Source organism: Cetorhinus maximus, chromosome 16, assembly GCF_964194155.1.
Source record: "Cetorhinus maximus chromosome 16, sCetMax3.hap1.1, whole genome shotgun sequence".
Lineage (NCBI taxonomy): Eukaryota > Metazoa > Chordata > Chondrichthyes > Lamniformes > Cetorhinidae > Cetorhinus > Cetorhinus maximus.
The window spans coordinates 26,567,983-26,672,500 of record NC_135894.1 but is presented as its reverse complement, the minus strand read 5'-3'; the positions used below and the strand labels follow the sequence as shown (position 1 = coordinate 26,672,500).

The 104,518-nt window shown below is 43.3% G+C and overlaps 2 protein-coding genes across 2 annotated transcripts; one reads left to right on the top strand and one right to left on the bottom strand.

Annotated features, from left to right (window-relative positions):
- Positions 1-13,679: 13,679 nt before the first annotated feature.
- Positions 13,680-61,316, top strand: grk1a (G protein-coupled receptor kinase 1 a). Its single transcript, XM_078559540.1, has 7 exons — positions 13,680-14,574; positions 30,641-30,768; positions 47,317-47,474; positions 50,055-50,138; positions 50,678-50,802; positions 57,686-57,887; positions 61,021-61,316. The coding sequence occupies exons 1-7, from the start codon at positions 13,870-13,872 to the stop codon at positions 61,314-61,316; spliced, it is 1,698 nt and encodes a 565-aa protein (XP_078415666.1). The 5' UTR covers positions 13,680-13,869.
- An 8,475-nt stretch (positions 61,317-69,791) lies between these two features.
- On the bottom strand, positions 69,792-101,237 carry LOC144691442 (lysosome-associated membrane glycoprotein 1-like). The gene is made up of 9 exons (XM_078559539.1): positions 101,054-101,237; positions 93,297-93,412; positions 86,691-86,904; positions 84,433-84,594; positions 84,133-84,329; positions 76,779-76,901; positions 74,391-74,463; positions 72,411-72,581; positions 69,792-72,088 (listed from the first exon to the last, which is right to left on the bottom strand). The coding sequence occupies exons 1-9, from the start codon at positions 101,100-101,102 to the stop codon at positions 71,949-71,951; spliced, it is 1,245 nt and encodes a 414-aa protein (XP_078415665.1). The 5' UTR covers positions 101,103-101,237; the 3' UTR covers positions 69,792-71,948.
- Between the last annotated feature and the right edge of the window lie 3,281 nt (positions 101,238-104,518).

Sequence of the window (104,518 nt, the reverse complement as noted above, 5' to 3'; positions counted from 1 at the left end):
ATCAATTTTTAAACTGTGCCCTGCACAGCCAAGCCTGGTTAATATTTATCAAGAAAAGCTGGGGTCCCAATACTGACCCCTGCAGAACTCCACTGTATACCTTCCCCCAGTTTACCACATATTCTGTTTCCTGTCATCCAGCGAACCTTGCATCCATGTTGCTACTGTCCCTTTTATTCCATGGGCTTGAGCTTTGCTGACAAGCCTGTTATGGGTAACTTTACCAAAGGCCTTTTGAAAGTCCATGTACACCACATCAATCGCATTACCCTCAACTATGTCAAAAAACTTAATCAAATTAGTTGAACATGATTTACCCTTAGCAAATCTGTGATGGCTTTCCTTAGTTAATCCGGATTTGTCCAAGTGGCTGTTAATTTTGTCTCGGGTTATTGTCTCTTAAAAACCCCCCCACCATGGAAGTTAAACTGACTGGTCTGCAATTGCTGAAGTTCTGCTTCATCTTACACTCTATTTCTTTTGTCATCCAGGGAGCTCTGGCTTTGTTTATCATACCTTTCCCCAGTGTGGAATGTACCTTAACTGTATCCAAACTATCTCCTCTTTAAAGACAGCCCATTGTTCAGTTACAGATTTGTCCGTCAATCTTTGTTTCCAATTTATTTGGGTCAGATCCATTTTCTCCCCATTGTAGTTGGCACCCCTACCATAAATTATTTTTATCCTGCAGTGTTCCTTGTCTTTTTTCCATCACCAGCCTAAAGCTAATGATACTATGAGCTGCTGATGCTGCTTGTAGCTACTCCTACCAGGAGATCTGCTGTCATGGTATGTCACGTGGTGTGCCTTGCACCATCCTCACACATCCACTGTGGCCTTTCTGCAACTGTCCTGTGATGTCCATCATCCAACTACACCTACCCCTGTTTCTGCTGCCCTCCAGAAGAGATCTCTGCAGCTCTTCAGTTCTGATCAAATGGCCGAAATACTGTCATTTTCTTTTCTGGGTGTCACTCTTTAAGAGTTCTTTTTGTTCTTGCAATTACAAGCACCTCTTCATTGAGCTTATGGTCCACACATGTAATCCGTCTTAGCATCCACATTTCAAAGGTCTCTACTTTCTTCCACAGATCTTTATTTATTGTCCAGGTTTCTGAGGCAGACAGGAAAGTTGGCAGAATGTAGCATCTCATGGGTTTTTTCCTTGTTACAAGCTTGAGTTTTCTTGTTGTTAACACATCCCTCATCGTCATGAAATTTCTGGCTATCTCTATCCTTCTTCTAATTCTGACATTGCACCAACCATCTTCTGTTATCATTTGCCTTAAATAGACAAACTTATCCACTTGTTCCAGTGTGACACCATCCACTTCAATCTTCACTCTAGTTTCTTCTAACGTATTCCTTCTGACTGTCATTGTTTTTGTCTTCTTGCTGTTCATATTCAATCGATATTCTAAACTTCTAGATTTTACGTCATCTGTGGTATTTTGTAGAACCCCTTCTGATTCTGCAAGTAGCACTGTGTCTTCAGTGCACTGTAGATTGTTATGTTCTTGCCTCCAATTTTTACCCCGGAAGTACATCTAATTTTCTGAATGTTTGTTCTGTGGAGAGATTGAATAATTTTGGTGTCAGTACACAGCCTTGTCATACTCCTCTCTTCACTTGAAACATACCTGTCCCTCAGCCTGTTGCTTACTATTTGGTCTCATTGTAGGCACTAGATAAATCACAGATCTTTATCGTCAATGTCACATTTCAGCAACACACCTATTAGCTTTTGGTGTTAAACATGATCAAATGCTTTTTTATAGTCTCTGAAGCATATGTAAATGTTCTTGTTAAATTCTAGATATTTATCGAAGATTGTTCTTTAGTTAAACATTCACTCTCTTGTTCCTACACCAGGGCGGAATTTTTCGCTGAGCAGTGCTCAAGCATAAAATAGCGCGTGATGACGTCAGGCGCTAACCTCGGAAGCACGGCCGCCAACAATTAAGAGGGCACTTAAGCCCATTAACAGCCCAATTAACAGAGATATTTCGTTGCCTGTCCAACGTTACAGTTGGCGGGTGGGCAAATTGGCCCAGGCGGCCTTTGCATTTTTCAGGAAGCCTCATCCACGGGCGGGATGAGATTTCCGTGATAAATTAAAAATAAATTTCTGTGGACAGCATTTTCATTACCTACATTTTCAGGTGACTGATTATGAAGCTTGGATACTTTTTCTGGTTTCTGTGACCTTTATTTTAGGTTGTTCAGATCTTTGCCTTTAGGGAACTTTCTGTGAGCACTCGTCCGCGCCCACGCTGACTTCAGCACTCACTCCCCTCCCACCCCCAACCCGGCAGCGCTGAACCTTTCAGCGCGCACTCTCCTCCCACCCCCAACCCGGCAGCACTGAACCTTTCAGCACTCACTCCCCGCCCACCCCCAACCCGGCAGCGCTGAACCTTTCAGTACTCACTCCCCTCCCACCCCCAACCCGGCAGCGCTGAACCTTTCAGCGCGCACTTCACGCTAGCTGCCCGATAATTGGCCAGCCAACGTGAATTCGCGGTCAGGGGCCGATTGCAGTTAGTGGGCTGCACCCCGGCCAGTTCTAGACCCGCCCGCCGACCCGAAAAATCCTGTCCCAGGACTAAATCCAGACTGTGTTTCGCCGATTTCTGCTTTCAATGCCTTATTATTTCTTTCTATTATGAATTTCAAGGTGAACAAGATGATTCATTTAGCTTATAGTTCTAAAATGATTGCTCTCCATTGCTTTAGGTTTTTTTTAGGGCAGCTTAATGAATAATGAATGTTTCAAGAGGATTGGAATGTATCCTGTGATATTTATTTAAACACAAAAATTCTGTTATCACTTCAAATTCTATTTTGGTTGTTACTTCTATTCATGGAGCTTTTACTCATCAATTATATGATGATCACTGTTCTCTACACATTCCCCCACTTGCACTTGATTCACCTCATTCCCAAGACTATAAAGGAAAAGGAAGGAAAGGAAGGTACAAAGGCAGATGGTTTTCCTTATTGAGGTCAATCTCTCAGTCCCAGGATATTGCTGCTGGGGTTCCTCAGGGTAGTGTCCTTAGCTCTACCAAATTCATCTACTTCATCAATGAGCTTCCCTCCAAAGTAAGGTCAGAAATGGGGATGTTTGCTGATGATTGCACAATGTCCAGCAGCATTCGCAACTCCTGAGATACTGAAGCAGTCCATGTCCAAATGCAACAAAACCTAGACAATATCCAGGCTTGGGCTGACAAGTGGCAAGTAAATTTGTGCTACACAAGTGCCAGGAAATGACATCTCCAACAAACGAGAATCTACCACCGCCCCTTGACATTCAATGGCATTACCATCGCTGAATCCCTCACTAACAACATCCTGGGGATTACCATTGATCAGAAACTGAACTGGATTAGTCATATAAATACTGTGGCTACAAGAGCAGGTCAGAGCCTGGGAATTCTAGCGGTATGTGACTCACTTCCTGACACTCCAAAACCTTGCCACCAACACACGGTGGCAGCAGTGTGTATCATATCCAAGATGCACTGCAGCAACTCATCAAGGGGCCTTTGACAGCACCTTCCCAAACCCTCTACCAGCTAGAAGGACAAGGCCAGCAGACTTATGGGAACATCACCACCTGCACACCATCCTAACTTGGAACTTTATCGCTGTTCCTTCACTGTCGCTGGGTCAAAATCCTGTACTCCCTCCATAACAGCACTGTGGATGTACCTACACCACAGGGACTGCAGCGGTTCAGGAAGACAGCTCACCACCACCTTCTCAAGGGCAATTACAGATGGACAAAAAAATACTAGCCTAGCAAGCAACTCTCGTATTCTGTGAATTATTTCATTCCTACATTAATGGGTTCTCACATTTAACTTCATTCTCACATGAGTTAATTCCTAGTCTAGATCATTCCTAATCTAGTACTTTGCTACACTTTAGTTTATACTCACCTCACCAAAGTGGCTTTCTAAATTTTACATTAAAAAAATTAAAATTAAATATTCCAGGCTGCCAGTAACCAGGTTTCCATTGCACTTTGAAGTGTGTGAAATGGTTTGATTCTGCGCTTTGGCCCTGCCTATCGTAGATCAGAATGCAATGCAAAATAGGGTGTGGGAATAGTTCTAAAGAAAAATTTATTCATAACAATAGACAATAAATTAGTCACGGGTGGCAAGTGTAGTTGTGGGATGAGACTGTGTGGGATATTAAAGACGGTGGGCAGTGAGGGGGAGAGTGAGATAGGCTGGGTGGGATATTAAGGAGTGCTGGGAGTGAGGGGGAGATGGAGATTACACTGAGTGGGATAGTATAGGGTGTGGGAATGAGTGGAATTAGGCTGGGTGGGATGTTAAAGGACTATGGGGAGTAAACTGGATGGTGGGATTAGACTGGGTGGGATATTAAGGGGTGCAAGGAGTGAGGGGGAGAGTGGGATTAGACTAGGTAGGATATTAAGGGGTGTGGGGAGTGAGGGGGAGAGTGGGATTAAATTGAGTGGAATATTAAAGGGTGTGTGGAATAAGGGCGAGAGTGGGATTAGACTGGGGGGGACATTAAGGGTGTGGCCAGTGAGTAGGAAAGTGGGAATAGGATGGTTGTGATATTAAGGGGTGTGAGGAGTGAGGGCGAAAGTAGGATTAGACTGTCTGGGATATTAAAGGGCGTGGGGAGTGAGGGACAGAGTAGGATTACACTGGTTGCAACATTAAAAGGTGTGGGAAGTGTGGGCGAGTGGCATTAGACCGTGTGGGGCATTAAAGGGTGTGGAGAGTGAGGGAGAGAGTGAGATTAGACCAAGTAGGATATTAAAAGGTATGGGGAGTGAATGGGAGACAAGGATTAGACTGGATGGGATATTAAAGGTGCAGGGAGTGAGGGGAAGAGTGGGATTAGACAGGGTGGGACATTAAAGGGTATGGGGAGTGGGTGGGAGAGCAGATATTAGACTGCATGAGATATTAAAGACTATGAGGAGTGAAATGGATGATGGGATTAGACTGGGTGGGATATTAAAGGGTGCGGGGAGTGAGTGGGAGTGTGATATTAGACTGGGTGGGATATTAAAGGGTGTGGGTAGTGAGTGAAATTAGGCTGGGTGGGATATTAAAGGGTGTGTGCAGTGAGGGTGAGAGTGAGATTAGACTAGGTGGGGTACAAAAGGATGTGGGGAGTCGGGGGGGAGCGTGGGATTAGTTTGGGGAGGATATTTAATGGTGTGGGGAGTGAAGAGGAGAGTGGGATTAGACTGGGAGGGATATTAAAAGGTATGAGGAGCGAGTGAGAGAGTGAGATTAGACTGGATGGGATATTAAAGGGTGTGGGGAGTGAGGGCGAGGGTGGGATTACACTGGGTGGGACATTAAAGGGTATGGGGAGTAAGTGGGAGAAAAGGATTAGGCTGGATGGGATATTGAAGGGTGTGGGGAATGAGGGCGATGGTGGGATTACACTGGGTGGGACATTAAACGGTATGGGGAGTGAGTGGGAGAAAAGGATTAGGCTGGTTGGGATATTAAAGGGTGCAGGGATTGAGGGGGAGAGTGGGATTAGACAGGGTTGGATAATAAGGGGTGTGGGTATTGAGGACGAAAGTGGGATTACACTGGGTTGGATATTAAAGGTTGTGGGTAGTGAGTGGGATTAAGCTGTCTGGGATACAAATGGGGTGTGGGGAGTGAGGGGGAAAGTGAGATTTAAACTGGTTGGGTAATTAAATAGTGTGAGGAGGAAATGGGTGAGTGGGATTAGCATGGGTGGGATATTATAGGGTGTGGGGAGTGAGGGCGAGAGTGGGATTAGACTGGTATTAAAGGGTGTGTGTGGGTGAGTGGGATTAGGCTAGGTGGTATGTTGAAGGGTATAGGGAGTAAACTGGGTGGTGGGAATAGACTTGGTGGGATATTTAATGGTGTGCGGAGTGAGCTGCTTAATTGGGTTAGACAGGGTTTGATATTAAAGAGTGTGGGGAGTGAGGGCGAAAGTGGGATTAGAGTGGGTGGCATATCAAAGCATATGTGGCATGATTGGGAGAGCGGGAATTAGACTGTTGCGTATTAAAGGGCATGTGGAGTGAGTTAGAGATTTGGGTTAGACTGGATGGGTCATTAAAGGGTGTGAGGGGTGAGTGGGATTAGAATGGGTGGGATATTAGAGGGTGAGGGTGAGAGTGTGTTTTGTCTGTTGGGATATTAACGGGAATGGGGAGTGAGTAGGAGAGTGGAATTAGACTGGGTGGGATATTCAAAGGCGTGGGGAGTGCTTGAGATCAGGTGGTGGGGGGGTGGGGTTTGAACGATATGGGGAGTAAACTGGACAGTGGGAATAGATTGGGTGGGATATTAAAGGGTGTGGGGAGTAAGTGGGTGAGTGAGATTAGACTGGGTGGGATAACAAAACATATGCGGCATGAGTGGGAGATCGGGGGTTAGACTGGTTGGGATATCAAAGTGGAGGGGGAGTGAGGGGGAGAATGGGATTAGACTGGGTGGGATATTAAAGGGTGCGGGGAATGCATGGGATTAGGCTGGGAGGGTTTTTGAACAACATGGGGAGTCGGCTGGATGGTGGGAATAGATTGGGTGGGATATTAAAGTGTGTTGGGAGTGAGTGGGCAGTGACATTAGACTGGGTGGGATATTAAAGTGTGTTGGGAGTGAGTGGGCAGTGACATTAGACTGGGTGGGATATTAAAGGATGCAGGGTAGTGAGGGGGAGAGTGGGATTAGACTGGGTGGGGTATTAAAGAATGCAGGGGAGTGAGGGATTAGACTGGGTGGGATATTTAAGGGTGTGGGGAGTGAGGGGGAGAGTGGGATTAGACTGGGTGGGGTATTAAACTGCATGGGGAGTGTGTGGGAAAGTATGATTTGACTGGGTGGGGTATTAAAGGGTGTGGGGAATGAGTGGAATTAGGCTGGGTTGTATATTGAAGGATATGGGGAGTAAACTAAATGGTGGGAATAGACTGGGTGGGATATTTAAGGGTGTGGGGAGTGAGGGCAAAAGTGGGATTAGTGGGACATTGAAGGGTTTGGGGAGTGAGTGGGTCAGTGGCATTAGACTGGTTGGAATATCAAAGCATATATAGCATGAATGGGGACTGGCGATTAGACTGGTTGGGATATCAAAGTGGAGAGGAGTGAGCGGGAGAGTGGGATTAGACTGGGTGGGATATTAAAGGGTTTGGGGGTTGAGGGCGAGAATGTGATTAGTCTGTTGGGGTATTAGGGGAATGGGGAGTGTGGAATTAGACTGGGTGGGTTATTGACAGTCAGGTGGAGGGAGTGGGAGAGTGGGATTAAATTGGGTAGGATTTAAAGTGTGTGGGGAGTGTGGGATTAGACTGTGTGGGATATTAAGGGTGCAGTGAGTGAGGAGGGCAGTGGGATTAGACTGGGAGGGATATTAAGAGTTGTGGGGAGTGAGGGCGAGAGTGGGATTAGACTGGGTTGGATATTAAAGGATGTGTGTATTGAGTGGGAGAGTGGGATTAGGCTGTGTTGGATATTAAGTGGTGTGGGGTGTGAGTGGGAGAGTGGAATTAGGCTAGGTGGGGTATTAAGGCATGTTGGGAGTGAATGGGAGAGTGGGATTAGACTGTGTGGTATATTACATGGTGTAGGGAGTGAGGGGCTGAGTGGGATTAGTTTGGGTGAGATATTAAAGGGTATGGGTAATCGGGGTAGAGTGAGATTAGACTGGATGGGGAATTAAATGTTCCGAGGAGTGAGGTGGAGAATAGGATTATACTGGGTGGGGTATTAAAGGGTGTGGTGAGTTAGGGCGAGGTGGGATTAGACTGGAGCGGACATTAGAGGCTGTGGGGGAGTGAAGGAGAGAGTGGTATTAGTTTGGGTGGGATATTAAAAGTTGCGGGGAGTGAGGCGAAGAGTGGGACTAGACTAGGTGGGATATTAAATGGTGCGGGGATTGAGGGGGAGAGTGGGACTAGACTGGGTGGGGTATTAAATGGTGCGGGGATTGAGGGGGAGAGTGGGATTAGACTGGGTGGGATATGAAATGGTATTTGGAGTCAGGGGGAGATGGAGATTAGACTGGGTGGGATATGCAATGGTGCGGGGAGTGAGGCAGAGAGTGGGATTAGGCTGGGTGGGGTATTAATGGTGTGGAGAGTGAGCGGGAGAGTGGGATTAGGCTGAGAGGAATATTAAATGGTGTGTGGATTGAGGGGGAGAGTGGGATTTGACTGGGTGGGGTACGGGGAGTGAGCAGAGAGTGATACAGTTATGACATTAAAAAGTGATCCCGTTATAAGGTTAGTGAACCAGTTATAGCATTAGAGATAGATTCAGTTATAACATCAGTGATACATTTATTACATTAGAGAGTGATACAGTTGTAACATTGAAAATTGATACAGTTAAAATATTGGTCATACTTTTATAACCGTACAGAGTTGTTCGTTTGTAACACTAGTGCTACATTTATAACATTAGAGAGTATCACAGTTATAACATTAGACAGTGATTCTGTTAAAACGTTAGAGAGTGATAGAGTTATGACATAAGCGAGTGTTTCAATCACCAGGACCTGATGGCCTGCATCCAAGGGTTTTAAAGGAAGTGGCTGCAGAGATAGTGGGGGCATTGGTCAAAATATTCCAGAACTCACTGGATTCCGGGAGGGTCCCAGCGGATTGGAAAACCATTAATGTGACGCCCCTGTTCAAGAAGGGCGGGAGACAAAAAGCAGGAAACTATAGGCCAGTCAATCTAACATCTGTCACTGGGAAAATGATAGAGTCCAATATTAGAGTAGAGATAGCAGGACATGTAGAAAAGCTTAACGCAATCGAACAGAGTCAATATGGTTTTGTGAAAGGGAAGTCATGTTTGACAAATTTGCTAGAGTTCTTTGAGGATATAACAAGCAGAGTTAATAAATGGGAACTGGTAGATGTAGTGTATTTGGATTTCCAGAAGGCATTTGATAAGGTGCCACATAAAAGGTTATTGCACAAGACAGGAGCTCACGGTATTGGGGGTAATGTATTAGCATGGATTGAGGATTGGTTAACACACAGATGACAGAGAGTCAGGATTAATGGGTCTTTTTCAGGTTGGAAAAATATAACTAGTGGAGTGCCACAGGGATCAGTCCTAGGGCCTCAATTATTTACTAACTATATTAATTACTTGGAGGAGGGGCAGAGTGTAATGTATCCAAATTTGCTGATGATACAAAAATAGGTGGGAGGGCAATTTGTGATGAGGACATAAGGAATCTACAAGGGGATATAGATAGGTTGAGTGAGTGGGCAAAAACTTGGCAGATGGAGTTTAATGTAGGAAAGTGTGAGGTCATGCACTTTGGTAGGAAGAATCAAAAGGCAGACTATTATTTAAATGGAGAGAAACTCCAAAAAAATGCAGCACAGAGAGATCTGAGTGTTCTTGTGCATGAAACACAAAAAGTTAGCATGCTGATGCAGCAAGTAATTAAGAAGGCAAATGGAATTTTGGCCTATGTTGCTAGGGGGTTGGAGTTTAAAAATAGGGAAGTCTTGTTACAACTGTATAGGGTGTTGGTGAGGCCACACCTGGAGTACTGTGTACAGTTTTGGTCCCCATGTTTAAGAAAGGATATACTGGCATTGGAGGCAATTCAAAAAAGATTCACTAGGCCGATTCCTGGGACAAAAGGGTTGACTTAAGAATGGCTAAACAGGTTAGGCCTTTATTCATTAGACTTTAGAAGAATGAGGGGTGATCTTATTGAAACGTACAAGATTCTGAGGGGGCTTGACAGGGTAGATGTTGAGAAGATGTTTCCACTAATGGGGGAATCTCGAACTAGGGGACATAGTTACAGAATAAAGGGACACTCATTTAAAACTGAGATGTGAAGGAATTTCTTCTCTCAGAGGATATTCGCTATTCTGAGACAATTCTGAGAATTCTGGAATTCTCTACCCCAGAGAATTGTGGAGGCTAGACCACTGAAAGTATTTAATGAGGAGGTGGATAGGTTTTTGAAATATCGGGGAGTTGAGGGCTATGAGGAGCTGGCACGAAAGATGAGTTGTGGCCTGGTGCAGATCAGCCATGATCTTATTGAATGGCAGCGCAGGCTTTACTCCTGCTCCTATTTCTGATGTTCTTATGTAACAAGAGCGATTCAATTAACACATCAGAGAATGATATAGTTATGACATTCAAGAGTGATAAAGTTATAACATTAGAAAGTGATTCAGTTACGACATTAGGGAGTGATACATTACTAACATTGATGAGTGTTTCAGTTATAACAGAAAGAGATACATTTATTGCATTAGAGAGTAATAGAGTAATAACATTGGTGATACTTTTATAACATTAGATAGTGATTCATTTATAACATTAGTGACACAGTTATAACGTTAAAGAGTCATTCAATTGAAACACTAGAGTGATACATTTATAGCATTAGTGGTACGATTAGAACATTAGAGAGTGATACAGTTGTAACATTAGAGAGCGATATGGTTATAACATGATAGAGTGATACAGTTATAAAATTGAAGAGTGATACAGTTACAACATTAGAGAGTGATACTGTTATAACAGTGTGATACAGTTATAACATTAGGGTTTGATACATTTATCACATTGGAGAGTGATGCAGCTATAATATTAAATAGTGATTCAGTTATAACATTAGTGAGTTATTTAGAACATTAGGGAGTGATATATTTATAACATTAGAGAGTGATTAGTTTCTGTCATTAGTGATACAGTTGTAACATTAGAGAGTGAAATGGTTTTTATATTTGAAAGTGATACAGTTATAATAGAGTGATACAGTTACAGTTATAACATTAAGGAGTGGTTCAGTTATAACTTTAGAGAGCGATTCAGTTACATAGAGAGTCATACATTTGTATGTTGTAACATTAGTTAGTTGTAACATTAGACAGTGATTCAGTTATAACATTATAGAATGATATAGTTATAACATGAGAGAGTGATACAGTTATAACATTAGAGAGTGATACAGTTATAACAGAAAGTGATACACAGTTGTAACATTATAGAGAGATTCAGTTATAACTTTAAAGCACTTATAACATTAATAGTACTGAAGATTTGTGCTCCAGAACTTGCCACACCCCAGAGCAAACTGTTCCAGTACAGCTACAACAATGGCATCTACCCGGCCATGTGGAAAATTGCCCAGGTATCTCCTGTACACAAAAAGCAGGACAAACCCAACCCAATCAATTACCGCCCCACCAGCCTACTCTTGATCATCAGTAAAGTAATGAAAGGGGTCATCAACAGTGCTATCAAGCGGCACTTGCTTAGCAATAACCTGCTCACTGACGCCCAGTTTGGGTTCCGCCAGGGCCTCTCAGCTCCTGAACTCATTGCAAGCTTGGTTTAAACATAAACAAAAGAGCTGAACTCCTGAGGTGAGGTGAGGGTGACTGCCTTTGATGTCAAGGCTGCATTTGACCGAGTGTGGCATCAAGGAGCCCCAGCAAAACTGGAGTCACTGGGAATCAGGGGAAAAATCTCAGCTGGTTGGAGTCATACCTAGCACAAAGGAAGGTGGTTGTGGTTGTTGGAGGTCAGTCATCTCAGCTCCAGGACATCACTGCAGGAGTTCCTCAGGTTAGTGTCATCACTGAACTATCTTCAGTTGCTTCATCAATGACCTTCCTTCCATCATAAGGTCAGAAGTGGGGATGTTCACTGATGATTGCACAATGTTCAGCACCATTCACGACTCCTCAGATACTAAAGCAGTCCATGTCCAAATGCAGCAAGACCTGGACAATATCCAAGTTTGGGCTGACAAGTGGCAAGTAACATTTGTACCACACAAGTGCCAGGCAATGAACATCTCCAACAAGAGAGAATCTAACCATCACCCCTTGATGCCCAATGTCATTACCATCACTGAATTCCCCCACTATCAACATCCTGGGGGTTACCATTGGCCAGAAACTAAACCGGACTAGCCATATAAATACAGTGGCTACAAAGCAGGTCAGGGGCTAGGAATCCTGTGACGAATAACTCACTTCCTGACTCCCCAAAGCCTGTCCACCATCTACAAGGCACAAGTCTGGAGTGTGATGGAATACTGTCCACTTGCCTGGATGAGTGCAGCTCCCACAACACTCAAGAAACTTGACACCATCCAGGACAAAGCAGCCCACCTGATAGGCACCACATTCACAAACTTTCACTCCCTCCACCACCGATGCACAGTAGCAGCAGTGTGTACTATCTACAAGATGCACTGCAGGAATTCACCAAGGCTCCTTAGACAGCACCTTCCAAACCCACGACCATTACCATCTAGAATGACAAGGGCAGCAGGTACATGGGAACTTCACCACCTGGAAGTTCCCCTCCAAGTCACTCACCATCCTGACTTGGAAATATATCACCGTTCCTTCACTGTCGCTTGATCAGAATCCTGGAACTCCCTTCCTAACAGCACTGTGGGTGTACCTACACCACATGGACTGCAGCGGCTCAAGGGGGCAGCTCACCACCAGCTTCTCAAGGGCAACTAGGGATGGGAAATGAATGCTGGCCCAGCCAGCGACACCCATATCCCATGAATGAATAGAAAAAATAATTAAAGATCGATTCAGTTATAATATTAGTGAATGATACAATTATTACATTAGAGAGTTATTCAGTTATGACATTAATTATTGATTCAGTTATAACATTAGCGAGTGATAAAATTACAACATTACAGAGGGATACAGTTATAACATTAGAGAGTGATACGGTTATAACATTACAGAGTCATACAGTTATAACATTACAGATTGGTAAGTTATAACATTAGAGAGTGATACGGTTAGAACATTACAGAGTGATACAGTTATAACATGAGAGAGTGGTACAATGATAATGTTACAGAGTGATATAGTTATAATGTTAGAGTTATATTTATAACGTTAGAGTGATTCAGCTTTAACATTAGAGAGTGATACAATTATAACATTAGAGCATGATACAGTTAGAATATGAAAGAGTGATTTAGTTATAATGAGAGTGATACAGTTATGACATTACAGAGTGATTCAGTTAAAACATTAGAGAGTGATTTCGTTATAACAAGGGTGATACAATTATGACATTAGAGAGTGATTCAGTTCCAACATTAGGGAGTAATACAATTATAACATTCGAGAGTGATACAGTCAGAACATTAGGGAGTGAGACAATTACAACATTAGAGAGTGATTCAGTTATAACATTAGAGAGTGATTCAGTTATAACATTAGAGAGTGTTTACTTATAATGAGTGATACAATTATGACATTAGAGATTGATTCAGTTACATTAGAGACTGATTCAGTTCAAACATTAGTGGGTGATACAGTCACAACATTAGAGAGTGTACAGTTATAGCATTAGAGTGATACAGTTATAACATTAATGAGTGTTTCAGTTGTAACAGAGAGTGATCTAGTTATAACATTAGGGATTGACAAAGATATAAAAGGAAACATAGAGCAGTCAGGAAGAAAGGAATTAACTTGGTGTGGGAATTACTTATAAGTGGATAATGTCTTTATTTAAGATGTTGACTCAGGATTATTTCTGTTGCTGCTATTCGCCCTTCCTAATAAAGACAGACAAGCATTGGATGAGATTAAGATTAAGGGAGTTGAGAAAGTGTAATCTGAGTCATACTTTGACACTCTCAACTCGGTCAGTCATGTCAGCACCACAGACACTCATTGTCTTTCCTCGGTTACTTTGATTTGATCGGATGCTGAGCATGCTGTAGTGTCTCAAACCTTTGGAATCTCAGGTATATTCCTACTCTGTGCTTTTAGAATCATCTCTCTCATGATTTTGCTTTGGCTGAAGTGAATTAGCAACAAAAGCGATCAGGATGGATTTGGGGAGCTTGGAGACAGTGGTGGCTAACTCTGCCTATATCTCCGCTCGGGGCAGTTTCGATGGGAATGCCAATTTGCAGATGACCAGAGATAAAAAATATCGAGCCAAACTCAAACTCCCTCACATCACACAGAGTGAGACCCTTAAGGACCAGATTGACCTGGATTTTGAAAGCATCTGTGTCAAACAGCCCATTGGGGAAAAGTTGTTCCATCAATACTTAGACACGGTGGCACAGTACAAACCAGCCAACGAGCTCTGGAAGGCCATTGAAGATTACGATACCGCGGAAGATGAAGATCGGCTTCAGAAAGCTCAAAGTGTTATTAGTGAGTTCTTGGAGTCAGGGGCTGAATTTTTCTGTAGTTATTTGGAAGAAAAAAGCATCTTGAGGATCAAGGAAGACTATAAGAATGTCAGAGAGGACCTATTCAAGGAATGCAAAGAAGCCACCAAGAAGTTCTTAAAGGATGGCGATCCCTTTCAGAATTACAAAGAGAGCATGTACTTCATGAGGTTCTTGCAGTGGAAGTGGCTGGAGGCTCAGCCCGTTGGAGAGGACTGGTTCCTGGACTTTCGGGTCTTGGGGAAAGGAGGGTTTGGGGAGGTTTCTGCATGTCAGATGAAGGCGACTGGGAAGTTATACGCCTGCAAAAAGCTGAACAAGAAAAGACTGAAGAAAAGAAAAGGAAATCAAGTAAGATTGAATAGATTAAAGCTAGAGCCTTACTGTACAAAAGGAACAAAATTAAATAAATGCCGATCCTTTGCAGAATGTGGGTTAGAGTAATTGGATAAAGGGTCACAATAACCTCCTGAAAGGATCATCTTAATAACCTTCTTCTGAACCTGACCTCAAAACAGATTAACTGCTACCCAGGTTTTAACAACACCTGCCAGATTCTGATCCCTCTGCAGCTTTTAGGCTGACCGGTCATTTAAAATGGAATACACAAAGTGCCAGCCACATTTATCAAAAGGAAAATAAGGAGATTATGCATAAATTGATCAATGAAATTACAAATTATAATTTTCGGGATCCTACATAATTACTGGAATGACATCTAACATGAAACAATTATTGTGAAGGAATCACAGAAAACAGTCAAACAAAAATCACTTTCAAAAGATAAGATAATGCATAAATGGAAGGCAGAACCCACCAAACTATAGAGAGAGAAAAACTATTTTCTCTGGTGGGGAAGGTCAGAGCTAAGGGAGCATAATCTTTAAATTAGAGCTTGGCTTTTCAGGGATGATGTTAAAATGAGGCACTTCTTAATATAAAGGGTAGTGGAAATCTGGAATTCTCCCTCAAAATTCTGTGGAGCTGCGGGGTCAATTGAGAATGTTAAAATTGAGATTGACAAGATTTTTGCGAGGCAAGGTTATTAAGGATTACAGAACCAAAGCAGGTAGATGGAGTTAAAACACAGATCAGCCATGAAGTAATTAAATGGCGGAACAGCTAGGCTGGAGGGGATGAGTGGCTTCCCCCTGTTCCTATGTCCCGATGCTCTCTGAGTATATTTGATCACTGAGGAGAAATCCTTCCCTGACTCTCGATGACACTTGGGGGATCATTCTGACCGTCAGCTGTCCATCATGGCAGTAAAGAGGTCTTCTTCTCATTTTGAGGCCCTGGCCTCTTGTACCTTTGACAGACAAGCCAGCAGTCAAATGGACATCCCACTGTAACTCAAAGCCTCTATATTGGGGGGATGCAGCAATCAAGATAAGCTGCAGGGTAGAGGGTGGGGATGATGGTTGGGGGGTTGTTGGTGGTGGTGCTGAGGGTGGTTGCGGTTGTATAGGGTGGCCAGTTACCCAAAATATTTTGTGGGCCCCAAAGAATGCAGGCCTCCACCTGCTCTTACCATAGGCAGGCCTGTTTGGTTCCATTGCCCCTCGAGCTTGACAATGTGAGCACCATGCAGAATGGCAACCAGCATGCTATTTCCTTCACAGGGTCTTGGATTCCATATACACGGCAGCTGTATTGCTGGGAACAGGCAACACTTTGGACGCCCAGCTGTAGCCCCCTTTCAAAATGATGCCATCTGCATCGCCGGTGACAGTGGGTGGTAAGGCTACCCACCGCAGGCCTGAGGCCTTTACAATCCCATTGGTGCCAAGCAAAGGTACCTTGGGCTATTTGGGATTCTTTACATGAAAGGTCTTTTCAGTTGGTCCTGTCTGGAGGAATGGGATGAGGAGGTTGCTGAAAGTTGCCCCTACTCGTTAAAGGCAGCAATGCCTCACGGCCTACACCTTCATGTGCTTAATGTCACAGTGGCAACTTTTGTGGGGGTTTGAGTGTTTGCCTTATGGGAACCTTTGCAGGTTTAGTTGATCCTTACACCGGTACATGTCACATAATGTACATTTATTGCCAGCTGTGGCTCAGTTTGTCTAGCACGTCCTGAGCTGGTTCCAAATAAATATGAGTTCCTTCTTTCTATTCCACCAAAACCACCTGTCAAATCACAGCTGGTCTCCGGTATATTCTATCCACCAGCCGCAGGCTCCTTCGCCAGGTGGGGCTCAGGTTTGTGCTCATTATATTGGGGCTGAAAATGTTTGACCAGACTTCCTGCAAAATATAGTCAGTGTCAGCAAGTGTTTCTGACATGGGTTGTTACAAAATATAACTGAAAATAAGATACCAAAAGGAAAAAAAAAATTACAATGACTGACTTTTTATGGTGCCTCCCAAACTGCCAGGACATCCCAAAGCACTCCCCGGCCAATTAATTACTTTTCAAATGCAGTCACTGTTGTAATACAGGAAATACTGCAGCCAATTTATTCACAGCCAGCTCCCACAAGCTGCAATGTGATAATAATCTGTTTTAGTAATATTTGAGGGAAAAATATAAGTCAGGGTACTGGGGATAACCTGCTGTTCTTTGAAGTAATGCCAGTGAATCTTTTACATGCACCTGAGAGGGAAAACAGGGCCTCAGTTTAACGTTTCATCCAAAAGACAGCACAGCCAACAGTGCAGCACTTCCTTAGTACTGCATCTGGAATGTCAGCCTGGATTTTTGCATTGAAGTCTCTGTGTTGTATATTATGTAGCTCAGAGCTAGGCAGAGATGACACTATCTGTGTAACAGGTTTTATTCACAGTGCTTTAAAATGTCTACTCCATGCTTTAGTTCTGGCTTCCTGCTTTTTTTTTTGTTGGGACATTGGACAGGGAGGCGGTACATTGAAAGGCTGGCAGTACTTTAAGTGGATTAGTCACCCAGTCCAGATGAGATGCATCCTCAGTTGCTGAGGGAAGTAAGTGTGGAAATTCCAGAGGCACTGGCCATAATCTTCCAATCCTCCTTAGATACAGAGGTGGTGCCAGAGGACTGGAGAATTATAAATTGTTCCATCTTTGCTCAAGAAAGGGAAGAAAGATAAGCCCAGCAACTCAAGTTTGATTTGGTGATGGGGAAACTTTTAGAAATGATAATCTGGGAGAAAACAACCACTGGCATGGGCTATGAACAGAGAGCCCAATGGATTTGTTCACAGTAGATCAGGTTGGACGAACCTGATTGAGTTCTTTGATGAGGTAACAGAGAGGGTAGATGAGGATAGTGCAATTGATGTGTATATGGACTTTTTGATAAAATGCCAGATATTCGAATCATTTGCAATATTGAAGCTTCCGGGTCAAAATAGACAATAGGAGCATGGATACAAAATTAGCTAAGATTTAGAAAACAGAGTTGTGGTGATTGGCTGTTTTATAGACTGGAAGGAAGTGTACAGTGGTGTTTCCCAGAATTCAGTATTAGAACCCCTGCTTTTAATGTAGGTTAATAAATTAAGGTGGGGGGTGGTAGTGACAGGCCACAATTTGTAGTTTACATGAACAATAGAAGTGTAGTAGACAGTGAGGTGGGTAGCATTAGACTTCAAAAGGATATAGACAGGCTGGTGGAATGGGCAGATAAAATTCAACACGGGAACATGTGAGGTGATATATTTTGGTGGGACAAATGACGAGAGACAATGCTAATAGCATACAAAAAAAGCACAATTTTAAAAGGGTTAGCAAAGAAAGAGAGATTCAGGGTTCAATAGAGATTATCATATATCAATAACCTCTAATTCTGGACTGTCCAAGTGGAAACATTTTCCCTACGTTCACCCTGTCAAACCTTTGCATTAAGTTAGCGCCTTCCCGAGCCATCTCTCACCCTTTTCTATTCTAGAAAGAAAGAGCCCAGCCAGTTCACCTTTCCTGATAAGTATCTCTTCTCAGTTCTGACATTGTCCTTCTGAGTCGTTTTTGTACCTTCTCCACTGTCTCTATATCCTTTGTATTATATGATGACCAGAGCTATGTCATCTAACCAAGGTTTGATATAAATTTAACATAACATCCTAGCTTTTCAATTATGTCCCTTCAAAAATGAACCCCAGCCCTTGGTGTTTTTGATGACTTTATTAACCTGCGTCATTTCTCCTCCCTCAGGTGCCATGCCCTAAGAAGGCATTGGCAACCATGGACTTCCATTGGATTGGTCCATGATTATGCTTGGCAAAGTACTGCAGTTGCCTTCTGCAGTATGGCTGACCAGGAAACTCTCCTGCTCTTACCACCTGCCATCAGGCATATTGGAAGGATTTACAGGCTGACAATCAACCTGTTTATGCACATACCTCCCACAGCCATCAAGTGCAGGAGTGGGAGGTATGTGCATAAACAGATTGATTAAACCTTGAACCCAGAGCTTCTGGCCCAGAGGTAGGGACGCTACCCACTGCGCCACAAGACATCCCCTTCAGCACTGTTACTGAATGTGCACCCCTAGACCCCTTTGCTACTATTCCCCATTCAGTCTCTTATATTTCAAGGATTTGACATTTTTGCTACCAAAATCCATCACCTCTTAACTTATTTGCTAATTACACACTCATTCTGCAAGTTTATTAATGCCTTCTTGTATTTTGTCACATTCTTCCTTTGCGTTAACTATACCCCTCAAGCTGGTGTTTGTAAATTTTGAAACAGTACTTCCGATTTCTGAGTCTAAATCATTTCTGTAGCTGGTGAACAATAGTATCCAGGCCACAAATTCTGTTCCCTAGCCATTGATCCCATGCCTCTCCTTGTTAACTATCTTAGCTGAGTCAGATTGTCTGCAACTTTCATGTTGTGTTTGGCCCCCAGATGATTGACATCATCACCACTTCATCACCGAGACTGCCCCACTTGTGCCTGCAACATCACCTGACTCTGACCCTGCCTCAGCTCATCTGTTGTTTAGGTGTTGTCTCTAGACTTGGTTATCCCAATGCTGTCCTGGCTGGCTTCCCATCTTCTACCCATACTGCACAAACTTGTGTTCTGTTAATAGGATGTTAATTATATTGTTAGGATACACAAGTGAAAGACATTGTTTAATTGTTTACTTGGAGCACATATAAATAGGGCATCAAGTACTCTTGAGGCCTTCCATGTCCGGTGGGCACAGTAGGGTCTGGAATGTATCATCAGCCCTGGAAATAACATTTTAATTTAATTTATTAAGTTTTTTTCTAAAGTTTTGATTTTGTTACAGTGCCTCTTTAAGGGCCTTTCAATTAGTTAATCAGTTTACTTGTAAATTAGTTTTTTTATTGGTTTGAAAAGAGCATATAAATTGGGGATAGCTGGGACACTGGGCTGAGTGAGAGGCAAGCTGTTAGGCTGAATACGTCAATAAACTTTCTCTATGTAGAAAAGATCTGTGTCTTGGTTTCAAATTCACCTACTGGCTTGGATCCTGCAGTTGGATCCCATTAACATGGTCATCCAAGGCTGTGCTGCCCGTATCTTTAACTCTCTATGTCGCATTCACCCATCACTCTGTGCTTGCTGACCTACATTGGCTCCTGATCTGATAACTCTTCAAGTTTTAAAATCCTCGACCTCATTTTCAAATCCCTTCATGGCCTCAACCCTCCCTCCCTATCACTGTAGCTGCCATCAGCCCTGCAAGCCCTTCAAGAACTCAGCGCTCTTCTAATTCTGGCCTCTTGAGCATCCCTGATTTTAATCGCTCCACAATTGGTGGCCGTGTCTTCAGTTACAAAGGCCCTAAGCTCTGGAATTCTCTCCCTGAACCTCTCTACCTCTTTATCTTCCTTTCCTATCTCTTTGACTAAGATCCTGTCCTGGTATGCTTTTGTTTCAAAGTTTTGTTTGATTATGCTCCTGTGGTTCGGTGTCAAAAGTGTTCTTTTTCCTTTTACACGTTCTGCACCTCAGAACATTTTGTTATATTAAAGGTGCTATACAAATGCAAATTGTTGCTCCATCACTTCTTCAAAGAATTGATTAAGGTTGATCAATCAGAACCTTTCCTTGTGAAATCCGTGCTGACTGTCCTTTATTAGATTTTTAGGCACCAGTTATTATTCAGTCACATCTCTGAAAAAAGGAATCTATTATCTTTCTTGCCACCAGTGCTAAACTAACTGGTTCACCAACAACTGCAGGTTTAGCACCCAAGCATTGGTTGAATGCAATGTTCCTGGAGCTGTGTTATGTGGCCTGCGCTTAACCTATTTCCAGTCAAAGTGTGGAGTGGACTAGCTGGGAAAAGAAGGATGTTTCAGTGACCCAGAGATGGGGCATCCAGATCCTCTGATGCAGCACTGGAAGTCCTTGTGGATGGCGTAGAAAGGAGGAGAGATGTCCTCTGTCCCCAGGGGAAAAGGAGGCCATCCCAGAATGAAAAAAACAGTAAAAACTGAGAAATAAGACTGCTGTTTTTTCCTTCTGGGATGGAGGCCATTGACGCAGGACATTGTGGGAGGAGATTGTCCAGAGGTCACCGAAGGTGCTCTAACCCCAGGACATGGCTCCAAAGCTGCAAGAAATTTAGCAACTTAATTTAATTGGTCAAGGTAAAAGCTGAACACACTTCATCCACCAGGTAACTATATGCTGATAATCACAGCCCACATTACTACATCCTTTACAGGCACTACGCTCACCTTGGACACATCGCACCATGTGAGGCATCACACACACATAAACACATGCACTCATTCACAGTTTTTCTCTTCCAGGACATGTCTGCCTGAGAATACTCTCCTTGAGGAGCTAGTGACCGGGAGGGGAATGGGATAGGAAGAGCACAGAGCACTTCACCTGGAATATATAGCCACTCAAGCTTCTTTCCATATCCACAACTAATCCTGATCCTTAGCCCCCAAAAAGATATCCTCACTGCCAAGCTCCATACGGTCTCATCACACACATCCTCCTACAGTGGCCACACATATTGCCCCCTAACCCTTGCAACTTTATCACTGAACGATCCCAGGAGCAAGATCCATCTGCACCACCCCCCCACCCCCAACCTGCTCCAACCGCCCACCCTCCCACCATCCACCTGCTACCAGGAGCAAGTTCAGGATGAAAAACAGTCACCTCAACACATCAAGGCCTGCAGCAGCTCAAGGGCATCCCAGGAGGCCTTATGAACCTCCCTCTTTGGGTTCTCAGGTGCCATTCATCTTGCCTGCTACTGCCAATGGGGTTGCACCTCTAGAAGAACTGGATTATGGAAAAGCACTTGGATATAGTCATTGGGGGTAAGCACTATGGTGAATAGTTTATTAGTTGTAAGGATTGTTGGCTCTAATTTATTTGCATAATTTGATTTGGATGTAGGTAAAGGGTGATGATGGCAATTAGAGAGTGGTGATGCTGATTTCTTTTTTATTCTGATCTTCATTGCGAAGGGGTTGAAAGAATTGAGCACAGCTGATGGGCTTCCTGATGCCTCATGGAAAGTACACCATGTGGCAACAGAGCTCTGGATTCTGACGGATGGAGCACATCTCTCAAAAGCTCTCTCCAATTAAATATGGAGACCATCTCTCCCAGTGCAGGTCATCTGCCCAGAAACCTCTGGTTGCCCTCCTGTTTCTCTTCCTCTTTCTCCTCTTGTGCCTTACTTTATACAATGGCTGGTGATCACACTCAGCCACAGGGAATATCAATGGGCAGAGCACTGGGTTCCTCATGTTTAAATTTAGACGTCTTGACTGGTCAGGAGGTGTCCTGCGGTTCTCATGTGCGGAGTTCTCAATCGTGGGGTGTGCAACATATCACCCTGAATCTGACCACCTTCTTGGCCGAGAACCTGGTGGCTGAGTACCTCTCACTGCATCAGCTGATATCTCAGGGGAGTCACGAGCCATTGCATCAGAAGGTATCCCTTATCACCCAGTATCCAATCACACACATTGTGTTGGTCTCAAAAGCTCAAAGACAAATGACTGTCTCATTATAAATGCATTGTGTCAGCAACCCTGACTAGCAGGCACTTACCATCCTATGGTCACAGACAAGCTGTACACTAAATTTAAATGGGGGGAGTTGGTGTTGTAGTGGTAATCTCACTTGACCCAAGCAGATTGTCTGGGGACATGGGTTCAAATCCCACCATGGCAGTTGGTGAAATTTAAATTCAATTAAGAAAGCCTGCAATTGAAAGCTAGTCTCTGTAACAGTGACCATGAAATTATCATTAAAAACCCATCTGGTACACTAATGCCCTTTAGGAATGAAAGTCTGGCCTCCATGTGACTCCATGTGGTTGACTCTTAACTGCCCTCTGAAAAGGCTGCTCAAGAGTAATTAGGGATGGGAAACAAATACCAGCCTTGCCTGTGATGCCCACATCCCAGGAAAGAATAAATAAAAATGAAAGCCTTGCATGGCCACATGTGTACAAAGGTCCCCTGAACCATTGGGAATCCTACAGCTCTCTACCTCTGGTTTTCTCTGATAATCATTCCTCAGAGCAAAGAGCCTCATGCACAGTAGTGGACTGTGGCATGTGCCTTATATCACCTCTGAGGCAGCTTCCAGTGGCAGAAAAAGGAAGTGTTGTGTTGACAAGTTTGAATTTTCCTTCAATGAAGCAACAGATATCAGTAATCACCTCTTTGCACAGCCTCCTCATACACTGGTCTTGAGTCATGTGAATATAGGAGTATTTCTCTCTTTATACCCTGGGTGAATAGGGTGCCATGGTGAGGAGAACCCTCCTCACTTCCTGACCTGCAATAGTTGGGGCTGCTCTGCCTATCCTCAACTCGTCCTCCAATTCCTCATGAGGAGTAAGCACTCACCCAGCAAGATGTCCATGACCAATCGCTCGCTCCCTATCTCCTGGTCACTCTTATAAAGTGTCTAATAACACCGAGCAGCAGATTGCCAACTCTTTTTAGGTGAAATTCTGAGACAGTTTCCAAAAAAACTGTTGATAGAGTGCTGGTGAAGTCTTGACAAAGTCCCCTGATGTGTTTCAAAAGTCCTGTTCAATCACAGTGTAGCCAGCTGAGCTCAGTGAGTGAGTGAACAGTGAAAGCTGAGGGTAGCTTCAACAGGCAACAATCTGCTACCTCCTGTTTAGCCAAGTCACTGTTACGAGAGCTCGGTAAATGAAGCACTAGCCACCAAGATCCTGTGTAGTCTCTTTAATAAGTGCTAGCTTTAGGATGGTGGTGGAGTGGCAATGTCACTGGCCTAATAATCCAGAGGACCAGGCTAATACTCTGGGGACATGGGTTAAAATCCCACCACGGCAGCTGGTGGAATTTAAATTCAATTAATAAATCTGGAATGTAAAGCTAGTCTCAGTAATGGTGACCGTGAAACTACTGGATAGTCATAAAAATCCACCTGGTTCACTAATGCCCTTTAGGGAAGGAAATCTGCTGTCCTCACCTGGCCCACATATGGCTCCAGACCCACAACATTGTGGTTGACTCTTAACTAACCCCTGAAATGGCCTAGCCAGCCACTCAGTTCAAGGGCAGTTAGGGATGGGCAACAAACACTGGGCTTGCCAGCGACACCCACATCCCATGAAGGAATAAATTTTAAAAGCCAGAAATTTAGTTGTCATCAGAGCATTGATGATCCTCAGGCCGGGGGTTCCTAGCAGGTGCTTCAAGATGGTGAAACATGAACACGACTGGCAATTAAATATTACAGGACATAATGTATAGGGAAGGAAGAAGGGCTTGCTGCAGTAATTAGAGACTTAAAAAACTTTTTTTAATATCATTTTCTTTAAACGTTTCTCTTTACCAGATATAAAAATATTGAAAAGGGGAAAAGAGGCTGTTTGGCTGACAGTCCAGCATCATGGCCAGGATTGTAATCAGCTGATCACTCATGAGGTCCTGCTTTATAAATTTAGTTTCTGACCTCTGAAATTCCCTTCCCCCTTCTGTCCCCAGTACCATTGATCCCAATATGGGCCAATTGGATCATTCCCCCTTCCCCACCCTCAACCGCTTCACACACTTTACAAGTTGCTCTTCAGTTCCACTGAGATACCCATAATCTTGGCACAGGGGAGGCAAACACCCCTCCTAGGAATCTTGGAGGTGAGGTTGGTGAGGGGGTCACGATGATGCTGAATAACGTTGGTCACATGGTAGGGGGAAGGAGTGTTGGATGATGTAGATCATGGTCTGTGTGTTTAGAGGTCGATGGGGTGTTGGGTGCTTACGTCAGGCTCACTGTGTACAGAATGTAGGTGGGTTTTGTATATTGTAACTCAGTCATTGTGTACAGAATATAGGTGGGTTTTGGTATACTGTAAATCTGTGTACAGGATGAGGGTGGGTTGTTTATTACCGTACCCCAATCACTGTCCACAAAATGTAGGTGAATTGTTGTCTATTGTAAGTCAGTGTACACAGATTGTGGGTGGGCTGTTGTTTACTGTACCCCAGTAACTCTGTACAGAATGTAGGTGAGTTGTTGTATACTGTAAAACAGTCACTGTGTACAGAATGTATGTGGGTTGTTGAATACTGTACCCCAATCACTGTGTACAGAATTTGGTGGGTTGTTATATATTGTAATTCACTGTGTCACAGAATGTAGGTCACAGAATCAGAGAATCATAGAATTGTTACAGTGCAGGAGGCCACTTAGCCCATTGTGTCTTCACTCTGAGCATTTTAACTTAGTGCCAATCTCCTAACTTTTCCCTGTAACCCTGCACATTGTTTCTATCTAAATAATCATCCAATGTCCTCTTGAATGTCTCAGATCAAACTTAAGAAGGTGGGTTGTTGTATGCTGTAACTCAGTTACTGTATTAAAAATGTACGTGAGCTGTTGTAAGCACTGGAGTGCATCCCTGGGCTGTATTAGAGTGCTTAATTAGGAGTTTGGTGAATGAGGGAGATCCCTGAAGAGGGCAAGAAGGTGCTCCTTTCTTTTTCTACCTTTCTTCATCCTCCAGTAGCTCTTACTTTTCAAAGGGAAAGAAGCAGATTGGTGACATACTGGTAATTATTCTATTTATTCTAATAAATTGTTTTAAAAGTTACAGTATGGCTGCTTAGCTTGGTCCAGTGGAATGTACATCCTGCGGTATGTGGGAAGTTATGGATGCACCGTGTGTCCTAGATGATCACATCTGCAGGAAGTGTCACTGGCTGCAGAAGCTCAAGCTCCGGGTTTCAGAACTTGAGCGGTGGCTGGAGACACTGTGGTGCATCCGTGTGGCTGTGAACCACATGGATAGCACATTTAGGGAGGTGGTCACAGCACAGGTTAGGAATGTACAGGCAGAGAAGGAACGGGTGACCACCAGGCAGTCTAACTGATCTAGGCAGGTGGTGCAGGAGTCCCATGAGTCAAACTCGCTTGCTAACCAGTTTTCCATTTTGGATACTAGTGAGGTCAATGGTTCCTCATGGGACTGCAGCCAATGCAAAGTCCATGGCACCATGGGTGCGTCAGCTGCAGAGGAGGGGAGGAAGAAGAGCAGGAGAACAATAGTGATAGGGGATTTGATAGTCAGGGGATCACACAGGCATTTCTGTGGCAGTAAATGTGACTCCAGGATGATGTATTGCTTCTCTGGTGCCAGGTTCAAGGATATCACAGAGCAGCTGCAAGACATCCTTCTGGGGATGGGTGAACAGCCAGAGGTCATGGTTCACATTGGTACCAGCGACACGGGTAGGAAGAGGGATGAGGCCCTGAAAGCAGACTTTAAAGGAGTTAGGAAGGAAATTAAAAAGCAGGACCTCAAGAGCAGTAATCTCAGGATTACTGTCAGTGCCATGTGCTAGCGAGCATAGGAATAGGAGGATTGAGCGATTGAACATCTGTCTGGAGTATTGGTGAGGGAGGGAGGGAATCAGATTTCTGAGGCATTGAGACCAGTTCTGGGGCAGGTTGGACCTGTACAAGCTGGACGGGTTACATCTTAACAGGGCTGAGGCTAATATCTCACAGGGATCTGCTAGTGCTGTTTGAGAGGGTTTAAACTAGCTTGTCAGGGGGTGGGGAACCTAAGAGGTAGCTCAAATTGGAAGGAAGTAAAGCTGGTAACAGGAAGTAGAAAAGTAGTAAGCAGGATTAATTAGAAGGTAGGAAAAATGAAGGCGAGTATCAGCTAAGCCTAGAATGTGGAACAATGTCAGAAAAACTAAGTTAAGGGCGCTCTACCTGAATGTACGCAGCATTCACAACAAGGCAGATGATTTAAAGGCACAAATAGAAGTAATTGGGTATGATCTAATTGCCATTACGGAAACATGGCTGCAGGGTGAACAAGACTGGGAACTGAATATTCAAGGCTATTTGACATTTACGAAGGACAGGCGAAAAGGAAAAGGAGGTGATGTTACACTGATAATAAGGGATGGGATTGGTGCATTAGTAAAGGAGGGTCTCAGATCTGAAGAACAAAATGTGGAATCTGTTTGAGTGAAGCTAAGAAACAGCAAAGAGCAGCAAACATTGGTTGGAATTATTTACAGGCCACCAAACAGTAGTGGTAATGTGGAGCATGGTATTAATCAGGAGATGAGAGAAGCATGAAGCATGGGTAATATAGTAATCATGGGTGACTTCAATCTGCACATAGCCTGGGTAAACCTAATGAGTACTAATGGTGTGGAGGATGAGTTCCTGGAATGTGTTAGGGATGGTTTTCTAGAGCAGTATGTTGAGGAACCGACTAAAGAACAGGCTATTTTAGATCTAGTATTCTGGGGAGACAATAGCGTGGTGGCATTGTTGCTGGACTAGTAATTCCAGGGACCCAGAGTAATGCTCTGGGGACATGGGTTTGAATCCTGCCATGCAGATGGTGGAATTTCAATTCAATTTTGAAATTGAACTCAATAAAAATTTGGAATTAAAAAGTCTAATGACCATGAAACCATTGTTGATTGTTATAAAACCCATCTGGTTCACTAATACCCTTTAGGGAAGGAAATCTGCTGTCCTTACCTGGTCTGGCCTACATGTGACTCCAGACCCACAGCAATGTGGTTGACCCTGAAATGGCCTAGCAAGCCACTCAGTTGCATCAAGCCGCTACAAAGTCCCCAAAAAAGGGGTGAAACTGGATGGGCCACCTGTCGACCTAGGCACTGGAAATGACTCACAGCAAACTCAGCCCTGTCAACCCTGCAAAGTCCTCCTTACTAACATCTGGGGCTAGTGCCAAAATCGGGAGAGCTGTCGCACAGACTAGTCAAGCAACAGCCTGACATAGTCATCCTCACAGAATCATACCTTGCACATAATGTCCCAGATACCACCATCACTATCCCTGGGTGTGTTCTGTCCCACCAACAGGACAGTCCCAGCAGAGGTGGTGGCACAGTGGTATACAGTTGGGAGGGAGTTACCTCAACATCGACTCTGGACCCCATGAAGTCTCAGGGCATCAGGTCAAACATGGGAAAGGAAACCTCCTGCAACATGTAACTCACCTTCTGACTCCCCAAAGCCTGCCCACCATTTACAAGGCACAAGTCGGGAGTGTGATGGAGCACTCCCCACTTGCCTCAATGATTGCAGCTCCCACAACACTCAAGAAGCTCAACACCATCCCGGACAAAGAAGCCCATTTGATTGGCACCACATCCACAAACATTCACTCCCTCCACCGCTGCCGCACAGTGGAACAGTGTGTACCATCTACAAGATGCACTGCAGGAATTCATCAAGGCTCCTTCCAAACCTACAACCGCTACCATCTAGAAGGACAAGGGCAGCAGATATATGAGAACGCCATCACCTGGAAGTTCTCCAAGTCATTCAGCATCCTGACTTGGAAATATATCACCGTTCCTTCACTGTCGCTGGGTCAAATCCTGGAGATCCCTTCCTAGCAGCACTGTGGGTGTACCTACACCACATGGACTGCAGCAGTTCAAGAAGGCAACTCACCACCACCTTCTCAAGGTCAACTAGGGATGGGCAATAAATGCTGATGCAGCCAGTGAAGCCCACATCCCCTGATTGAATAAAAAAAAACTAACTCAGTCATTGTATACAGAATGTAGGTGGGTTGTTGTATGCTGCACCCCAGTCATTGTGTACAGAAATTGAGGGAGATATTAGGTGATACCTCTTGAATGCTGAGTGTGTACAAAAGGATAGAAGTGATGTACCTCAGCCAATTTGTACTAAAGATAGGGAGATGTTGGGTGATGTTCTACATGGTGACTGTACAGAACATACAGATTTTGGAAGGTGTAGGAAGTTCAGAGGAGATAAAAGGAAATAAGACAGACAAAGGAAAGATGAGGGTGTAGCAATAGATTAGTGGCTGATGTAAAAGGAAGTAAAAAACTTTTCTAAACACATAAATAGTGAAGGAGTATTAAATAGTGAATAGTAAATAGTGAAGTAGTCGATAGAAAGTTCGGATCAATTATAGATTGAAACGTGATCTCATGAAGTTGGAGGGTATGGCTGAGATGCTGAATAACTACTTCACATAGACCTTCATCAGAGAAGAGGATGGTGTCAGTGATCAGTAAGGAAGGGGCCTGCTGCAATATCAAAATGGATAAAATGAGATAAAGGGGAGGTATTAAAACGTCGGCAGTCCTCACAATTAAAAGTCACCCGTTCTGGAGGGGATGCATCCTAGTGCCATCCATTATAGAGTTTGTTAGTAAAAGGAAAGCCCATGGGATTAAAGGGACCATGGCAGCATGGACTAAAGAACAGAAAGTAGAGAGTAGTGATGAAAAGTCGCTTTTAAAATGTTGCTGTTGGAAAGCAGTCAGAATATAGGAGCTTTACAAAGTGTTATTGGGACTGGACATAGTTTTTAGAGTCTGTTGCTAGAGATGAAGAGTGTTATTTTCACCCAGCCCGTTCTTCTCCTGAAGCAGCTGGTGCTGCTTCCTTGTTCTGCAATCTCTGTCCATTTAAATAATATACTGCTTTTCTATTCTTCCCGCCAAAATAGACAAGATCACATTTTTCCACATTATACTCCATCTGCCCACTCACTTAGCCTATCTATGTCACTTTGCAGTCCCCTTATGTCCTCTTCACAACTTACTTTCCTACCTAAGTACCATGAGCAAATTTAGCAACCATACATTCAGCCCTTTCGTCCAAATCATTGATATAAATAGTAAATAGTTGAGGCCTCAGCACTGATCCCTGTGACACTCCACTAGTCACATCTTGCCAACCAGAAAATAACCCATTTATACCTACTCTGTTTCCTGTTGGCTAACCAATCCTCTATCCATGCTAATATATGTTACCCCCTGTACCATGAGTTCTTATTTTGGATAGTAACCTTTGATGTTGCCCCTTGTCAAATCTCTTTTGGAAATCTAAGTACAGCGCATTCACAGGTTCCCCTTTATCCACGCTGCTTGTTACTGCCTCAAAGAATTACAATAAGTTAGTCAAACATGATTTCCCTTTCACAAAACCACGTTGACTCTGCCTCATTGCACTGAGATTTTCTAAGTGCCCCACTATAACCTCCTTAATAATAGATTCCAGCAATTTCCCTACAGATGTTAAGCTAAAATGCCTGTGGTTTCCTGCTTTCTCGTCTCCCCCCTTTTTTTGAAGAGATGAGTCACATTTGCTATTTTCCAATCTGATGGGACCTTTCCAGAATCTAGGCAATTTTGGAAAATTAAAACCATCTATTATCTCAGCAGTCATTCCTCTTAAGACCCTAGGATGAAGTCCACCAGGATGTAGAGACTTGTCAGCTTTTAGTTCTAATAATTTTCTCAGTACGCTTTCCCTAGTGATTATAATTGTTTTTAAGTATTGCTGAAAAAAGAGACATGTCAAAGCTTTTCGTCTTGCACTCATCAGGTCACTTGCAAGAATACCAATATGTTAGTATCTTGATCAGTGCAAGACGAAAAGCTTAGGCATGTCACTTTTTTCAGCAATACTCAAGTTCTGTACGATCAAATGACTAATTGTTTTAAGTTCACCCCTCCCTTTCACCTCCTGATTCACAATTATTTCTGGGATGTTATTTGTATCCTGTACCATGAAGACAGATGCAAAATATCTGTTCAACTCATCTGCTGTTTTCTTATTTTCCATTATTAATTCCCCAGAATCAGTCTCGTTAATGAGTGTTAGAAAACAATTTCAGTGGCTATCCATCCCTTAATGACCCTCTGGATGGTCATTCCTAGCACAGGCTTCAACTCCTTTTCCAAGATGGCTTCTTGCGTTAATCACTAGGACTTCAACTCAAGAAGCCCACCTTAGGCACCTGAGAGGCTCTTTAACACCTGTATGCATTGTTGGAATTCACCTACCAAGGGTCTGGAACAACAGGGCACAGGTAGAAGATTAAATGGAAAAGAATGCACATGGGCAATAGGAATTACTTGTGTTTCTTGGGCTCCTTCTCTACAGTTTCCTGGCAAATGTAGTGACTGAAACCCATGAAGTAATCAGGTTGGTCTTTATTTTCCAGGGTGCTATTGTGGAGAAGAGGATCCTTGCCAGGGTACACAGTCGATTCATTGTCTCCCTAGCTTATGCCTTTCAAACCAAAGCAGAGCTGTGCCTGGTGATGACCATCATGAACGGAGGAGATTTGAGGTAAACAGTTCTCTGAGAGATTGTACAAAGGCACCGAGTTTTATCACCTGGCAGGGCAACCAGTTCCTCCATTCACCACATCAAAGGGTTTTCTGATCTGAATTCAATTGCTTTGCACCCCTTACCCGCAAACAAGAGTCTCCAAACAAGATTTAAGAGCTTCCTTCATACTGACATTTTTTGCATAGACATTTTTTGCATAGAAAGAGAGGAAATTATATCCATGCCCTTGGGACATCCCAGAGGTTCACAACTAATTAATGTTCTGTAGACAAACAGGGCAGCCAATTAGCACACAGCGAGTTCCCACAAATAGCCAATGAGATGACTGAGCAGGTAATCTGTTCTGGTGATGTTGGCTGGGGGGTGAATGTTGGCCAGGGCATTATTCTTTATTTTGTTCTTGGGATGTGGGCGTCACTGGCAAGGCCAGCATTTATTGCCCATCCCTGATTGCCCTTGAACTGAGTGGCTTACTGAGCCATTTCAGGGGGCAGTTAAGAGTCAACCACATCACCGTGAATCTGGAGTCAGGTGTAGGCCCGACTAGGTGAGGACAGCAGATTGCCATCCCTAAAGCGCCTCAGTGGACCAAATGGGTTTTTCGTGTCATGGTGATCATTACTGAGACAAGCTTTATAAGTCTAAATTTATTAACTGAATTTAAATTCTCGAGATTACTAGTCCAGTGACATTGCCCCTACACTACACTACCGTCTCCCCCAACTCCACACTGCACTTTCTAAGATCGCTGGGTGATTTGCGCTCTCCCCTTCAGCAGACAGTGGGGACCTCGGTCTAACGCAGGCGTCGGCAATGTTAATACAAAAAGGGTCACGCTTTAAATTTAGCCAAAAATGCAATATCTTAAGAGCTGCAGTGCTGTTACTCAAATGCCAATAATAACGAAAAACACAACACATTTCAATAACATTTTAAATATTTTTACAAAAAAGCTGTCAAATGAATGTTGGTTTCTCACAAGTACAATGTTAGTGAAAGTTTAAATATGAAAACGTTCATTTAATTACCAACAAAATGGGTTCAATCATTTAACCTCGGGAGCCACAAAATGATCATGCAGGATTCTCCTGCTCCAGCAACAGTTTACTTCCTCAGTTGAAGATGTGACTGGGGAACAGCATTTAGACGAATGGAAAGGATGAGTAGGTCAGTCAAGAGATTTAAACAAATAAATGTAGTGTTGGCGATAGACCTCAGGTGGAAAATGTAATGTTGATAATAGTTCTAAAACAAATGAAAAGCAAGAGAATATAAGAAGTCAGAAATTGTGCTTTGAGCACTACAGTTAAATGGGAAACTAAAAGATAAAGTAATTAAACAAGGTGAGAGAAATAACTTCAGTTATAAAGATAGATTGGAGAAATTGAGATTGTTTTCCTTGGAGGAGAAGGCCGAGGGGAGATTTGATAGAGGTGTTCAAAATCATGAGGGGTCTAGACAGAGTAAATAGAGAGAAACTGTTCCCATTGGTGGGAGGATCGAGATCCAGAAGACACAGATTTAAAGTAATTGGCAAAAGAAGCAAAAGTGATGCGAGGAAAAAAAACTTTATGAGGCAGGTTCAATTGAAGCATTCTGAGAGGAATTAGACTGTTATTTGAAAAGGAAGAATGTGCAGGGTTATGGGCAGAAGGCAGGAAAATGGCACTAAGTGAATTGCTCATTTGGAGAGCCAGTGCAGACACGATGGGCTGAATGGCCTCCTTCCGCACTGTAACAGTTCTGTGAAACAAACCGTGTGGTAGGGTGGGTGGGGGTTGGTGGTGGAAACACACAGCTACTGTGAATCCAGGAGAAGACAGATAATGACCTGGAGAGCAAAAGATGGTGAAAGTGATAATGCAAGAAACAAAAGGAGATACAATGAGAGAAATCAAAGATACACATGGTGCAAAAAGGCGTGAAGTTCAACCTAGGGAACATGCTTAACTGTCAGTTCACTACCTCCCAGTTTATGCCCACATCCAGCTCAAATTTCACCTGCAGAAAGCAGTTTATGGGAGAAAAGGATCTGAATGAGGAAGTATAAGAAACAGGAAACATGGGGCAGGTTCCAGTGGAACTAGGGTCTGCTTGAAGGGGACAAAGACAGAAATGTGGTGGGTGTAAAATGGTGATATGAGATAGACTATCCATTACACACACACACACTCTCATTTCCATTGGCTTTCAATAAGTGTTGTCTGATGCGTGGACAATTCAATATCACCCATTGTACGTTCTCACTGAAGCAGATTGCTCCCAGAGGCTGCAGACCACAGTGAGCAGACAGGCTTCCAAGTCCAAGCACCAATCCCACTCCCATGACATCATCAGGGTTACAGGGGGAAAACAGAATGGGTAAAAACTGACAGTAAAACATGACCCAAAATTGTCACCACAGGGAGTAAGATGGACAGGAATTGATTGATAGTTGATAGATTGATGGGAAAACTTAGATCAATTTGTGCATCTAATGAGAAGGCTTCAACTTATAGAGAGCCCTATGGCTTCAAGATATCTCCAAATTGTTCACACATTAGTAACAGGAAGAGTAGATGAGGATAATGCAGTGGATATGACGTACATTGTAAAATATTGTTGTATTACCAGTAAATATCTGTAAAGCGCTAGGAATTAATTGTTACATGTAAGTGTTCCATGGGGCCACATTTCACACTTGCACCACAGGCTGATGTGATGTGTAACAGAACCAGTTCAAACCGGTCCTTCTATTGTACGAGACAGCTAGCAAGTTAAAGATAAAGTGTTTCTGATCTTTCCAATCTTGAAGTGAGATTATTAACAACATCTGGGAAACAAAAGGCAACAAGAACAGACAGCATACATGGATTTACAAGAAGTCTTTTAAAATGGTAAAACACCCCCCAAAGCACAGCACAGGACCGTTAACAACAAAATATTGAGGAAAGACACTGACAAAATACAAGAAGATATAAATAAACTTCCAGTTGGGAGACTAGATGGCAAATAAATTTCCATATGGAAAAGTGTAAGGTTGCACCTTTTGGGAGAAGGAATAAGGAGGCTCTTGTTCCTTGTGTTATGGCACAGCCAATGGTAAATATTGAGTTGTTCAAATCCCAAAGGGAAACTTGAAACAACTGTCCCAACTTGTTTTGCAATTTGTATAAATTTTGAGATGCGTGCCTTGAATTCAGTAGTAATAAGACCATTAAAGATTTTTTTACAAAAGATTAAACATTGATTAATAAGAGAAATGATTTTAAACACATACATAAATCTACAAATTACTACTATGATAACTTCTAAACCCCCTACTTAATCTAACTCCCAGTTACACGTTCATTAAGACAACAGTAAGACATAGATTTTAAAGGACCCAGGCAAGCTGACACACAATACCCTGAACCAGTCAAATTCAAAGTGAGTTTTCTTAACTTCAGTTCTTTGAAAACAGCAGCTTGAGGCCTAGGTGCTGAAGGTTTCTCACGCTTGTTAGATCTTAAAAATGCCTACCTTTACACACAGCCTTCGCTCCTTTATACATATTTTCCCCTTTGAATGCACATTCCCATTGTTTCACCCTGTCATTGGACTTTATCTTTCCGATGATAAAAATCTCTCATAGCACTAAGTTTTACCAGTAATCTTTGGGAAAAAATAAACACACTGGCCAGAATTTTACATTTGGCATGCGGGCACGTGCCCAACAAACCGGAACGTAAAATGATGCGTGATGATGTCGGGCATGCATCCTGACATCACCGCGCACTGTCGCAATATTTCACTAGGCGGGCACGCGATGAAGACGGAGGTGCACTCGCCATTAATTAATGGACCAGTTAAGGCCTGTGAGGCACCAATTATCTGTGATTTTATGCCGCCCGTGAGATTTTCAGGGCATCGCATGGGAACAACGAGCAGGCGGGTAGGCCACATTTTCAAAAACCTCGTCCACGGGCAGGATAAGAGGGGTTAGTGGGTTTGCTAATGCGAGTAGTTGTTGTGCTTGCTTGTGTGAACAGGACAACTTCAGTTCACTTCAGAGCTGCTTTGACAGAAATAAGAGGCTTCAGCTCAGGACTCTGGAGAAGTCATAACAATTGGGGCCTTCCCGGTAGCAGACAGCCTTCCCTTACCCTAGGAATGGGGATTATGGTCTCCTGTGGAGGCACCTCCTCCTCGGAGGAAGAGAGGGCCAGAAGGGAGGAGGAGGCCAGGAGTCTCTATTCAGCCTCCAGGGAAGTGACCTGTGGGAGGAGAGGTGCAGGCACAAGAGGCACAGGGCCAACAGGAAGTGCAAGGCGGAAGGTGCCGCAGAAGACGCCACTATCCTGCTGCCAGTGTTTACAGGCGGCAAAGCAGCTACCTCAATATGTCCGAGGTGCAATGCCGAAGGAGGCTCCATCTCTCAAGGGAGACTATGACCTCCATTTGTCAGACGATTGGCCCTGAGATCAGCCCCAACAGTGTGGGTGGACACCCCATGCCAGTGGCGTTGAAGGTCACAGTGCCCCGGAGCTTCTATGCCTCTGGCTCTTTCCAGGGGTCGGTGGGTGATCTTTGTGGTGTCTCCCAATCAGCTGACCACAGTTGCGTCAAGCTGGTGACAGACGCTCTGTTCAGACGTACACTGACTTTCATTCACTGCTGCATGGATGAGGCCAGTCAGACAGAGCGAGTCAGAGGCTTCACAGCCATTGCTGGCTTCCCCTGGGTCCAGGGTGCTATAGACTGTACACATGTGGCCATCAAGGCGCCAGCGGGTGAGCCCGGTGCCTTCGTCAACAGGAAGGGCTTCCACTCCATGAATGTGCAGATAGTGTGTGATCACAGGATGTTGATTCTACAAGTCTGTGTGAGGTACCCAGGCAGCTCCCATGATGCTTACCTCCTGAGACTGGTGCCGAGGCTCTTCAGTGCTCCAGCCCGGATGGATGGATGGCTGTTGGGTGACAAGGGCCATCTCCGCAAAAGGTGGCTCATGACATCTCTCCGCCGTCCAAGAACAGAGGCCGAGCAGCGTTACAAAAGGAGCCACGGCTCCACAAGTGTGATGGTAGAGAGAACCATAGGTCTTCTCAAGATGCGCTTTCCTCAAGATGCGCTTCCGATGCCTGGACCGTTCAGGGGGCACACTGCAATACCCCCCAGATACTGAGTTACTGACAGTGGTTGCATGCTGCGCTCTCCACAGTCTGGCACTGGAAAGTGGGGGAGGCAGTGGAGGAAGATGATGTTGTCGCAGCTGCTTTGGCAGCAGACGATGAGTCCAGTAGTGAGTCCGAGGACGAGCACGGTCAGGAGAACGCTGAGGGGATAGACACTGACCTGGGCAACCTGTAGGGAGGGAGGGACACCTGGGAGGCTTTGATCCAACACTCCTTCAGCTAACCTACCAAATAAGAACCACCACCACATGCCAGGGCTGCAGGCTCCATACTCGATCCCTGACAGGAACATTTGCTTGGTGGACAACATTCACTATGTGCCAATTCAATAAAGTTCAATAACAAACAAGTCACTCATAACATCATGGGTTACCCTCACCTGCAGAACTAATGAAGCACCCGGAGGCTTGTTGAACAGAAACACATTTAATGCTGTGGTGCCTGGCATACATAATACAAATGAAATTGAAAGGTGTTAACCATCACAACAAATAATAATTAATGTAAAACTAGGGGGGGGCGAAATATCACCAGTGATAAGCTCGCGTGGTGCTTAAGGTGCTTTAAGTTTTCGCTTGCAGGTGCTACATCTAGGTGCTCCCCCCTCACTGGCACTGGTATTGGAGACAGCCTGCTCACTCTGCTGTCCTGTTGGCCTTGATGACCTTGGCGGGCACCCTCTGGCCCATGGAGCCTTGCTGGCCACACTTGGGGGGTGGGGGGATGAGTGGCCAGTGCCACAGCTGGCATCTCCCCAGTTGCCACAGCCTCATCGAATGCCATGGTCACTGCCAGAGCAGTGGAGGAGCTGCTGCTGTCATCCGGAGCACCTTGGGGGGAGTCCGCAGAGACGACAAGCAGCTCATGCGCCAACGTCAGGTAGCTTTGGACCTCCCTGCTCACTATTGATGGATGGGCACCTAACTGGGATACTGGGTGCCTCATCCATCTCCCACACTGACAGTGACCACCTGAGGTCATTGCCGGTGTGAGGGCTTGCAGGCCATACTGCATCCCCAATAACCCCTGATTCAGCTCCTGGAGGAGCCTCTACATGAGCGTCGCCACTCTCTCCAGGGAGGAGGCAGTGCGCTCGGCCATGAGGGTCATTGCATTGCTCATGCTCCGCGTGGACTCCTCCATCACAGAGACCATGGCACGCATTCCCCCATGTATCCCCACCAGATCCTCCCGCACACCCTGCTGGACTTCCAGCATCTGCTGCCTCAGGGACGACTCCAGAGGCTCATCATCAGCCACTGGCTGAGCATGTTCCTGGTCCCCAGCAGCCCTCCGACTGCCAGCACCCAGGGCACACACAGCCTGCACCTGCACCTCTAGCGAGTGTGAAGTGCCCTCACCGGTGTGCACCGAGATACTATCCACCAATCTAATGCCCACCGAGGTGCTGGTATCTGCGCTGGTGCCTGCCTGGCTGAGAGGGTGTGAAGCAGGTGCATTTCCATGGTCGCTGTCCTCTGGGGTCACCGGTGGGCCTTCAGACTCCTCACCCCAATGGGCTTCTGGTGAGCATGAAAGGAAGAACAAGGACATGTCATTAGTTGAAGTCATTACACTGTTACTGTGCATGCCTGGCACCCAGATCAGGGTGCCCTCGTCTTTCCACTATCAATGGGGATTCCATGTTTGAGGACCCACATCAGTATAGAGACTATAGTGGAATGGTTGCTATGACAGACATTCTGAGCTCAGTTCACTGCACTCTCACCTCCCTGTGGCACCCCGACCTCAGCACAGCCGGTTGACCTAGGCGCATGGCGTCTCTCCAGCTCCAGGGCCTCCTGCTCATATCTACTCAGGATTAGAGGGTGGGGAGTCCTCTGCCAGTCCGCAACCTCTCTGCATTGTTATGGGCTGTCTTCTGCTAAAAGGACAGAGGAGCATTGATTAGTCCACCCTGTACCTGCAATGCCATTGCAGCCTGGCCAACCCCACATGAGGAAAACCTCGCAGGGCTCAGCTGATTCATGACCCTGGAGCTGCAAGACACTCATTCCAAGCAGCCGGGGCTCACCCCCTTGCCCAGATGCTGCCTCATTGACATTTGCCACTCACATTCTAAGAACTCTGAGGTCCGGGGGGAGAGGGGTGGGTGGCGGGGGGTGATGGGGGCTCCTAACTGCTGTGCTAAGTGACCCATGCCAACACGGTACTCACCCTTCCCCATCACAAGAGATCATTAAACTGCCTACGCACTACACCCATGTGCACTTCACCACACCCTGGATACCACTCCTCCCAGGCATTTTTGGTGAGGTTGGGGGTTGGGGTGGGGTGGGGGGAGGGGAGCTCCTCCTCCTGTCCCTGGGTACAAGGATATCTCTGCGAGCTGCCACCTTCTCCAGGAGGGCAGCGAATCACCCATCGGAAAAACGCGGGGCTGACTGCCCCACTGACCTGCCCTCCCGCCTGCCGCATTCAGCACTGAGCTCCATGGCGAGGTTCCTCATATTCACTGGCAGCCTTCGCAGGGCTGCCATGGCTGCTTTTGAATCAGCCGCTGGGTCACCATTGGACCTGGTGGACATTGAGCTCCCGCCCCTGCCCCTTCTCCCTGTTGCCACTGTCGCTTCTTATGCTTGGCGGGCCTTAATTGGCCCGCCCGTGTAAAATGGTGGTGCGGAGCCTATCGCGGGCAGCAGTCGGGTTCCCAAACTGTTAAATGCCTTCTGACACTCCTATGTCCATTGAAATTTCTTGGTCTTTTTTAATATTTCAGTTAGTGGAACAACCACACTGCTAAAATCTGGTACAAATTTTCAATAAAACCCACACATGCCCAGAAATCTTAAAACTTCTCATTTTGTTGTAGGCGTGGGAAAATCCATGATAGAATTGGCTTTCATAAGCTTCTATAAATATGTGAAGAGAAAAAGATTGGCAAAGATAAACGTAGGTCCCTTATAGTCAGAAACGAGTGAAATTATAATGGGGAACATAAATGGCAGAAGAATTGAACATATATTTTAGCTGTGTCTTCACAAAAAAGGACAATAATTTCCCAGAAATATTAAGGAATTAAGGGTCTAGTGAGGAGGAATTGAAGAAAATCAATATTAGTAAAAAAAAAATGGTGCTAGAGAAATTAATGGGGTTAAAGGCTGAAAAATCCCCAAGGCCTGATAATCTATATTCCAGAGTACTAAAGGAAGTGGCCCTGCAAATATTGGATGCATTGGTAGTCATTCCAAAATTCTATAGATTCTGGAGCAGTTCCTACAGATTGGAGGGTGGCAAATGTAACCCCACTATTTAAAAAAGAAAGAGAAAAAACAGAGAATTACAGACCAGTTAGCCTAATATCAGGAGTGGGGAAAATGCTAGAGTCTATTATAATAGATGTAGGAACAGAACACTTGGAACGCATTAACAGAATTAGACGAAGTCAGCATGGGTTTGTGAAAGAGAAATCATGCTTAACTAAACTACTGGAGTTTTTTTTGAGGATGCAACTAGTAGAATAGATAAGGGAGAACCAGTGGATGTGGTGTATTTGAATTTCAAGAAGGCTTTTGATGCAGCCCCACATAAGAGGCTAGTAGACAAAATTAAAGCACATGGGATTGGGGGTAATATACTGGCATGGATTGAGAATTGATTGACAAACCGGAAACAGAGGGTAGGAATAAATGGGTTTTTTTTCCCGGTGGCAAGCGGTGACTAGTGGTGTACCAAAGGGATCAGTGCTTGGACCTCAGCTATTCACAATATATATATATATAAATGACTCGGATGAGGGAACCAAATGTAATATTTCCAAGTTTGCTGACGACACAAAGCTAGGCGGGGTTGTGAGTTGTGAGGAGGATGCAAGGAGGGTTCAGGGCAATTTAGACAAGTTGTATGTGTGGGCAAACATGGCAGATGCAGTAAAACATGAATAAATGTGAAGTTATACACTTTGGTGTGAAAAACAGAAAGGCAGAGTATTATTTAAATGATGATATATTGGGAAATGTGGATGTACAAAGGCATCTGGGTGTCCTTGTACACCAGTCAATGAAAGTAAATATGTAGGCGCAACAAATAATTAGGAAGGCAAATGGTATGTTGGCCTTCATTGCAAAAGGATTTGAGTTCAGAAGTAGGAATGTCTTACTGCAGTTATACAAGGCCTTGGTGAGACCACACCTGGAGTATTGCTTGCAGTTTTGGTCTCCCTGCCTAAGAAAGGATATACTTGCCATAGAGGGAGTGCAGCAAAGGTTCACTAAGCTGATACCAGGGATGGCAGGGCTGTCGTATGAGGAAAGGTTGATTCGACTGGGCCTGTATTCATTAGAATTTAGAAGAATGAGAGGGGATCTGATTTAAACATATAAAATTCTAACAGGCCTAGACAAACTAGATGCAGGGAGGATGTTTCCCCTGGTTAGGAAGTCTAGAACCAGGGGCCACAGTTTCAGGATACAGGGCAGACCATTTAGGGTTGAGATGAGGAAAATTTATTCACTCAGAGGGTGGTCAACCTGCAGAATTCTCTACCACAGAAGGCTGTGGAGGCCAAGTCACTGAGTATATTCAAGAAAGAAATTGATAAATGTTTGGATATTAGGGTCATCAAGGGGTATGGCGAGAAAGAGGGAATATGGCATTGAGATAGAGGATCAGCCATGATCATGCTGAATGGCGGAGGAGGCTTGAAGGGCCTACTCCTGCTCCTAGTTTCTATATCTCTCAGAGCCACCTTACCATGTCCAATGGTATGGTCTAGATGCGTAACTTGCACTATTGCAAATTCACTTTTTGCCAAGTTCAACACCAAATTAGCTTCTTGTAATCGAGTAAATAATTCTTACAGATGTTGTAAATGTTCCTCCCACGTCTGACTGAAAACTATCAAGTCATCAATATAAACAGCACAATTGCTCAGACTTGCAATTACTTTTTTTGTCAGGTCTTTGAAATTTTGCAGGTGCATTTTTCATACCAAATGGCATGACTTTAAACTGATATAGTCCATCTGGCATCACAGAAGCCGATATCTCCTTTGCTCTCTCTGCTAATGGTACTTGCCAATATCCTTTTAGCAAGTCAATCTTTGTGATAAATTTTGATTGTCCCACTTTTTCAATGCAAACTTCCAACCGTGGTATAGGATATGAATCCACTTATGTCAATGCACTCACCTTTTGATAGTCCACATACAGTCTTTGTTTTCCATTTGGTTTCGGTATGCACAATAGGCAAACTCCAGTTACTGCAATTAGACTGGTTATCATTTTGAAGCATTAATTCAATTTCTTTCTGTACTTGTGATAACTTTGCCAGATTCAATCTATAAGGATGTTGCCTTAGCAAAGATGAAACTTCTACAGACACATCATGTATAGCTAAATTCATCTTCCCCAGTTTATTTCCACAAATAGCTTTGAGTGACCACAATACCTTTGCCAAATCACTTTGACACTTGTCTGGAAGGTGACTCAATACTACATTTAAATTTTCAAGCACCCCCTCATTATCCAATTTGACTAGAGGAAAATAAATTTCAGAGTCCTGCATTTCTACTTCTTTCTCATTATCTACCGCCACTAACACCTCCTTTTGATCCTCTTCCCTGTCAAAGTACTTCTTAAGCATATTTACATGAAACACCCTCTGCTTCTTTCTTCTATCTGGAGTATTTATTAACTAATTCACTTCACTTAATTTCTTTTCAATCCTGTCAGGCCCACTAAACCTTGCCTTTAACCAGTCACCCAGTACTAGTAACACAACTAGCACTTTCTCCCCAACAGCAAAACTACGAGCTGTAACTTTCCCATCTGCTTTCATTTTCTTCATTTGCTGTGATACCTTTAAATGTTCCCTAGCCAAATCACAAGCTCTGTCCAATCTCTCTCTGAAGCTTGATATATAATCCAGGAGAGTAGTTTCTGAATTTTGACTGACCAATTTCTCATGAATCGATTTCAGTGGTCTTCTCACCTCATGACCATAAACTAGTTCAAAAGGACTGAAACCAGTCGATGCATTAGGAGCATCCCTAATAGCAAACAACAAGAATGGAATCCCCCTACCCCAAACCTGTGGATAATTCTGACAATCCACTCTCATCATAGTTTTTAGAGTTTGATGCCATCTTTCTAAAGCTCCTTGTGACTCGGGATGGTAAGCTGTTAACTTCAACAGTTATATCCCCAAACTGTTCATTACTTCCTTAAACAGCTGTGACATGAAATTTGAACCCTGATCTGACTGTATTTCTTTAGATAAACCATATCTTGTAAAAATAAAAATTGGTTAACTCTCCCCCAATTCTCTTTGTCGTAATATTTCTCAAAGGTATTGCTTCAGGAAACCTGGTAGACACATACATTATTGTTAGTAAGTACTGATTTCCACTTTTCTTAGTGAGGGGTCCTACATAACCAATTGTGACTGTAGTAAAAGGTTCTGCAAATGCTGGATTTTGAATTAAAGATGCCAGCTTAATCACTGCTTGTGGCTTTCCCTATCACCTGACATGTGTGACATGTCCCACAGAACTTGACTACATCCCTATGCAATCCAGGCTAAAAAAAAGTTTTTGTATCTTCACCTGTGTCTTTCTAATTCCTAAATGCACCCACTCCCATTGGAATTTCATGAGCTATCCTCAGAATCTCATTTCCATATCCAAACGGTAGTACAATCTGATGCACCTCCCTCCAGCTTTCATTTGCTGAAGCATGATAAGGACTCCATTTTCTCATTAAAACATTACCATTAAGGTAATAACATTCTGGAATACATTTTGCCTCTGTTTCTGAGTGAAATGACTGATATAAATGTTTTTGCAAATCCTTTTTCTGTAACTCCACTAACCTCCTTGTGTTAAACACTTCAGCTGAATTGTCTTCCAGTCTTTCTTCCTGAACAATCTTATCAAACACTGTCAATAATTGGGTTTCCCTGCCTTTGAACTTCCTTTCAACCTATGAGCCCGTGATCCCGTTATCACATAATCTGGAAACAATCCAGGATGCTCTCTCTACAACACTTCTGTTGAAAACACTTCTACAAGCTGCTCAACTACCATAGGCATCACCCACATGTGATCCAGCTATCATTACCCAGAATAAACTGAACCCCTGCAATGGGCAATTTTTCCACTATTCCAACCATCACCTCGCATGTTTTCCACTCACTCTTTAAATTTATCTCCCACAATGGAATAGGTTTACCATCTCCATGAACCCTACTTATTATCACCTGTTCCTGCAATACTCCCTCTGAACAACAAATGTCACTATCCCACAACATTCAGGATTGACTAGCCCCTGTGAATCTTAAAATTTTAAGATCTTTACTTACTCCACCCTGTCCACACAAAATCTTTAAACATTTCTGCAACCTGCTCCTCCAAATTCTCTTGGGTAAATTGTGAACACATTCCCACTTCTTTACCTATTACTGATTCTTTCTGTTTTACTATACACAAACCCCTGGTTTTTTTTTCCTGTGCCTGAACCTCAGAACCCACAGTACTTTTACTTCCAGAACTTTTCTGCACCCCTTTAATTCCAACAGAGTTTCCCTGCAATTTCCAGCACACAGATTTTGTAAGTCTAACTTCATTACAAATAAAAGCACCTTCATTTTCAAATGTCACTTCTACCCTCAGCACCTTCCTTTTTCTGAGAAAAAACTTCCTGGGAATTTCCACTTACTCATTCTCTTCCCTGAGTACCCACCTTCCTTTCACCTTCCCACTTTTCTGATTTAAAAGGGTGAAGAAAAAAGGGTTTAGCTGTATGAACTAATTCAATCATCAGCTATCTCTGCTGCTTGTCTTACCGTTTCAATCCTCTGTTCCTCCTCATGAGTTCTCACTAACAAAGGGAATTGAATCTTTAAGTTCTTCCAAAAGAATTCTCTAAGAGCTGCATATGTTGTCTCTATCTTTAATGCCCATATCCACCGGTCAAAATTACTTTGCTTTACTCTTTCAAACTCAATATAAGTTTGCCCAACTGTTTTCTCATATTCCTAAAATTCTGCCTGTATGCCTCAGGAACCAACTCATATGCACTCAAAATAGCCTTTTTAACCACATCATAGCTCATTGATATTGCTTCTGACAGTGAAGCATAAACTTCATGTGCTATATCCACCATCCGGGATTGTAACAACAACGTCCAATTTTCCTGTGGCTATTTCATTTATTTAGCTATTTTCTCAAATGAAATACAAAATGCTTCCACATCTCTTTCCTCAAGCTTTGGAAGAGCTTCTACAAATTTAAACATCTCCCCTCTGGGTTCTGGTCTTGAAAGAAATTCTTCTTCACCTACCAGCGTCTCTTTTTTAACTGCCTGCATTTTAAGTTGGAAGACTCTCTCTCTCTGTTTCTCTTTCCTCCTTTTCTAACTTTGCCATTTCTAATTCCCTTTCTTGTTTCCTGTCTCACTCCTGCCTTTCTGTCTGTTCCCTTTGAAATGCTCTTCCTTTTTCTTTATCTGCTGCCTCTAGCTCAAGTTTTTTCATTTCCTTTCCTTGTTCAAGTTCAAGCTTCTTCATTTCTAACTGAAGTCTCACTACCTCCAGCTGTGACTCACTGGTGTCAGGTATCACTTCCAACTTTATATGCTGTGCTATACCTTCAATTATATCTGCTTTCTTCCTCCCTGCAGGTAACCCTAATTGTAATTTATCTGCCAATTCCATTAACTTAACTTTAGTTACCTTTTGTAAACCAGCCAAAGTTATAACCTCAACTCCGAGACAAGTCTGAGCAACTGCCAAAGCCATATTGCAATCTCGCCAGTTAAAAAAACCTCACACCAACTCCTGAATTCAAAGTGATTCTTGTACTCTTAACCTTAAGATTCGCCAACTCCAAACCAATCAAGGAATTTCAAATATATCCCACAAAGAGCCCTCAACTATGTTATGGCATAGCTGATGGTAAATGCTGAGTTGTCCAAATTCCAAAGGGAAAGTTGAAACAACTGCCACAACTTGTTTTGCAATTTGTATAAATTTTGTGATGCGTGCCTTGAATTCATCAGTAATAAGACCACCAAGTCTTACAGGTTTTTACAAAACTAGATTAAACATTTATTAATAGGAGAAATGATTTTAAACACATACATAGATCTACAAATTGCTACTATGATAACTTCTAAATCACCTAATCAATCTAACTCCCAGTTACACTTCCGTTAAGGCAACAGTAAGACACAGATTTTAAAAGGCCCAGGCAAGGTGACACACAATACCCTGAGCCAGTCAAATTCAAAGTGAGTTTTCTTAACTTCAGTTGTTTGAAAACATCAGCATGAGGCCTAGATGCTGAAGGCTTTTCACACTAGTTAGATCTTAAAAATGCCTAGCTTTACACACAGCCTTCGCTCCTTTATACATATTTTCCCCTTTGAATGCAAATTCCCATTGTTTCACTATGCCTTTGGACATAATCTTTCTAATAATAAAAAATCTCTCATAGTTCTAAGTTTTACTAGTAATTTTCAAATAAACACACTGTTTCTAAACTTCACCTGACTAGGTGACATTTCACCCCTCCTTTGAAAACATTCTAGTCTGGTTTATTTAAAAATGCAAATGTTCTTTTACACCTTACATTCTAAACTTCCTCCATGTTTACATCAAAGCCTTCAGACCAACTGCCTTTAATTAAAGTCTCTCTCTCACTCACACACACACAGACACAGATACCACTATTTTACAATAAATTCCAACAATATTATGAGAATTATTATATCTTCCTGATACTTGGAAAGTAAATGGAGAAGAGCTTCACAAATTATTCAAGGTAATGAAGAAGGTTAACAAATCCTTAAAATGTGTAAACATAGCACATGGTTAATATTTAGAGCAATAACATTGAAAAGCAGAGATGTTACGGCGAGCATATATAGAGCCTTGGTTAGACCACACTCTGGTTTCCATATTATATGATGGACATTGAAGCACTGGAAAAAGTGCAAAAAAAAACAACATACAAAGATGATAGTAACTGAGAGATTATAACCGTCAGAAAGACTTATCTGGTGGGGAACTTTTCCCCAGAAAAGAAGGGACTAAGAGGTGACCTGGTACAGATCTGTAAAATGATGAGGGGGTTCGATAGGGTGAACATAGGGGCAGCTATTTCCGCTTGTGGGTCTCCAGAATCCGAAGCAGGAGTTAGGTGGCCATGACCAGTGGGGTCACGGGACGAACAATTGGGGTCGTGAACTCCGAGGCAGTGACAGCAGTTGTCGAGCAGAGTCTCAGATTTGCCAGGCCTGGGATTGGCTGTGAGGCCCCTCCCCCTCCCCTCCTCCTCCCCCCTCCCTCCCCCCTCTCCCCCTCCCCTCCCACCCCTCCCCCTTCCCCCTCCCTGATAATAATGGCCATGAAACTACCAGGTTATTGTAAAAACTCACCTGGTTCAGTAATGCCCTTTAGGGAAGGAAATCTGCTGTCCTTACCTGGTCTGACCTACATGTGACTCCAGGCCCACAGCAATGTGATTGACTCATAAGCCTTAACTGCCCTCTGAAATGGTCTAGCTAGCCACCCAGTTCTACCAAACTGCTACAGAAAGGTTAAAAAAGAATCAAACCGGATGGGCTACTCGCTGGGTCAAAATCCAGGAAATCCCTCTCTATCAGCACTGTGGGTGTACTTACACCACAGGGCCTGCAGCGGTTCAAGAAGGCAGCTCACCACCACCTTCTCAAGAGCAATTAGGGATGGGCAACAAATGCTGGCCCAGCCAGTGAAGCCCACATACTTAAAAGAATAAAAGAAAATATAAGAACATTGAGAGCGATCTTCTTGCATATGACATTTTGCAGATTTAGCAGTCACAGCCAAGTCACAGAACTTTGTTAGATGGATTGCCTTGAATTCTGTGGCAAAGCTTTGGGTGGCCAGTATGGTGGACAGTCTGATCCAGGGGTCACAGTTTGGGGTTGTCCTTGATATTCTGTTTGTGGAGAGGCTTGATGTCCTTACACAGAGAGTGCGGATTCTGTGGAGTGTAGATAACCATTTACAAGGGAGGTTGAAGCCTGGAGACTCTACTGTTGGGTCCCTCACCAGATCTTAGCTGACGTATGTAGCCGTGGTTAGAATGCAGAACTCCCTATCACAGGGAGTGGTTGAGCTGAATAGCAAAGATGGATTTAAGTGGAAGCTATATAAATATATGAGAGAGAAATGGATAAAAGATTGTTTTGATGTGGTAAGCTGAAGAGGGATGGGGGGAGGCTGGTGTGAAGCATGGACACCAGTATCGGCCAGTTAGGCCCAATGGCCTGTTCTTGTGTTTTAAATTCAATGTAATTCTCTGCAATCCATTCAGTTGCTTTTTTCAAAGTTGCTTTGTCAAACTAATCCCTGTGGTAAGGTTCCTGTCACTTGCTCTCTCCAGATATCACATTTACAACGTCGATGAAAACAACCCGGGTTTTGGTGAGGACAGAGCCTGTTTCTATACGGCTCAAATTGTCTGTGGCATGGAGCACCTTCACCAATCCAGGATCATCTTTCGTGACCTAAAACCAGAGAACGTGCTCCTCGATAACGAGGGTGAGCTGTCAGGGTCGGGGTCGGGGAGGGTGGGTGGGTGTGGAGTTTGACCAGGAGGGAATTTCTTGGGGAAAAGTTGTGGCTCTGGTTGTTTAATTGGACCCACCTGTGTCAGAAACCAGTCCAATTTGAAAGCGTGCTTGAACTTTGACCCCGAGCACAGTGCTTTTGAGGGTCACTGTAGATGATGTGGAGTGGCAATTCAGCTCTGTGGAGAGTGAATCACAAGAAGCACGCAAGAATGAGGAGCAGGAGTGGGCCATTCAGCCCCTCAAGCCTGCTCCACCATTCAATAAGATCGTAGCCTCAACCCTGCTTTCTTGCCTGACCCCCATATTACCCTTGACTGATGAAGAGTCATACAGACTGGAAACGTTAACTGTGTTCCTCTCCGCAGATGCTGTCAGACCTGCTGAGTTTTTCCAGCTATTTTTGTTTTTGTTACCCTTGAATCACTTGTCAATCAAAAATCTGTCTAACTCAGTCTTAAATACATTCAATGGCCCAGCTTCCACTGCTTTCCGGGGAAAAGAATTCCAGACAGTAACAACTCTCTGAGAGAAGATTCCTTCTCAGCTCCATTTTAAATGGGAGACCCCTTAATTTTAGACTGTGTCCCCTAGTTCTAGACTCCCCCACCAGCGATGGGAAACAAGGTGGAGGAGTAAACATTCAGGCTGTTTACTTCCTCTTAACACATACGTTGCACTTAAATCTGAGTTGATTTATCCATTTCTTCACAGACTCACAAACTAAGTCACAAACCTCAGTTTTCTGAAAGATGTAAATCCAAGTTTAAACTGGCCTGGAGGTCTGCTTCACCTGTCCTGTCAGGAGAGGGGCAGGGGGGGTGCAAGAGGTGCAGGAAAGTCATAGGGAACCCAGAGGGTGGGAAGTCCACAGCATGTATGTGATGTTACCAGCCAGTTTTCCACCTGTTATCCAGCCCGGCTGAGAATCAGACAGGATTCTGGTCATTGACGCCCTCCATCATAAGGTCAGAAGTAGGGGTGTTGGCTGATGATTGCACAATGTTCAGCACCATTCGTGACTCCTCAGATACTGAAGCAGTCCATGTCCAAATGCAGCAAGGCCTGGAAAATAACCAGGCTTGGGCTGACAAGTGGCAAGTAACATTGGCATCTTACAAGTGCCAGGCAATGACCATCTCCAAGAAAGAATCTAACCATCGCCCCTTGACATTTAATGTCATTACTATCGCTGAATCCCCCACTATCAACATCCATTATCATTGACCAGAAACTGAGCTGGAATAGCCATATAAATACTGTGGCTACAAGAGCAGGTCAGAGACTGGGAATTCTGCAGAGAGTAACTTTCTCCGGATTCCCCAAAGACTGTCCACCATCTACAAGGCACGAGTCAGGAGTGTGATGGAATACTCTCCATTATCCTGGATGAGTCAGCTCCAAAAACACTCAAAAAGCTCAACACCATCCAGGAAAAAGCAGCCGCTTGATTGGCACCCCTTCCACAAACATTCACTCCCTTCACCACCGACGCACAGTAGCAGCAGTGTGTACCATCTACAAGATGCACTGCATGAATTCACCAAGGATCCTTAGACAGCAGTTTCCAAACCTACGACCGCTAACACCTAGAAGGACAAGGGCAGACACATGGGAACACCACCACCTGGAAGTTCCCCTCCAAGCCACACACCATCCTGACTTAGAAATATATCGCCGTTCCTTCACTGTCACTGGGTCAAAATCCTGGAACTCCCTCACTAACAGCACTGTGGGTGTACCTACACCACATGGACTGCCGGTCAGAGGACTGGGCGAGGGGGGAACGGTAGAGGGGGGTGGTGGTTATCAGTCAGCTTAGGTGGGGGAGACCAGGAGCCAAAGGTGGCAACAGTACGAAGCATGGGGAGAGTGGAATGGGAGGCTGCGGTTGGTGGGTTCAGAGGATTGAAGGAGGTGCGATTGGAGGGATGAGGGAGGTGCGATCAGGGGCTGAAGGATTGGTGGATTTATGGAGGTGGAATTAGAGGGTTGAGGGAAGTGGGATCAGAGGGTTGAGGGAGGTAGAATCAGAGGCTGAGGGAGGTGGGACCAGAGGCTGAGGGGGGTGGGATGAGAGGGTTGAGGGAGGTGGGATCAGAGGGTTGAGGGAGGTGGGATCAGAGGGTTGAGGGAGGTGGGATTGGAGGGTTGAGGGTGGTGGGATCGGAGGGTTGAGGGAGATGAGATGGGAGGCATGCAGGGGCCTGAGCAGGAGGCAGGGGTGGGTGCTCATGGTGGTGTTGGGGGTGTGGGTGGTGGCCCCAGCAATGAGATGAATTACAGATAATCGGTTTTCAGTGTTAGCTGAGGGAAATATATTGACAGTGGGGAAAGGTGTCCTGCTCTTCTCCAAATAGTGCCATGGGATTGTTTCTAGAAAGGGAGCCATCTGACAGGCATAGGACAGTGACGTAGAGAGGGACACAGAACACACCTAAACTCTTGTTATGATAATGTGAGGAGTGCAGGATGTAGAGATGTAAATCTTACAATAGGAAAGAAAATCCAACTGTTTTTAACACTCCCATTGTTACTGGTTCTGTTTCAGGTCATGTGAGAATCTCTGATCTTGGACTCGCTGTGGAATTGGCTGACGATCAAACTAAGATCAAAGGTTATGCAGGAACTCCAGGTACATCCCGTAATTCCTCTGCAGTGGGAATGAGGGAATGGGGGGTGGGTGGAATTTGGGAGTTTGGGTGGAGAGAGGGAGAGGGGAGGAGGAGGGAGAGAGAAAGAGAGGGAGAGGGATGGGGAGAAAGGGAGGGGGAGAGAGGAAGGGAGAGAGAGGAAAGGGAGAGAGCAGGAGAGAGGGAGAAAGAGAGGGAGGGAGGGGCAGAAAGGGAGAGAGAAACAAGGAGAAGAGGAGGGAGGGAGAGAGAGATGGAGAGAAGGAAGGGAGAGAGAAGGTGTGAGAAGGGGGAGAGAGGGAGGGAGGGAGTTGGGGAGGATTAGGATAGAGGAAGGGGAGAGGGGGAGAATGAGAGGGGGAGAGAGCAGGACAGAGATGGTGGAGGGGAGAGGGAGAGGAGGGGCAAAGGGGCTGGGGTGTGGGTTTTTGTTGGAGATGGAGCGTCTTTGTTTCCAGAGTTTTCTGTTCTTGTTTTTGAGTTTCAGTGCCCAGAGTGGTGGATTTTTGCTGGATAATGATCCAATGTGTTTCAATTTCAGGTTTTATGGCACCGGAGTTGCTTCAAGGTCTGGAGTATGATTATTCTGTCGACTATTTCACATTGGGAGTCACGTTGTATGAGATGATCGCAGCCAAGGGCCCATTCCGATATCGGGGAGAACATGTAAGGATGTTTTAAAATATTCTTTCATCAACCCCATTACACAGAAACCCTATCACATAGAAACTCTACCACTTGGAAACCCTATTTCAAAAAAACCCCGTTACACAGAAACTCTATTACACAGAAACCACGTTACACAGCAACCCGATTATGCAGAAACCCTGTTATATAGAGACCCCATAATACAGGAATCTTATTATACAGAAACCCTGTTACACAGAAACCCCATTACACAGAATCCTTGTTCTACAGAAACCCTGTTTACACAGAAATCCTATTACACAGAAACCCTATTACATTGGAACTCTTCCATACAGAAACCCTATTATACGGAAACCTTGTTACACAGAAACTCTGTCATACGGAAACCCTGTTATATAGGGACCCCATTGTACAAGAACCTTGTGATACAGAAACCCTATTTCATCGCAACCCTATTACACAGAAACTCTATTACACAGGAACCCTGTTGCATCGCAACCCTATTACGCAGAAACCCTATTACACAGGAACCCTATTACACAGGAACCCTATTACACAGGAACCCTATTACATAGGAACCCTGTTATACAGATTCTCTATTACACAGAAACCCTGTTATACTGAAACCCTATTACACAGAAACCCTATTACACAGAAACCCAGTTATACAGATTCTCTATTACACAGAAACCCTGTTACACAGGAACCCTATTACACAGGAACCCTATTACACAGAAACCCTGTTATACAGATTCTCTATTACACAGAAACCCTGTTATACTGAAACCCTATTACACAGAAACACTATTGCATTGCAACCCTATTACACAGAAACCCTATTTCAGCAAAGCCACGTTATACGAACAAAAGATTTAGCAGCAGCAATAGGCCATTCGGCCCATCAAGCCTGTTTCACCATTCAATACACTCATGGCTGATCTGATAGTAACCTCAACTCCACTTTCCTGCCTGCTCCCCATTACCTTGACTCCCTTGTAGTCCAAAAACCTGTCGAACTCAGACTTGGTTATATTCAATGACCAAGCATCCAGTGCTCTGTGGGGTAGAGAATTCCAAAGACCCTCTGAGAGAATAAATTCCTCCTCATCTCTATGTTTAATGGGAGACCTCTTATTTTGATACTGTGCCTCCTAGACAACCCAACCCAAGAGGGGAAAAAAATCATCACTCAGTGTGTGGCTTGTGACCAGGACCCTGAGATTAAGATTCCCATTAACTACAAACTGAACTAGGCAGGTTGCTCATTGCACAAATACCAATGAATCAGAAAATCCCATCACACAAAAAACCCCAGTGTTGAAATATACTAATGACCTGGACTGTTGTATACAGTGAGATGGATTTTAAGAGACTTCAAATGAATGTTAACAATCTGGTAAAATGAGCGGACACATGGGAGATAAAATTTAAAACAGAGAAGTCTGAAGTGATAAATTTTACTAGGATGAATGTGGAGGTGCAATATTAACTGAACAGCAAAATTTTAAAGTTCTACAGGGACAGAGAGAGACCTGGCAGGACAAGATTTTTTGAAGGCAGGCCAATTAAGGAGGAGAGTGGGACCCTTAGCTTCCTTAATAGAGGAATAGGGTACAAAATCAAGGAAGTCATGCCATAGATTCATAAGACCTCAGCTGGAGTATTGTTCAATTCTTGGCACTACATTGTAACAGGGATGTCAGAGACCTAGAAGGAGTGCAGAATGGTACCAGGGGTGAGGGTCTTCAGTTGTGTGGTGAGACTGGAATGCACATGTGCATAAATCACTGAAGGTGGCAGGACAGGTAGAGAGAACAGTTAATGAAGCACACAGCATCCTAGGCTTTAATAATAGTGGCATAGTGTATGGGAGGTTATGTTGAAATTGTAAAAGACACTAGTTTGGCCTCAGCTATAGTATTGCTTCCAGTAATGGGTGCCCTATTTTTGGATGGATATGAATGGATTGGAGAGAGTGCAGAAAGAATTCACAGAATCACAGAATCACGCAGTGCAGAAGAGGCCCTTCGGCCCATCTAGTCTGCACCGACACGTGAGAAACACTTGACCAACCTACCTAATCCCATTTACCAGCACTTGGCCCATAGCCTTGAATGTTATGATGTGCCAAGTGCTCATCCAGGTACGTTTTATTAAGCATGTGGGGCAACCTGTCTCCACCACCCTCTCAGGCAGTGCATTCCAGACCGTCACCACCCTCTGGGTAAAAAAGTTTTTCCTCACATCCCCCCAAAACCTCCTGCCCTTCACCTTGAACTTATGTCCCCTCGTGACTGACCCTTCAACTAAGGGGAACAGCTGCACCCTATCCACCCTGTCCATGCCCCTCATAATCTTGTAGACCTCGATCAGGTCACCCCTCAGTTTTCTCTGCTCCAATGAAAACAACCCAAGTCTATCCAACCTCTCTTCATAACTTAAATGCTTCATCCCAGACAACATCCTGATGAATCTCCTCTGCACCCCCTCCAGCGCAATCACATCCTTCCTATAATGTGGCGACCAGAACTGCACACAGTACTCCAGCTGTGGCCTCACCAAGGTTCTATACAACTCCAACATGATCTCCCTACTTTTGTAATCTATGCCTCGATTGATAAAGGCAAGTGTCCCTTATGCCTTTTTCACCACCCCACTAAAATGTACTTCCGCCTTCAGAGATCTATGGACACACACGCCAATGTCCCTTTGTTCCTCAGAACTTCCTAGTGTCATGCTGTTCATTGAATACTTCCTTGTCAAATTACTCCTTCCAAAGTGTATCACTTCACACTTTTCAGGGCTAAATTCCATCTGCCACTTATTTGCCCATTTGATCATCCTGTCTATATCTTTCTGTAGCCCAATGTACTCAACATCACTGTTAACCACCCAGCCAATCTTTGTGTCATCCGCAAACTTACTAATCCTCCCCCCACAGTCATCTATGTTGTTTATATAAATGATGAATAATAGGGGACCCAGCACAGATCCCTGTGGTACGCCACTGGACACTAGCATCCAGTCACTAAAGCATCCTTCTGTCATCACCCTCTGTCTCCTACAACAAAGCCAATTTTGAATCCACCTTGTCAAATTACCCTGTATCCCATGTGCATTTGCCTTCTTTATAAGTCTCCCATGTGCGACCTTGTCAAAAGCTCTGCTGAAATTCATATAAACTACATCAACTGCACTACCCTCATCTACACACCTGGTCACCTCCTCAAAAAATTCAGTCAAATTTGTTCAGCATGACTTCCCTCTGACAAAGCCATGCTGACTATCCCTGATCAAACCTTGCCTCTCCAAGTGGAGAAAGATTCTCTCCTTCAGAATTTTCTCCAATAGTTTCCCTACCACTGACGTGAGACTCACTGGCCTGTAGTTCCCTGGCTTATCTCTATAACCCTTCTTAAATAGCGGAACCACATTAGCTGTTCTCCAGTCCTCTGGCACCTCCCCCTTGGCCAGAGAGGAATGAAAATTTTGGGTCAGAGCCCCTGCGATCTCCTCCCTTGCCTCCCTCAGCAGTTTGGGACACAAATCATCTGGACCTGGAGATTTGTCCACTTTTAAGCCTGCCAACACCTCCAATACCTTGTCACTCCATATATCAAATTGCTCAAGAACTTCGCAGTCTCTCTCCCCAAGTTCGATACCTTCATCCTCATTCTCTTGGGTGAAGACAGATGTGAAGTATTCATTCAACACTCTAGTGATGTCCTCTGGCTCCACCCATAGATTGCCCCCTTGGTCCCTAATGGGCCCTACTCTTTCCCTGGTTATCCTCTTCCCATTGATATAGAATATCTTAGGATTTTCCTTACTTTTACCAGCCAGAGCTTTCTCGTATCCCCTGTTTGCTCTCCTAATTGCTTTCTTAAGCTCCACCCTGCACTGTCTGTACTCCACTAATGCCTCCACATGATTTCCTTCCCTTGTACCTGCTAAAAGCCTCTCTTTTCCTTCTCATCGTATCCTGAATATCTCTGGTCACCCATGGTTCTCTGGGCTTGTTACTCCTTCCTATCCCCCTAGGGGGAACATGTTGAGCCTGTACCCTCCCCATTTCCTTTCTGAACACCCCCCACTGCTCCTCTGTAGATTTCCCCACAAGTAGCTGTTCCCAGTCTACCTTGGCCAGATCCTGCCTTATTTTACTAAAATCCACTCTCCCCCAATCCAAAACAATTTTTTGCAACTGGTCTATTTCTTTGTCCATAACAAACTTAAACTGTACCATGTTGTGGTCACTATCATTAAAATGCTCGCCCACCACCACCTCAGCCACCTGTTTAGCTTCATTCCCCAGAATTAGGTCCAGCAATGCGCTGTCCCTTGTTGGACCCTTTACATATTGACCTAAAAAGTTCTCCTGTACACATTTCAAGAAATCCACTCTATTCAAGCTCTTAACACCATGTCTATCCCAATTAATGTTGGGAAAGTTGAAATCACCTAATATAATTACCCTATAGTTATTGTTTTTATACACCTCCACAAATTGTGCACATATTTGCTCCTCAATTTCCTGCTGACTATCTGGGGGTCTATAATAAACACCTAACAATGTGGCTGCCCCTTTTTTATTCCTAAGCTCTACCCACAAAGCTTCATTCGATGCCCCCTCCAAGATATCATCTCTCCTTACTGCAGTAACTGACTCCTTAACTAATAATGCAATGCCTCCACCTCTTTTACCCCCTCCCCTGTCTCGCCTGAAGACTCTATATCCTGGAATGTTGAGCTGCCAATCCTGCCTCTCCCTTAACCACGTCTCAGTGATGGCTACTATATCACAATTCCACGTGTCAATCCTCACCCTTAACTCATCCATTTTACCTGTAATACTCCGGCCATTAAAGTTGAAGCCATCCAGCCTTGCCTTACTCCCTTGAAACTTAATGCAGCTGTACTCCCTCTGAGTTGATTGTTTTACTGTATTGTGAAGTATCCCTATTCTGCTAACATTCTGTGTCCCCTCCCCCTGCTGAATTAGTTTAAACTTTTCTCAACAGCACTAGCAAACCCACCCGCAAGGATGTTAGTCCCACCCTGGTTCAGATTTAGACTGTCCCGCTTGTACAGGTCCCATCTTCCCCAAAAACGGTCCCAGTGATGCAGAAATCTAAAACCCTCCCTCCTGCACCAATTCTTAAGCCACATATTCATCTGCGCTATTCTCCTATTTCTGAGCTCGCTAGCACGTGGCACTGGGAGTAATCCAGAGATTACAGCCCAAGAGGTCTTGCTTTTTAGTCTACTGCCTAACTCCCTGAATTCTTGATGCAAGACCTCATCCCTCTTTCTACCTATGTCATTGGTACCAACATGTACCATGACCTCTGCCTTATCACCCTCCCCCTTCAGGATGCCCTGCAGCCGTTCAGTGACACCCCGGACCCTGGCACCAGGGAGGCAACACACCATCCTGGAGTCACATTGAAGGCCACAGTAGCACCTATCTGTTCCCCTGACTATAGAATCCCCACTTACTATTGCTCTTTCTCTCTTCCTCCCGTCCTGTACAGACAGGCTGCTTGTGGTGCCAGAAGCTTGGCTCTGTCTGCACTCCCTGGAGGAACCAGCGCCCTCATCAGCCTCCAAAATGGAATACTGATTTGCGAGCGGGACCCCAGGGGTCACCTGCCTGTTTCTCTTGGACTGCCTGGTGGTCACCCATTCCCTTCCTTCCTCAAGTCCCTTCAGCTGTGGTGTGACCACCTCTGCTATCCACGATGCTCCACAGTGTCCCCAGCCGCCATTCCAGCTCTGAAACCCGAGCTTCCAGGAGCTGCAGCTGGACACACTTCCTGCACACATGCTGGTCCCGGGCACTGGAAATGTTCCCGGCTTCCCACATGGAGCACGAGGAGCACACCACGGCTTTGAGCTCTCCTGCTATGACTTATCCCTTTAAATTAAACCTTTTAAATCAATTACTCTAGGGCCCTTCTTTCCTGATCCTCATTACTACAGAATATACAAACTACAAACCACAAAATGATCTTAAACTATAAGCGATTAAAGTAGTAAATACTTACCTGACCTTACCCACTACTTACTAGTCATTCCTTTCCCTTTAACGAGAATAGTTCCAGGGATGAGGAACTTCAGTTATGAAGAATGATTGGAGAAGTTAGGACAGTTTTCCTCGGAGAGAAGAAGGCTGAAAGGAGATTTGATAGAGGTATTCAAAATCATAAGGGGTCTCGGACAGAGTAGATGGGGAAAAACTCATTAAAGGATGGAGAACAAGAGGGCACAGATTTAAAGTAATTAATTAAAAAAGCAGATTCAACCGAAGTGTTCAAAAGGGAATTAGACTGTTGTCTAAAAAGGAAGAATGTGCAGGGTTACGGGGAGAAGGCAGGAGAGTGGCACTAAGGGAATTGCTCATTTGGTGAGCCAGTGCAGACACGATGGGCCAAATGGCTTCCTTCTGTGCTGTAGCAATTCTGTAATTCTGTGAAGCTGGGACTGTTCTCTTCAGAGCAGAGGGTTTTAAGAGGAGGTTTGATGTAGCTGTTCAAAATCTTGAATGGTTTTGATAGGGTAAATAATGCAAAACTGTTTCAAGTGTCAGATGGGCCAGTAACCAAGGGCCTCAGTTTTGAGGTGATTGACAAAAGAACCAAAGGTGGCATGAGGAATTTTCATTTTGTGCTGCAAGTTGTTGTGATCTGGAATGCGCTGCCTCAAAGGCTTGAGGAAGCAGATTCAATAATAGCCTTTTAAAGAGAATTGAATAAATACTTGAAGGGTACAAGATTACAGAGCCATGGCGTATGAGCGCAGGAGTGGGAATAATTAGTAGCTCTATCAAAGATCTGGCACAGGCATGATGGACTATGCTGTAGGATTGCACAACTATCTTGGTTTTCTGTCCTGTCACCAGGTTGAGAACAAAGAGGTGAAACGGCGGATTTTGAGTGACCCGGTGACTTACTGTGATAAGTTTAGTGAGCCGTGCAAGTCATTCTGTGAAGCTTTGCTGGAGAAGGATCCTGAAAAGCGCCTCGGATTCAAGAACGAGGGTTGTGATGAAGTAAAGTCCCATCCCTTCTTCAAGAGTATTCACTGGAGAAAACTTGATGCTGGTATAGTATAACAATTGACTTCTTTAATTCTTAAATCTTATGAAGTATTGAATCACATTTTTGTAAGAGCCTAGTATAGAACTTGCTCTAATAACGTTCCAAGATAATGTTCTATCTAGAATCTATCCTGTGAATGTCAGAATGTTTCAAATTCCCACATCGACACCAGCCCTTATTTGAGTTAACTGAGGCAAGATGTGCCAAGGATTAAAATTAGTGTTTTCTTATTGAGAACCCAAGAAGTGAAGGCAATTCAGAATGAAGGTAGAACAAAGATGACAGGAATGTGCGTGTGTGTGTGTGTGTATGGGACAGGACATCCCAGTACGATACTGTGAGTATGACTGTATCAGGCTTTCCCAATTTTGGCACTAGTTAACAAGGAGCACTTTTCTGGGTTATGTACGTCTTTGCCACATCCGAATCTGATGCCTAGATCAGTGCCTAGTGCTCTGCCTGGTTTTATTAGAACTGAGTGTCTTGCTGGAACATTTCAGAGGGCAGTTAAGAGTCATTGCTGTGGGCCTGAAGTCACATGTAGGCCAGACCAGGTAAGGACAGCAGATTTCCCTTCTTGAAGAATATTAGCGAAGCGGAGGGGTTTTTACAATAATTGGTTGCTTCTTTACTGAGAACAGATTTATTTAATTCAATTCAAATTCACAAACTGCTGAGGTGGGACATGAATTCCATCCCTGGATTATTAATCCACAGCTCTAGTTTACTAGTCCAATAAACATAACCACTATCATACCGTACTGGGGTGGGGGGGCGGGGGAGTGGGATTCTTTGCATTAGTAGCCCTTTATTTCACTGGAGCTCTGTGTACATCCTCATCCTAATTCCCTCCTGACTCAGGCAGCAATGTTGTCCGTGCAGTTCCTGACCTATTCCACACTGATGGGGAGCTGGGCCTCACTGAGAATGAGGTGCTAATTGCTACACCGCAAAGCTCATTGCACAAGCACCACTTTCCCGTGGGTGAATGGGAGCCAATATTTTCCGGGAGTAGCCAGTAGCTGTCTGGGACTGTGCATAGGTACGGGCAATGAGTACCAGGATGGTCAGTCTTGCCCTTAATGAAATTAAAACCGAAAATGCCGGAATAACTCAGCAGGCCTGGCAGCATCTGTGGAGAGAGAAACAGAGTTCTGAAGAAGGGTCATACAGACTCGAAACATTAGCTCTGTTTCTCTCTCCACAGATGCTACCAGACCTGCTGAGTTTTTCCAGCATTTCTGGTTTTATTTCAGATTTTCTGCATCTGCAGTATTTCGCTTTTATTTTTGCCCTAAATGAACATGTGTTAAATGGCAGTTAGTGGTAAGTCCCAGGAGCTGGATTCTAATGGATATGTAGCTATTTGTACCACTTTTACTGATGTCAGATCATTGAGCGCAGATTGAGGCTTAGGCCTTGAACCTTTCTTGTCCATCGGGTATAGGAGGGGATTTTCTGAGTCACTGGCAGAGTCCTAGACACCTGTCATTCTGAAGTGTTTAAAGCCAACTCCATACCTGCTGGGTTCTTGGTAGAATCCACTGTGGTGTTGTGTGCCAACCTCCAAGAGGGTTCAACTCATGGACAGGGCAGCCAGGAGAAAGCAATAGCTGCAGGAGCCACTTTGCACTTCCAGTGGGAATCAGTCACCTGAATACAGAAGCATTGAATGAAGGACCACTTGCAAGAACGTTTCGGGAAGTCAGCAACAAAGGGTTACAAAGTTGCCAGGACAGAATCCTGAGAGGGACCAGGGGATATTTGTTTGACACTCTCACCTTGACAGCTGGCACCTAGAATCCTGTTCCCAGTATCAGCAGAGAAGCTCATGTGTGTCTCAGAGGCAGTTCCCCCTCTCATATATTAAGAAAAGTTGCAAAAAAAGAGCAATGTTAATAGAAGTCATTGTCAGTACCTTTTTAATTATTACTAGTCTATTGCCTGTGTCACTGATTCCATCAGTTGATGAACATGTTTTTCTAAAATCTACAACTGGCTATGTTGGGAGAATGAAACATCAGGACAGAGCCATCTTGTGGCTAGAGTCAGTAATTGTATAGAATCATAGAATGATGACAGCACAGGAGGCCATTCAGTCCATCATGCCTGTGCTGGCCCTCTGCAGGAGCAACTCGCCTAATGCCACCTCCTGCCCTTTCCCTATAGCCCTGCAAATTTTTCCTTTTCAGATAATGATCCAATTCCCTTTTGAATGCGTCGACTGAATCTGCTTCCTCCACACTCAGGCAGTGCATTCCAGAACCTAACCACTCACTCGCTGTGTGACAAAGGTTTTTCTTCATGTTTCCATTGCTTCTTTTGTCTATCACCTTAAATCTGTGTCCTCTTGTTCTCAATCCTTCCACCAATGGGAACAATTTCTCCCTATCAAATCTGTAGTGCCCCCTCATGATTTTGAAAATCTCTATCAAATCTCTCAGCCTTCTCGCCTCCAAGAACAGTCCCAGGTTCTTTAATCTATTTACGTAACTGAAGTTCTTCATCCTTTGTACCATTCTCGTGAATCTTTTCTGCACTCTCATGAATGCCTTCACATCCTTCCTAAAGTGTGGACATTGTGACAGTTGACATAGTAAAATTGAATAGGAAATATTGACAAAAAAAACCAGTCATCGCAATAGCTGACAACAAGGTTTTCAGCCTTGAAGCTTTTTGTAGCCATACAAGGAGTTTAATAATACTCACACATAAATGTATATTTATTGTATTTAAATAAAATGCAAATCTGTGTAAAGAAGAAAAGCATAAATGTTATATAACAACTCTGAGAAATGTCTCAAGGTAACTCATGCAAATTGCTTATTAAATACAGTCCTTGTTGTTCTGTAGGCAAACCCCAGCAGCCAAATTTTATATAGCAAGTTTTCACAGTCAGTTAAATTGTTTCATTTGTTGATGTTGGTTAAAGGGGGAACAGTGGACCATAAAGCTGGGAGGGACTCCCTGCTCTTTCTCCAAAACCAAAAGCACTTGCAACAGTGCAGAGCTCCTTCAGAGTTGCACAGAGCTCTCAGTCTAAGTGCCTTCAAAAGGAAGTGTAGGATAGTCCAACAGAAAATGATAGGATGTATTAACGTTGATCACTGTTGACTTTTTGTCTGGTCCCTTCTAGGTATGCTCACACCTCCTTTTATCCCAGACTCTAAAACAGTGTATGCAAAGGACATTCAAGATGTGGGCGCTTTCTCAACTGTGAAAGGTGTTAACATTGAAGATGCAGACAAAGAGATGTTTGAAGAATTTGCGACTGGTAACATCCCTATCCCGTGGCAAGAGGAGATGATCGAGACCGGCATCTTTGATGAGCTCAATCTATGGGGGCCTAATGGTGAATTACCAAGTGATCTAAGGAGAGAATCAATTCTGGAGGTGCCTCCTTCCAAATCAGGAATGTGTTCCATTTCTTAAATGAACAAATAAATTGTTGCAGGTTCTACATTTAAAGGAGTAGCATGGCTAAGATGTACAAATTGAAGCATAAATCGACATATCCTGTTTGAAAACCCCATGTCTGTAATACTGTAGAGAGTCTCAGACATTGCTTGTGACACTGTGAAACTGTCAGATCCTAGTATTAGTTCAAGCTAACCGCTGAACACATGGGCCAATCAGGAATTGTTGGAAAAATATTATCACCCAGTATCAGCAGAATGGTCCTCAATTTCCTCGTCCATTAATCCCACAGTTCGGCCTCTTTATTGCTCACTCCGCACTTCCTCTCAGGCCTGCTTTAGGTGTTGTAGCTGTGGTCCATCCCTTTCACCTCCCCCTAACTCCTCTAACTTCATACTCTCTATTGTGCTATTTTAGGAGTGGGCCCCCTCACCTGCCCCTTTCCCCCAGTTGGGAATGTGGCAGACTCAGAGTACGGACTCAGCCCAGCTTCCCGTCAGGGCTGGTTGATCAACTTTATTTGACCATTAATGGTGCTATCGCTGATCCTGCCCCACGGCCATTTGACAACCAGAAAACTCCCATGGAGGTAGCTCCCACTCACTTCTTCATCCCCCCGCCAGATGTCGTCAACTTTGTTCAGGTGGGGAGGGGTCAGGAATAGGCTTTGCCCCCATCAGGACATTCCAGAATGCCCAACATAAAGGACCCAGAGTCTCCAGGTCTCAGCCTGCTTTGCAACCTATCAAGGGCATCACCACTAACGTCACAATGGGATTGTACCAGAAGGCTTGTTGAGAGGGGGGTTGGGGTGGTGTTGTCAGCCTCAGTTTTATCAAGGAACAATTAAATTATCATTCAAAGATTTCAAAAACAATCCTGTTGTACAAAGGAAAAGCTTTGCCAGTAAATAGCCTGGTAACATTTTACTAGATTGTTTAAAATCTCTGCTTAAATTGGAAGAACAATGTTTTAATTAAAAGCCTCAGACTGATTTAAAGTGCATAAATAAGTTTTTTTAAATTTAGGACTTGACGAAGAATTTTTTTTACGTGCAGATCTGAAGTACTGTTGCACACAATAGTTTCACTCCAAGAACTGCTTTGGGCAGAGATCGCAAAGATTGCTATCACTAGGGTTAGAGGCAATGCTGATGATTGAACTTATGTCTGATGACATTCCGTATCTGTGTCAATCCTGTAATTTTAGAGGTCTGGGGTTTGGAATTCTGGCTAGTGTTACAGCCTCGTCGTCAACATCTCCCCAGCCCTCCCACTTGTCGAGTGAGGCTCCGATCTCCAGCTGAGATGGATGATCTTTGGTCTTTTGGGACTACAGTTGGCTGTAGGAATGAAAGACTGTAACAATCAGGGGAATCAAATTGCTGAGACCAAATGGTGGTGGCTTGCCACACGGAATAATGAAAGATCATTCCATGTGGTCAGAGGGCACTTGTTGTAACTGGATAAATTTAACTTAGTATTTATATCAACTCCTGCCCATTTATTATGGAGGTTAACTTGTTTGTTGTAATGGGTTAATAAAATGGGGAGGGAGTAATTAAAACCAAATATTACAGTAGGAAGGCATTGAATTCTAGAGCAATGTAAATCTGTTGCATTTCAATGGAAGACAAAGAAGAATGTGTCTGTGTTAATGGACTTCTGACCTTCAATAAAAGTTATTCTGTGTGGACTGTTTGCAAATGATGTTGTTTCAAAATGTACAACTTGCATGCAGGCTTTACAGACTGCAGTGACTGCTGGGCCTCAGATAAAAATCGCAGCCCAGATTTTGTGGCGGTAGATGGTAAAATTGTCAGAGTTCAGAAACTGACAGCAACTTTGGGTGCCTTCAGGCGAGCTGAATGGCAGGTGGTCCATCTGGTTTTATCCCCTTACAACCTTTCTGTAGCAGCTCAATACAACTGAATGACTTGCTAGGCCATTTTAGGGGGCAGTTAAAAGCCAACCACGTCGTTGTTCGTCTGGAGTCACATTTTGAGCAGACCAGGTAAGGACAGGGGATTTCCTTCCCTAGGGGCAGAATTTTTCATATGGTGGGTGGGCTCGGCAGGAGCTGGCGCAGAGCCGATCGCTGCCCGTGATCGGCTCCACGCCTCCATTTTACGCGGGTGGGCCAATTAAGGCCCGCCCAGTGTAAGACGCGACGGGTAGCGCTCAGCGCAACCTGTGTGGGCGGGGAGAGGAGGGAGAGTTGGGGCCAGCGCTCTTTTGCGCATTTGTGCGAAAGAGCGCTTCAATTTCCCTCAGGCACGGGGCTGCCTCAGGGAGATTGAATCGATATAAAAATTATGAAATAAAGGGTTTAAAAATTAATTTAAACATGTCCTCTCATGTGACTGTTTCACATGAGTGGAGACATTTTCATATTTAGGAAAACTTATTTATTTAATAAAAGCTTTATAAATAAAAAACGCGAAGGCCGCTTGGCCTTTTCACCTGCTTGCCAGTTGGACTGACAGTGTTCACAATCACAATAATTACTTTCTTAATGGCTTTAATAGGCCCTTTACATTTCAGTGGATGCGTAGCTGACTCCGGCGTGCGTCCGCTGAACGAAATATCGCTGGACTGCGTGATGACATCGGGACGCTTGCCCGACGTCATTACGTGTCGGTATGTTGGGCCCTGCACGCCAATTGTAAAATCCTGCCCCAGGTTTTTATGCCAATCTGGTAGTTTCTTGTCATTATAACCGAGACGAGCTTTTTAATCCTAGATGTATTAATTAGTTGAATTTAAATCCCACCAGTTGCTATGATGGGATTTGAACTTGTGTCTCCGTTCCTGATATCTTAGTTCTGGCCTCTGGATTACGTGTCCAGTAACATTACTGCTGTGCTGCCATTGCCACAAATCGACATCGTGCAAGCTTAAACTTGTATGGAGTTTAGGTTAGATCACACGTACTGTTACAGTTCTGGCTTCCCTCTTATGAAAAAAAAAGGGGCACTGGAGAAAGTGCAAAAAAAAAATTACTAGAATATCAGAACTGAGAGGTTGGGCAGGATTTTCTGGTCTCAAGCGCCATGGGAATTGTATCAGCGGGATAGAAAATTTGACAGATCAGCAAAAAGTCCACTGACATCGGGTTTGAATATATGGTCCCATGGCGGGTGGGACCGGAAAGTCCTGCCTGTTACACCTATCAGGACGGATTGAATAGTTTGGAACTCTTTTCTCTTGAAAAGGCTTGAGGAGTAACCTGAGATTGTTAAAGTTATGAAAGGGTTTAATGGGGTGGATGTAGAAATGTTCCATCGTGCAAGTCCAAAGTAGATGTCATAAATACAAAATAGTCACTAAAAATCCAATAAGGAAAACAGGAGAAACTTCTTTAGCCAGGGTGGTTAGAATGTGGAACTTGTTACAACCTGGAATAGTTGAGACATTATATACAAATAGCATAAAATGAGAGGCTGAGCTAAGAGTGAATAGAAAGGAACTACATAACAGATGGGACAATAACCAGGGAGATTAGATTTAAAGTAGAGGAATAGAGGGGAATTGAGGAGAAACTTATTCACCCAGAGGGTACTAGAGGCCTGGAATAAACTGCCTGGAGAGTGGTAGAGGCAGAAACCATCATACTTGGACATAAACTTGCAGTGCTGTGACCTACAGGTCAATGGACCAAGTGTTGGAAAGAGGCATTAAACGGGGTGGCTCTTTTTCAGTGCAACTGATCAAATAGTCTTTTTACGTGCTGTCAGTCAATTCTTGATGTTTAAAGGGAAGCTAGATAAACACACAAAAGAGAATAGGCTAATGGGGTTAGAACATGAAGAAGGCTCTTGTGGAACATGAATAGTTGGGCCAAATGGGCCTGTTTCTGTGTGATATATTCTATGTCATTCTGAACTGTATTCTTAAGCAACGGTAGATTTCAAGGACAAAAGCACAAGGCAAACCAGTTTAGCCACAAGTGGACAGGTACACAAAAAAAGAGGAAAATGGATTGTAAGGCTTTTATCTCAGGAGGGTAGTAATACAAAGGGATAGGAAGTTAATCAAACAGATGACTCATCAGAAAATTGTTACAGTACTGAAGGCCATTGAGGCCCATCATGTCTGCACGGGCTCATGAATAAGCATTATGACTTGCCATTCTCCTGCCTTTTCCCCATAACCTTGCACGTTGTTTCTATTCAAATCATCTAATGCCCTCGAATGCCTCGATTGAACCTGCCTCCACCACACTTCGAGGCGGTGCATTCCAAACCCGAACCACTTGCTGTGTGAAGTTTTTTCTCACGTTGCATTTGCTTCTTTTGCAAATTAATTTAAATATGTGCTGTCTCATTCTCAAACCTTTTAAGAGCAGGAGCAGTTTCTCCCTATCTACTCAGACCAGCCTCATGATTTTGAACTCCCTCTATCAAATCTCCTCTTAGCTTTCGCTGCTCCAAAAACAATCCCAACTTCTCCAAACTATCTTCATAACTGAAGTTTCTCACCCCTGAAACCATTCTTGTAAACCTCTTCTGCACTCTCTTCAATGAGTTCACATCCTTCCGAAAGTATGGTACCCAGAACTGTACACAATATTCCAACTGAGGTCTAACCAGCGTCAATAACAAGTCCAGCATAACCTCCTTGTTCTTGTACTTTATGCAACTATTAATAAAGCCTAAGATACTGAATGCTTTAACTGCTCTCTGCCACCTTTAATGACTTATGCACGTATATACCCAGGTCCCTCAGCTCCTTCACACCCTTTAGAGTTGTACCCCTAATTTTATATTGTCTCTCCATTTTCTTCCTACCAAAATGGATCACCTCATACTTCTCCGTATTGAACTTCATCTGCCATCTATCTGTCCACTCCATTAAATTGTCAATGTCCTTTTGAATTATATACTGTCCTCAGTTTACAACTCTTCCAAGTTTTGTATCATCTGCAAACTTTAAAACCGTCTCCTGCACATCAAGATCTAGATCATTAATATATATCAGGAGAAGCAAAAGTCCAAAATTGTGGGGAACTCCACTACAAACTTTCCTCCAGCCTGAAAAATATCCATTAACTATCGCTGGCTATTTCCTATTACTCAGCCAATTTTGTATCCATTTTGCTAATGTCTATTTTATTCCATAAGCTACAACTTTTCTCACAAGTTTGTTGTGTGGCACTGTATCAAATGCCTTTTAGAAGTCCATGTACACCACATCAACAGCATTACTCTCATCAACCCTCTGTTACCTCTTCAAAAAAACTCCAGCAAGTTAGTTAAACATGATTTTTCCTTAAGAAATCTATGCTGCCTCTTCCTAATCAACCCACATTTTTCAATGTGACTATCGATTCTATCCCACATAATTGTTTCTAGAAGCTTTCCCACCACTGAAGTCAAACTGACTGATCTGTAATTGCTGGGATTATCCCTACAAGCTTTTTTGAACAAGGGCGTAACATTTGCAATTCTCCGGGCCTCTGGCACTTCCCTTGAGTCTAGAGACCGAAAGATTATGGCTAATGCCCCTGCAATTTTCACTCTCACTTCCTTCAATATCTTCAGATGCATCTCATCCAGTCCCGGTACCTTGTCAACTTTAAGTACCGACCATTTATCCAATACCACCTCCTTTTCAATTTTGAAGCCTTCTAGTGACAGAATTTACTCCTGCCTGGGTAGCATCTGCTTCCTTCGTAAAGACAAATGCAAAGTATTCATTTAACACCTCAGCCGTGCCCCTGCCTCTATGTGCAAATCCCCTTTTTGGTCCTTAATCGGCTCTACTCCTTTTAACACCCTTTTACTAATAATGCACCTATAGAAGATTTGGGATTCCCCTTTATGTTGGCTGCCAATCTTTTCTTATAATCCCTCTTCGCTTCTCTTAATTGCTTTTTCATCTCTCCTTTGAACCTTATGTATTCAGCCTGGATTTCAATTGTATTCTACCTGGCACCTGTAATTAACACAATTTTTCTTATTTATCTTAATTTCCAATTCTTTCTTCATGCAGGGAGTTCTGGATTTGTTCGCCCTATCTTTCCCTTTTGAGGGAATATGCCTTGTCTGTGCCCGAACCATTTCTTTTTTTGAAGGGAGCCCATTGTTCAGCTACTTTTTCCCCACTGGGTCTATCTGGCCCAGCTCTGTTCTTGCCCCATTGAAGTCGGCTCTCCCCCAGTTAATTATTCTTACTTTTGATTTCCCATTGTCCTTTTCTACCATCATCCTAAACCTTATGAGACAATGATCACAGTCTGCTAAATGTTCCCCCTTTGACACTTGATCTACTTGGCTCACCTCATTTGCAAGAACCAGGTCTAGCAGTACCTCCTTTCTTGTTGGGCTGGTCACATACTGCTGTAGAAAATTCTCCTGAACACAATCTAGGTACTTTTGCCCCCCTCTGCCCTTTACACTAACACTGTCCCAATCTACATTCAGGTAATTAATGCCTCCCATTGTAACTACTCTATAATGCTGCATCTCTGCAATTTCCCTGCATCTACATCATGCCCAGTCCTTTCATCTCTTTCAATGCACTGCTATTGGGAAGACATCAACAAAGTTGTGCTGCTTCAACATAGGTCCCACAAGGTCACAAAAACAAAGAGAGCACCTCAAAGCCAGAATATTTCCATTAAACTGCATTAGGCAAAAAAAACCCACTAAGCAATAAGCATATTCTTGATTATTTGGAAAAGGAAAAAAATCCAACTGGTGGCCTCAGTCCAGTTGCCATGGAATGTGTTTGGGAGCCCTGGTTGTGTTGCACAGCATGCCAGTGCACTAGGCTGGAGAGTGAATATAAGGTGCAAGATCTTCATTACAGGCACAAATCCCATGCAGACGAAGGGAAATTAACTGATGGCAGTTTCCCAAAACTCAAGGAATGAACTGATCATTCAAATTGCCCATATAATGAGTGAACGAGATGGAAAGCATGCTTTCAGAGTGAGGACTTAACTCATGTCTTCACTCTGAATCTACGTATTTTAATTTAACGGTGCTTTTTTAAAAAGGTTTATTGACAGGATCCATGCAACAAGCTGGGCCTTCTAGAATCCCACAGTCTAACAGGAAGCTAGATAAACACACGAGGGAAAAAGAAATCAAAGTCTATGTTGATGGGCCTAGATGAAGGTTTGGAGGAAGCTTGTATGGAGCATAAACACAGGCATGGGCCAAATGGCCAGTTTCTGCTGTAAATACAATGTAACAATGCACTCCACCAACACACAGATGGTCAGTGACACTTTCTCAAGGTCTAATGCAGCTCAGTTACACAGAACTCGCCACCATGTCTTAGTGTCATTTTTATATGTGTCTCCAATCAGACAGTATATCATCCAATTCAGACATTAAATTAAAGGGTGTTTTTTCTATTCAAAAGTGCAATACCCAAAGGCACTACCTCATGGCACATCCTGCCCATGTGCCTGTTCAGTCACACCACCACCCATGGCAGAAATTCTCAACCCTGAGTATACGTCAACCTCGAGTTGAGGGATAGCTGCTGCTGACAACCCCAAAATCCTTTTGATTTTAACTTAGGCTGGATTTTTCTTGGCTTCTTTGTAAATAGCCAGTTTGAAGCGGTCATCCAAGCCTGGGCTTTAACGCATTAGTTATAATGATGAGACTTTTGAGTTATACTTGCATTTTTGTATTGATGTGCGCCCACATCATAATGTCCCGACAAGAAACTGGCAGCATTAATGCAACCCAAGGTTTATAGGAGATACAAAACAGAGACTGAGACTTTGAGGAACAGTGGAGCTTTGCAGTCAACAGATCTCTTCAGGGTATCTGACTTCTAAGCTCAGAGCTAAAATCAGCTTGCCTAACTAAATTTACCTGATGTCTCTCCAGTGCTTTCTTTTAAGTTGGCGAAACAAGTTTAAATCCATCAGCTCTTAGCTCTCCACTGCAGAGAGGTTTTTGTGTCTTTGGCTACTGCTTGACAAAGGGGTTTTCCTAAACTCAAGTCCTTTGCTTGTAACACTTCACCCAGCCTGATCCATTTGGATATGCCCATAATTCAACATCTAAAATTCTCCTTCCTTAACCCTTATATTAATTGTCTCATTGCTGAAAGACACAGAACTGAATTCTTATTAACCAGGGGCCCATCGCAAAGTTGCACTTTATGTCACAAAATAAAGAGAAGCAGAGAACAAAAAGGAAGTTAAGACGCGAGGAAAAGAGAATAGCAGGATATCATTTCAGTGTGAAACTTGCTATGCACTTGGTGAATCTGCCCATGCAAAGTAGCAAATTTATCAGAATTCAGTGTGACATTGTACAACAACTTACATTGATATGGTGCCTTTAACATAGCAAAATGTCCCAAGGCACTTCACAGGATCTTTAATCAAACAAAATTTGACACCAAGCCACATGAGGAAATTTGGACAGATATCCAAAAGCTTGGTCATATTAAATTAGGAAAGATAATCCTTTGTCAGAGGCAAATCTGACTATGCATTTAATGTAAACCTAAAAACATGTTTGGCAGACAGAATAGAAATAATTTTATTGGTGCACAAGTACAAGTCAGGAAAGTTTCATCTCCAACATCAAACTAGATTACAGAAACAAAAAAACTCAAAAAAGCAAAGTACAAAAAAAGGAATGGAACAGAGTGCAAACAGGTCAAATCAAGCAAGTCATGTAAAAACTGAGCAACTTGCAATGTTGATGAAAACATTTCTTGTAAAACAAAAAGGCCCTAAATATGCTGCAGGAAATCATACAAGCATAACTTCAGACTTGATGCAGTTACATGGTCAAGAAGAATGTTTGCTTCCTCCTTCCCAATACAAAGACTTGCTAACCAGATGCAATCTTAGAAACAGACTTTCTCCATAACAAATGATCAACACTTGGTAAGTGATTGTGCGACAAAATATTCCCTTTGTTATCCAATCGGGAGAGCTGGCCAAATGCCTTTAACAGAAGAAGGGAAACCAGCACGTAGCCCTTTGAGAAACAAATCCTTTATTAGCACGGTTATAGGCAATGCATACACCTTATGTGCCAAGTCTTCAGTCAACAGTCCCAAACAAGCTCTTAAGCACGATTGGCAGGCTGAAATTTTATACGGTAAGACATGCCTGAAAAAGTGCAGTCACAAAAAAAATGCACACGGTTTAATTAATTTTTAAAAAACGGGGAGAAGAGAACAGAGTGCCAGCTCCTAACCATTTGTAGAGCACTCAGTAGAGATCACCCAAAAGCATAAATCAACAGCTTAAAAATATAACCCAGGAAAAAAGTTTTAAATACCATAAACCAGATTTAAATCAGGTGGCCATCAAGCTAAACCAAGCTTAAATTATACTTATATTGAGAGCATTGGTGAGAACAGTGCGTGCTAAATGCGCTGGGATATCCTTTAGTCCAACCAACATTCTTCTTCAAGTTTACAGATCAAAGTTCACACAACACATACACAAGATGACTACCACAAACTAGTTTGAACTCTGGATTTGATTCCACATTCAGCTGGTTTTATCTATCAGCAATTAGTGAAGCTGTTGCAGGTTTAACACTGATTTAAACAGAAAAAGCTGCTCACACCCAATGCACTTTGTTTTATGTCCATACAATCACAACGTGAATGGTAACAATAGTGAAATGCTAGCAAGGTGAGAGCATTATTATGCTTTTCTTTGCAAAAAGGTCAAACACTGTAACACAATCTACACCAAGGTGTTTTTTCCTGTGGGGGAAAAAATGCCAAGGAGCAGATGACAAGTCCTTTCCTAAAGGTATCATTCCAATGATTAAAGAATACACAACCCAAATTAAATCTACCAATGCTCCAGCCATTGTAATTTACTTTTTTTTAGTGTGATTGGGGGGGGAGGGAGGGAGGGAGGAAAGAGGATGGGAGTATAATTTGCAAATAGCCTAATTTACAGGCACACGTGTTTGTGTATACATACACACACCCCTATGGAAAAGTTAAATCTAATTAGCCAAAAAAATTAATTTTGCACAACACACCATTATTTTTGTAAAGCAGGAATTAACACTCTTGGTTACACAGCGGAAGTGTGAAATGTTATGAATTTACTCACAAACAGTCCTTTTCCCAAGGTGCTCTTGCACTACAGTAGCACAACCTCTGCCAAAGAACTGGTCTCTCTTGGTTGGCTGTATTCCATAATATAAACAAGCCTTGACCTTGCCCACAGTGCATCTGCTCCTGGGATAAAGGAACCAGTTGTAGAACAGAAATGTGGAAAGTTGGCACACAGTTGCCACTCTCTCACAACCCGAATTAAGTGTGCATACCCTCCCGGCAACATTGCATTTTCTAATTGGGGTAGGTCTTGGGTTTCAGTTTGCATTTAGCCACCATGCATTTTTTCCCCAATTGGAACACTGACCCCAGAGTTGGACACTGTAATGATTATACTCCATCTCAAGGCTGAGGGGCAATGGCGGAAGGGTGCGCTGGGAAATATTTCACCATATATGGTTAAAAACATATAATGTTAGAAGCAAGTTGTCAGGCAGAGGGTTCCGTTTGTCAGTAAACATTTTTCTCTCAAACTCCCTTTAACAGAGGTCCATGCCCAAGATTCCAGAGAGAATGTGCGTGCATTTCTTTGAAAAAGAATTAGTTACAGAGGTGGAATAGCTAAATCTATGTGAGGTTAAATGGTTTGATATCCAGCGTGGCTCCTCTTCCTTCCAATCAGATAAGCAATCAACACAACAAGCACAAGGCCAGCAAGAGCTGCACCAACAATGATTGGGATCAACATGTTGTCTTTATCCATTTGGCATTCTTCAGCTGACAAAACAAAAATTAAGATTTAAAAACTCATTGCTTAAAGCTAGCTTCAGAACCTCAAATAATGCAGATGGCATCCTTTAATGTAAGGTAGTCAAAATACATGTAATCAGCTCCATGGTCAATGCACCTTTCATTTCTATAGACAAAGCTACTTTATAGTGCAATTGAAGACTTCTGCTATCAAGATAGCGTCAAGTCTTTATAAGGAACTCTTTAATGATATGCATGATCAAAAACCTCTAGGAGATAGTCACTCAACCATCTTGTTCACATGATGCACTTAGCAAAGTATTAACATATTAAAATTGCGATAACCTACCAGTTGCATATTTTGAGTTGTTTACTCTGAATGGCTGAACGTGGAGCTCAAATGCATTGATGGAGAAGTTTGGGTTCACCTGCAGTGTTTGTTCGGAATGGCACATATAAGATTTGCCTAAAGTTGTCTGTAGGTAGTTCAGGCTTTCATTTTTGGCCATAAATTCCTTTCCTAAATATGAAAATCAAAGGAAATGGAAGAACAGAATTCAGGTTGTTGTAATATCTAGGGAGGCAATAGAAAGTGAAACAAAAGCAAAATCTTCCAAGAATAAACAGTATCCCAGTTATTGTCAAACTTACATTGGGACAAGACTATCAGCAATAGGAGAATACAGTAAAACCTTCACATATAGAGCCTTGTATTGGATTTATTTTCAGAATGTCAGTGACACTGGCATTTTGTGGTCCATTTCTAGTCACCCTGAGGGTATTAGGAGTCAAGCACAGAGTGATGATAAAGTTACACACAGGCCAGATGCCCTAAGATACATTAATGAACCAAGCTGGGTTTTAAAATTGATAATCCTGAGGCTTTCATGGTTTTTCTTTTGGTGCTAATCGACACATTACCAGAGATTTACTGATGGGATTTGGAACTAATTTCTGAATTACTAGTGCAGTACCACATCTATTAGACTACTGTATTCCATCCAAATTTTTTTCTCCCACAGTTGACAAGTTATAATTAACCTGGATTAAGAACTAACCTCAAATAGAGATATAGCCTCAATTCAGACCAAAATCAGAGTAGGGAAGGTGAAAGTATTGATACAAGAAAGAACTGAATTCAAAACAAAGATTTCTTATTGCAGATAAATATTTTCCGACAGACATTTATTCTTATTGTACAGTTCAAGAACCTTCAATTTCTTGAGCAAAGCACCATTACTCAACCAAAGGAGATAGTCTTTTCCCATTGACTACCCTTTAAAAATTTTTAAAATTTCAAACGTTAGACCTTTCCTACTTTTATAATGATATAATATTGTCCACAGTTTGGGTAGCAACTGTAGATTAATCGATATTTTATATACATTTTATCACAATTTCTTTTCACTTGTAATCTATGCCTCAATTTATAAAAGCCATTTTTATAACTTTATCCATTGGCACACCCTTGAATCACACCCACCACCTTTCCATTGAGGGTATTCCTCTACACACTCCTTCAAGCCCCCCCAATATATATTACCTCACTCCTCCACAGTACATTGTCCCCATCACCTGCTTCTTATTGCATTCACTATACTATATTCTCCCCAGTACCCCCTGAGAAGCACAGGGGGATGTATTTTGGCAGAAAAGATAGGTAGAGGCAATGCAGTGTTAATGGCACAGTTCTAACACAGGTGCAGGGACAGTGGAACCTGGGGATTCATCTTAGTATGGGTTTGTTAAAAAGATTGTTAAATATCGAATGCAAACAAAACCCGAGATTTTGAACAGTATTTTGCAGCTAATTAAAAATTATAAATATTTTCATTGGTGACACAGACAAAATCAGCAAGGAGGTGAAGGATGTAGTACAGCCAGGTCCATGCCCTCATAGTCTCCTTTGACAGAAACTAGGAATCCAAAATGTGGGCCAAGTGAGCAAAAATCTGACATTATATCCCTAGTTTTGTCAAAAAAAGAGATCCTCCTCCAGACTAATGAATCGCTCCCCATGCTGCTAAACCAGCAGTCAAATTGCAGGACCCAGTTGTAAGTTCTACAAAGAATATTCTCGATAGCATTTTTCAATTTCTGAAATTGAGTGACGTTGCAATTCCATTAAAGTAAGATGCAAGTCTAGAAATAATATAGCATTGGTCCTTCTATAAATACCTTGCCTAATGTCAAACAGGCAGCTCCTTCTAGAAGATTGGGTATTTCAAATCCAAATGGTGCACACCTAGGCCGATCTGAATAATAGTTTTCCACAACTATCCACCATTTTAATTGCGCCAAGGTGCATTTTCTGAAGGTTGAAACTTACCTCGAGCAGCAGGCGAAACAATGTGTGTGGAAACAGAGAGCTCCTTCAGGTAAAACTTGTTGGTAGTAGTATTCTGAACAAAAAGACAGCAGATTTCACAATACAAGCTGAATATCATTATGCAATCACACCTGAGTAACAGAGAGCTAGTTCTTTACAAAACCAGTGAGCACTACTATGGTCTTCTGCAATGCATTTTCAAAGTAAAGTCAGCAATTCTTTGCATAACAGAACATTGCCTCAAGTAAGAATGTCAGTTTAAACAAATAGCATCAGTACAAAGTCAATTACAATTCCTCATCCAACAGAGGATTTTTGAAAGTTGCTTTACCAAGATTCTAAATACCCACAGTTCTGGTAAATGTTAGCTTTGTACATTTAAGACTTTTTAAAATTCGTTCATGGAATGTGGGCTTCGCTGGCCGGGCCAGCATTTATTGCCCATCCCTAGTTGCCCTTGAGAAGGTGGTGGTAAGCTGCCTTCTTGAGCCGCTGCAGTCGCTGTGGTGTAGGTACACCAACAGTGCTGTTAGAGAGGGAGTCCCAGGATTTTGACCCAGCAACAGTGAAGGGATGGTGCTATATTTCCAAGTCAGGATGAGAGTGACTTGGAGGGGTACTTCCAGGTGGTGGCGTTCCCATCTATCAACTGTCCTTGTCCTTCTAGATGGTAGTGGCCGTGGGTTGGGAAGGTGCTATCTAAGGAGCCTTGGTGGATTCATGCGATGCATCTTGTAGATGGCTTACACTGCTGCTACTGTGCAACAGTGGTGGAGGGAGTGAATGTTTGTGGACATGGTGCCAATCAAGCAGGCTGCTTTGTCCTGGACGATGCCAAGCTTCTTGAGTGTTGTGGGAGCTGCACTCATCCAGGCAGAGTGGGGAGAATTCCATCACACTCCTGACTTGTAGAAGATGGACAGGCTTTGAGGAGTCAGGAGATGAGTTACTCACTGCAGGATTCCTAGCCTCTGAACTGCTCTTGTAGCCACAAGACCACCTGGCTGGTCCAGTTCAGTTTCTGGTCAATGGTAACTTCCCCAGGATGTTGATAGTGGGGGATTCAGTGATGGTAATACCATTGAACGTCAAGGCACGATGGTTAGATTCTCTCTTGTTGGAGGTGGGAATTGCCTGGCACACATGTGGCTCGAATGTTACTTGCCACTTGTCAGCCCAAGCCTGGATATTGTCCAGGTCTTGCTGCATTGAGATAAAAGCAAAAAACTGCGGATGCTGGAAATCCAAAACAAAAACAAAAATACCTGGAAAAACTCAGCAGGTCTGGCAGCATCTGTGGAGAGGAGCAGAGAGGTGCTCCTCTCCACAGATGCTGCCAGACCTGCTGAGTTTTTCCAGGTATTTTTGTTTTTGCTGCATTGAGACATGGGTTTAATAGCGCAAGGCAACATTGAGGCAGACTAACCCAATTTGCCATTTAATGGTTCAGGTTACAATGATTGAGGGGGAAGATTACTTAAACTTGGTCTCCAAATTCAACGTATCCATTACATACACTAGGATTGAAGATTTTAAACTCCTGACAGCCATTTGGTGAAGCAGGAAATCAGAAGCCAATCTTTACTCAGTTATAGATTTATTCAGAGTGAAAGGTTACCAAGTGTGTAGCTCCTAACTCTACTCCCGCACCAGTGTCTCTTTGGATGATTACTTGAGCACATATAATCAATGCCCTCCACCTGTATATACTTAACCTTAATTTATGCAATTAACAGAATCAAACCTGCACTTACCCCCCCACCTTCCAAGGACTACACAATTCTGACAAACCAAAAACTGGAACCGATAACTTGATTATTGTGACCCCCCACATTTACCTGAAGTTAAGTTTTGTGACTAAGGAGTTTGTTCAGACTATTTCAGGTAAGAAAGAGCCAATGGGTCTGTGGGTAAATACACGATACATGCAGACCATGAATGAAACAGACCAGGAAAAATTCTAAATAGGTTCCCAGTCTGAGCTGAGTTGGTAATCATATCCAGGATGCAGGAGGGAAACTATTATTGTCTCAACAACCTCATACGAGGCAGAAAGTTAATCATTTCTTATTGCTATCAAATGATTCATGTGGGGCTCCGGGTCAGTTGAAGTCAAGGAAAAAGGCCTGAGCTCTAATGCCCCAAAATGAAAACACTTAGCAATGCTCATTTTATGTTCATGCATGAAGAACGGTCAAAGGCAGCATAACCAAATAGAACATCACCAATGAGTTTTACTCAAAACAAAGTTATCATTTTCACAAGATGCAGGGAAATAGGAGAAAACCAAATGAAAAACGGTCCTCTCTTCTAAAAATACACATCAGCAAAATGAAACACAATGGATCTTGCATAACTTATATATTTAATACATCATCCTTAACTCACCACAACAAACACAAAATTCAGCTTGGTCCACTTATCTGTCAACTGAAGAGATGCACGATCATCGCTGCAGTTTCCATCCGAATGTGTTAAGTTTGGCTGGATGTTAAAAATTTTCAACGCAGTCTACGAGAAGAAAAATACACTCATTCACATTCTATTTTGCAATAGTACAAGTGGTTATTATAGCAAGTAACCAAGCATGATTTTAATTCTCCAATTTTTTCCTTCCTGCTAACACCCCCTCCACATGTAATTCTAATTCTACATCTCCATCACCGTTCTCAACCCTATGAGCACTGTCAAGTCATGGATTTTTTAAAAAATTCATTTATGGGATGTGGGCATCGCTGGCTAGGCCAGAATTTATTGCCCACCCGTAATTGCGCTTGAGAAGGTGATGATGAGCTGCCTTCTTAAACCACTGCAGTCCATGTGTTGTGGGTACACCCACAGTGCAGTTAGGGAGGGGCTTCCAGATTTTGACCCATTGACAATGAAGGAATGGCAATATAGTTCCAAGTCAGGATGGTGTGTGACTTGGAGGGGAACTTCCAGGTGGTGGTGTTCCCATCTATTTGCTGCCCTTGTCCTTCTAGATGGTAGCAGTCGTGGGTTTGGAAAGTGCTGTCTAAAGTGCCTTGGTGAGTTCCTGCAGTGCACTTTGTAGATGGTATACACTGCTGTTACTATGCGTTGGTGGTGGAGGGAGTGAATGTTTGTGGTTGGGTGCCAATTAAGCAGGCTGCTTTGTCCTGGATAGTGTCAAGCTTCTTGAGTGTTGTTGGAGCTGCACTCATCCAGGCAAGTGGGGAGTATTCCATCACACTCCTAACTTGTTCCATGTAGATGGAGGACAGGCTTTGGGGAGTCAGGAGGTGACTTACTCACCGCAGGATTCCCAGTCTCTGATCTGCTCTTGTAGGTGCAGTATTTACATGGCTAGTCCAGTTCAGTTTCTGGTCAATGGTAACCCCCAGGATGTTGATAGTGGGGGATTCAGCGATGGTAATGCCATTGAATGTCAAGGGGCGATGGTCAGATTCTCTCTTGTTGGAGATGGTCATTGCCTGGCACTTGTGTGGTGCAAACGTTACTTGCCACTTGTCAGCTGAAGCCTGGATATTGTCCAGGTCTTGCTGTATTTGGACATGGACTGCTTCAGTATCTGAGGAGTTCGGAATGGTGAACCTTGCACAATCATCAGCGAACACCTTGAGGAACTGCTGCAGTGATATCCTGGAACTGAGATGATTGATCTCCAATAACCACCTTTGTGCTAGGTATGGCTCCAACCAGCAGAGTTTCCCCCCTGCCTCACCCCAATTTCCATTGGCTCCAGTTTTGCTAGGGCTCCGTGATGCCACACTGGGTCAAATGCTGCCTTGATGTCAAGGGCAGTCACTCTCACCTCACCTCTGCAGTTCAGCTCTTTTGTCCATGTTTGAACCAAGGCTGTAACAAGGTCAGGAGCTGAGTGGCCCTGGCAGAACCCAAACAGAGTACTAGTGAGCAAGTTATTGCTGAGCAAGTGCTGCTTGATAGCACTGCTGATGACTCCTGCCATCACTTTACTGAGGATCGAGAGTAGACAGAATCACAACTTCTGAACATGAGTAGACCAAAGTCAGGTATCATCACACCCCAACCACAAACTCAAATCATTTGCAGACACCATCCCCTTTTCTGTCCATTCACATAGCCTGCAATGAGACCCCGCAAAATCCCTCAGTCCAACTTTCTGGAATGCCCTCCCTAAACCCCTCTCCCCATCCTGTCACCTCCCTACATTAAAAACCTAGCTTCTTGGCCAGGCTTCGAGTCAAACTTGCTAACCTCTGTTCCTCTATCTCCAACCTAAGCACTTGGTACGCTTTTTATATTGAAGAGGCTATCTAAATGCCATTAGGAGTTACCATTTGCACAGATAGGACAATATAATAGGAAGTTATCCAAAACCTTCTGTATTCATCTGATCACAGATATAGGGGGCTATGTTGGTTAATGTTAAGAAACAAACCATAAGGTCACTGTATTCAAATAATAGTGTCCTTCAAACCATATAATTTCTAGGGTATTGAAACCTTAAACAACCTTGCTATTTAAGCTGTTATTTATTCTTCATGGTTAAGATAGTAACAGAGATTATGTGACTACTATTTGGTGGGACTATGTAGACGGTGATAGACATGTAGTCTATGCTTCAGGTATCATACTAAATTGTGAAGATGTTAGTACAGCTGCAATAGCTCAGTTGCTGCATTTCCAGTACAGTGGAGGAAAGGGCCTGAGCATTAGAGTTTACCCTGGCACATGTGGCAGCTCATTCTGCAGCAGGGGCCCATCATTAGAAGCTTTATGGGCTGTTAAGTTTCTGTTCAGTACTCAGACTGCTGGGAGAGAAGAGAGAGAAGAATGGGTCATTCGGACTCGAAATGTTAACTGTGCTCCTCTCCACAGATGCTGCCAGACCTGCTGAATTTTTGCAGGTATTTTTGTTTTTGTTTTGGATTTCCAGCATCCGCAGTTTTTTGCTTTTTACTCAAACTCCAAAGCTGGTTGTGAGCCTTCCTGCTTCAGGCTCTGCATGGGGAGATTTCTTTGTACAGCAGAACTGAACAACATGCAGCATAATACCATGACCCTCGGGTCATCAGCAAGGCATTTAAGAGCCTCAGAGCACCCTCAGACCAACACACACACCTGAAGCGTATCATCAATATCTAAATAGTGCATTTTCCAAAAACTCTAGCTGAAGGACTACTTTAGTTGATGTTATTAGCCACAGCAATAAAGAGTAGCCTCAATTTCTCAGAATCTACCCATCCAAGTCCCATTCCTGTCGAGAGCAGGAGCAGGAATTTGCAATGGCAGCAGCTGGGACAGTAAGTCACGTGATGATGCTGGTCTATCACCATGGGTAGGTGGAACAGGAAAAAAACTCCCTTGGCTGCCAAGAGTTGTTTATTGCACTTGGCACAAGACAAAGCTTGTTGGAATTTTACATCTGCACAGGCCACCCTTTATGCAAGATTACGCATAAACAAACCACCAATTGTTATACAGATCAGAGGGGATTTCTGCACTAACTAACATACTCCCTACCTCCAAACAGAATTGTAGATTTATTCAGCCCACAGATAAAAGAAGCCTCACCAGGAATAGAATCATCAGACCCCCCTTCAATATACGTTCTAGCACCATTCCCCTACAAATTAAATAAAAATATGATCGATATATATTTATTAAAATGTCACAGGCTACAGCCTGTGACTATCAGTTGTAGATGACACTGAAGCTCCCACGGGAGTAATATCAAATGCACAGCTATCTGAATTAATGAGGTAAACAACAAATGAATCTCAGTACAGTGGCTAAAAAGTGAAGTAGTGCATCCTCTGGCAGCTTGCACTTGATCCTTAACAAAGGGCAGAGCTGCAACACTCTTTGGTGAACTAGTGCCCAATGATAATTTCAGCAACACAGCTCATCCCTATGTTTGGAGTAGCAGTCACAAGATTTTTCTTTTATGGATGTGGGTGCCACTGACAAGGCCAACATTTGTTGCCCATTCCTAATTACCCTTTCGCTGAGTGTCTTGCTAGGCAATTTCAGAGGGCAGTTAAGAGTCTGATATATGAACACGTGAACATATGAATTAGGCGAAGTAGTAGGCCACTCGGCTCCTCGAGCATGCTCCGCCATTTAATAAGGTAATGGCTGATCTGATTGTAACCCCAACTCCACATTCTCACCTATCCTGATAACCTTTCACCCCCATGTTTATCAAGAATCACTCTACCTCTGCCTTAAAAACATTCTAAGACTATGCTTTTATTGCCTTTTGAGGAAGACTCATGACCCTCAGAAAAAATTTCTCCTCCTCTGTCTTAAATGGGAAACCCCCTATTTTAAAACAGTGACCCCAAGTTCTACAATCTCCCACAAAAGGAAACATTCTCTTCACATCCACCTTGTCAAGACCCCTTAGGTTGTGTGTTTCAATCAAGTTGCCTCTTACTAAACTCAAGCTGATACAAGCCCAGCCTGTCCAATCTTTCCTCATAAGACAACGTGCCCATTTCCAGGTACTAGTCTAGTAAACCTTCTCTGAATTGCTTCCAATGCATTTACACTCTTCCTTAAATAAGGAGACCAATACTGTACGTAGAACTCCAGAAGTGGTCTCGCCAATTCCCTGTATAACTGAAGCATAATCCCCATAACTTTTGCATTTCATTTTTTTTCGTTCGTGGGATGTGGGCGGCACTGGCTAGGCCAGCATTTATTGTCCATCCCTAATTGCCCTGTTCAGAAGGCATTTTTAAGAGTCAACCACATTCCCTTCAGCTTTCCTAATTACTTGCTGTACCTGCACACTAACCTTTTGTGATTTATGCACTAGGACACATAGATCCCTCTGCACTCAGAGCTCTGCAATCTCTCACCATTTAGGTAATAGGCTGCTTATCTATTTTTCATGCCAAAATGGACAATTTCAAATTTTCCCACATGATACTGCATTTGCCAGATCTTTGACCACTCACATAACCTATCTACATCCCTTTGCAGCCTTATTTCCTTGTCACCTCTTACTTTCCTAACTATCTGTGTCATCAGCAAATTTAGCAACCATGCCATCAGTCCACACTGCTATGGTTTGGAGTCACATATAGGCCAGATCAGGTTGTTAATGTTGGAATCCTGTTACAAACTAAGGCATGCACTTCATTATAAGCGAGAACAGCTGATATTAATTGGGGAAGATTAGAGAATTATTCTCAAGGATGCAAGAACTGGTTGACACCAGGGTAGGGGAGGAAAAAGTAGTCTGTGCCAGTGCTGTGTTGTTTTGTAAATAAACCTGTGAAAAGGAAAGACTAGCTCCAGATTCATCCTTTACTCAATGAATGAACAGTGAGTTGTAAACATAAGGACAGCAGATTTCCTTCCCTAAAAGACATTAGTGAACCAGATGGGTTTTTGTTTTAAAAATGACAATCAATGATAATTTCATGGTCACAATTTCTGAGCTAGTTTTCAAGTCCTTTTTAAAAAATTAATTGATTGAATTTAAATTCCCCCAGCTCCCAAGTCCCCAAAGCATTGGTCTGGGTCTTTTGGATTACTAATCCTGTGACATTACCACTATGCCATCATCTCCTCTGGGGTTTATACACCTAGGAGGTAAACTTAAGAATGTTAATTGCCAATGTCATTTTGAGTTTTATAAATAAGGGCTTTTAAGTACAAACCAAATAAGTTATAATTAAGCTATAGGTAGGGTAGTATACGTAGTTTTGGACACTCCACTGAAGTTAGAGAGCCTGAAGTATCAGTTCCTCAAAAGGTAATCTCAAAGAACCCAGTAAAAATGGTCTCATTTATTTAAATTCTGGAAAGGGTTAGTAATGATTCAAGCTTTCTCTTTAAATCTTCTGTTCAAGGCAAAAAAAGCAGCTTCGTGTGGAATACTCTATACATTATCCTGTCTGGTCTGAAAAGGTGGATGATGCCACACCATCAGATCAAGATACAGAAACAAAAACTAATTTCCACAGAAACTGAGCAACCACGAAAATATTAAAGCAATGCTTAGAAAACAAAGACTGAGTCCGTCCACAAGATTTAAAATAGCTTGTTTGAACTGCAGTTATTACACAGTCTGATAAAACTCAAACAGATACTCCTTAAAAGAATGTATAGCCAATTAAGAGTACTGAACAAAAACATCACGGAATAGGAGGTAGTAATTCAGCACACTGAGTCTGCGCCAGCTCTTTCGAAGAGCAATCCAGTTAGCCACGTTTCCTGGCTCTTTCCCTGAATTTTTCTCCTTTAAGAATCTTTTCAATTCCCTTTTGAATTCTGTTTCCACCACCCCATCAGGCAACGCATTCTACTACATAAAAAATGTTCCTTTACATCGCCTGTAGTTTTAAACTTTTACAGAACAGTCCTCAGTACTACTGCTCATCAGCCTAGGTTACATGTTTAAATCTGTGGAGAGAGGCTTTTGCTCATGACCTGCCTGCTCAGAGACGAAAGCACAACCAATGAGACGTGGCCTATACTTTAAAAGTGTTGCTACAAGAATTATGTTAACAATTCTTATAGTGCAAGCAGTACTTATAAAATTTTAACAGCTCTGCCAAGTTACACAAATATTGGTCTGCAATAGATGAAGACAATTATTACAATACATTTTCTTAATGAAGTGCATGAATCCAAGTTCAACTGTTAAACATAATTAGCTTCAGACACCTGTAGCATAAAAAACATTCAGTATTTCTACAGCAAATCAACTGGTGGGCTTAACTCATTACGTGAAGACGGCAAAACTGTTCGAAAAAGACAACATATTATGTGCATTCCAAAAAAAGGCTGACCATAAAGTCATATGACTAAAAACTAAATGGTCTCAACAGGTTTATTCCATAGATTTCCCCCATTACCTGCTCAAACCTAATCTACACTAGATCAGGTCACACAATAAATTGATCTTAATCCAGCCAAGTCGTACTCATCAGTAAATGGAAAATTGTCCTTTTCCAATTTTGTATCTGATCACATTCCTCTTGCCTACACAAGGTTAGCTGGGATAGATTGCACATATTTTGGGGCCAATTCTCAAGGCAACAAACATGGCCCAAATCATTCTATATGGTGCATAGACTCAACAGACTGAATGGATTCCCTCTGTGCTGTAATGACTATGTATGCAAGCCATTAAATTAAGACAATCCCATGATCAAGTAGAGGACCTGCTCAACTTCTGAGATTTACAAAAGCATAATTTTCATAATACTTATTATAAATAAATTAATCCTTGCCATCACTATCCTCAATCGAAAATATCTGAGTCATCTGACGCATGTTGCCCATGCTGTTACGGAATGTGCTCGATTATACCGCACTCACTGCCTAGTTAATGAAATGATTCTTTTCAAAATTACACTTTGGGTGCTGAGAGGATGTTTCCCCTTATGGGGTAGACTAGAACTAGGGAATGGAATTTTAAAATAAGGGGTCTCCCATTTAAGATGAGATTTTTTTCTTTCAGAGGGTTGTTAATCTGCGGAATTCTCTTCCTTATAGAGCAGTGGAGGCAGGGTGATTGAACATTTTTAAGCTGAATTAGACAGGCTCTTGATTGACAAGGGAGTCAAAGGGTATAGGGGTAGACAGGAAAGTGGAGTTGAGGTCACAGTCAGTTCAGCCATGATCTTATCAAATAGAGGAGCAGGCACGAGGGGTCAAGTGGCCTACTCCTGTTCCTAATTGTATTTTGTATGGTAGAACACCGAAATACCTCCTGTTTTATACTACTTCAAATGTAAAAAATCAAGTTGGTTACCTTATTATCTGGGGTAATGTGCGTAATGTTGAGCTGCAGTCCCATCTCGGCAAGCAGACAGGTCCTATTGCCAGTGGTGACATTATATTTTCCTAGAACAGGATTCTGTGTTGGTGGTGTTGCAGTAGTTGGGGTCAGGGTGGTAATCAGTGTTGTAGCAGGTGAAGTTGGAGTTATGTCAGCATGGCATATAGTTTCTAAAAATAAAATTGATCTGATGTAAATACATGAAAAAAGTCCACTGCTTTCAAACATTTTTGGTTGAAAACTTCAATATGGTGTCAAGCTGAAAATGCTTACCATTTTCACTGAAATCATTACTTGGAGGAAAAGCTTCCATTCGAACCTGGCTCAGAGTTACATTTTCATTTTTCATGTGCACAGTAGAATCACTTCTACACCTGTATGTTGTATTGATTTTTGCACTGATGTCCATCAACCTGAAAGAATTTACCAAGGTACCTGGAAAGATTTTCAAAACAGCAACTTTACAAAAAAGAAACTTCAGAATTATCTGAAATCGCAGAATATTATAAAACCCCAATTCAAATTTTCAACCCACAAGAAAATGGCCCTTTTTAAAAAAATACTCACATTATCGAACTTGATTTTGTCCTTCACTCTCCTCATTTGGCGGAATGATTTACATAATTTTTGTGAGCATATATAGTCACTTACATAAGAAAGAGTAGGAGTATGCCATTCTATAAGATCACATTTAATTTGATTGTGGCCTTAAGTCCACTTTCCTGCCTGCCCCATAATCCTCGACTCTCCTGTAGATCACAAATCTGTCTAACTCAGCCTTGAGTATATTCAATAACCTCTGCTCTCTAGGGGACAAAATTCCAAAGATTAAACACAGTCAGAGAAGAAATTCCTCATCTCAGTTTTAAATGGAAGACCCCTTATTCTGAAACTGCCCCCTAGTTCTAGGTTCCCCTAAAAGGAAACATCCTCTCAGCATCCAGCCTGTCAAGCCCCCTCAGAATCTGGTATGTTTCAATAAGATCACCTCTCATTCTGCAAAACACCAATGAGTATGGGGCCAACCTACTCAACTTTTCCTCATAAAGCAACCCCTTAATTTCAGGAATCAACCTAGTGAACCTTCTCTTTACTGCCTCTAATGCAAATATATCCCACTGACACCAAAACTGTATCTAGTATTCTAGATGTGGTCTCACCCAATGCTCTGTACAGTTGTAGCTAGGCCTCCCTACTTTTATACTCCATTCTCCTTGTAATGAAACTCTTTCGAGTTATCAACAGTCACAGATTGCAACTCTTTCGAGTACAATCACAGTTCTTGGTTTCCGGGAATGGGGCACGAACCCACAACCCTCTGATTCAAAGGCGACGGTGCTATGAACTGAGCCACAGCTGACATCTCCCTCCTTGTAATGAAACTCTTTCGAGTTATCAACAGTTACAGGTTGCAACTCTTCTTGAGTACAATCACAGTTCTTGGTTTCCGGGAGTGGGACATGAACCCACAACCCTCTGATTCAAAGGCGAGGGTGCTATGAACTGAGCCACAGCTGACACCTCCTCCTTGTAATGAAGGCTAACATTCCAATTGCCTTCCTAATTAATTGGTGTACCTGCATGCTAACTTTCATGCCTCTTATTCGTATCACTCTGCAGTCTCTCTCCATTTAAATATGATTCAACTTTTCTATTCTTCCCAATAAAGTGGACAACCTCACATTTTCTCCCACATTATACTCCATCTACAAAGTTTTTGTCCACTCGCAACCTATCTATATCCCTTTGCTTGGTGATAATGTGCTGGCACTGCTTTAGCAGAGTATCTTTCAGTTCATGCCATAAACTGCCAAAAGTACTTTATCCAATGGCTTTGGAAAATCCATGTAAATCATAACCACTCCATTTCCTTTGCCTAACATTACTTCTTCAAACAATTCAATAAGGTTGCCATGCCTAAACTCTGCTGACAGATCTAGATCAGCTATTTTTTCCAAACCTCTGATTTCGCCCTGTATTTAGGCCTGTAATTTATCAAATTAAGGCCAACTAGAATAGAATTTCTAGTCTTCTAACTCTCCAATTATTTAAGAGGGGGCCATGTTTGCTGTCCTTTAACACAGTTTTCCTTTCCAAAGTTGCTTTTTCATCCTACACTTCCTTCATGATCATTGATTAACATCAGATTAAAATAAGCCTGAGTCACCTTTTTTAAGCAACACTCTTGGAACAACCCCATCCTATTAGGATGCTGTGAAGAGAAAGCATTCTTGATGGTTAATACACATCTATGTAATTTCATCAACTTTTATTCCACTGTCTGTTAGCAATGTGACGTATGCTTTATCATTTCCCAGCTCCATCCAAAGAAATTCTATCTTGGCTACCTCTGTTTAAATCTTGACACTTTAGCTTCTTAATACTGTCTCAAACACCACTACCTTTCTTTTTCCATCTCTACAATCAGGAAACTGCCCATCCTGACCCAGCTGTAGGCATGCTGCAACCACAAAAATTTGCATTAGACTGTCTGATGTCTGAAGCATCTATAGATACAGACTATAACTTACCATTGGAACTTGCATTTGGAAAAAGTGTATGGTCACTCCATTTGCAAGAAACAGTCAGTACATCCATCTTGTATGATGCATTGTGCCTCGAGAAGTTCATGCGGAGAGAATGACCGTCCCCAAAGCCTACTACCAGTAATGGTGCAATCATGTTATTACAATTACTACGGTTGTCTACATGTGCATTCTCTGGGAGGGAGAACAAAACTGTAGCCTGAAACAGAAAAAAAATCATAATTGCTTAACTCTCCAAAGGTTAAAATCATTCAGCACATAATTCTGCATAAATGATGGTTTAATTCTCCATATCAAATTTGTTTGGGAAAAAATGCGTTCATTATTGTGCATTTGTTTTTGTGAATTCTGCCTTGTGTGAAGCCATTTCAGTAACTTTCACAGAGTTGCTCTTCTGGGGTCATTAAATTACTGCAATTCTTAAACTTGCTCCAATTATTTTTAAACTATGAATATTAAAAAATGTACTAAAAGTTACTCAAGACTTCACTCTCCATTTTGTCATACAGTAAAACTGCTAATCCTGCAGTTAATACTGTATGCGATGCCAAAGCGTTTCAATGTACATATATCCAGCATTGTGCAGATCTCATTTAGCCACGGCTAACAAGTCCTTCAATGGCTGAAGGACTCACTGTGTTGCCACATCTAGACAATCTGCACACTCAAGACATTCCCACTTATTCATTTCTGGTTTACTTGTGAACCACAAGGCTATTTATCATGCCGTTCTTCATTTATGGATCCAAAACAAACTGCAGTTCACAGCTTCAAGATTAACCTAAACAAAAGCAGATTTTACCTAGCCAGCTGGACAGACAATTGTAACTGTCCTCAATGAACAGCAAGCATAAGCAACTAGAAAATTCTAAAATGTAGGTGGAGAAAATTGCCTGACAGTTAAAAGAGATTGTGTCTCTTGTGGAGGCGAGATTGGGGAGGTACTTCAAACCTAGGATAACTGAAAACCACGGCTCGCACGGCTAGATTAATCTCTAATATTCAGCAGCATCCTAGAGACTAGTAAACAGAAAAAGTAAATATAAAACCATCAGTCTTCAAAAGACAAAAGAATGATGCAAACTCTGTTCAGCTACAGTTCACCTACTCTGAGCTTAGTTGGTTTGATTCACATACATGGGCAGGGATATGTCCATATGTAGTTCACGTATAATAAATAATACATCATATAAACATCAAAAATCTGTTGCTAAACTACTTGGTAAAAATTATTTTGTACCTTCATGTAGGTTTCAGCTAAGCTCCCCATGTTCCCTGGAGAAAGACAACTCAGTGAAACCCCTCTTCTTCCCACCCCTCACACACACTTTAATCAGCCCATCTTCCCCACCACACACACCCCTCTTCCCAACCCCAACTTACTCAGCAGCTCCTCTTCCCAACACCTCCACTCACTCAGAAGCCCCTCTTTCCCAAGCTCCCTCCCTTCCCACTGATTCATTTAGCAGCCCTTCTCCCAAATTCCCCATTCCCTGAACTCTCACTCAGCAACCCCTCTTCCCAAACCACCCTCCACCTGATGAACCTCACAGAGACTCTGGCCCCATTGCTCCCTACACACCCACACCCGCACCCCCCTCCCCCCACCCCTAGCCAGGCCTGCTAAACCCTGCATCTCCACCAAGCAGCCAGCAGCAAAGTTTGTCCTCCTGGTGGGATGAGTGACGGCAACTGGGAGCTGGGTCCATGTTGGCGTGAGACTGAGCAGCAGCTCCCCTGGATTCTGCTCCCTGCCTCAGCCTGGAAAATCTCCACCAGTAATGAGGCTATCTGCTGAGTTTGGCTAGATTAGAGGTGATGGCAGACGGGGGAAGCAAAGGTCAGAAAAAAATTAAAAGGGCAAATTCCATTATTCAAAAGTCGGAATTTTACCAAACGGCAGAAATTTCTCATCCCAGAAATATGCCCACTTTAACAATAACTTTAGAAAAATTTCAGTACATAGACCATCAGCACTCACCATTATCGAGGGGTATATTGGACTGCAACTTCTGGCGCCCACACAAGCAGTTAAACGCAGAATTCTAGAAACTGCTGTCTGATTTTCCCTGCTCCACCACAAGATATGCTCTAACAGTATCTTACCATGAGATTTGGCACTCAAACAGGTGGAGGTATGAAGTTGCAGCACATATCCACCAAACATGCCAGAAACTGTTAGGGTTAGTACATTTTGGCTGTTAGTGCATTGTTATCAATTTAATTAAAATTAATTATTGCCAAACCACTTCTCCACATTGCAAATTTACACTCGTGTGTAGCTACTTCAGATTTTAAGTAATGTTGAAGATATTTTAAAAAATTTTTCCTTTGTCTCATCTCTCTCTCAATCCCGTCTTCCTCTCCCTTTCTTGTGCATTCTGTACATGACGTTACATTAAATGTTCTAACTTAAGACTTCCTGGTTTAGACTGTTTGCATCAGCAAGAATTGAGACACATGGTTGCTTGCCTTGTACATGCATGCCCCAGATCCCCTTAGAGAGTGCATTGACTGACATAACAATCAGTGTAGCAACAGTAGGTGTAGTGAATGTTGGGTGTTAGTTGTTTGTTAATCTGGGCCATTAATCAGACAGCAATAAACTTCAACATTTAAGTAGTTTTTCTCTTTTAGACAATTTACAAACCTAAACAACTTGGGAGATCAGTGGGAGTTATTTTCCAATGTAAAGAACTTACAGTATTGCCATCAGTGTTGGAAATCACACCTACTGGAGGGGAATCTCTAACTTGCATTATTCAGGATTCACCATTGCTTTGAATACTGAATTGCAAGCCTGCAGTTTGACCAAACAGGATCATGGTGCATAAAGGAGGATGCACATCGTGCAGCAGGAATAACTTCCAATTCTCAACATCTGCCCTCCAGTAAGCTCACTTACTCTTTCCTGTCACAAGTAATATTCGCTTTTGGAGATATATGTAGCCTTAAAATCTCCCTTGTGCTGAAACGTGGTAGAACTTCAGTCCTGGCTGCTCTCAATTTTAATCAAAAACTTTGCACTGAAAGCATAGCCACACAACACAGGGTGGCTATTTATACCTAACTCTTGCTCTGTAGGACAGAGTGCTGGTCCTTGTAGTCCATTGTTAAATATAAGACCAAAAGAAATTGCACTCCATCCATCTGAACCATTGCATAATGTACCACTCAACTGTCCAATCCTCCAATATCGTTTCTAATCCTTTCATATTTACTGCTCTCTTTCCCAACCTAAACCACGTGCCCCCCTCACTCCTGAGATTAAGCCCATCCCCTGGCTCTAGAGTTTGTACAAACCTTTGTACATCAGAGCAAAAGATAAGGCTAAAGCATTCACAACAATCTTCAGCGAGAAGTGCCAAGTGGATGATATATCTGGCTTGCTCTGGAGTTTCCCAGCATCACAGATGCCAGTCTTCAGCCAATTCAATTCATTCCACGTGATATCTAGAAACGGCTGAAGGCACTGGATACTGTAAAGGCTATGGGCCCTGACGTTCTGGCAACAGTACTGAAGACTTGTGCTCCAGAACTTGCTGCGCCCCTAGCCAAGCCGTTCCAGTACAGCTACAACACTGGCATCTATCTGGCTATGTGGAAAATTGCCCAGGTATGTCCTGTACATGAAAAGCAGGACAAGTCCAACTCAGCCAATTACCGCCCCATCAGTCTACTCTCAATCATCAGTAAAATGATGGAAGGGGTCATCAACAGTGCTATTAAGTGGCAATTACTCAGCAATAACGTGCTCTCTGATGCCCAGTTTGGGATCTGCCAGGGCCATTCAGCTCCTGACCTCATCATGGCCTTGGTTCAAATCTGGACAAGAGAGCTGAGCTTCAGAGGGGAGCTGAGCATGACTGCCCTTGACATCAAGGCAGCATTTGACCAAGTGTGGCTTCAAGGATCCCTAGCAAAACTGGAGTCAATGGGAATCAGGGGAAAACCTCTCTGCTGGTTGGAGTCATACCTAGCACAAAAGCAAATGCTTGTGGTTGTTGGAGGTCAATCATCTCAGTTCCAGGACATCATGCAGGAGTTCCTCAGCGTAGTGTCCGCGGCCCAACCATCTTCAGCTGCTTCATCAATGACCTTCCTTCCATCATAATGTCAGAAGTGGGGGTGTTCACCGATGATTGCACAATGTTCAGCACCATTTGCAACTCCTCAGATACTGAAGCAGTCCATGTCCAAGTGCAGCAAGACCTAGGTAATATCCAGGCTTGGGCTGACAAGAGGTAAGTAACATTCATGCCACACAAATGCCAGGCAATGACTATCTCCAACAAGAGAGAATCCAACCATCACCCCATGACATTACCATCACTGAATCCCCCACTATCAACATCCTGGGGGTTACCACCGACCAGAAACTAAACTGGGCTAGCCATATAAATACAGTGGCTACAAGAGCAGGTCAGAGGCTAGGAATCACGTGACGAGTAACTCACCTCCTGACTCCCCAAAGCCTGCCCACCATCTGAACGGCACAAGTCAGGGGTGTAATGGAATACTCTCCATTTGCCTGGATGAGTGCAGCTCCAACAACACTCAAGAAGCTTGACACCATTCAGGACAAAGCAGCACGCTTAACTGGCACCCCTCCCAAACACATTCACTTCTTCCACCGCCGACAGTGGCAGTAGTGTGTACCATCGACAAGATGCACTTCAAAAACTCACCAAGGTTCCTCAGGGAGCAGTTATCAAACCCACGACCACTACTATCTAGAAGGACAAGGGCAGCAGACACATGGGAACATCACCACCTGGAAGTTCCCCTCCAAGCCACTCGCCATCCTGACTTGGAAATATATTGCCGTTCGTTCACTGTCACTGGGTCAAAATCCTGGAACTCCCTCCCCAGCAGCACTGTGGGTGTACCTACACCACATGGACTGCAACAGTTCAAGAAGGCAGCTCACCACCACCTTCTCAAGGGCAATGAGGGATGGGCAATAAATGCTGGCCTAGCCAGTGACACCACATCCCGTAAATGAATTAAAAAAAACAAATTTTCAGAGTTCAGTTAATTGATTCCAGAACAACTGAAAACTTCCATAATATCTCCCCCGAGCTTGCTTATCTCCAATGTAACCAATCTCACGTTCTTCCACCTCTCCTCATAGCTCAGATTTCTTAAGTTAGCTGTCAGTTCGGTTGCCCTCTACTATTTCCAATGCCTGAATATCCTTGCTGCAGAGCAACATTTGGAACTGGACGCAGGTGTAGCCATACCCAGATTCATCTGTGAAGGTAGCAAAGCAGTTAATAAAATTAATAAAATATATGGGATCCCCAGCTCCATAAGGCACAGAGTACAAAAGTCAGAAAATTATACTAAACTTGTATAAAACATTAGTTTGCCCCAGCTGGAGTACTGTGCCCGATTCTGGGCACCACACTTCAAGAAGGATGTGGAGGAATTGGAGACATTACAGAAGAGATTTACTCGAATGGTTCCAGTGATGAAGGATTTCAGTTACATGGACATACACAAGAGTAAATAAAGAGAATGGCTGAATGATCAATGACTAGAGGGCACAGCTTTAAGATTTGGAAATGCATTGTCTGCTAGAGTAGTGGACACATACCAAAGTCAGGAATTGGATACATGCTTGAATGAGAAAAATTGCAGGGTTATGGGGGAAAGAGAAGTGGAGATGACTAACTGGACTGCTCTTCGAAAGAGCAAATTTGAGCTGAATGGCCTCCTTCCATGCTGAATTATTCTTTAGTTCTACGATTCCTACTGAGTGGATTTACTATTGTATTTTACCATGTATAAATTGCAAGAGAGTCAACTTTCTGTACAGTGCTGCACACTGTGTTTCATTAAACTATCCATCAATATCCCAAGATCCTTGGAAAAACTCAGCAGGTCTGGCAGCATCGGCGGAGAAGAGCACAGTTGACGTTTCGAGTGCTCATGACCCTTCAACAGAACTAAGTAAATATTTCACCCCTTTCATATTTTTTCTTAGTTCTGTTGAAGGGTCATGAGGACTCGAAATGTCAACTGTGCTCTTCTCCGCTGATGTTGCCAGACCTGCTGAGTTTTTCCAGGTATTTCTGTTTCTGTTTTTGTTTTGGATTTCCAGCATCCGCAGTTTTTTGTTTTTATCTTTTGTTTTTATCCCAAGATCCTTGGTGTTGCTTTTTGTAGCCTACGGCCATTAAGTTTCCAACCATTGTTCCTCCTGTTAATATTTCCCAGAAGAGCTAAATAACTGAGCTCATATAAATAACTAAGCTCATCGAACTTGCCCGAAGGATAAACAAACAGTTCAGCAAGTCAAAGGGTATTTAAGTCAGTTGAACTTCAATCCAAGCACTTGAGTGGATTTTAAACATTATCCAGTACCGAAGATTAAAGCTCAATTGCTATTTTCAAAGCACAGAGAGCATCGCTACATATCAACTTTAGCACTGACAAAAATCAGATTAATTTTCTTTTTACGAACACCTTTGTGAGCTTTTGTTACATTTTATGTAGGCGATTAGTAGAGTTGACTTTTAATCATCCATCTGATTTTTGAGACTGAGAGATTAAGGGCTGTGCTATGGAAACAATTATGTTACTTACTTCCTTTTTAGCAGTGGTTTCATAGCTGACTGAAAAGTTGGCTGAGAATTCAGCTAGCAAGCATATTTTTCTTCCATCTTTCACCTCAAATCTCATCAAAGTAACCTGTAAGAAACCTGCACAAAGAAAATTATGCAGTTAAAAAAAGGAAAACATTGAAACACTCACTAGAAGGCGATACTTGCAAACACTCACTCAACAGAAACTGTTTGAAACCTGGATTTGCCATAGACGCCCAAAGTTTAGTAACACCATTGCTTTATTTCTAAAAGGAGGTAACTCACACTGCTCTCTTACCTTCTTATACAATAGCACAACATAGCAACATAACAAGAGCATCCCCTTGTGACCTAAAACGGGCATTTGTACATTTTATATGACTGCTTCTTCAATTTCTCTAAACAGAGTTGATATTTGGCAAAGCACATTACAAATTATTTCATAGCAAACAAACGTACAGTTAGTGGATTGATTAAATGGCTTAAACAGCCTTCTGTTACTTCAGAATGCGAGCCAAAAGAAAAATTGTAATCCACCACAATCTGTAATTGCTTGGTCGGACATATCCCTTACTCTTTTCATTACCATCACACAAGGCAACAATCCTAATTCATTGAGGAGTGTAGAAGAGAAGCAGCACCAAGCCTATCTATGAGTAAATATGATGGAATACTCTCCACTTGCCTGAATGAGTGCAGCTCCAACAACATTCAAGCTTGACACCATCCAGGACAAAGCAACCTGCTTGATTGGCACCCGATCCACCATCTGCACACAATGGCTACAGTGGCTACCATCTACAAGATGCATTGCGACAACTCTCCAAGGATCCTTCGACAGCATCTTCCAAACCTGCAACCTCCACCACCTAGCAGGACAAGAGCTGCAGATGCATGGGAACATCACCACCTGTGAGTTCCCCTCCAAGTCACAATTTTGACTTGGAAATATATCGCCGTTCCTTCACTGTCATTGGATCAAAAACCTGGAATGTCCTCCCTCACCACATTGTGGTGGTTCATGAGGGCAGCTCACCACCACCTTCTCGAGGGCAATTACGGATGGGCAACACTAAACACTGGCATAGCCAGTGATGCTCACATCCTACAACTGAATTAAAAATAATTTTTGACCTTGAGCTTCGCTGAACATTTACAACTCTCTTCAAAACTAACTGCCTTCAGTCTTCTCAGTTCAAGGAGCCTGACTTTCTTGTACCCCATTCTTTTATATCACCACCTTCAGAGAAAACAGCAATCAAAAAAACTAATGAAATGTTAGTCTTTACCTTGGATGGGCTGGAATACAACAGGAAGGAAGTTATTCTCTAGTTGCATAAAGTCTTGGTCAGACCCCATCTGGAGTACTGGACCACACCTCAAGAAAGATCAATAGCCATGGGTGGGGTTGCTCAGCTTAGATCCATCAGAACGATACTAGAAGTTAGAGATAACATTGCAAGGATAGGTTGTTTAAACTAGAGTAAAGAAGATTGAGAGGTGATCTAATCAAGCTGTTGAAAATGTTCAGAAGATTCAATAGGGCGTAGGTACAGAGAAAATAATTTCATTGAACAGACCATCAGGAATGAAGGGACATAATCTTAAAATTAGAGCCAGGCCATTTAGGATGACTTGGGACTTTTCATTATATTAAAGGCGTTATATAAATAAAAGTTGTTGTTGTTCATGTACTAACCATCTTCCATCCTTGGGTCTTATTTTTATAAAAATGACTGCATACAGTAATTTCCTATCAAATCTTCAATAGAAAGATCAATTTAGCTTCGGTCCCCTATTTCTCATCTACATGCTGCCCCTTGAAGACATAATCCAAAAGCACCATAGTAATTTTTCACATGTACACTGACGGCACCCAGCTATACCTCACCTCCAACTCTCTTGACCTCTCCATTGTTGCTAAATTATCAGACTGCTTATCTAACGTTCAGTATTGGAAGAGCAGAAATTTACATACGACCATACAAATTAAGAGCAGTCCGCCACTCAACTCCTCGAGCCTGCTCTGCCATTCAATAAGATCATGGCTGATCTGAGTGCAACCTCAACTCCACATTCCCACCTACCCCAGATAAGCAACGATTATCAAGAATCCATCGACCCCTGCCTTAAAAAAAATTCAAAGGCTCCGCTTCCACCACCTTTTGAGGAAGAGTTCCAAAGACTCACTACCTGCTGAGAAAAAAATTCTCCTCACTTCCGTCTTAAATGGGTAACTCTTATTTTTAAACAGTGACCCCTAGTTCCAGATTCTCCCACAAGAGGAAACATCTTTTCCACATCTACCCTGTCAAGGCTCCTCAGAATCTTAGATACTTCAATCAAGTTGTCTCTTACTTCTCTAAACTCCAGAGAATATAAGCCAAGCTTGTCCAACCTTTCCTCATAAGACAACCCTCCCATTCCAGGTATTAGTCTAGTAAATCTTCTCTGAACTGCTTCCAATGCATTTACATCCTTCCTTAAATAAGGAGACCAATACTGTACACCATACTCCAGATGTAGTTTCACCAATGCCCCATATAACTGAAGTATAACCTCTCTACTTCCCTATTCAATTCCCCTCACACTAAAGAATAACATTCTATTAACTTTCCTAGCTGCTTGGTGTACCTGCATACTAGCCTTTTGCGATTCATGCACTAGGACACCCAGATCCCTCTGCATTCAGAGCTCTGCGATCTCTCACCACTTAGATAATGTGCTTCTTTTTTATTCTTCCTGCCAAAATGGACATTTTCCCACATTTTGCTTCATTTGCTAGATCTTTGCCCACTCACTTAACCCATATTTCTTGTAGCCGTTGTAGTCTTCACAACTAACTTTCTTACATATCCTTGAGCCATTAGCAAATTTAGCAACCATACCTTCAGTCCCTTCATCCAAATCATTTATATAAATTGTAAAAATTTGAGGCCCCAGTACTGATCCCTGTAGCACACTACTTGTTACATCTTGCTAAACAGAAAATGACCCATTTATGCCAACTGTTTCCTGTTAGCTAGTCAATCTTCTATCCATGCCAATATGTTACCCCTTACACAATGAGCTTTTATTTTCTGCAATAATCTTTGATTAATTAATTTCCTCAATTACCAGGAAGAGTGAAGTTATTGTTTTTGATCCCCATTTCAAACTCCGTTTCCTAGCTACTGACTCCATCCCTCTCCCTGGCAACAATCTGAGGCTAAATCAACCTGTTCATAATCTTTGTGCTACATCAATGCCAAGATGAGCTTCTGATCTCATATTTAATTATGTTAAAGATGCTGCATAAATCTTAACTGCTGCTGAAAGTCAAAACATCCTCAAATGTAACTATAATGTTTGTCAGAGGACGGCAGTTCAAACCACTGCTCTACATCAATAATACATAGAAACACTCAACAGAAAGTAATAACATACTGTGAATCAAAAGATATAGAAGTGGGAACCAAGATTAACCAACTTGCATGGAAGGTTAGTCACAGCAACTTCTTTGAAGAGGCTGTTTTTAGAGATTGTCACCTGTACAAACGGTAAACAATTGTATTTGTACAGCACCTTCAACATAGGGATCCAAAGGCACTTTACAAGGGAGAATTGTTAGGAGATTGCCAGAAGCATAGCAAAGCAGAGGCATTAAATGATGCCTGTAGCTCCAAAGAGGAAGTCTAAGGCAGTTGATGGTCATTTTACTGACGGTAGAGAGGAGGCCAGAATTTGTAAATTGAAGGCCACAAGTTAGGATGGAGCTCTGTGTGAGGTTGAACAGGTTGGTTGAATCACAGAGGGATTTGTAATAGAGCAGAGAATTTCAAATTCAGTTGTTGAAGAACAGGGTATCAGTGGTAGTGACAGTCAAGTTAGGCTTTACAATGCAGGCAACAGATGAATTGCAATTCATGTAAGATGGAGTTCAGGAGGGTAATGAGGAAGGCATTGGAAAAGTAGAGCTTACAGGTAGCAAAAGCATGGACAATTGTTGCAACTGCAATGGGGACATATTAGAAAAGTAGCCTTAGTTTGCTCAAGATCAAACAGCACACACAGGTTTTGTCATTTAGCTCTACCTGAGCAGCCAACCAAACACGAAGTGGAATCAGCATCCAGGCAGAGTTATTGCAGATGCTGAGTAAGATGGCTTTAATCTTTCCAGTATTTAATGGAGAAAACTCTGGCTCATCAATGGCTTGATATTGATGACTTGATACCTATGCATTATATCATGAACAATTTGAAATCAGAACATGCAGATATCGCCACCTAAACAATGCGAGACCATTTCTCCATGGCTAGTAAGGAGCTGACATTCTCCAGCCATAACTTCTGAGAAGCTGGAAAGCAGTAATAGGAGGAATTTGTCTCACGTTGAGAAGCTTTTGAGAATCTGAACTGTGCAATTGACATCCCTGAAATGAAAACTTAAAAGCTTCCTACTGAAAAAATAGCAAATGGATCCACAGGATGTCCCAAACGCATCAAGCAATCAAAGGACTAATTCTTCCTTGCAGCAATTTTAGCATGGTTTCAAAACCTTGCCCGCATGATTTCAAAACTTATAGATGACATTAAAACCAGCGGACTTTTGCTAAGTTTGAAACTTGAGGAATTTTCTTGGTGAACATAAGACAACATTAAAAACAAAGTACTGCAGAAGCTGCAAATCCAAGCTAAAAACAGAAAATGTTGTACTCAGCAGGTCAGGCAGCATCTGTAGAGAGAAAAACAGAGTTAATGTTTCAGGTCGATGACCTTTCATCAGGACAGCAAAATGGATGTACTTGAGATGCACACAGCTAACTAGTCTTCTGGAATAAATGATTGAAACGGTTAAGATTCTGAGATGGCTTGACAGGGTAGATGCTGAGAGGATGTTCCCTCTTGCGGAGGAATCTAGACTCAGTTTCAACATGTCAATGGTTATGGGAGGCAGACAGGAAAGTGGAGTTAAGGCCAATCAGATCAGCCATGACCTTAGTGAATGGTGGAGCAGGCGTGAGGGGCCAAATGGCCAACTCCTGCTAGTATTCCTTATATTCTTTTGTGATTTTGACCATTTTAAATTTATCAAACTTAAGATCAGATGGCATTCCCCAGTTCTAAATAGGATCACAAAAGAGAATCAGGTACATTTCCATTCCTGAAACTATTGCTTGGGAGAATAATTTTGACTTCTATGACACCTAATTAACTAGCATGACAATTCTCATTAACATTGAACCCCTTGACAAACTGCCAGAGGGTAATGGATCTATGTAGAATGGCATCGTAACAAGATGTTAACAGTCAGAAGATGAAAGGGAAATTACTGACAAGGAATTAAAATAAAATTTATATAGTCCTGATCCACTTGTTAGTTTACACAAAGGAAAAATTAGCATCAAAACAGGGAGACAAGAGGTTGAGTGCTGGTGTATGTTACTATGTGCTTCAAAATGGAGAGGCATTGTAATGGAACATTAAACTAAATTTACCCCAATTAAGTCAGATTTTTTGATAGCATTTTATTTTAGTGTTCTTTAGATCTTCAACCTTTAAAAGGTATCTGTCTCTGCAAGCTGGTATTAAATACCATTTAGCATGAATGTTTCTTCTGATATTAGCTATCCCATTAACTTTAACGTGTTCATCTACTCATTTCTGAACTGGATTGTTATGCAATACAATTGTAAACTTGCGATATCCAATAATTGTTTTACAATTTCACACTCGCCAGATCATAAATACACTTACAAAAGTCAGTTTAGCTAGCTCATCAAGAGCAATTGCTCTTATGACCATGTGGCTGACAATATCTCACTCATGAGTTCTGTGCTTGCTTGTGAAATAATGGTACGGTTACTTGGAGAAATTTCTCACGCAATTGATTAAGACATCCTTCAACTTCTGAGCTTCAAACAGCAACACAGTCCGTTATTAACAAATACTCAGCTTCAAAAATTTCAACTTGAGGTAAAAACCATTACATCACCAAGAGCCACTTTCAGAATACTCTAGGCAGAAAACAATCTCCTTAGAATAAACGACAAAACTGAGGGCTGCAAGGTAAAAGCCTAGAACCGAAGCCAGAAACATAAGGTTAAAAAGGACAATTGATTTACTGGATAAAAAAAAATACAAGAGGAACTAAGGACAGAAAAGCAGCAGTGTGAAAGATGAGGGCAAGGCACAAGAGGCAAAATAAACAAAGCAACTAAGTGGCAGATGCACACGAAGATAAACGTGAGCATGCCCTCCAACCACAAGACGTATTAAAGCAGGTACCATGCCCCCCTCCACTCCCAGATTACACCTGGTGAGGCATTCCCCTCCACCTCCCCACTCCCAGATTACACTGGGTGTGAGGCACCCCCTTCCCCAGCTCCCAGGTTAAACCAGTTGCGAGGCTTCTTTTCTTCCTCCCTCCCTGAAGTCCCTCATAACTAGAACCATTCTCCTGAATCTCTTCTGCACTCTCTCCAATGCCTTCACTTCCTTCCTAAAGTGCCCAGAAATGGACGCAATATTCCAGCTAAGACCAAACCAATATCCTATATAAGTTCAACATAACCTCCTTGCTCATGTACTCTATGCCCCTATTAATAAAGTCTGTGCGCTTTATTAACTGCGCTCTCAACCTGTGCTGCCACCTTCAATGACTTATACACCCAGGTCCCCCTACTCCTGCACTCCGTTTAGTGTTGTACCCTTTATTTTATAGTGTCTCTCCATGATCTTTGTACCAAACTGAATCACTTCACAGCATTGAACTTCATTTGCTACCTGTCCACCCATTGCACCAACTTGTCTATGCCCTTACACTAGCCTCCTCACAGCGCACAATACTTCCAAGTTTCATATCATCCACAAATTTTGAAATTGTGCCCTGTACACCAAGGTGTAGGTCATTTGTATATATATTGTAATTCTCCAGTCCTCTGGCAACAACCAAGTTGAAGGAAGACCGAAAAATTATGGCCAGTGCCGTTGCAATTTCCACACTCACTTCCCTCAGTATCTCTGGATGGTTCTCATTCGGTCATGTTCCATTCAAATTTAAGTGCAGACAGCCTACCCAATACCGTCTCCTTATCAATTTTAAATCCTTTGAGTGACTGAATTACCTCCTCTTTCACCATGGCCTGGATAGCATCTTCTTCCTGGGCAAAGTCAGATGCTACGCCCTCTGTCTCAATGCGTAGATCCCTTTTTTGGTCCCTAATAAGCCCCACTCCACCCTTTATCACTGTTTTACTATTTATGTGTAAATATATAGAGCCGCCCCCACCCCGCCCCCAATCTCCCAGACGACACCGGCTGTGAGGGATCCCCTCCCCCCACAGATGACGCCGGCTCAGGGATCCCCTCCCCCCTCTCGATCATTCCAGGCCTCACATGACAAGCCATCACGTGATCCCCGGGGTAACGGTCAGGCCGCGCGCTTCCTCACAACCCCCTCCCTGGGCCCACAGACAGCCCGGCTCCCTCTCTCCACCCCCCCACCCACCACCGGGATAGCCCGGTCCCTCTCCCCAACCAACACCCGCCCGCTCGCTCGCTCTCCCCAACCAACACCCGCCCGCCCGCTCCCTCTCCCCAACCAACACCCGCCCTCTCCCTCTCCCCCACCATCCATCGCACCCCCCCCACCCCGGGGCCACTCACACAGCACCCCCTCCACCTCCCCCCACAAAGCCGCCAGCCTGTCACCCTACTCCGCCTTCTCCACACGGCGAGAGCGAGGCCCCCCCCCAGCGGCCTCAGGCCTTTTCTTACCCAGCAGGAGCAGAAGGGCGAAGAGGCAGTAGGAGGCGGCGCGGCTCATGGTGACAGTGGCTGAGGAAGAGGGTAGGCTCGGTGTCTCTCGGCTCGATCCCGGTGTAGGGCTCCGCTGCACTCTCCTGTCCTCTCGGTCTCTCACCGATCCAGTCCCAGGCTCCGTTTGCTCATGTGACCGATTGCATCAGAGGGGCGTGGCCCCCGTCTGTCAATCACCCAGTCAGCAGCTTAGACACGCCCCATAGCAGAAGGGCATTCAGCCCATCCTGATCCTGCCCCTGTTCTGGAGCCCTCTAATCCTGCTTAACCCAAATACTACACTTACAGAATAGTTACAGCGCAGCAGGAGGACATTCAGCCCACCCTGTCCCAGCAAAAGAGTAATTCACCAGGTACCACTCATCTCCCTCCAAGTTCCAATATTCCCTGCCCTCTAACCCTGCTTAACCTGAATACTATCTCTCTCTCTCCAGGTACCATGCCCTAAGAGGTGCATTAGCGACCATGGACTTCCATGTGATAAAAACAAAAAGATAAAAACAAAAAACTGCGGATGCTGGAAATCCAAAACAAAAACAGAATTACCTGGAAAAACTCAGCAGGTCTGGCAGCATCGGTGGAGAAGAAAAGAGTTGACGTTTCGAGTCCTCATGACCCTTCAAGTTCTGTTGAAGGGTCGTGAGGACTCGAAACGTCAACTCTTTTCTTCTCCGCCGATGCTGCCAGACCTGCTGAGTTTTTCCAGGTAATTCTGTTTTTGTTTTGGACTTCCATGTGTTGGTCCATGATTATGTTTTGCAAGGTAGTGCAGTGGTTTGCTTCCTGTAGGTTCTGGCTGATTAGGAAACTCTCCTACTCTTACCACCTGCCATAGGTGTATTGGAAGGATTTACAGGTTGATGGTCTACCTGCTTAACCATGCCACAAATGCACCTTCTGTGGCCAACAGATCCTGGGGTGGGACTGGAACCTGGAGCTTCTGGCTCAGAGGTAGGGATGCTACCACTGTGCCACAAGACCTCCTAACCTGAATACTACACTCAGAGAATAGAATCAAAGAATAGTTACAGCACAGTAGGAGGACATTCAGCCTGTCCTGCCCGTCACCTCTCTGCAACACAGTAACTCACCTAGTGCCAGTCACTCCCCTGACTTTTCCCTGTAGCCCAGAAAATCCCAAGATATTCTATAAGTATATCAATGGGAAGAGGATAACCATGGAAAGAGTAGGGCCCATAAGGGACCAAGGGGGCAATCTATGGGTGGAGCCAGAGGACATTGCTGGAGTGTTGAATGAATACTTCATATCCGTCTTCACCCAAGAGAATGAGGATGTAGGTATCGAACTCGGGGAGAGAGACTACGACGTTCTTAAGCAAATTGATATAGGGAGTGACAAGATATTGGAGGTGTTGACAGGCTTAAAAGTGGACAAATCTCCAGGTCTGGATGATTTGTGTCCCAGACTGCTGAGGGAGGCAAGGGAGGAGATCCAAGGGCTCTGATCCAAATTTTTAATTCCTCTTTGGTCATGGGGGAGGTGCCAGAGGACTGGAGAACAGCTAATGTGGTTCCGCTATTTAAGAAGGGTTGTAGAGATAAGCCAGGGAACTACAGGCCAGTGAGTCTCACGTCAGTGGTAGGGAAACTATTGGAGAAAATTCTGAAGGAGAGAGTTCATCTCCACTTGGAGAGGCAAGGTTTGATTAGGGACAGTCAGCATGGCTTTGTCAGAGGGAGGTCATGCCGAATTTTTTGAGGAGGTGACCGGGTGTGTAGATGAGGGTAGTGCAGTTGATGTAGTTTATATGGATTTCAGCAAAGCCTTTGACAAGGTCGCACATGGGAGACTTATAAAGAAGGCAAATGCACATGGGATACAGGGTAATTTGACAAGGTGGATTCAAAATTGGCTTAGTTGTAGGAGACAGAGGGTGATGACAGAAGGATGCTTTAGTGACTGGATGCTAGTGTCCAGTGGCGTACCACAGGGATCTGTGCTGGGTCCCCTATTATTCATCATTTATATAAACGACATAGATGACTATGTGGATGACACAAAGATTGGCTGGGTGGTTAACAGTGAGGTTGAGTGTCTTGGGCTACAGGAAGATATAGACGGGATGGTCAAATGGGCAAATAAGTGGCAGATGGAACTTAACCCTGAAAAGTGTGAGGTGATACACTTTGGAAGGAGGAATTTGACAAGGAAGTATTCAATGAACGGCATGACACTAGGAAGTTCTGAGGAACAAAGGGACCTTGGCCTGTGTGTCCATAGATCTCTGAAGGCGGAGGGGCATGTTAGTGGGGTGGTGAAAAAGGCGTTTGGGACACTTGCCTTTATCAATTGAGGCATAGATTACAAAAGTAGGGAAGTCATGTTGGAGTTGTATAGAACCTTGGTGAGGCCACAGCTGGAGTACTGTGTGCAGTTCTGGTCGCCACATTATAGGAAGGATGTGATTGCACTGGAGGGGGTGCAGAGGAAATTCACCAGGATGTTGCCTGGGATGAAATATTTAAGTTATGAACAGAGGTTGGATAGACTTGGGTTGTTTTGTTGGAGCAGAGAAGATTGAGGGGCGACCTGATCAAGGTGTACAAGATTATGAGGTGGGTGGATAGGGAGCAACTGTTCTCCTTAGTTGAAGGGTCAGTCACGAGGGGACATAGGTTCAAGGTGAGGGGCAGGAGGTTTAGGGGGGATGTGAGGAAAAACTTTTTACCCAGAGGGTAGTGACGGTCTGGAATGCACTGCCTGGGAGGGTGGTGGAGGCGGGTTGCCTCACATTCTTTAGAAAGCACCTGGATGAGCACTTGGCACGTCATAACATTCAAGGCTATGGGCCAAGTGCTGGTAAATGGGATTAGGTAGGTAGGTCAGGTGTTTCTCATGTGTCGGTGCAGACTCGATGGGCCGAAGGGCCTCCTGCACTGTGTGATTCCGTGAAATCTTTTCCTCTCCAGATAATGATCCAATTTCTCTTTGGAAAAGCATGATTGAATCTGTCTTCACCACACTTTCAGGCAGGGCAGTCCAGAGCTTCGTTCTTGCTGCCAATTTCTTTTTCCTTTATTCTTTTATGGGATGTGGGTGTCACTGGCAGGGCCAGCACTTGTTGACCACCTTGAACTCAGTGTCTTGTTAGGCTATTGCAGAGGGAAATTAAGAATCAACCACATTGCTGTGGGTCTGTAGTCACATGTAGGTCAGACCAGGTAAGGATGGCAGATTTCCTTCTCTAAAAGGCATTAGTGAACCAGATGAGTTTTTACAACAATTAATGATAGTTGTCATGGTGACCATTACTTATTCCAAATTTTGTTTTTATTAACTGAATTTAAATTCTACCAGCAGCCATGGTGGGATTATGAACCCATGTCCCCAGACCATTAGCCCAGGCTACTGGATTACTAGTCCAGTGATGTTACCGCTACATCGCTGTCTCCCCACAAAAA

Excerpts from the sequence above, each read along its gene's own strand:
- grk1a (XM_078559540.1), top strand. The coding sequence starts at position 13,870 with ATGGATTTGGGGAGCTTGGAGACAGTGGTGGCTAACTCTGCCTATATC. Across the intron at positions 50,139-50,677 it reads AGGTTATGCAGGAACTCCAG|GTTTTATGGCACCGGAGTTG; the intron begins GTACATCCCGTA and ends TTTCAATTTCAG. Across the intron at positions 57,888-61,020 it reads CTGGAGAAAACTTGATGCTG|GTATGCTCACACCTCCTTTT; the intron begins GTATAGTATAAC and ends GGTCCCTTCTAG.
- LOC144691442 (XM_078559539.1), bottom strand. The coding sequence starts at position 101,102 with ATGAGCCGCGCCGCCTCCTACTGCCTCTTCGCCCTTCTGCTCCTGCTG. Across the intron at positions 86,905-93,296 it reads AAACCACTGCTAAAAAGGAA|GCTACAGTTTTGTTCTCCCT; the intron begins GTAAGTAACATA and ends TTTCTGTTTCAG. Across the intron at positions 72,582-74,390 it reads TGTTTCGCCTGCTGCTCGAG|GAAAGGAATTTATGGCCAAA; the intron begins GTAAGTTTCAAC and ends TTTCATATTTAG.